The sequence below is a fragment of the Erithacus rubecula genome (genome assembly GCF_903797595.1).
Source record: "Erithacus rubecula genome assembly, chromosome: 11".
NCBI classification, from domain to species: Eukaryota; Metazoa; Chordata; class Aves; order Passeriformes; family Muscicapidae; genus Erithacus; species Erithacus rubecula.
In genome coordinates, this window is record NC_136663.1 from 5,725,282 (window position 1) to 5,869,460 (window position 144,179).

At 41.1% G+C, this 144,179-nt stretch overlaps 1 protein-coding gene and 2 long non-coding RNA genes across 7 annotated transcripts; all 3 read right to left on the minus strand.

Moving 5' to 3' along the window:
- Window positions 1-9,389: 9,389 nt before the first annotated feature.
- LOC306806615 lies at window positions 9,390-11,976 on the minus strand. The gene is made up of 2 exons (XR_013775509.1): window positions 10,568-11,976; window positions 9,390-10,529 (listed from the first exon to the last, which is right to left on the minus strand). It is a non-coding gene; the product is annotated as an uncharacterized lncRNA (long non-coding RNA).
- Window positions 11,977-12,252: 276 nt separating this feature from the next.
- TBL1XR1 (TBL1X/Y related 1) lies at window positions 12,253-116,069 on the minus strand. Of its 5 annotated transcripts, none has more exons than XM_079315509.1 (17): window positions 115,289-116,069; window positions 70,597-70,661; window positions 48,082-48,149; window positions 32,101-32,203; window positions 29,684-29,829; window positions 28,001-28,220; window positions 25,918-26,050; window positions 24,592-24,733; window positions 24,249-24,312; window positions 24,049-24,146; window positions 22,278-22,338; window positions 21,056-21,177; window positions 20,557-20,631; window positions 18,018-18,145; window positions 17,669-17,834; window positions 16,715-16,816; window positions 12,253-15,012 (listed from the first exon to the last, which is right to left on the minus strand). In XM_079315509.1, the coding sequence occupies exons 4-17, from the start codon at window positions 32,156-32,158 to the stop codon at window positions 14,986-14,988; spliced, it is 1,542 nt and encodes a 513-aa protein (XP_079171635.1). In that variant the 5' UTR covers window positions 32,159-32,203; window positions 48,082-48,149; window positions 70,597-70,661; window positions 115,289-116,069; the 3' UTR covers window positions 12,253-14,985. The 5 variants fall into 5 exon arrangements, with proteins under 5 accessions (XP_079171635.1, XP_079171637.1, XP_079171636.1 ...); XM_079315511.1 differs by lacking the exon at window positions 115,289-116,069 and adding an exon at window positions 114,286-114,354; XM_079315510.1 differs by lacking the exon at window positions 48,082-48,149.
- A 26,186-nt stretch (window positions 116,070-142,255) lies between these two features.
- On the minus strand, window positions 142,256-143,017 carry LOC306806699. The gene is made up of 3 exons (XR_013775531.1): window positions 142,828-143,017; window positions 142,564-142,671; window positions 142,256-142,462 (listed from the first exon to the last, which is right to left on the minus strand). It is a non-coding gene; the product is annotated as an uncharacterized lncRNA (long non-coding RNA).
- Window positions 143,018-144,179: the final 1,162 nt, after the last annotated feature.

The following is a 144,179-nucleotide window of genomic DNA, read 5'->3' on the forward strand; positions in this document are numbered from 1 at the left end:
AAATCACTCCTTCTACCAGTGCAATTTTCCCCTTGTTACTAAGTTCTAAAATGTTAATGGCTTTCAACTTGCAAAAACACAAATGCTCTGAAACTTTGTCCTGTTACTTGTAAAGTGCATTGTGTCGAGAAGTACTTGGTAATTAGAGGGAATGTGCATTTAAAAGCTTAAGAATACAGCTTCTAACCGAGAGTCACTTCGTTTTTATGATTGCTTTTATCTTTACAAGCAGCTGAAGACGTCCTCTGAAGTCTTAAACTTGTCCTAATCAAATGTTTCAGTCAGTGTATTTTCATGAGACCTGGCAAATTTATTCCATTATGCTGCTATTAATGGTGGATATTTATGCATAAGGATGCAAAGAAGCGACTCCTAAAACTAACATCTCACTAAGGAAAGTTTTGTAATTACACCAAGAGATTGGGAATTGGAGCTCCTGCGTTTCTGCTGAGCTGTGAGACAGACAATGTGCTGTCCCCAAAGTGAGTCACTTCAACTCCCTTATCCACTGAAGGCACAGTAATGTTTCTAAGGAATTAATGTGAATTTATTTGATAAAAGGGTGACTTCCTTTGGCATTTAAACCCTTCACCTGCATGCTCACCCCAGGGCATGTCACTGCTGCTGAGGTTCTTAGAGATTCTCAGGGCAGTTTTATTGGTGTTTATGGGTGCTTAATGAGTTAATCCCTTTCTCTCTGACCTGGGTCACAAAGCTGAGAAGCTGAATTTGAAACAACAACACTGGATAAGAACAGAGAAGATGATGAGGAAATCAACGAGAAATTGAGTTGTTACTAAAGGTGCTCTCAAATAATTCCCTTTTTATTTGGAGAGAGGATTCATTTTTTTTCTCAGGAAAAAAATGAAACCACTCCTGCTCCAAGACCCAAAGACTGAAAGTTTCTCAATTTCTGAAGCAATCTTAGAGATTTGTTTGTCCAGTAAAAAAAGAAAAACATCTGACCTTCATGCTGCTAGATCCTTGGCAGCAGGTGATGGACCAGTACAGACTTGGGGCCAGTGCTCATCTCCAGGATCTTCCCTTGCCCTGGGGACCAAATACTCAGGAAAATTCAAGATATGGGAACAAAACAAAGCCTCTCATGAAAAAAGGGAAGAATCCCAGTAACCCCATGGCAGGACAGCCTCTGTCCTGGGACAGCTCTCTGGTGGTGCCCATGTGCCAAGGTGGGCAGCCCAATTTCTCCTTTGCATGTGCCCCTCTAGCCTGGAGTTCAAGGATCTGTTGGGTTGAAATTTCCCATTGAAACAGCTCTATCTGGCTGAAATGTTCAACAAAAGACTTTGCAGAGAAAGATGTTTTATTCAAAGGAGTGTCTGGAGTTTTGTAACTGCCCTGACTTGGCTGGAAGAAGTCTCCTCTCTGGGCTGATAGTGATTTATCTGCTCTATTAAGTCCAGTGACAAAGCCCTGGTGCTTTCAATGGGACCAGAAATTAGACTGTCTGTGAAAAGGCAGGAATGGAGGTTTCACCTCAGTTGCTCTGATTTAAATGCAGAGGAGCTCTTGTGGCTCCTTTTGTGTTATTTCAGCTCTAAAGAAACAGAATGGGGAGCAGAGCTGTGCCATAATTGCCTAGGCTGAAACCAGCAAATAGTTCAAGCAAAAATATTTTATCATGGAATTCCCAAGTATATTTGGGAAACTAGTGATTAATTTTTCAAAAGTGGAATAATTTCTTTTCATTTGATGCTACCAAAACCACTACCCACCCCCACAAAACCCAGAAAACCAAAACAACCAAACAAAATCCTTTTCCACTTCTCACATTAAGAACATACCTACCTGGATATGTGTATCTTTTTTTCCTGACATTTCTCTCAGGGTACTATCCAACCATCAGTAAATACCTATGTTTTATCCCCTATATTTAACAAATAAAATTCTATGGTAATTTCACAATCAACAATGCCTCGTGTTCAGAATTTCGTTATTAAATCTGATTGAATATGATTAAATATGGCTCATGCTTTCCAAAATGGGTTGCATGATGGATTTAAATGAACTCATTAGTGGCTAATGCAGCAAAGTGCTTTCTAAATGCTAATGTTTGGCTGCCTTTGGCTCGTTAATTAATTTGAAGATTGTGTAATTATGGGAGCTTTCGATTAGCATACGTCTCTTCTTTTTATTCCCAAACGACAGTTGTTTGTGTGTTAACTATTGGAAATTCAATTATATTTATAATAAAAATAGGACATCAAACTACCCAAACAAGCACACTCTGCAGGGGAACAGCATCTTTTCCTTTAAAGTCTCTTTTATTACTGTTATTTTCTAAAAGAGCATGGGCTCAGCAGCTTTCAGCACAGAGAAGGCAGAGCAAAGTACACTGGCACTGCCAGGTAATTACACACCCTGAAGAGCTGTGCAGGGGGTGTGAGGGCTGAATACAGCTTGGGAAGAAGCAGGAGCAGAGCCTGGTTTGTTTTCTCTCTCTCTTCATCCTCCTCTTTCCTTTTCTCAAATCTATTTATTTTTGTGCTTTGCTTTTAAAGGCCAACAAGCCCGAAATGAGGCAAATAACTTCAAATAACACCACAAATGGACATAAGGCAGAAATAGCCTCTTAAGCAGATTGTGGGCATGAGAATGGGGCTATAAATGTAATAGAGACAGAACTGAACCAAGTGCTGTGACAGAAACATGGGCTGGAGGAGCTCTGGACTCATGAGTGATGCTGCAGGGATAATCCATGTCCAAGACTCCTGGAGCTGTAAGGCTCCTGACTGGGAAAAGGAAAAAAGAGCTGAACCTCCTGGAGACATTTTGAATGATAATGACTAAAAAGCAAATTACATCAACTCCCTCAAGCATTCCTCCCATGCTTTTCAAAGGCACATCTGATTTCTGTAACAAGTCCCATGGTTGTCTTCCAGCACACACTGAATTCACACCAGTCCTTATCACAACAGGAAACTTGTTTGTCATCAATAGATTTTGTCTCCACTAAGTGTGGGTTCTCTGCTGTAGCTGTCCAGGGCCATACACAGCTGGATGGAGGAGTACCACAAGTGTAAAAGCCAGGAAAACAAACCTTGGGATTCATTAGCATGCACAGCACTGCCTGGAAGGAGCCTTTCTCTGCCAGCAGCTGCAAGAGCAGCAAGGCATTAACATATGGAATAACTAAGCCAAATAAGTAACTACTGCATTTTCCAGTGAAACACAACTTCATTTGTTCAGTCAACTTGTATCTCAAAAACATCCAATGTGCATTACTTAGATAAATCACCTGATGACTGTGTTTTTTAAATTGCTATTAACCATGGATGCTCATCCTGTGCACTTCTATGTGGATATATATTATTAAAAAATTAGCAACTAGGCATGATTTAACAGACAGAACCAAAACCTCAACACCCTCACTACATCTTCCTTCAAGGGAAAAAGGGAAGGAATCATTATGAACCTGTTGGCTGGGCTGAACCACTGCTGCCTCCAAACCAGAACCCCTGAACCATTCAGCTGCCACAGAATGGGATGGATGTTAGTGATGGTCTGCACTGAAATGTCACCTCCCAAGGCAGCTGGGAAAGTGAATCACTGACTAGGCAGCTGACTGAAACCAGCAGGAGATGCAGGAATAGAAACAGGCCAGGGAAGAATAGTCCTGGTGAAAGGTGAAGGGTGCAGGGACAGGCAACCAGCAGGAAAATGAACAAAACTTCTGCAATCTCTGGAGGAGAAGGCAGAGTGAGGAGGAAGGAACCAGGCTGCTCCTGCCACCTGCAAAGTCTCTTGGGCTGATGAAAAATAGATGAAACAAGACACAAAACAAGGTGCAGCACAGTTTAACAGGACAGCACCAAAAATGTCAGAAAAGCAGTGGATTTCCATTCAAAACTGCAACCACTGTCTGAGGTTACACTGAATGTTTGCAATCAGTGTTTAAAGCCAAAGTCACAGAGATGGGGGTGGGTGTTTTTGTACTAAAATTGTACTGAAGTTCCCAGAGATTTGGCTGCAGAATTTCAGTCAGCCACCCTAGAAATACCTACAATTCCAAAAGGGAAAAAGCCTTCCACCCTCCTGGGGTACATTTACAGGAGAGAAAGGCAAAACACAGCATTGCTTATATTCCCTCCCTGCTGCTGGGCAGGAGACTGCTCTGACATTAATCACACCTTAAATCCTGTCCTGATGCTGATGGCCATGGACTGTGCCACAGGGAGCCAGGGCAGTGGGAACAGCCAGCAGTCCTGCAGGTGAACTCATGCAGGGAAGGCAGCAGGAAGGTCTGGAAGTGCACAGCAGCCAGCTCCAACATCCAGCTGTGCCTCTGGAAGTTTCCCTGTTGCTCTGCAAAGCTGACAGCCTGGCACTCTTCCTGAAATCCCAATCCTTCCCTGCATCCTCCATACACCCACACAGACTCCTGCACCTGCTGTAATTCCCTTTGGAAGAGCACTCCATCCACCCTTCAGCTGGAAGGATCCTGGTCCCCATGCATCAGCTCTTTGATCTGCATTTTAATCTCCTTTTCTCCACCCTTCAGGCATGCTCCATCCTCCCTTCTGCAGACAGGGAAGGCCTGTACACCATCATTTACTCAGCTGAGGATGAATCTGACAGTCTAATCTTAACTTCTTAACAGCTGTGTTTATTTACTTAAGTAGTAAATTGTTTCCTCTAAAGCACAGAGAGGTTGGTTTGAATAGACACACATCTCTGCAGTTGGGGGAGGTACTTGCACAAGCTTTCTCTTGGAACCACACATTTTTCTATCACTGAAGTGGCTGAATTACAGGCAATCTTGGGATCTGAGCTTTGTTTTAATGACTCCTCTGGCTGCTGCTTTGTATCCAGGGGAAGGTAGGAAAGTGCAGCAAATTGCAGGAAATGGGAAATAATAACAGCACTTATGCTCTGGATCTGAGTGACTACACTTGCTCCCATTCCAAGACACTTTTCTGTCACCCATGTGTAGCTCAGTGCAGATTACAGGAGCAATTGCAGCAGCACATTGCCCTTTCAGCCTGTGTCCACACTCACCACCCTGGGACAGCTCTGTACCAGCATCACTCAGGTCAGAAGAGCTGCCACAATCCTTCAATGAGTATCCTGAGTTTCACACCCTGAAACTCAAAATCCAGCCCTGGGAGTCCAGACCAAGCTGGATTTTGTGTTTCTAGAAACAGCCCTCAATACCTGGTGAGTCCTGCTGGGGCACAGCTCCTGCCCCAACTCTAGGATGAGGAAACAAACCCCAAATCTCAGTTTACCATGAACCAAGCACTGCTGCAGCCATCCCAGCTGGTTTTGGAAAAGAGATGTAGAAATCTAATGGAAAACCAGCACATCCTTCCTGCTCAGCAGCAGTGGCAATTCTGTAATATTAATGAACACATACCATGATATGTGAGCCTGTGCTAATAAATCTCCTCTTCTGGCATCCACTTCTCCTTGGGGACATGGAAGCAGCTGAAAATACAGCACAACCTACTCTCTATCACCACTGGGACTGCAGGATCCTTAAAACTGCTCTCAAACAGGGCTGTAAAAGGAGATTTTTTCCATACTCCCCATGGCACCAGCAGTCTCAGCTGAGCAATGGCCTCTACTTACTGTTTGGGGTTCTCCAGTTCTAAAACAAGGGATGTGTTTAAAGCCTTTTATTCACAGTAGATTTGGATATTGTTGAAACCTTCATACAACAGTAGTCAGCAACCAGGAATGTGTGGGTCTCCATGAGGCAGAAGCAGCCTTGTCTGAAATACGTTTTTACCATATTAAAAAGCATTTTCTGCCTGAAAGCATATTTAATATAGAGCAGTTAAATTTTTTTCTCTCTTCTTGTTACTATTATCAGTGTCTTAATATGTCACTGGAGCTCTAATGAATTTACTTTTCTGTTTTGTTTCTGCTTCCCAAGGTCTTTCTCCATTCTGTTTCTGGAATATTTCTGCCAGTGTTGGTTTGGGAGCAGGGTCCCAGGTGGAAGCCATGGGCAGATACAACCCTCAGTCTGGTCCTCTGTCTCATTTTGGGGAAAATTTTGAATTTAATTCCTGGCTTTGCCATAAACTTGCTGGGCAGCCTTGGATAAAAACCTGTCACTAGCTGAAAACAAGGAAGGGGGAACAACACAAAAGTTGCAGAAGGGAAAAAAGGTGCTTAGGTAAAACTTCCAAAAAACAGGGAGGGTCGTTGCTGGGACATCAGCAAAGCAAAAAAAACCCTATAAATTATTGAGCTACTTCTCAGAGTTATTATATTATAGAACTGCAAAACCAGAAATCTTATTTTGTTTTCAGTTTCTCCCTACTTTGTTTCAGAGATTGTATTTCTTATAAACAAGATTCTCATTTCAGTATTCATTAGATTGTCTGTCAAGGAGAGCAGCTGGTGTTGATGAATTGATTAAGATACTCTGAGGACAGTTCAGCTTAAAGAAAAAAACACAACAGATTTCAAAGACCTAAAAGGCTGCTGTGAACAATAAACACCTTTTTTTCACCCCCACATTCAGGGTGGGCAGAATGCTAAGATTTTAATTGCACAGAAGATTCAGATCAGAGAGGAAAGTGCTTTACCATTGAAGTTATTGCAGATTTCACAGGAAAGGCTTGGAGAGCAGACTGGCAGGACAAGGCACGTGCAGCTCCCTGAGAGCCAAGGGTTCTTCCACACCTGTAACCTCAGATATTTCCCCTCACCTTCCTCATCACTTGGTGACTCCCATCATTTTCAAACAGAAACTCCAAAAGCAAAAGTATTCCCCTTTGTTCTGCTCATTTGCAAGTTCTCCTGGAGAAAGTGGGATAAAATGGCTGAAGAGCTGGACAGAACTCTTGGAATTCCTATACCCATGTAAAAAGTGATCCAGCTGCAAATGCAAAGGAAGTCACAATGTGCTGATTTCAGACAGAGCACTGTGGACACAGATTTCTCATTTTTTTGTTTCTTATTGTCCAATTCAGAGGCACAATTTACCTGCAGCTAGAAAAGCATTTGATGGAAACACTGAGTTGATTTATCCACCCAGCCAAGCAAACAGTAAAAAGCCAAGAGATAAATAAATACATATGTCAACAGGTATTTAACTCTTGAATGTTCAAGATAAAAATTCATATACCTAAAGCCCAAAATTGGAGATCACTCATTGTCCAAACAGCATCAAACTACATCTCTACAGAGCTGACATTTCCAGGAAGTATTGGAAAATTCCCTGCTTGAACACACAGGGCAAAATTATAATTTGTTCCCTATTAAAACAACATTGAATGATTTTCCCATAGAATTAGCTACAGGAACTGGATAGAAATAAATAGACTAAAATAATAGAATATTTAATTCAGCACACACAGCAAGTTTTACCAATCTGAACATGAGATGGTAAACAACACAATTGCAACAAACTGCACAAACTCTGTGTCTTGGGAATTGGCTCCTGGCTTCAAATTACTCACTGCTAGAAAGCAGTTTGCTCCCATCCACCTAATCAGCACCTGACTTTTCTGCAGTGTTGGAGCAAACTGAAGACAGATGAGCTGTAGCAATAGAAAGGGAAAGAACTGCAGAACTTTCGAATAACTATTTAAGAAGTAAACCAAGTGCAATTCGTCACTATTGTCCTGCAGTGGGAATTTGCTTCTTTAAAAACTAATCACTTATGAGGAATTAAAGGATAGATGTCAGAATTACTGTGGCTCCCAAGTAACATGAATACATTATTATTTTGCCACTTAAAAAAAAAAAAAAAAAAAGATTTCTATATTTATAAGCATAGAGCCCCAGTGCAACAGGCATGTCCCTCTGCCTGTCATTTATTAAAGGCAGGCCCCACACCTTCAGATATTCTTGTGAGCAGAAAATATTTGTTAAGGACAAAGGTACAAATTAAATTAAATGGAGCCTGCAGATTTCATGGTTTCCACCAAGGCTGAGACAACACACAAGGAGCAAAAGGTGCCTCAGGTTTGTGGTATGAGCACTTCAGCACAGTGCCACAGGAAACTTGATCTTTAATGGATGGATTTTTGAGATGTCAGAATAAAAAAAGCCCTTTATCCACCACCAGCTCTTTTCAGAAGTGCTGCCCTAGGTCTGCTTGCACTGAAGTAATTGGGAATTTCCCATCAGCATCACTGTGAGCTGGGCCCTTTGATTCTCTAATTGGGAAGGCAGAACACTCAGTCTGAGCTGTCACCACTCCACTGAAGTCTTGAAAATGTTCAAGAACATGTAAGTCAGAAAGCTCAAAATACAGCACTCTCAAGGTTAAAACCAGGGCACTCAGCATCTAGAACAAGTCAGAAAAACTCTGTGGAAAAAAAGAAAATAGTCTGCTGAAAGTACTTAACCTCTATTGAGATGTCTTGGCATTTTTTAAGTCCAAAATCTTGTCTTGGTAACTGAAGAATTAATCTGGAAGCAGAACATTTTCACGTGACATCTATTAAGAAAACCTGTTTTTATTAATCCTTCAACCATGCCTTTATGGCACCAATTTTCAGTTAGTCAGATAACCATGAAAGCCCCTGCAGAACTCCTGGGTCAGCTTTCCTTAAGGACAAAATACTAACTGGGGCATCATCATTCTCTACAGAATCATCAATAAATCCCTCCCAAATTATTATTCCATTACAGCTGCCCTGTGCTGACATCAGCAAACTAAAGATATTGCTTCAACTTTCATTAAATCACTTCCCTGTGAGGTAGGGAACATTGACTTTATGAATTCCTGAGACCACAAGCTCCTACAGAGTTATGAGAATCAGGCTCTAACTAAAGTCCAAAGGGAAGATTTGGGAAGCAGTGGAATAAGGCACCTACCTGGAATGCTGTCTCCTCTCCTCAGGATGGATCTGGCCATCAGTGCATGTGAGAGCAAGGTGTACATAACACAACACTGCTCTGTGGTTCCTGTATTTGCACTAATGAAATATCAACTCACAGTCTGTTCAGAACCATGAAACTGCTCCAACAGTGCTGCCTCGAAATCCAAGTGATGCAGAAATCCTTCAATGCACTCAGACTCCAGGTGAAGGTGGAAGGCAAAACTGGTTTTACACTTGTAAAATACTTGCAGCTGCAAGCACCACTGGACTCTGCTTCTGTTCCACAGGTGGAGGGGTGAGGGGAAGATGGAGCATGTAAAACATGAAATAAATCAGTTCCCCTAAATGGAAAAGCAGGACATGGTGGAAGGGGACAGTGTCACCATCACAGGATCTGCAGTGTGCCCACAAAGATGCTGCAGCCACACTGTGCATTATCTCCTGCTGCTGTTTGCACCTTGTCTTACCTGGAAATGTGCCAAACTAAATATTAAATATAGTGTTTCACTCCCCCAGCCTAATGATCTGCAAATCTTCCATCCCAAGTGTTTAAAATTACTGGTAAAGAACATTCAGGCAAGGTAATATCAAAATATATTTTATTCTGGACCTCTTTCAGATCTGATTCAAATTACAGTTGTCAAAGCAATACAATGCAAAGGGAAACTGCAACAGAAAATGTGCCTAGAAGGGATATAAGGGCCTTGGGGACAAATCATTGTGATGTAGAACCAAAATACATCATAAAGTGTAATTAACATGGTCCAGGACAGTATAGAACATCTATATCAGTCTTCTTTAGACAATAATCATGAAAACTGAACAATAAAAGTCCTTTAAACAAGTACAAAAAACTGTCATGGGCTGGTTTACACTTTTACAACAGTTGTAGTTTAACTGGATAACTGAAGAAATGATGCAGACATTTTAATCCAGTGCTATAGGTAGGCTCACAGAATTAGACCCAAAGGATTTGTAACTCCAAATGAAACCATTACAACTACAATGTCAATGTCAGGAGAGAGAGAAAATTACTTCTGTATTCTAGAATTACTGTTCTGCACACTGCAGTCTGTTGAGGACAAGATTGCAAAGTACACTGGACTAGCAACAACATGCAGACTGTTTTCTTGTATTTACCCACAAAATGTCAAAAAACATTATGAAGTAAAAATGAATGATTATTCAAAAATAAAAATAAAAAAACAAAACAAAACAAAAACATGCCTCAAGTTATTGTCAAGCTTCAAACTTAAAGGCAGAGAAAGCGAATTATGTACTCAAAACTAATGATCTGAAGCACTATTAACACTAAATCTGCAATCCACTGGAAAGGGCAGATTCTCCTGGTGCATCTGCCTCCCACCAGACTGACAGTGAAGACAGTCACACTTTCACAGCTCGTGGTATTTCAGAGCTTTCTCTAGAGGGAGAAGTGAGGACTGCTCCACGTCTCTCTCCCTACAGAAAATGTCAGGGATCCCGATGGAGATTTACTGCTGTCTCCCGAAGCTGTATCTGCTTCTAACATGCCACAATGTTGCTTCTGCTTTCTTCAGGCGTCTGCAGAGGGTGGGAGTGATCCCACCCAGGAATGGCTCTACAGGGCTTTGGGAAGGGAGCCAAGAAGGAACTGGGCTAAATCCAGCAGGTCCTGCTCTGGTGAAACCCCACTGCCATGGAGGGATGAGGCTGGAGGGGGATGAAGCTGATTTTATCCATCTTGTGGGTTTCATGGGGATGAAGCTGATTTTATCCACCCTGGGGGTTCATGGGGATGAAGCTGATTTTATCCACCCTGGGGGTTCATGGGGAGGAAGGTGATTTTATCCACCCTGGGGGTTCATGGGGATGAAGGTGATTTTATCCACCCTAGGGGTTCATGGGGATGAGGCTGATTTTATCCACCCTGGGGGTTTCATGGGGATGAAGCTGATTTTATCCACCCTAGGGGTTCATGGGGATGAAGTTAATTTTATCACCCTTGGGTTCAGAACAGCCCTGGTGCCTCCAGCGCTCGCCCTGGCAAGGGTGGAGTGACAGACAGTGGAATTTCTGGTAAAGTAAAGCTTGGAAAAACCAAAGCTCCCCTCTTTGCTACAAAACCAGACAATTTACAGGCTGAAGCCCCCAGTTTGCAGTGGTAATGGGTCTCCTCCCCACGGCAGAATTAAACAACAGAATTAAACCAGCAGGGCTGCCCCGTGCCACCCACTGCTGTCCCTAAACACAAAGGATATTCCCAAGGTACAACACCCTGTCAGACGCCCTAGCATGAGGTAAGCAGTGTAAGGAAAAATGAGTGCTTTTCAAAACTCAAAAATCAATCAAAAATTGGTAGAAATCTTTGGCCTTTCTCTCAAGATGCATTAAAGTGTCACGAAATCAAGAAACATGCTTCGAAATGCCATGTCGTTCTGACTCTGGTAACTACTACCTCCCCTCCACCCAACCCAGAAAAAGAGGCACTTTTAGTGTTTCATATAAGATTTCCAATCATCTAGTAGACATGCTAAATAACCCTGCACAATGGTAGTCCCAGAATAAACTCAGTTTATCAACATTACAAAGAGTCTAAAAAAGCTTTTATGAAGACCTAGATATTCTCTTAACTACACTAAAAAGTCCACTGGTTGGGAATCTTTACATCAATTTAAAAATGCAGAAAAAGGTAAAGTAAAAATAGAAAAAGACGAACTCTACAGAAAGCTGGATCTGGTCATGCAAAAATGAGAAATGGGATTCTGAGGTGGGATGCACAGAAAGACAGCAAACTCAAGAGCAGTTCATTTCTTATCCCATCATTAATTCTGAGCCCAGCTCTTCCCCTTCCTTTTATCCTGTGTTTGGGTGTTTGCCTGTTATCATGCTGAGCTGATAAAAACAGGAATGACTCCATCTGTAAGACCAAGCATGTACCCCCTACACAAAGTCAGGGCCCTGCTGCCACTTGGCTTCCCCTCTGAAAGGAGCAATTTGGACACGCTGGAACCCGAGGCCTTTGTGCTGTAGAGGTCACTAATTAACTCAGCTCTGTGGTGTTTTTGTCTGGTTTTTGGTTGGCAGGTGGCAGAACCCGGCGCGGGAGCAGGAGCAGCACTGTGGCATGCGAGGCTGGACAGCTGGACCTTGGCTGGGGACACTGACCCATGGCAGGGGACACTGCTGGGGACACTGCCCCATGGCAGGGGACACTGCTGGGGCAGGGGACACTCCCTGCTGGGGACAGGGGACACACCCTGGGGGACAGGGGACACTCCCTGGGGGACACTGACCCATGGCAGGGGACACTGCTGGGGACAGGGGACACTGCTGGGGACAGGGGACACTCCCTGGGGCAGGCACTGTGTCCAGCAGATCCATCATTCCTGCCAGACCCACACCTGACCTGGACACGCTTGGGTGTTTCTCTGTTTCTGAGTGTGTGATGCTATGCTGAAGCAACTAGAATTACAACCAAAACAGCTGATGATTGAGGAAAGAGGAAAAATGGCAATACCCTAAAAAAATGGCTGTGTGATTTTGCAGCTATGTCACAGAATTCCACCACAATTGTTTAGATTGGCTGAAAGAATCATCCAATAACTTTTATGAAAATGAATAAACTGTCCATATTAAAATACAAAAGTACTATCAAGAATCACTTCTGACTTTCAGATTTAAATTCAGTGCAATTGACAAATGCATTGCTAAACGAAAAATGCAGCTTAAACATACTCAAAACATTTGTGTCTATTCCTGGGAGCACAGTTTTAAATTATTGCACAGAATTTTTTTTTATTTTTATTTTTTTTCATTAAATGACAGAGGTCAGCCACAGTCATGGACCTCCAGCAATAAAAGCAATATTTCAAGTGCCAGACACTCAATATATTAGGTTTCCTACATATTGTAACTCACAGGGTAATTGCTCTAAACATTTGCAATATGTTCCAAAACCCTAAAAATAGCTGGCACAGAACCACCACGGATAACTGTCTTTATGGATATGACTTGGTGTTGGTTTAAATGCTGTGTATGATAGCAGTATAATCCTGGGGTGTATATAAACCATGTATTGTTGACTTGTCTTTACCACTGGCAAATTGCTACCCTACCTTAGCCAAACTCAGACTTGCTTCAAGTCATGTTTATTTCATGGAAATAGCAGAAATCGATGCCTAAAGAACAATGGTTAAAATGTCAAAGCTGCATTATCTCAATTAAATGAATTTATACTTAACTTGGAGGGGGGGAGGGGGGAAAAACCCCAAATGAATAAAAAAATAGGTTAGAGACTAACAATCAAAAGTCACAAAATTAATTGTGATTGAAATAGTGTTATAAAACCGATAACTTTGCAAAGCTCTGTAATATAAACCATTCCTTAAGTAAAATGTCTGTGACATAAATTTGACAACCTCTCTTTGTTTTTTTTATAAATTTACACTCTTGGAATCTTATGCAAGACATGATGCAACCTTTTGGACTACACATACGCATAAACACAACCTCATGCTATCATTTACAAATAAAATCACTATTAGTATACTTTTAATCACATGAGCAGAAAAAGGTTTGCCATATACATCTGTCATTGTAAGAAAAATACTTGATATTGTAAACAGAGTAAAAGACACTATATAGTAGTGATTATTAAAAAAATAGCAGCTTACATCTACCCTATATTTGGAAAAAAATGTAGTCACAAGATACAATAAACTGCAGGACCAGAGCAGCAGGGGAATTAGTGCAAGTATTCATCTTTTAAATAAGCTGAATCACTGCTATTAAAATAAACTTGAAGCAAGTCCTCTGTTTAAGATTTTTTTTTTAAATCTAAGGTAGTAAACATTTTGCCTCTTAATGGCAGTGTTATCAAATATATGCCAAAGATTTTATTTTAATAAAGAAAAATTACATGAAATACTTTTAATACTGGAGTTTGGTTACAATTATACATCTAAGCTCCTACAAATAATGATGGGCAACTCTCAAAGAAGCTGTGGCATGAACCCTTGTCCAGAAAGATCTTAACCTCTTAAACAAAATCCCCCAGCTATACTTTGCTCCTTTTCACAATAGTGCACAATTTAACCATATTTTAGCTATGGTCTTAAAGCAACAGAAGATGCGTTTTTCCTCTTTATTTTTTTAGCTTTTTTTTTTTTTTTTTTTTGCATCCCTGTTTTGTTGTGTTTTTTTCCTCTGTTTTTGTGCCCTTCTGTTCTTAAGTTTGGCAGAATTATGTCCCAAATAAGAAACTACTGTATTTCAGCCATGTCACCAGAAAGTCAAACATAGCATTATATCCATTTCCATCCTACTTTGTAGATGAGAAGGATGTGAAATATCACACCACAAAGAAGGACTTTTTTCTTTTTTGTTTTCTTCTCTCTCCCTTATCCCTTTTCCACCCTCCCACTGTTCACAGAATTGTGCTCTGGGAGCCACAAAATGTACCAAACATTATCAGGTTCAAACTACCTCTTCAAAGAATGCATCAAAACATGTTTCAAAGAAACGCTTTTTTTTTTTTTATGTTTTCCAAGGTGAAAAAAATATAAACAAGAAACTAAATCACTCCCTTACTTCATGCATCCGTAAACTTAACCAAAACAAAACAGAAAACCCAATGTTTAAAAGCAAAGAAAAAAAAAACCAAAAAAACTACTGCTGCAGATTTCTGTAAGTCCGTTTTCTCTGTACACACAAACTGCTCAACTACTGAGAAGGAACACAAAAATACCCCACAATCCACGTGAGAATGGATTTCATGGGGCAAGGGGTAATGAAGGCTGCCATTAGTATCTTCTGATTTTGGTATGTATATGGGTCTGCTCCTGTATATGGTATATTTCTCTCTCTCTCTCTCTCGCTCTCTTCTGTTTTTCATATCCAAAACCTTTAAATGTTATTTTGGGGCACAGCAGATTCCAGCACTTGGTGAACAGGATTCACAAGCTGTGACAAAACTCTGTCATCTTCTTCAGGGTGTAAATTTTTTTTTTTTCTCCTCTTTTTTTTTTTTTTTTTCCTCCTTTTTTTTTTATATACAGTATATGTATATATTTCTTTTCCATTTGGCTGTAGTGGACTGGCCATGGTTGGATTGGGACTATAGCAGTACATGGGTCAGGGACAGTCATTTTGGCTATGTACACATTCATAGTCGGTCCATGGCTTCCAACTAAGAGCGCTATTTCCGAAGGTCTAGTACACACACCTGCAAAGAGAGACACACATACAGCAGCTGCACAGCACCGCCTGGCTCTGCATTCTGGGGGAATCAGCAGCAAAACCTGCACCTCTTAAGCTTACACAAGCTTAGCCTTGGATCTAGTGACAATGATTAAATAATAGCAAAATGACCGGTGTGCCCTTTGTGAACCCCCAGCCAGCACCAGGGCTAAGGGCATTGCTGCCTCCAGAATTACTGTCACAACAGCAACATCTTATGTAAGCTGTTTGCCTGTTATTTAATACTGTGAGGCTGAGAACTTACTTGAATCCAGTTTGTAAAAATATAAAATGAAATTAAAGTACGTGGACAAGTATTAAAATAGATCAGAAAAACAGTTAACGTTGTACAAATTCCAGTTTTAGTCTTCCCAAAGTCTCCACTAAGAAGTGCTTCTGGGTCTGTCAGATATAGAAATCCATTAGTAAAATATAACCACACACAAGGTAACACCAGCTGCAAGCACATTCAAAACAGAGTGGAGGAGAAGGGCGTTTGCCAACAAACAATATGGAACAAATTAAGCCCAACATTTTTTAAAATATCAGAAACTAAATGAAAACAAATCTATTCCAAGTACAATCAGCCTCTTGGGCCAAATTAATTGGAAAACTGGAAAGGTTACACAGCATATATAAAAAAGGGTCATCTGGGAGGAGTGATAACCAATTTCTACCCAGGATATGCCTTGAGTATTTGTCCTTTTATGATATTGCCTATACTTATAAGGCTAAAATGATATAAAGACCAATCAAAATTAATTCTCTAGAATTTAGGCTTCTTAAAATCCAGAACTTCCTATTTTGTGATTTAAACTCTAACAAAACCACTTTGCTTACCAGCAAGGAGAATTCAGGAGGGAAATGCTTTGGCACCTGTGTTAAGATACCACCTGAGACTCTGCACTACTAAGCTGCCAGGATTGCTTTTTGCTGATGTTTGTTAAAGGAAGCTACAGCACTTCAAAACAATTCCCTAATCAGCCTTATTTTAATTTTGCTTTTCCTTAGGCTCTCCTCTCCTTTTTTTGAGAGAGGCAAGCAAAAGCCCCAGGACTGTGCTCCTTATGGACCCTGCACATTCCCATCCCATGGAGCTCTCTGCAGGACAGTGTCAGAGCAGCCAGGAGGTGATGCTCCAACACCCTGCTGTGAAATGACAGTGGGAGCATTCATGATTACTTAAACATTATTTTATTCCCTGCTTTTCCTAAGCAAAGTAAGCAGACTGATATTTATATATAGCTGCTGACATTTTTTAGGAACTTTTTAATTATAAGCATTTAGAAATCTGTGCTTTGTTTTGCTGTTGAATGCAATGCAGAAGGCATTTCATTCCTGTCATGCACTATAATAATATCACCTACACTAAGCATTTTCACTCGAAAAGGGCAGAGAAAGGAAAATAAATTTGCTTCCAAACCAGCCACACTGAACACACTGACACAGCAGGCCCCAGAAGGAACAGAAAATATAAATTGGAGATATCTCCACCTTCTGAGGTTTTTTGAACTGGAATAAAGAGATTCTCCTTATAACACCACAGCATGGGCACAGTTGAAAACCTACAGGTGAGCTGGTTGTATTCAACCTTCAGTTAGAGAAGGAAATTTTGTCTCCATTGTTGGTTAAAAGATTTCCAGAAGATGTTTGTTACTAGAACACCAACCAAGTCAAGCAACACTTACTGAACCATCTGAAGCACTTGCTCCAACTTTGTCTCCTGCTGCATTCCAGCAAACCTCAAAAATCCCTCCTGTTCCCCGATAACTGTGAACTAGGGCACCTGTCTAAAAAAGGGACAAGGCAAGTGCTTAATACAACAAAATCAAAGTGAACAAGCACAATTTGTACATGCAAAATTTCCCCCCTGCTTTTAAAAGCTAAAATTCTCAGAGGGAAGTGGTCCAGAAGAGATTTGTGGACAGTCTCAGTACCTTGTTAAACAATGTGGCACAACCACTTGAGCTCCTGTGTTTGACAGGCAAAACTGGGCATGGTCATGACTACTTCCAATTACTGATATTTCAGAAATTAATACCCAATGGCCAGTAGCCAGAGATTGCATCATGCCTGACAACAAGGTCTTTAGACTTTCAAACATAACAAGACCTTATTTTTTTTGCCAGAAATACAAAACAAGTAACAGTGTCCTTTTTGAGTAAGTTTCATAGAAATACTTTGTCATCATTATCTTCCCTCACTTTGCATTTTCTCGTTTGCCTGTGAAATTCAATGAAACAGCCAATCAGATTAGTATGTCTAGACTCAGTCATCATTTTTCACAAAAGCCCCTGTTTTATCAGGAATTTAAAGTTCAGAGTTAACAAAGACTATTTTTGGATGAGGTATGTTCTTGGAGAGACTTTGTACAATGTGGGGTGTTGTTGGTGAGTTTTTGGTTGGGTCTTTTTGGTTTTTTTGCTAAGACAATGTAAAGACAAGTATTAGTTCACCACAGGCAAGCATTCAAAGTGAGAAATTGAATGTACAACCTTAAAAGAAATAATCTCAGAACAAAGAGAAAACCATTGTGCTAGGAATGTCAAAGCTCTTTGTGGCTGAAGTATGATGGATAAACAAAGGCTGGAAGGATGGAAAAGATCAAAACACAAACTCCTCAGCATAGAGGAGAGCAATACCTGTGTATTCCAGATGTGTACACATTTATCAAAGGAGCCACTGGCCAGGTACCTGCCATCAGGACTGAAAGCTACACTGTACACAGGTTCTTGATGCTTTGTCAGAGTATGAATACAAATTCCTCTGTCTACATCCCATAACCTAACAGTAGAATCAAAGGATGCACTGTCCAGGAAAAAAACAAACAACAGATTAATTACACCTCAATTCAACATATTTTTGTTGCTAATACAAACAGAATATCATAAAGTATCTTATGTGCTTCAAAACATTCTGTGAACTTACATTTATAGAAAGTGAGGTAAAAATAATGTTTAACAAGCATTTAAAACTAGGATTAAATAGTACCTTGCTAACATAAGATTGGCATTTGGATTATTTGTTCCTGGTCCTGTAGGACTCCATTTGATAGTATAAATTTCTTTGTTGTGTGCTTGTAGATCATGGACACAACTGTCTTGTTTCATACTCCAGATCTATAATAAAAAGGGAGGAAAAAGACAAATAATTTAGCACAATATTGTACTAAAATATGTGGTACATGTTTCTTCTGTATCATTTGCAAGCTGACTGTTATCTTTTAGGCCACTCAAAATATTTGCTATGATTGCTAGGTTTCTAGAGTAATTATGTCAAGTTTTATTCTAGAACCTTTCATTCTTTGTGTTTTAAGTCCCTAATGAGGTTAATGAGTAATAAAGGTGCTGCCTGTAGAAACCAAACTGCCTGAGTCACTGCAAACCCCTTGAAAAGTGCAGGGATGAGAGCAGATGCTGAACTGAGAAGAGCAATATGTAAATGTTCATGCCTGAGTGGATAAAATATCACAGTCCTATTTTTAAATGAACTTCTTGCTACACAGACTGAGTGAAATAAAGGGATAGTAGAGAAATTTTCTGTTTTCATACTAGTCCAGAGACACAAATATCACTATGGCATTTTCCTGACTTATTAGTATTTGCATTGCCAGATTTCAGTATTCAGTACTTCACAGAGGTCATTAGAGGACTCCAACTCCTGTGTGATCATGCTCAACAAACAAAATAACTTTATTCTATTAAGAGTTTACAGTAATTCTACTGAAGGGATTTGGGAAGGCTTTTATACCTTTTCCTACATGTGAAATTTGATATGGCAGATACCCACCTGAACACTATTTTTAATAATATCTGTCTCAGTAATGCTTTTAGTTCACTTTTTGTTAGAAAAAGCTACCAGGAGCATGTTTAAACCCAACTACATTTAAGATGCAATTGAGGTGCATGTGTAAATAAATGGTGCTTTTCAGAACTGTTGCTTTGCTGAAGAGGAAATAGATTTTCAATGTGCAGATAGAATTGAAATTGTATTTCTAGTTTAATTGATGGGATCAAAATCCAGCTTCTCTTCCAAAAACTAGCATAGATGAGAGTCCATATCACTGCCCTAGAGAACATCAAAGTTGCAGACAGAAACTAACCAAGTAAATAAATCACTAGGTACCTTCCATGTGCTTCCAAACCTGGTATTTATTCCTTCTGCCATTGCAAAGTGATCCACAAGTGATTAGTGATGTGTAGACTTATCCTCCAGCACTTGACATCTGAGCTAACCCTGAGCAAAACAGTAACATTCTTTGCAGCCTGGGCTCCATTCAAAACAGCCACCAAGAAGTTAATTGTCTGAATCCCACAAATGCTGACACATTCCCAGTTGTCACCTCTACTCACTGAGAGGCAGCAGCACGAGCAGCTGGAGCTCCAGACTGGAATTCATTACCCTGGAGTTTCAGCTGTTTAAGTATTAAATACCTGCTTAAGATGGCTATTTTGACTCCATCCACTGCTAATGGAGGACAACTGATGCTCTCAGGGGCTTACTCATCACACTTGACTTAAGACACTTAACTTAGGAAAGGATAACTTGCTCTTCAGCAGTGCTAGACAGCGCTGACTGGAGATGTCTAGACATCCAGTTTTAGACTGGAGGCTTAATGCTTCAGTGTTTGTATTTAGATAAGGTGATCTCCCTTGCCAGAGCCTGTGCCAGCAGGAGTGACATGTGGCTACTCACTCAGCCATTCCCTGATTAAATAACAGTGAGCTGGATGGAATGAACTGTCCCATGGGCTCCTAGCAGGACAGTGCTGTCAATGTAAAAAATGTATCCTGAAACTCTACCAAGCACAGTGCTAAAGGTCCCAGTGAATGTAAAGCAGTACAGGAGTAATGGAAAGCATCTATACCATGGAAGCAGCACAGGCCTGCCAGGCATGAACAGCCTCATTTCTGCTGGTGGCAGGTTTGTAAGGATCTCCAGAGTGCCCTGAAGTCACATGTGTAAGTTGCAGTGTCCCCTGCACTCACAAGTTTGCCCCTGTTCTACATGAAAGGAGGTAGCTGTGAATCATTTGGAGGACAGGTGTAGGTGTGATTGAAAATTGCAGAATGACTTCTGATGAACTGGAAAAATCCAGTGCACACAGCCTCTGAAGAAACAACATGTCAAAGATTTTAACTAGAAAGAAGGGGAAAGAGAAGAAAACCAGGAAAGGAGCAAGTCACCCAGCCTTGTACGTGCTACCTGACATGCATTCCAACTTTTCCTTTTAACCAAAAGCAACCATCAAGCGTGACAGCTTAATGATTAATGACCTGATTCTGTAAACAGCTAAAAGCACCTAATAAATCATGCTCCAAGTCTCAGGCTGGCAGCCTGTAATAAGTTCTCTAGACCAAAGCTTGGCCCTGATTAACAAGGATTTCTAGGATTGCCTAACCTTGTTATATTAGAAAAGAACAAATATTGGACAACACAGCAAGTACAGTGATACTGCCAGAATGTCCAGGCTAATGGAGTGCATTCCAGAGTCCTACAAAGACAAGGGCCAGCCCAGAACTCCCATTACCTTTAGAGTCATGTCATCAGAGCAGGATGCCAGCAGATTACCAGTTGGATCCCATTTGATTGCATTTACTTCATTCTAAAAGTGAACAATGAGAGTGAGCTGGAGTCATCCCTTCCATTACAAATGACAGCTTACAAAACATAAAGCTGGATAGCAGTTATGAGCATTTGCATAATTTTAACACTTAATTTTTATTCATAGCTTTGCCTTCAATAACAACAGCTTTCTGCTATCCATTTATCACATTTCCCAAGCATTCTTGTCACTCTTGCATGCTGGCACTGGTCAAACAAGCTGCACATGAGGGTGAGAATTGTTCTGATAATCACAGAGATTGTGATTAGTCTAAGACCTTAACCACAGCTATCTATGTGTGCATCTACTGCCTGTAGCAAATGACCAACCATTACACAGTGGCTGGGTACTGGTAATTTTACTGAGCCCCCAGTCTCTCACTAACAAAAATATCACAGAGCAATCCCCTTTTTGCAGTACTTACTGTGTGACCCTGGAAGGTTTTGATGGGCCTATCTTGTCCTAGTTTACAAACGTGAATACACATGTCTGTACTGCAAGAGGCAAATGTGTTGTTACTCTGCCAATCAACATCTAATGCTGGTGCTGAAAGAAAAAGAAAGATATTTAATGCACTCTGCAGAAATTCAATGTGCAAATTCAGCACCACCTTGGAACAAAAGCCAACAGGAAGCAATCATTAATTGTGCAGCAGTTCTGAAGATAAACACTATGAACAGTAAGAAATGCTCCTAAAACAAGTCTTACACAAAAATGAAACAAATTTAAGTCATCATAATATGGAACATACTTGAAATCAAAGTTATACAGAAGACAGTGCAGCAGGACATCAAGCTGTAGTTAATTCATCTATAAACAAATCCCAGGACTCAGCACAAGGAGCAGGTTCCCACAACTTCACCCATCATCACACATGAGCTCATCTCCACCAGCAGCTCCTGCTCATTCTCAGGGATGGCAGCCAGGGAAAGGGAAGGATTTATTTCCTTTCTTAATTCCAGCACTGTAAGGTGTGGTAACTTGAAGCTTAATAATGGGCAACATATTCCATTTGATCAAGCCAGCTTATTTATGGCAGACAGCACAGAGAGAACTGCTTGGAGTAAATGCTGAGTTGATGTTTTTGACTGCTGTGATGCCACTGGAAATGTGGCACGGGTGGAATTAAGAGTGGGAACAGGACACTTTTCTTAAAGGCCCTTCAATGACACCTCTGTCATCCTCTCCATCCTGTTCTCCAGCTGATCCTGGCAGGATTGCTCAGCAAGCAACAATTTGTCTGAGCTCCTGCACTCCCAGCCCAGCTGGAACAGTGGGATATGGGCTGGGATCACTGCAGCAGCAGGATGACAAACACAGTCCTTAGGTGATAAACACTAATTCCTTGTGGCCCACTCACATGGTTTGTCTGCCACCATACTACAGAAAGTCAGGAATACTTGGATTATTTATGTCTTATAACTTTTGTGGAACTGCAATAAAACTGAGTTATAAAATCAGAACTAATCTAACTTCGATTACATTCGTAAAATTCCAATATGGGACTTGGCAACCAAAGACTACCTGTAAAATTTTAAAATTATTCAAATAATCACCATGAAAATCAGATTTGAAAATTTATTTTAAAAACTAACGCCATTTTGTCTTTTCAGATGACAAATCTGAATGATGAAATCAAGACTTACCAGAATGAAAAGGAAACTGCTGCTTTGCTTCGCCAGTGTGGGCATCCCAAATAATTGTGGTCTGTGTTAAACAGATAAATAAATGATAAACAAACTTGTACAAATTGCTAATTTCCCCACAACTACCACCACTCACAAATACAAGAATACCTACCCTGCTCACCATCACCCAAACCTGCTCTTGATTATACATTTCTAGAGTTTGATCCAGTACTAAAAGAAATAGTAGTAGATGTACAGAAAACAATAGAAAATTTAAGATTGCATTAGAAAGGTGTTTAGCCACAACATTTTGAGGTCTAGAGGGAAGAAGGAAGAAGGCTTTTAAACAATTTTATCCCCTTAGCCCTATTTATATTTTTGCAATCCATTCCACACAACTATTTTAATTTCAAATACTTGTGTATTCAATTGTAGTATCAGCTACTCACTTGTTCCTACAGAGATGTTATTAACAATTAGTCACATAAATTTAAGGGTGTAATTTTGTTCTATGTTGTTCTCTATTCTCTTTCATACCCTCCTAGTTAAAGAAATCTTACATGACAAAACTAGTATCTTATCATCAGTATATTATATGCCAATATCCCTGCCCTACCTCAATGATCAATGAAAATTCTGACCCTAAATTCAATGGAAGTATGAACTGACCACACAAATTAGTCATGGAAAAGGAGACTAAGGTTGGGTCATTCTCTCTGCTGAAGCAGAATATTTTTCAAAGCATAATCTCAGTTTGAGAAATTTTATTGACTGAAATGAGGTTTCTATTCCTTAATTATTTTCCTGCAAATGAAAGCTGTACCTCCACAAATATTTAAAAACTGGCATAACCATCACAGATGCCAAAAGAGTAAACACATCCTTTCCATGCTTTGAGACATTTAACTTTCCCTCCTTTGTGCCAGCACAAGCATTTATAAAGCTGGCTAATAAAGCAAACCAAGTAAATGCATGCAAGGGGAAAAAAAAAAATAAAGGAGAAAATTGACTACAGTGACACTAAGTTTAAAGTGGTTGCACTGAGGTTGCAGTTTGCCACTCTAAGAGAAAACCTGTGCTGACTTCTGCACCTTGAATCAGTTACAGAGGAAAAAAAAATCAACTCTCCTTACTGTTGCAATAGTCTATTTGATTCTCTGAATTCACTTTAAGTACATTTCCCATGACTCTGTGCCCTTTCTATCATTCATACACAAAACCTCTCACACTAACAGCAGCTCTGAACTGAAAGACCTTGTAAACCTAAATTTATTTAGAGATGTGAAATAAAACAGTCAAACAATGAGCTCCATGACATTACACAACTGGCACCTCCCCAGTCACATATATCAACCTTCCTCATGTTCCAGCTCCAATCTTTACAACCATTCTCAGGTCTGACTAGCATCCAACTCAGCCTGTACCTATCCCTCTAGGACAAGTTTTTTTTTCCCTGAGGCTTTCCATGAAGTGCTTCAATGAATTTAGATGGTTTGGTTTTACAAAGTTTAATGTTTCTGGTTTCAATACACTTACTTTCCAGCTCAGACTAACTTAAATGGGAAGAGATCCACAGATACTGAAATCTAGGAAATTAAAATAACTCAGGGAATACTATAAAACCCAAGGAAACACAGCTAAGCATAACAAGATCTTTGTGAGCATACATTGACATCCCACGCCTTTAGTTTCATTTACTTACTTTGCATTTTTTAGTTTTGCTATTTTGCTTACAGTTAGATTATAACGGTGAAGGAAAGAATTTTAATTTTACCAAAGATTATCTCACCTTGTCCACTCCTGCACTTAAAATGAAGTTTCCTTTCTTGTTCCATTTTAACGCAAATATAGGACCTTTATGTTGCCCTAAGGTGCTGGCAAGATTACCTGAAAATTTATATTGATATGAATATATTAAAAAATAAAAAAACTATGCCGTGAGCCACAATATAGGAAAATATATTACAAATTAAAAAGTATTTTGCTTACCATCTTTAGTCCATATCCTTGCAAAGCCATCATAAGACCCAGTTGCTAGAAGTGTACCTTCACTCTGCCAGCAAAAAGGTTATTTATTGATTTATTTATTTTTTACTGCTTAACTCAAAGAGCACAAAGAAAATTTGAGGCAGAATAGATCTGAATACGATTTATGATACTTGATGTATATATATGGTATATATAATTAATTGACTGCAACTTATTAGAAAGAAGTTATGCTAGAAGAAGCAACAACACTGCTCAGAAATGTTTGAGGTGCTGCCAGAGAGGACGCTGCTGCCCCTGCTTGCCCACCAGGAGGTGCAGGCAGGGCTGTGCTGGCAGCACTTACGTTCCAGTCCAGCGATGTGACGTCCTTGTTGCTGGGCACGTCCTGCCCGCCCTCGCGGATGCAGTGCCGCAGCACCAGCTGCGTGGAGCCGCTCGTGCTGTTCTCGCTCAGGTTCCAGATCCGCGCCGTCGAGTCACCGGACCTGCACAACCCGGGCATGGAGACCCTGCTGCTTACACCTGGGCAGCCCCGCCCACTGCATGCATGCATTAACATCTATCATTATAGTGACGGCCTGTGGTATCATATAATGCGCAATATACCACACGCTAAGAATATACAACATGCTAATAATATACGGTATTGGAATAGATGGTGTGTAAAGCAACAGATAATATATCATATATTATATACAGTGGGGATACAAACCCTGCTGCTTACACCTGGGCAGTCCCGCCCATTGCATGCATGCATTAACATCTATCATTATAATGGCAGCCTGTGGTATCATATAATGCGCAATATACCACACGCTAAGAATATACAACATGCTAATAATATACGATGTTAGAATAGATGGTATGCAAAACAATAGATAATATATCATATAGTATACTTGTATATAGTGGGGATAGAAATCCTGCTGCTTACACGTGGGCAGTACCACTCATTGCATGCATGTATTAATATGTATCATTGTAATGACAGCCTGTAGTATCCTATCATATGCAATATACCATACGCTAAGAATATACAATATACAAATAATATACAGCATTATGATAGATGGTATGTAAGATAATATAGATAGGTATATAAAACACTACATATGGATTTTATATATATTACATACATAGTATGTAATAGGCTATATAATATACAATGTTATATATTCTATGTTATAATACATAACATAGAACATATAGAATATGTTATATACTTTATAATATATAACAGAATATGTAACAGCAATATATAATATAGCAATACATATTTGCTAAACAAGATATATTATGTGATATATATATTGATTGTATATTATAATATTTATACATCACAGTTGCAACTGTATATTTATGTAACAGTATGCCATGTTATATTGATTATATATTAATGAATAATATAACAATAATTATAATAATAAATAAATTATTCCATTTTAAAGCACTATTCTCTAAAGAGCAAACACTGCCATTTGATGGTTGGGGCAGGTGCTCGCTGAGCCTTTGGCCATTCCCATGTATTATTATTATTATTATTATCCATTTAGAGGCACTATTTTTTAAACAGCACTGTGGCACTGGATATTTGGGGCAGTGCTCCCTGCTGCCCTGCCCATGCAGGGACACACACACACACACACACACAGGTGTGCAGGGCACGTACCCTGAGGCCAGAAGGTCACTGACGGGGTTCCAGGCACAGATGAACACTTCGGATTCGTGGCCACGCAGCACCACTGCCTTGTTGGGAGGGATTTCCACATCTCCATCTACTTCCATCATATCTGTGTGATTATCTGCATTTTGGGAAACAATAGTGGAGAGAGGTGGATTTTAGCATTTTGGGACATTGGGACTCCTGTATGGCTCAGATTCTTCTGCGAGGAGTGCAAGAATTCACAATTTATGTGACTCAAAAATTTGACAGAGCTGTCACGCTCTTTTATTTTTTCAGTTCCAATTAATGAAGCACTACAAACAGATGGGGAGTTTCAAAATTGTGAGAAAGCTCCTCGCCCCTGTAAACCTTCACATCCAAGTGGATTTAATTTTGGAGCTTCAGAATTAGGGCCAAAGTTAATTTTCTGCTATGCTAAAAAATAAATGTTGTTATAAGTACTCTGTTTTTCAGGCCCAATACTGCATAGTACAATATGTTACTAGTCTAGCTTGTGCTGAAAGAATACATTTACAACACATTCATTTTCAAAAATCTCTTTTCACCAATTGCAGTCAAACAGGTTTTAAATCTACATCTCCAACACTCCATTTACAAGATGACTTTAATGAATATATTCACATTTGGTGATAGAGCAAACATAACCAAGCTTCTCAAACTTCATCAGCAATTACTGTGGAATCATGGCAGTGTAACTTTCTGCATGGAAGTGAGGTTGAAACCATATTGTTCTGTAGAACATACTGGGGGAAATTCAACTGACAAAACAGTTTTCTTGGCATCTACCATCAATCATTTTCTATTATTAAAAATAAATTCAGAGTGAGTGCAAATGCAGAATGTAAGAAATGCTGCACAGTTCACCTGTTCCATATTTATTCGCTGCAGTTAAAGAAATAATTTCACAGCTATTGCTTAATTTAGCATTAAGGGTTTTTGTCACTGTTTGTGCATGTGAGAAAATAGAAAAGGCTATTAAAACATGAGTATTTTTTCAGAAAGAGCACCATATAATGCATTGCTGCAGTCTGAAGTGCTGTACAGCCAGCAGGGGTTGCTGGTAGATCATATTTAACAGGGCTGAGATCCGAGGTCTGTCCTTCCTCTATCCAGTTCACAGTTATCAAGTAAATACTCCTTTGAGATTTTTAAATGAAAGCATCAAAGTAGAGCCCTCATTTGTTTCAGCCAAAGAATGTATTTTTAGCTTTTTATCATATATACTAATGAAAAAGCCTAGCAAAAATCAGGCTGTAAAATCTGTACATGGCTCAATATTAATATTCTCTCAAAAATGTCATTTCTTCAGGTGTTTTTACTGAAAGAACTGTAACTCCCACACTTAAACATGCAATTCAGACTTACAGATGAGTATTTTCAAAGTGACAGTTTAATGCCTGACCCAAACTTTTCCATACTAAGCCTCATTGTAAGGTATGTTCCTCTGACCAGTGAAGATAAACAGGACTCATTTATTTCACCAATCACAACTAAAACGGAATTAATGAATAAAGCAAACCTGAGAGCAGTTGCACTGAGCAATTTTGAATAGCAAATAGTGAAAACTGATATTGATAAAAGAGAAAGGGACACAGCAATCCTGACCTCAACACCACTAGATGAGCCAGGTACAGCTCTTGGATGCAGGGGATTTACAGAACCTGTTGGAAGGAGTTTGCAGAGTTTCACAAGCAATATTCAGTTTTAATCAGCCATGGACTGGCAGACTCCTCATTCCTTATACAGGAATGTCTTGATTTTTTTTTCTCTTTTTATGCAAGTGCCCTGTGAAAAACCTTCAGGTGAAAGAAAAGAAGCAGTACTGAAAGTGAGTCTGATCAAGGGAATATTGTGAATTAATGAATGCAGAAGTTTGACTCCTGCAACCCCAGATATCAAAATTGGGACAGCCAAAGGTGAGAGACAATCTGTACAAGTACTACCCATGATGAAAGAATTCTGAAGGGTTATTCCAAACTCTGCATTTTTACCTCATTGTCTACAAGCTCATGCTATGATAAACTAGGAAATGCTAACCCAGCTTAAAGCCATTTCTGTCTCAACTTACTTGCTATAGTGTGTGCTCCATTCTCCTCTCCATTTGCAGTATTTTCTCCATTTTTTGCTGATCCCTGTTGGTTGGTGGCAGCTGCAGCTGCAGCAGCTGCTGCCTGCTGTTGTGCAAGTTTGTCTCTGTAGGCCTGTTGCCTTGTCTGTACCACATCAGGCATCACTGCATCTATCAGTGAGAGAGACTCTATCGGCCTACCATCAAACAAGGTACCATCCTAAATTACAGCACAGGGAGAAAAAAAAAAACAAAAAATAACACCAGGTACAAATTAACATTATGGGCAAAAAATTCCAAGCAAAACTAAAGAAAACATTTTCATTTAATATAATAAAGCAGTTTATGTATGGTGCTGGAAGTGGTATCTTGTCACTGTTGTGGCCAGGACTGGAATTTTAATTAAGTGACCACAATAAATGTGCAAAAATAGCCACTGCAGGCCTCTGGGAGAGCCTGTGGAATCAAAAGTTACTTGTTTCTGGTTTGCTGAACTGTCTGCTAAAGCAAAAAATTCTGTAAGCTATCTATGAATATGATTTCAAACATGAGTGGCTGCAACAAAATCTAATGGTTTGTTTGAAGAGAGAGCTGCAAACATTGCAACTCGGGTCACTGACTTGTGAAGTTATAGTCTTATTAGACTAATACTTTCCATAAACATAATATCTGGGGAGTTGACTAGTTTTCTTCCTTTTTTTAAACAGTGCTGGCATGCTTTCAAACAACAAGGAAGAATTTTATCCTGAAATGGACAAGACCCAGTTAAAAATACCCTTATACATATGCTAGGGCTTTGTAAGGATCTATTTTTAGGGACTAGAAGGATTCCTTGCAATAAATATAGGGTCTTCTTCTATTCCTATCACTTGCTTTATTTTTCTAAGGCTTCCTAAGGGAAAAGATTTGCTTCACTAGGACTGTGAAAACCACACAAACAGTAGACATAAGGGAGACTGGAAAGTGAGCAGAATTAATGGAAAAAAAAAAGTTTCCTTCTCTAATCTAACTGACACAAAAAGGCTTCTCACCTTCCAGGCACAAATGAGAATGGAAATTGAGGGAAGGTGTCTGCAGCATCAGGCAGGAAGATACATAGCTTTCTGTACTGCTGGAATAACCATTTAAACATCAAATTTAATAGATCCTGCTCAAGATGAATTAGCCAGCAGAGGCAAAAGGCAAACTGGCATATACCTTAAGCCTTCCTGCCACAAATTCAAACCCTGCCTCTCTCCTTGGAAACCTTGCCTTTGGGCTCACATTACTTCACTGTGATGACACAAGAGCCCAAACAAGAGCTGCACAGTCCTCTCCCACCTCCCTAGTGCCAGTCTACAAAACCAAAAAAATGGAGAGATTACTGTTGTCAATTATTATCCTGTCACACTTGTCTGGATGTACTACAACATTAGAGTAGGGTAAAAACTCTACAGACAACGGACCTTTAGGCAATGAGCCAGAACACCATGCCTGGTGTTGTGTGGCTGCACTGGGCAGAACCCCCACCCAGTTATGTCACTCCACTCTGGTTCCACCACTGGAGTCATGGTGAACACCAGCAGTAAGGAATCTGAAGTAAAAGTAAATAAATAGGATACAAGAAAGTTAAGAAAATATACTAACATTCAAACTTACTGCAAGCAAGGACACAATGCTCCTGTGCAGGCAAAGCCTCCTTACCTCATTAATACTGACTTCTGCCTCTACATACTGCAGACCTTTCTGGATGATGGAAATCAAAGCAGCTGGTGGCACCAGAGCACCATTTATATTAGACTGGCTGATATGGCTCTCTATACCAAAGGTAAATGCTGAATGGGAAAACCCTAAAGACAAGGCAAAGACATCAGAATTGATTTACAGATAGACAAGGCTACTTGCTGTACCATGGTAGGACCTTCTGTTTACAACCTGAGCAAATTATACAAAGTATAATGCTACAGCATGCTGAACTACCAAAAACTTGTCAAAACACCTCAGTTCCCTCATAGTTCAAGTGTACAAAAAGAGAAAAGCAAAGTTCATATATAAATACAACAATTATTAACTACAGTATCAATGTCAAAACAACATCAATACAAAATATACAATTCACTGTTTATACATTCACAAACTACAGGTAAGTATTGTATCATATGTAGCATTTAATGAAACAATATATATCCAAGACACAAGACTCACTTTCTATTTTCACTCCCTGATCTGATACCCATGAAAGTGAAATGGATCTGTATGTGAACAGAATTCAGCTCATGGCAGTGTTGTCATAATTGTATGTGCTCTGGCATTTAGAGCTGTATCAGCACTGTGTACTGATTAAGAAGTGGCAAACATGTTATGGTGCACCAATGGCAGCTGCTGGTTATTTAGTTGATCACGCTGAAAAAGTAAATTTAAACTGTACAAAAAGTTTTACATTAAATTAGTAAAAAAAATTGATAGCTTAGGTTAGTAAAAAAAAAAAAATTAAATTAGTAGAAAAAAGAAAGCGAATTTAAGCAAAAAAAAAAATAGAGAAAAATAGTTGTTTCAGCAAATTAACTTTATTGTCATGACGTTTTTTCTTAAAACACTTTTTTCTCCCCCTTTTTCCTTCTCAGGTAAGCAAGAAGCTGCCTTCAAATTTTCAAATGAAGATGAACCAATTTTTAAAGTTTGGCTTCTATGACAAAATCAAGTTGCAACTAAAAAAAGAATGTGTAGTAATTTATAGTAAATTCAGGCAGAAAAAATGAGGTTTTGCTTTCTTTTGACAAGCAGAAACTGTAAAAGTCTGCCATCCACCATTGCTTCTGGTGCTTCTCTGCCTCAGTTTGGGAAGTCCATGAGCAGTGGACATATGTTGCATCAGTCAAATGCATTTTCAAGAAGCCTGAAGCCATCCATCAGCAATCACCAAACAAAAACTATGAATCAATAAACATTGAAACAGCCAGGTAAGATATGAAATACATGTGTGTATTTTCTTATATACCTATATATATACACATATTAAAGGTGATCTTTTAAATGCAGTCTTAAGATAACAGTGCATTTTGCTTTAATATGCAGACTTCTTTTATGTATTGCTGAGATCATATTCCCTCCTGCCAGCTGACAATCATCACTTGTTCATTTACTGGGGCATGCCCTGACTTCCAGTCAAATATTCCCATTCTAAATGTGGGCTGTGTTAAGCAATCAATATCACAGTTGGGAGTGAAAGATGATGTTGTCTCTTACAGAGCTCCACGAATAACCACCACACAAAGCTCCCTGCAGCCATATGGCTGCACCTAGAAACCCAAACATGCAACACAAACTCAAACTGCTGATCTGACTGGGCTGGGGAAGCTTTAAAAATAAGGGAGCACTGCTGCATTCTTGTGTTGTGCAGGCACAGTCAGTGTGAGGGATCTAATTCAAGTGTCTTTTGTTCTTTCTCCTAAGAAACAGGAGATTCTGGCTACTCAGAAGGACAAGATCCTCGAAAAACAATACAAAAAAATAAAAACAAAACAAAAAATTAAATAAAAAAAAAAAGGTCCTTCAGGGACTTTTGGGAACCCCCAAGAGTTACTCCTGTAAAAAAATCTGTTCATCTCTATTTAGAGTCAAGTGATACAAGTCATAGTCACAGTTGTCACTTCTTCCTTTGAAACTCAGCCACATCTGCCCTCCCAGTCACGTTCAGGAAGGAATTCAGCTACACAAGACCAGCTGGCAGGGGCACCATCACTCCAAGACAACAGGAAAAAACAGCATTTTGCTGATCATTCTATTTTCCTCTTCAAGCAGCCCTGAAGAAAATGGTGCAAAGTGCCATCATCACCCTGCAGAGAAGTGATCTCCAGGAAAATGCATTTTAGCAACCGAGTGAGCCCTTGGCTGGTTGACTGCCATCTGAAGACTCCAAATGACTAAATCTGATTAAGTTACAGAAGGTAACTTGGCAGGAATTCATTCTCTTGTTGAGAAGAAACACCAAGAAACAGTTCAGACAGAAGCACATGCCTACTGGCAAAACAATTAAATGAGCCCCTGTTTGCTAAAGCCAGTTGCAGATGAAGATCAAATAAATTATGCATTGTTTAATAACCAAAATTATAAAAACTCACCTGACTCTTGCAAGTATCTATATACCAGGAAGTTAACCTCATCACTGCTTATACTCATCTTTATTCCCAGTTAAACCATGAGGTCACAACAAAGGACACAACCCTGCAAATAAAAAAAAAAGTAGGTCAATTAAATATTTTTAGTACCTAATAGGTATTTCCCAACAAATGCTATATTTATAAAGTAAGTAGCTCCCTGGCAGCATAGACAATGGCTTTATTTTAAAATGCAAGTAAGTCTGCTGGAGTCATTAAAAAGTCATTTGTCTCACCACAATATAAAGGTCAGTAAATTAAATATTGAAGGGCCGGATCCTCATACGATGCAAGTTGGTGTGGACTGGGAAATTCTGTTGTTTAATACCAGTACTAAAAAAGGCCACATTTCACAGGTTTAAAAAATAATCAAGTACATTTCATTCAATCTACATTACTGCTGTGGAGCACATTTTTATAACATGGGTCTCTTTCTGCCTCGTTAACAAAGACCAAGAACTTGTTTTCACGTTGGCATCCAGGCAGGTTCTCACTTTTACATTCTTATCTACTCCAATTTTCAGGTACTCCTGCTCTAGTGAAAAGGCACAGAACAATCTGAGCTACAACACAGTGTCTGTTCAAACAAGCCCAGCTAATCCCACTAAAGATGAGAAAACATCTCATCTTTGGCTTTGCAAAAGGAATTCTTCACGTTAGAAACAAACTTTAAACAGTCGATTATTAGTAACACTTGCCTAGGCTTTCAATCAGTGCTTCAAAAATACTGATGGGATATTTATTTATATATATATTTACATACAATCTTCTCTTGATTTTAGTAATGGCAAATCTTTAGCAAGACAAATAATGTACTATATACACTTTTGATTATAAAAATGGATTATAAAACTTGGAAAACATGAGGCAACAACAGTCTTTGAAACATGAAGAGACAGAATACAGTATTTTTTCTAACTCAAAATATCATTTTTGAAAACATTCTCATGATGCCTGAATATTTGAAAATTCTGACCTTTCCAACTTAACAAGTGAAAACATCAGCTTCCAGAATATGTTATGAAATAATGTCCACCTCCTGTTCCTGTTATCTGTCCAGCACTTCTCATTAGCAAACCTTCCCAGGTTTTTACCCAGCTGACCACCACCATTGTTTCTCTTATGGAACTGGAGTCTGAGAAGGGAAGTGACTTTCCTACTTTTATTTGACAAAGTTTGACCTGGGATCTGGTGTAAAAAAGCACTAGAAAATGGGTTTTCCTACATTATTCAAAATAAAAAGTTCATGCTCCATGGCTGCATAGTCAGGACACTTACACTGCATGATATGACTATTCCACAAGTGCCATCATGCTGTAAAGTCAAGACCCAATGAAATCCCTCAAAAAAGGAGGAGCTAAAGGATGAACTTGGGTATGAAAATGAGTTTATTTGCCTGAAACCACGCATGGACATCCTCAAACCTGCCCCAGGGATGTGGTTACCCAGCTCACAGCCACGCTGTGGGCAAGAAGGCTTTAGTTTCTTGAGGAAAAAAAATAAAATTGCAGTTCTAATTAAATCCTTCTCATTTCTAAAGGAAAAAGCTGCCCCAAAACAGTGACTTCTAGTAAGTGCAACACAACTGGTAAAGGAAGGTACATTGACACCAACCCTAGGCCACCCCTCCACAGCCCCAGCCATACCTGGGGCACAAGACATCCCTGCCCAACTCCAATATATACTTTGGGGATTTTTTACTGAGCAGAATGTAAAATGAATGGCATTTTTAGCTATTTCAGGCATTAGCAACCAATTCCACCATGTGCAGGATCAAATACTCATTTTATTCAGATGTTTTGTTGCTATACACGGAGCAAATTATCTTTTTTTTAAGAGTGTTTTTAACAGAAAAATGCTGTAGGAAGAGGAACAATATTTTCCTTCAGAGAAGGTAATTAACTTTAAAGAGACTCATAAAGAAGGTTTTTTTACATTATGTACACACACACAGTATTTGTTTCATGGGTCTATCACAGATTTTCAAAACCTTGCTGCATCACCAAAAACGACAGATCAAACCACAGAAATCTGATGAAAATGCTATTTGTCACACAGAGAAGCCCTGAATTATTTATATAAATTGGGCTCCAAGCAGAACCGTGGAGGTGCCACATCTCTTTCCCTGTTACGTAGCTGGGTAGCTGAAGGAAAATAAAACCACCCCAAGGTTGTGCTGGTGTGTCAGAGGTGCTGCTCAGCCCTCCTGAGCCAGTTTTTGGAGGGCTGGTTGGGTGTTTTATTGGAGCCTTTGAGCTGTCCCTGCCCGGCCATCGGGAGGTGGCACTGCAGCACCAGCAGTGATGCCAGAAAAACACAAACAGCTCCAAACACACGGGCTGGCACTGGAGAGGTGGAAAGGTGCTGGTGTTTTACCCAAATCCTGCTCTGGGCATGTTTTCAGTGCTCCTTTACATTATCTGGAAGGTCTTTGCTGTGTTTGGCCCAAGTGTCCCACAGCAAAGTGACACAAGAAATGGGAGAGGAAAGAGAAACACCAAACCTTTCCTTCCAACCCAAAGCAAAACATCACATTAGAGAGAAAATACAGTAAAAGAGGATATTATAATTATTCCCCTTTGACACACTCTGAATTAACACCAGGCTTACACTGCCAGCCCTCAAATTGTTGTGACAATGGACCTATGCATGTGCACATGTACCCTAATGAAATTACTTCATCAATGCTGGCTAATTCCCCCCAAATTCACTATTTCCACAAGCAATTAACTACTTATTTTGGGCAATTTAATAGATAATAATACTCTTCATTTTATATGCAGAAATTAAATCACCTAAGAGACACACAAAAAAGAGACAAAAATAAGAATAAGTTAACATGTAATTCCTAGCAGTCTTAAGATTTTTAGCCTAATTTGCACAGGGACCATTAAAAATACCTTAAAATATTTGCAGCTTTATGTCCCAAACCTATTCTAAAAATGTGATGAAATCCTTAAGGCCCTTTTTTATTTTTTTTTCTTGCCCTTAGGAACATTCCAGGTCTTCCTCAAAACATTCTGTGCAATCACAAAGTATGATGCACCCACACTGCTGTTTTAGATCCAATTATGCTTTTAAAGGAAATCTCTCCCACTTGCCTCTCCTTTTGTTTTGCAGCCTGGAGCAGGCACAGTGCATGTGAAGCAGATTCCTCACTGGTAAAACCAGGATTAAATAAATAAATAAAATACCCCATGACAGGTTAAAAAAAAAAAAGGATGGGCAGAGAGCTTACAAATGATGCCCAAATTGCTCATGGGACCACACCAGGATCAATATTCCCTGCCCAAAAGAAATTCCATTTCAGCAGGCCCCTTCCCAGGTTTTATTTCCCTTCCCAGAGGATGGACCTGTGGTTTGTAACACACTGCTCAGTCAGAATCAACACAACATCCCAATATCCCAGGTCATTTTTAATGCTGCTACAGAAAGTCCCTCAAGTCCCAAAATTTATCAGACATAACACACATCAGCTATTAAAAAAAAACAAAAAAACCAAAAAAAAAACAAAAAAAAACCAAAAAAAAAACCCAGAGATGCTGTCCTTGAGATTCACTCAGGAACAGGTCAGGAGCAGACCAGACCCACACCTGTGCTTTGAACAAACTGACCCACTCATTCCATGCCAGGAATCACACAACAATTCATTTTTCCAAAGGAAACAAGGTTTCTTACCCCAGAGACAACACCAACTCTGGCTTTGCCCCCAGCCTGGCAGAAGTGTGTCTGTGTTTCAGGTCTCACCCTTGCACCTCTGTCACTTGAGGACCATTCACACTAAAATTCCCAACTAAAATCCATTAAAAAGCAGCTCAAATTTCACTCTCACCAACACCAGATCTGCAGGCTAATCAGTGCCCAAAATGCAAACCTGGTTGTGTTTCTGACAAATCATTATTCCACTCCACGTGTTTGTGGCAGCTTTGTGGTGGCTCATGCCAAATGTGGGGAACAGATGCCACCCGATATGGCTCCTGGCCTAATGGGTTTTTTGGTTCTTTAGGGGTTTTTTTCAGACAAACCTGAACTGGCAGAGAAAGTTTATACATCAGATTACTACTGGGTATCTCTTAATCACCATTTGATAATGTATACTGGAGTTATACTACAATTAGAGTTATTGTATCATCAAATAACAGCCTAAGAAAGGGATATTTCTGCAGCTGTAGGCGGGCTCAAACATTCCCAATAGGTAGGATAACAGGAAAACCTGTCAGGCTGCTGTGAATAATAATTCCCCAAAAACATTCCAATCATTAGTTTGATACCAAACATGATATGTTAAAGGGAGCAGCTAATGCTCTGGGTAGCTCTGAAGAATGCTTAATGTTCAGACATAAACAGACTGCTACATTTATCCATGGAAAACAGAAGTCTGGCTAAAGAAACAATAAATCCCCTGCAACAGAAATATTGCCATTAGAGATTTCATTTTTAACTCTTTTGTAAGAAATCTTTTTGTAAGAAATCCGGACAAATATTTTGCTAGCATATGTGCACAAAATAGATATTTTATCAATTCTTACTTTCTTGTTTTTAATGGCCATGATAATCAAAATAAAAAGAGCAAAGGGTGCTGTTTCAATCCAGCCACTCAGACCTGGCAAACTCCTGCTTGTGTGAGGTTGCAGCAGGATTTCATTCATATACCAAAGGCACCACAGGTTACAGAACTGGAGATTTAAACCACAAAACACTGTTCCTTATGGCTGATGTTCTACTAAAGCTTTTGCCAAATGCTCTGCCCCAAAACAAGAGGGCCCCCATCCCCAATGGCTGATGAAATTCCTAAGTTTACATCCAAAGAAGAGTTCTGCAGAGCCCTTTAAGAAATGTTTTATAAAGGAAAACTTGTAAAATGATTTAGTGGTTCCTTTATATCAAGCATGCAGCCTATAACTTGTGTTGTGCATCCTTTTGTGTAAGAATTTATTAGATTCATTTATTAAATTTTGATCAAAAACCATTGTCACACTCTAAAAAGAAAAAAAAAAGGTTGACTTTTCTTCAAGTGTACCAATTCCTTTTTGCTCTTTTACATCTTCACTTGAGTGATGGGGGCCAATGTTGTATTGGGCACAGTACAACTGAACCCTTAGTAAAGTTTTCCTATTATCTGATGATCTGCAGTTAGGAATTCTAACATTCTGAATTAAAAGAAAAACATTTTTTTCAAGTTAAATGCCCAAATGTTTTCTGTAATATCTCAAAATAGCATTTTCATTTTCTGTTTTTTTATCTGTGCCTCTAAATTGCTACTAGCTAAATGCCCTTTTGTTTAAGATTTAATATTGTGTGCACTTGCATTAAAATTATCTGTAATTCTATTTTATGAACCTTCTTACTGATTTCTCATATCATCAGGCTTTGCTAATTTTCCTTCCAGTAATTTAAACCAAGAGATGCTTCTCAATTGTTTAACTCTGTTGCTTTGCTTTTAACCTCAGGGATACAGCTTAATTTCTGAACACTAAAAAAATAACTTTTCCTTTCCTCATCTGAATTGCCTTCCTTAGCTCAGGCAATAAATATTTGTATTCTGTACTTCAGCTTTAGTGACCTAATTTATGGCAACAGTCTCTGCCTTTTCATGCCAATTTGAGAGTATGAAGAATACAAGATGACAAAGCCAGTCTGAAATCTTCTGAAGAAAAAGAATTACAACCCTGAAAGGGAAGAGAAGGAAAAAAAATAAAAACCAAACAAAACCCACAACAAAACACAAAAACCTTGGCTAAAAGTAAGTTACTGTCTACTTATCTGAAAAATGCAGCCCAGTCCTGAGTACAGTTACAAAATATGCTGCAGATGAAGCCCATTTGTTGATTTTGCCTAGAGCAAAGCAGTATTTAATTACTGAACTCTGAATCTCCTCCCCAAAGTCATATGCTGTGTGAGCCAGGGGGTTGGAATTCCGGATGTTACAGCACAGACACAGCGACAGCAGATGCACTGCTGCATCTCCACGGCTGTGGCTACAAGGCTGAAAAGCTTCTGTGCTTTCTAGAGCTGAGAATACATCTTCCTGGACAGCTATAGGGCATCTTGCAGTGATTCTTGGCAGCCACATTTTGTAAATCCCGGGCTGACCAAAGATACAGGGATATTTCTGGTATTGACACTTTATTCAACACTATGTTACTAAAACTTTTTTTTTCTTTTCATTATGACAATGCAACACCAGAAAAAAAATTATGTTTGGGGAAGATTTTTCTCCTTATTTCCTGTGTCAGAATAGTAAAGACATATTGTTTATTAGTATTTCAAAGACTTTTCAATTCTCTGGTTAACAATGAAAGTAGACACAGATGGACTACAGGATCTCCAGAGGTCCCTTCCAGTGCCAATCATTCTGTGATTCTGTGACATCTCTTTAAAGGCACAACTCTCCTGCATGACAATTACAACCTTGTTGAAATGGAGTTAATCCTGATACATCCTTCTGCAGATACAAATATGTGCCTTTATAATTTAAAGGCCAAACTCAGCTGCTCAGAATATGTAGTAAAACCTCCAGAAGTAACTCTTGCCTCATTTTTGATCACTTCATGAAAGCCACCCCTCCCTGACTCGCCACAAGAACCCAAACCCAAATATCTTGTTTAGTGAAGGATTTTTAATCACAGACCTTAGGCTCCCTGATGGAGACAAACTGGGATTAAATGAAAACTGTCCAGACATAGCAGTTCAAAGATTAAAACACTAGCCTCTGTCAATATTTAAGTAATTATCAGAACACAACAGGAAATATATCTAAACATTATGAAATGCTCCTTGATCAATTGTCTAATCCAAACTAAAAGCATTTTTAGGAAGGAAGAACCTGTGGCTTGATGGGATGACCTTCAGGGTTAGACTGTCCTACCCACAAACAGCTGGACAGATGATTAGGGCAGCAGAACTGGAAATGTGGCATTTGCAAAACTGATTAGAAAATGATTGGTCCTGATTGATGCCCAGAATTAGCAGAATCACCTGAGGGAGCACTAGTATGGGCTTGGCCAGTATGAAATACTTCAAGATAACCTGCAAGGTCCAAATTCCAGGCTCTGTGTGCTAAAAATATCTCTGTAATGGAGAGGGAAGCACCAGACAAATGCTTGGCAATCCTCCAGGGAGAGACATCTGTCCATCTGTCCCTCAAAAGGGGCATCTCAGGAACAGTGGTAACACCAAACAAGCTCTGCAGCTTCCATTCTTAGGCCATTAGAAGGATGTCCCTTTAGACAGAGTCACAGTCCTTCAGGGGTACCTAATTCCAATAAATAAAGACTTCTGCAATCAAACTTTTAGACCCTGTCTCAAGAAGGCTTTGTGAAATTGTTCAACGGCTTTACTCAGTGCTAAAATAGCTGCCTGCTAATGCTGCCTGGATCTAGACACAGAACAGCTGCTGGAAGCAAGTCCAAGAAAGGTGAAAACTGGAAAAAGCCTTTTCTGCAACACTGTTTAAAATCCTCTATATGCCTTTTTTAGCATGCACCTGGTTTTAAGTATGCAACTGTATGGCTGCTGATCTCCTGTGCAGCATTAAAAGCCTTTGCAAGAAATTAATTATGGATGAATGTGGGAGCACACCCATTAAACCTCACTTGGATCAAACTGTGTAAAAATTCTGAGAAAATAACAGATTGAGAAGAGCCCTTGAGTGAGTCAAAATGAGCCCTGTCAAGAGCTTCTGCTGAGACTAAGGTGGGGAGGGGCAAGGTCCAAAAATGCTTTTCTATTTGTGAACACCACCACTGAAAATAAACACAACTCCTGTGGTTCAATCTTTCTGATCGAGAACCTGTAGGAATTAACAGTTAAACAGGGTTAAAAATCTCCATACTGTGCTAAGTTTCTGTTCTCACTTATTTTCACTGCTAGAAAACCCACTAAATAATGTGGCCTGTAACTCTGATCAGGAACATTCCATTTCTTCCAATATGTTCTTCCTGATGTTCCCACAATAGATCATTCAGGGCTCTAAGGGACTGTGTCAATTGAATTGAATGATGTGGTCGCCTGCTGGTACATAAATGCAAAAGCAAAGCTGAGGGGGTTTATTTTCAAAACAGGAGACATTGATCCTGTGACAATGTTCCATTACCCTGACTTTATTTCTATTACAGACAGTGATTACATCTACATCAATTGCTTGAGCTGATGGATACTGGTGCACTAACAGTGACACAGTTTTTCACTAGGCTGCTGCTGGATGCTGCTGGCTTACAAAACAAGACTCATTCTCCAACTAATGCTACTTATTTCTCCATGGAAAATTGCTGAAGTTTAGGCAGACTTTCGTAATTAGGCAGTTCTCAGCTGTCTGTGGTTTTTTGGGGGGGTTTTGTGTGTTCTGTAAATCTTATTGTGGAATGGTGATTAGTGACTGTATAGCCTGGCACGGATTCTATTTGTTATGATTAAAATATTTACATTGCTACCTGCTGGCAATAAAACAGCAGATGTAGTTCCCAGAAGCAGCTGTGGGAAGGTATTATTGCATTCCTACAAATGCAGCCCTATCCTGACTGGGGATTTTTTATACAGCTGTATGGGTTCCTCTTCCCTTTTCCTGCAGTGTCACCCTGTTGCAGCTTCTGCCCCCTGCTCTTGCTATCTTTCCCAGGCTGGTGATCCATCTTCCAGCTTTCATCTCTTACCTGACATCTGATCTCAAAAGCCTGTGGTCACACATTTGCCCTGGTTTTCACCTCCTCACCGTGCACTGTTACACACATTCTGCACTCCTAAGCCCATCTCTCCATCTGCTCTCCAGAGCATTCATCTGTACCTCCTTCAGTCACTCCTTTTCCATCTCCTCCTCTCATTAATATTCCATTACAACACAAGTTGCTAACATATTGCACGAATAAATTCTATTGGTTGAAAAAACCCATTAAATTCAGCATCAACAACGGTGTTTTCTAGTCCAAGCAAACCTTGTTCATTTTATTTGTCCTTGTTTGTTTAGCCTGGTGCCCTGAGTCATGTCCTGAACGGCCTGCAGGAGAGAGGCCTTTGTCTGAGGCTCTTCAGTGTATTTACCAGAATGGGTTCCCTCACTCTTGATAAAGAAGTCTTTTTAACGTTGCCATAACAACAAGAATTGGAGGTGATTGGAGTGACAGAGAAACCAGCACAGCAGTGCCCTGAGCTCCCAGCACCTGAGCAGGTGCAGACTGGGACCAGAGCAGGGGTCTCTGCCCCAGCTGGTGCCCACCTCCTTGTTCAGGTCAATTCAGACTGCACAGCCAGACTGCACAACCAACAGCTAAATAAAGACTCCAAATTGTGCTCTGTGCTGTGAGTGCAAGGCTGAGCCTGCAGGGATCCAAGCAGTTCTGAGAGCAGTGAATTCTGCTAGAGTCCAAGTTTGGAAACACTCAATGGTGGCCACTCCTGCCTGATTGTGTTGGAAGAGGCGTTTTTGCAAAACACTGTATTTTTGGTTTTTATTGAGTTTTGGGTTTAGTAAGGTTATCATTACTTGGGTAACTACACTAAATTTCTGTAGGTCTTTGGGTACTGGTTCCTCTTTTCTAGTGAGCAACCAAATTAAAACCAAAAACCAAACATACATCAGTCTGGACACATGAACATGACCTTTTCCAACAAAAGATCCACCCACTCATTTACCCTGCTCATGTCTGAGTCTGAACAATCTCATCTTGGCTTTTAAGCATCTACAAAGTTATTTTCAAATGCAGGTATTATTTTCAGTATAAGTTGACACAACTACTCCATAAATAATATTGACCACATAAATGGAGCAGGAGAAGCATTTCCTGGAGTGGAAGGATACTCTGTGTGTCTGTGAGCATTTTTCCTGGCCCCTACATTATTTTGGAAAAGATCAGGGATTATCAGGCACAGTACAGCTTCAGCAGTGTTAAGGATATAAACATATGAAAAAGAGAGAGGCAGTAACGAGGTGCTCAGTGCACAGAACAGGTCTTGAAGAGCCTTTGATCCACTCTAAAAGCAAATAAACCCAGTTTATTTCCCCATTGTTAAGCCTAGTCTTTTATGCCTTTCCCATGAGAAAATAAGTTTTGGAATTATGTACTCTGGCAGAATCTAGTTTGGGAATAAATAATTTTACTGAAATTCCTTTGTGATGCATAAAAGCTGCCAATTCTTTTCCTGAGGCAGATGTCTTGTTGAACAGTAACAGCTCTGAGTCCCGGGTTTCTGAAAAATTAAGGATGAAACACAAAACCCCTATGAGGGAATACCATAATGGGGTGAAAAACGAAAAACATCCAACCTAACAACCCCACAGGATATAGAGAAGATCCTTTAGTTACAATTTATTGAAATTTCAAGTCAAGAAAATATGAACTGCTAACAAGGAAAGAGAATTTCCAGCTTTAGTGGCCATTAATCACAGAACAGCTACATCAGAACCTGCTCCTTACTGAAGGAGAGGCCAGATTTCTTTATCTGTTTTTTAAATTTGGGATGAAGAAAAAGAGGAGCATGCCCTTTGAACGAGGAAAACAATTAATTAGTTATACTAACAATGCAGGGGTTTGTTGTGGATTTTTTTAACAAAAGCCTTGAATACCTCAGACTTCTTAGGACAAGGTCAGTATTAGTCACGACCTGTGGATTAATGGTAAACAGATAGATTGGCACTTGTGAACATTAATAGCAGAAATACACTGCAATTTAAACAAGCTTTTCTCCATTTACCCAGATATCAGACATACTAAAAAAAATCTAATGCAGTTGGCCAGCAGAATTTCACCTCAAGAGATTTAGAGACGTGTAACTCACAACTGACTACAGCATTATGCATGAATGGAGTTCTAAAGAAAGCTTAAGAAAGTTTACCCTCAGATTAAAAACTCAACTCTCTGCTTTGCCCAAGCAGTTTCACATCCACCTCTGTTCACCAAAGCAGCCTGAAATGAGCCTGTGGGAATCTGCAGGTAAATAACCATTCTGAGTGCAGGATCTTGAAAAAAGCGGAAACTCCCCTGACCGCTTTTTGCAAAACCAAAAGTTACAGATAACGTTTTTCTGCAATTGGGCACATGAATGCAAACCCAGAATACCTGTGAATCTCCATGAGCTGAGTCTACTCCCACACTCCTGCACTATCCCTGACCTGCTGGTTGCTAATCTGCAAAAAATGCCTCCTTTCCTCATCCTGCTCCACCAATGCCACCTACAACACCATCTTACTCTTAAATAAAAGCAAAAGCAACACCAGAATTAAGACGTGCAAACCACAGCTCTGAGTCTTTAAGAAGCCATCTTAGAACTACAGCACATTTTTGTTCAGGAATAATCAAACTGCAGTGTCTGAGGACAAAATAGAAAAATCATTTACCAGTGTAAACAACATCAGGTGCAAAAGGGCTATATGAAACCATCTAGGGTTTTTTTTTTTTTTTCCAATTAGCAGGGGGAAAAAAAAATCAGATATTCCTCATTTAAGGAAAAAAAATAATTACTAATTAAAACAAATTTAACACTTACAAATTTATTTCAGAAACATTTATTTGGATCAGAAACCACCTGTATCCACTCTGCCACCTCAAGATTTAATTCCAAGTGAACTTTGAAGTTAGGTAGCTAAACTTTCCAGAAGCACCTAAATCACTCAGATGCCATATCAGAATTATTTCTAACAAAGAACAGGATGTGAAATTCTTGCCTTTTGTGGCTATTTCCTACCAAGACCCATCTCTCAAAAGCCATGCAAGAAATTAAGAAGCAAACATTGTCTGACAAACATTACTTTTGGTATTCAAAGAGGCAAAGCTCTTATTTGTTAAACTTCTATCAAATATTACAGAACGGGTTTAATACCCATGATCTCAGCCCTGCTACAGACTCTGGGCACGGCCACTCAGAGTGTCTGCAGCTGCAGACAGCACTGATTCACTGTCCCAGGCAGTGACACAGCATCACCACTGTACTCATCCTATCTTCCATTTGCAACTGAAAATATCAGGAATGTCAGACCAATGTAAAAATTCCCATTTCTTCTTTCACTGCTCTGTATGCCAGTCTGCAGTTCTGCTGTGAATTATCACAAAAGAACAGAGGAATAAAGCAACAGCAGCTCCAGCAGCATCTCCATGCTGGAGAGGCTCAGAAAGAGGAGTGAGCTCCTGAGACAGCTCTGGAAAAGGTGACCCAGAGGTGGAAGGGTGGGACATTAGGGCAGAGTGCTGCTTTACTTTTACAAAATGAAAGATTGGGCATCCCTGGGCCACCATTCTGTTATGATGGCTCCTTCAGGGCTGTCACTGCCTCCTGCAAAGGGCTCAGGGACAGTGGGGTGACAGCCAAGGGACCCCAGTGCAGTCCCACTGTGAGGCTGCCCAACACCAGACCTGGTGGGCACAGGCAGCTCTGACAAACACTCACCCCAGGAACTCTGCAACAAGGGACAGACTGTTTTCCAAGCCTGCAAGTGTTTCTTCCTTTAATTTATACAATTTTCAGTTTCTGCTACAGGAACCACCCTCAAAGCAGACATTCCATATCTGTGCCATACCTCAAATCTGAGGGTGGAAGTTTCCATGAGAAAAACCTGTACTGTCTAGGTATTAGTGCTGTGTATTTTGGCAGAGACATCTCCATCTATATTAGCTATACCCAAAGTTCAATAAGAAGTTGTATTGATTTTTCCCTTCAAGCATATATATATTTGATGAAAAACTCACTCATGCCTCCAAAAGTTGTCTAGACATTAAGATGATCCCCCTTCTGCCTTCAGCATCTGCTTTTTTTTTTTTGCCAAAATGAAACTGTACCAAGGGTCTTTTGACAGAATATTAAGAATAGCATGTATGCTGAGGTGATATGCCTATAATACATGGAAAAGGCACATGACAATGTCAGTGTCATCAGCCTCCTTGACCAGATTTTCTATACCCTGCAATATACCTTTTTTTTTTAAGCTGGGAACTGTTCCAATATCTGAATCATCAAGAGAAGTCTTGTCTTTTATAGAAAGCCCTGAAAAACAAAAACAAGCTTCTTTCCTTGCCTGTAGAAATTGGAATATTTTGCCTAACTCAAATTATCCCACACTAAGGACAACTTTGGATAAGTGCCAAGTTCTGATATTTCATCAGTGCTTAAGTCTAAAGGCATATTTATACTACTGCAAAGGAAAAATTCCCAGAGATTGGATGATTGTGCCTGCCATAACACAGCCCCAGACGGCTCCTACACATTGCAAAGTCACCTGCATCTCTAGAAGTGATTGCATTGTTGATCTTAGAAGATTAAAGCAGCATACCAAATGTTCCTCTTGCTAATTTGGCACTCTACAGAAGGTCTAACTGGTAAAAGGAGCCTGAACACACCTGTAGAAGAATATATAATGACATTCAAAAAATACATTTAAAAGCAGTTTAAAAAACCACTATTTTGCTTTTCTGTATAGCACATGGGATATAAAAATGCTATACTAAAGCAGCCTGTGGTATATAAAGTTTTTGTTTTGTGAAGTAATCATCCTCCCAAGCTGTATGCAAAAACCTGCCTGAGTGCCTATACCCACACATAAAAACCTTGAAATTTAAAGCAGTTGGCTTTGTACAGTAGAAGCAGGAGAGTGAGTCTGCTGCAGAAACTCTTATCAAATGGGCTGAAAGTCACAAGGGATCCAATTAAGATAAAAAGTTCAAACCCAGGACATTTCCTCTCCTTTCTGACTGCTCAGGCCAACATCAGACATCTGTTCTCACTAATTTTTTAATTAATCCCTTTTGAAGCAAACTATTCAAAACCTGACAATGCCTCATCTGTCCGATAAGGACCCCCCTCTAGCAGAAGGTGCTATTTTGAATTAAAATGCTCCTGCACTGATGCAGTTGGAAACACAACCATAGCTTTGTGTAGAAAAAAACCCAGTTTTTTGCTGAGTCAAGCTAAAACATTAGCAGAGATGGAAATACACCCTGCCTTGTAACTGCAGGCCACTATTACACAGGCAGCTGCACTGAAATGGGCTGCAGCTTGTCCCACAAGTGACCTCTACTCTGCTTTTTGCAGAATTAGCCAGTCACAGTAACTGCTTCTGCTAGTTCAGAGTCAAACAAATTAGACAGGATGGCTTTTCACAAAAAGAAACTCACCTTCTCTGGTTGTCTTTACCTTGCCTCAAACAGATTCTATGCACGTAAAATTCTGCTCACCCATTTCCAGTAATGGGAGCATTATTTGAAAATAAAGAGATGACAGAGAGGAAGAAGTCCATGACTTCTCCAGATGACATTATACTTTAATAAGCACTGCACAAATTGCTCACAACATTTTGAAAAATTTTCAGTTATTTCTCAGACTCCAAAGAGCTCCCATCATCTTTCTTTTCTTACAATATTTATAAAGCTATGATGTTTTTACTTTGCAGAATTGCCATTTAACATTCTTGAGTGATGCTACTCAAACCTTCCCAAAGCCATTTCTCTCCTGTAAATCTGAAAGCCCATTTTCTGCCACTCCAAGAGCTAGAAACTCCAAATTAAGCCTACATGCAGGAGTGGTGCATGCTCTAGGCATTATGGACTTACAGAACTGGAAATCACACACTGTGAGCAGTGCCATGCCCTTTTATTTTAGATAAACCAACCTAATGCAATGGCAGAAGGGAAAATGGCTTCAGTCTTTATTCACTCACAACTTCCAACACCTTTTGCTTTCTTCATTTATCAGTCCAGAGACTTCTCAAGCAAGGACACCCCTCTCCTCAGTATCTCCCAACACACAAAGATTTTATTTGTTTCCAAGCTTGACTAGAAAATCCCATTGAGAAGTTCTTGTGCACCCCACCTCGTTTTAGCAAAGTGCACATGGATACAGATCAATCCAGAAGAATATTTAAACTTATTCCAGCCCCACTGCCTTCAACTGCTTAAGTGATGTGCTGGAGCAGAGCCAGCACAACACTACCCTGCAAAGCCACAAAGAACATCAGCAATATCCTCCTCTACCTTGTGGGGGTCTACTGGAAAGGTAAGGCTTGTTAAAACAAATTCCCTGTCTTTGAGTGCCCTCTAATGACCTAAGCACACCAAGAGAGATTGCCAAAAAATTTATGGGATTGTGAATAAAAAAAAAATAAATAAATAAATAAAAAAAAGGAGGGGTTGCTGGGGAAAGAAGACATCTGCTACACCCACAAGACATTTGTTAAATTATGGTATACATTAAAAATTCTACAGATACAAATGTGGTCTCAGTTGTCTCCTGCTGAAAGAACAAATGCTCAATTGTGCTCCTGCACAATGCCTGAGCATGGCTGCTGGTGGCCTGGTGCACAAGGAATTTTCCCTTTCTAAGAATAAGCACAGGTAATCTCATCTCCCTTGTAACTCTATCCATGGAGAAGAGATAAGAAAATACATTTAAGGAAAGTTTCCAAACTCAAAAGAAATGATACAGGGCTTGCAGTTATGTACATTTAAAGAAAACAACTGCAAAATCATGACTGTACATCACATTTAAGCAGACACTAATAACAGCACAGGTCTGGATATTTACCCTCTGAAACACACACTTGTATTTTCCTTTAGGAAGACAAGACTTGAGCACTTGAAAAAAAAACCAAACTATAATGAAAAACAGTAATTTTTCATCCTTTTTTAAGAACTGATTCACACCAAGGCATTAGCGACTCCACACTTGAAGTAGACAATAGAGTTTTTACAATGTGTTTTGACAAAAGGTCTGTTTGTTAATAATTTCCATACTGTGAATTGATGTGTTATATCATAACTCTCAACAGAACGAACACAGATTTACATGAGACACTAACAGCTCCAAAAGGAGCTGTTAAAGACCATTGAATAAAAGAACACTTAATGTAAGGATTCAGTGCAGAAACTGATACCTAACAAATACTGTAAATGCACGCAATACTAAATTGTACCAAACTACAGTCCACTTTTATGACAAATAAATAGATAAATCATTGAGTGTCCTTACCAGAACTACTCTCTGAAACCCCACAAAATTGTGATGTGGCAGCAGTACAGCCCTTGGTTTTACACCACCTGTAACACAAACCATATTATGATAGTTTCTATCAATATTTATTTTAAAGGATGAAAAAAGGATAAAAGCTATTTTTCTACCAGTCTTTTTACTGAAAGAATTAAAATAACATTCAGTTTCCTACTGATAACAATATATGCTTTGTTAAGAAAATAAACAAAAATTAGAGACCTTGATTATTTACATGGAATTTATTTAAAAAACAAATTACAATCAGTTTCAACTCTATCCCCTTCTCACACTTATAGTTGAAAGTAAATCCCCACTACAGAACATCACATTAGCTTCAAAGAAATTTCTGTTCTTTTTGTCTGTCCACATGGACAATGGGGAACTTTGAGACTCCAGAAGAAGTTTACAAAGGGGTAAGGATTGCTGCAAGAGATATTGCAGTGTTAACCAATACATACTAAAAGGATTCAATAGGAAGAGAAAAACTATGATCAAACCATCCAGTGTTTTCAAGTGACCACTCAGGAGCTGAATTTCACACCAATAAATTATGAAGAGTGAGTTATATGAACAATCCTTAAAATACCTTGATGAAGTTAATTTCTACAGCAAACTTCCAAATGTAAACAGTCCCTAGGAATACATGACACACCTGTGATCAGAATAATTACTGATCCTGTATTTGTGCAACATGGTGATTCCTACCACCAATATTCATTACAGATTAAATCATTAGAAAGTGATCTTATGTAAACTAAGGGATTAAGGAGAAGGTTTGAAGGCAGAAGCACAGGGCACCACAAGAGAATCCACATGTCAAAAAAATGCTGTTTGAAGCAGGATGCACCCAATAGTAAAACAGCTTACTCTGGGCCCTGGAAGAGGATTTGGAAAAGAACAAACAAGTGTCTAAGTACTAAACTCCTTTGACAAAGGGCCACAAAACACACTACAAATAACACTAAAACTTCCCAAGCACTTCCTCAATACTAGAATTAAAACCAAGGAAGGCACAACATGCCTTAAACAGGCCTTAACATTTCAGACTTTCCATCCCCCTAAAAGCAGCCACTGACCTCTAAGAAACCCTCTGCTATTTAGTCTGCTGCTGAGCTCAGTAAAATTTGAATGTGTTTTTTCCTTTTTTGATTGGGGAACTACAGGATATTTTGGTCAGCAATCATTTTCCGTGTTTAAATTCAAGAGAATCAAGTAAACTTCTTTCACTCCTGAAAAGTCTCCAGCAGCCAAATGGACAATAATTTCCAAAACCATGATACCAGCACCCTGGACTGGAAAAGTGTCCTGGTCCTCCCTGTAACACAGTAGTTCACAAGAACTAAGTGAAAAGGTCCTGACCCTCCATTAATGTAATTTTAATTCTCAGCTAGGCTATTATGAACTGCTTTGATCATTTCTACAAACCTAACTGTATATGCCAGTTGCATTTCTAAAATTTAATTTGGAAAAAATAATCAGAAGCAAAGTTTAAAAAGCTTATAAAATTTTAACTCCAAGTGCAAAAGGTCATTAAAAGGGGATGTTGATCCTGCTGGTTGAACAAACAAGACAGAGCAGTAAGTTTCAACTTTTATGCTTTGAACCTTGTACACTTGATGTTTACATTAAGGATTTTTCATTCATTTGGAACAAACTCTGCTCAAGTAAATAACCAAAATTACCCCCAAATTGATGCCAAACAAGAGAAAGAACCTGGAGGCCCTACAGGAGAGCAGAGAACCACCATACCCTGAACAGAAGCTGCTTTAAGAGGAATTTTCCCCAGAGAGCACATACAGGAAACACAAAACACACTGAGAAATTCACTGCATGAATTTCCCTACAACAGCAGAAACCTGGTCACAGTTACCTCAGCCATGGCATGGCTCAGGGAACAGCAAGAATTAAATTAATGGCCTAACCTCACAGGGCTTTTAGGAATGAATAAGCAACAAAAGTAATTTCTCAGAGAGATCCTGATAGTCAGCTACTTCTGCAGGTACTTGCAGCTTGTAACAGGACCATCAGAAAATCCTTTAAATTATATTTTTAACCTGTTTCAAATTAATAAAGCAGAGTAAAAATTATTGCATGTGCTGCAGAGACAAATTACTGAAAGACTATGGTGTTTTTTTTTTAATGTATGTTAGTGATGTGAATAGAATTTGTGGCAAAAAACCCTTCACATACAGTGAAGGATGTAGGATAAAAACATCACATTTAATTATATTTCTGTCAAGAGACATGATGAAATGAAACACATCTCAGGGTGCTGAACTATAATCCCAGGGCATAATTTCCCTTACTATATCTACTCTTCAGCTGTGAATTGCTTCATAGTTAGTTATTTAGTATATTATTTTTATTTTTCTTTCTTGCAAGATGCCTATCTACATGTATTTCAGAAATCCGAAGAGAATCAAACTGTAAACCCACAGTCTCAATATAGAAAAAAAAAAAATAAAAAAAAAAAAGCTGAACAAGAGAGGAAGGAGTAAAGAAATTTCCCAGCCTCAGGGAGAGGACTAGAACAGAAAACACAGCAAAAATGTGCAGGGTTTTGAGAACCCAACATTTTACGTGATGCTAACAGGCAAGCTTAACAACTGTGTCTGTTACTAAAATGCTCACACTCCATAAGAATTTGTGCATCGTGAGCATGAAATCTTTCCCTCTGCAGCTTAAAATATCTATGCATTTAAAAACCGTCTGCAAAAATAGACATATACTTCCCCACTGCAAAATTAATGAGAGAGCAGGAATTTCATCTCACTGCCACCAATACGTGTGATGATGCCACATGTAAACACATTGCACTTGTTTTGGCACTGCAGAGCAACAGAAATGGCAAATTTAAAAAGATTCTGTGAAAATGTCACAGTTTTGAAGCAGCTGATTAATACCAGTGAAGGTGGAGGATGGGCATGCTGGATTAACCTGCCACTAGAGAGTGCTCCTCCATCAGCAGGGAGCCCATTCACCCCTTCCACTGGTGGGGTTTTTTTCCCCAACAATTTTGATTTTTCTTCTCTTCCATTTTGTTTCAACAAAATCCCTACTGCTGTTAGATTGGGACTTGGGTCTCAATTTTTCAATTCAAAAAAATGGTAAAAATATTAAAAAGGGTTTGTCTTTTCCAACAAACACATAATTATTTTTTTTTAATGACTGACTAGGGTTTTGCTTGTTTTTCTTTTAAATCATATGTAGCTAGAGAAGACAAGACAAAAAAAACCCCTATATGTTCATGAAAAATACTGATGTGCATTTTATAAATGGAATGTGGCCCATCAGGGAGAGAGGAATTATCCACTTTTAGGAAGTATTGTTTACGGCTGTCTTCCCACTAGACCACCTGTTAATAATATTTGATGCTGTTTTGTTTCTGTGCAACGAGTATGACTATAAATGAGATATTTGATCTGCTCACTACAACTTATTCCCTCTAATGCCTCTATTTCAAAGACCATCCAACCAACAAATGACACCAGCCTCAAGGCAATGTCCCAAGTGAATGTGCATGTTTGCTTCTCTTTCTTATCCACTGTCATTTCCATAATTCATCCTCTTAACGATTTACAAAGTGCAGGGGATATTTCCAGACTACATCAATGGTACTCAAAAAGCCTTATAGCTGACTGACTGCCAAGGGCACATGAAGGAATCAAGAAGTATGTACAACTATTTTGGAAACAAGATGCTAAAATTCTCCTATTTGACAGATTTTCCAATTTTTTGGCCTGATGGTAATGCACACTACTTGGCTTAAAGTGTTTAAGTTTTACAAGGATATATTTATTGAAAAAAAATCAAACACAGGAATCATTTTTACAAAACTGGAAGGCAGAAGTATTTAGTTTTTAAAGACTGACTCCAATAGTACTGTTTCATGACTGATGCTGCAAATATTACAGCCACTATTTTGCACACTCATTAAAGATGATGTCTGGAGCTTACAGCTCTTTTTCCAAAAACACCCTTCAAAATGTAAGCCACACAAAAGCACTGTAAAGCTAGTCATCATTCCCATTCCTGAAAACTTCACCATTTTAGAATTTGATAAATAAATATATTTTTCTTTTCCTTTTTGCCCTTGCCACTCCACCCAATCTCTAGCAGCTTTATTTTATGCCATCACCCAGTATCAGTGTCAGCACTCGGAGCAGAAGGCTGCTCTGCACTTCGTGCCTGCCTCTGAATTCATGACCAGAGATTCACCCTCACCATGCACAGAAAAGGAGCAGCCTTCATCCTTCCATTTACCCCCATTAAGTCAGTGCCATCATGTTCTCCCAGGAGAAAAGTGCAAGAGCTGGAACACCACAAGCGACAGCAGCCAAGGACACTCAGAAATGAGCTCTGCCCTTGCTGCTGCTGGGCTGTGAAAAGGAAAGCTCCAAACTGCTGGAGTCTCAGACACCACGGAGCTGGGATGGAGCACATACCTCAAATGGCTGGAATTTGCTTGGAAGTGCACGTAAAAAAAGTGGGATTTGGTCCTAAACTGGACCAAAAGCAGGTTGTATCATAATTATGTCATATCTAATTAAATAGAGACTTGCCAGCATAGATACAAATGTCACTTGGCATCCACAGTGGCTCTCAAACCTGCAGCTGGAACACAACTCAGGACAGAGAAGTGTAAAAAAGCTGAATAGCCTGATTGCTAGAATGTAGATTTTTCTTTGTTTTCTAGTGTTATATTAACACCTTACTCTGGGGAACAATAGGTTCTTGGATTTCAGAGATCCAATTCAATTGGTACATGGACTTACCACACTGATGGCTCTTGCACTCTGCCAGGAGACTCGAGGTAAATTCTTGGCTCAGATTTGTAGTGAAAATAAACAGGCAGCATTCATCTAGTCACCTTTGATCCATAAATTACAATTAACCCCCCCAAATCTTAGCTTAAAAAGTGTCAGCCCAAAAGATTGTGACTAGTAAAAAGGAGGTGCCTGACAAAGTCTTAAATGCAGCTCTTGTAACCTGCCTCTCATGTACTCACAGAAAATCATCTTGGGACAGATATATTCACAAAATCAACTGAACAACTCAAACCAGACCACAGAGCAGTCCTGCTCTGTGGAAAAGATTCTGACAGGGAAATAAAAGTCTATTTTTCTTCAATTTTGCAAGCATTGCAGCTGTGTAGTGCTTAATAATTTAGTTTATTAAAGGCAACAACTGTCAAAACTATACAAACTAATTTGTGCTGCAGCAATTTTACATTATTGGAATCTTGTTATAATCTGAGTAAGGCACACGATCGTGTTCTAACCATGCCTATAATTGGGTTCTTGGCTCCACAGGCCTAAAGACAGTAATCCAAAACATCTTCCAATTATGCTGAAAAATATGCATGTTTGTGGGAAGCTACATTACTTAATTTTCAGACTCAATGGGCCTTTAATAATATGAGAGGGAGGACAAAAAATGTTTGCAGAAGGACATTTATTTGTGGTGCTACTCAGAAAATTGTGTGTTCGTGTAGGAAAACGCCACCTCAAAACCTATAAACACCAAAGCAACAGCAGCAAGATACTAATGGAACATAAACTAAAATAAAAACAGTAAAAAATCCATTCAGATGGAAGACTGTATTCCCAGTCTGTACATCCAAACCAAACCAGGATCCCAGCTATTAAAAAAGCCCATACTTCAAAACTCATGTGTGTGAGAGTCACTCGTGAACTTTACTTGTTTTCTTCCAACACACAACTATTGCTCCTGCTCCAACCCTTCACAGGGCAGATGTGAAGCTCCTTGAATTTACTGGAAGATCAGAAGCAGCTCAAGACACAAGAACCTTGCACAGGAACCATTACTTCATATTCCCAGTGTCTGACAGACACTTCCAATGCACTACCAGGACTGACAGGTAATTTTTAAGATGCCTGAAGTGTTGTGACCTGCTATATTATTTGACAAACATGGTTTACAATTTTTAATACAAAAGGTTAGCAAGTAAATATTACAAGGGCAAGCAGGGTTGCCCAGGTGCAGGTGTGTTTTTTACAGAGAAAACACTGAACCTGCCACAGAACCTTTTAGGCTCTGAATCATCAAGTCCAACCTACAACCTAACACCATGTCAACACATGAAACACAAGAGAATTTCTGAAAAAAAGTATTAAGAGTTTGTTTGGTTTTTTTTATTGCTGGATAATAACAAAGTGTCTATAAATCTTGGCAGATTAAGACTGCACCTTGTGATGGGTTCTCATTATTACATGAGAATCAACAGGACTATATTGAATATTGCCTGCCATAAGCATACACACAGAGAAAAGATTCCCTGAGTCACAGGGAACTGAAAATAAAAACATGTACTGTCACACAAAAAGAGTCAGAAAAATACACAGGGACAAAATCTTCAAAACAACCCTGACAGTCACTTCCAACACCTCACTCTGAAATTAGAGAAATCAAACTTCATGTGTCCTGTAGAGTTTAAATGTGTACCTGATTTACCCCCACACGAGTGCATTACTGGGGTCAGCTCTGTCCTTTGGGCTGGACAAACACTGCCAGCTCCATTTTATCAATGGACAACAACCTCAAGCACTTCTTGAAATGGTCTGAATCCCAAGTGATGCCTGAATCACCAACCCTCCCCAGCTGAGATCCCTGCATATGTGACTCAGGATTTTAGGGATTGGTTCTCTGCCCAGAGCTGCCCTCTGCACAGCAAAGTCATAAGAGCCAGGAAAAAAAAAAAACACCACTCAAAAAAAAAAAAAAAAAAAACCCAACAAAAAAACAAACAAAAAAACCCAAAAAAACCCCCAAAAAACCAAAAAAACAAAAATACCCAAAAAAGCAAACAAACAAACAAAGGCACTTTGAAATTGCAATCCCTGGATATCTTTAAGAAAATGGAAGGAGGTGGCTTGCTCCATGGCATCTGTCTATCCACAGCTGCTTGTTTCACAACAGTGACACTGAACTATGCTGAACACAGACACAGCTTTGGGGACACCAAATACCAAAGAGCTCAGCACCTTTGGAAAGGCACAGAAGATAAAAGCCCCACACATTGGGGCTGTCATCTATCACCAATGCCATGCCCTGCAACAAGAAAAGAGCTGCAGCCCCCACCCAGCCTCTGCAGGGCAGGGCATTAAAGGGCAGTATCTGCTTGTTTTCACACATTTGCTGCTAAAATGGGCTTTTCCTCACACCTGCACCAAATGCTGCAAAGACCTTGATGCAGAAGATGCAGCCTGTGGTTGGAGAAAGTACAGGTGCTTCCACTAACAGGTGAGCTCCACAAGTAACTGCAGCAGGGTTTTAATCCAGCAACAGGAAACACTTTCTAGGACACAGCTTAAACCTCAGGACAGTAGCTAAGTGAGTAATGCAAACTCTAGAGATGGTGGGAAGCAATTCTTGTTCCCTGTGAGTTGAGAATTCACACAAGAGGGATGAGATGCAAAGACAACACACACAAATTCCACAGCTAACAGTCAAGGCTCAGATACCACAGCACTGCTCTATGGAGTTTGGTGGAATACATTTAAAAATGTTTGGATATGTGACAAAACAGATTTAAAAATATCAGGTATATACGAAGTACAATGAATCTCTCACATAGTCTTCCTTCCAATTCAATTAAGAATTCATTAAAAGGACAAGTATCACACATGCTTATCAATTTACAGATGAATGTGTGTGAGAGGGAAGGCAGCAGACAGGAGGAATAGATAAATTAGATAGATAAATTCAACCCCTCAGTTTGTCCCATCAGAGCAAACAAAAACATCACATCTCTTTGGTATAGTAACACACATGCTGGGAGAAGCAATGAGCACTTGAATCCATGTTTTATTCTGATCCCAAAGGACCAAGCTGCCCATGAGATGCTCCTTCCTATTTTATACCTCTTCAATTTTTCTTTGAGCTACACACTCAATGGAAACAAAAAAAACAACTAAAAACTGCTGTGCTATACTTTAAACACAGGAAAACTCAGAGGCATGATGCTGATTTAGGACTCACAAATGCAGCTGAGATGTAGACAGTGCATCACTGATTTTCCTCTCAGGCCTTCACTTCCCTCAGTGGTTGTGTTTTATTGCTTTTGAAACTGTCATCCTCAAAAAGTGGGTTTGAAGAACATACCAACTTTGCTATCAAGCTTTTGATTGCAAAGCCTGAGTGGTACTGAAGCAAAAGTTTCAGAATTAAACATATACGCAAAGAAGGATACACAGCATGGATGAATAATGCATGCCTATAAATAAGCAGAAAAATAGACTTAAAATATCCACATAACTATTAATTAGTTATTAATATTAGATCACTGGTCTATTTCCTTTCAAATTAGCCACCCACTAGCAAAATGTCAATTGCAAAACAAGAGACTATATTTATAGTACAACCTACTTTGAGTTTTGAGTGACATGTCAGCCACTGCTCAATTACAATACCCCTATTGTGTGCATTCCCAAATTAATACCTAACTTTCATTACAGGCAACTATATGTGCAAAAGCCATGCTAGATTTTAACAGCCTTTATTACATCACATAAGCTGGTGCAAACATTTTTCCATCTAGAAATCTATGCAAAATAAAAAGAAGTAGAGTTAAGCAATGCACTGGAATGAAGCTGGGTGGGACACTGGACACAGTGATCCTAGAAGCAGTGAGTGTCCAGGAGATGGTGGTAAGAAATTCCTGGATCTGATTTTATTAATTTCCAGAGAAAGACTAGCTTTGATTGCTGGTACCACAAGCAGTGCACTGTGAGATGCAGTACAACATACTGCTCCATGTTTAGACTGGATTTAAATGGAAGAGACACCAACAAAATGGGAAAACCCCAAACTCCTCTGGCAAAAGTTGGGACTCAGGAGGAGGAGAATTATGGTTTTAAAAAATATTGGCCTGTTGCACTGAGTTTTCTTCTGGTTTAGGTTTTGTGATTTGCCCTGAAAACAGTTCTCTGCCTTTTATCTCTCCAGATGCCTGACACTATCTGCAGAGGAGCAGAAAAAAGAGCATCCTGCAGAGGAAGCTCAGTGAAGATGGAAAGCTGGCAGGAAAAACCCTGCCAGCACACACTCAACTGCCTCAAGCCTTCTGCTGAGAGAGGAGCAGGTATTGTTTCAGGTATGTCTGCCATGGACAGAACACAGAAATGGAGACAGAATTACATAGAAACAGCTCTTGAAACAAACTTAGGACTGAGGAACACCATTCCATCAACAACAGGATCTGTATTCATGTTTCAGTGGATAATCCATTTTCACTTGTACAGCAGAATAATTTGGAATATTCAGAAATGCTGGAAAGAGATTTGAAGAGAAACACAGATATTGCTGGTCAGCTTTTCTCTTGGTATAAAATCACATCACTTCCCATCAGCTTGCAAGAGCACACTCCTAATAATGTCATTTACAGAACTTCCTTCTACAGCTAGCTCTTTGAATCTTGAAGAAAATTTTAAAATTCATCCTCTTAGCCTTAAGATTTACACAAAACCAGGAGGCCTGTGCCAGCTGTTTAATTTCTCATGTATTTATGCATACCAAAGTACTTGTACAAAGAAATCAATTGTAGCTGTAACTAATATTGCACGTTGCCAATTCACCTTTAAATCCAAGGAGAGTAAAGAGAATCCTGAGTTAAGATCATCATTTGCTGTCTGGGAACAGGATTGTCTATGGTTTTCCATTTCCTAAATTTTATTTTTATCATAGAATTCACCCTAACACAATAACTATTTAAAAAAATCAGAAGAAAAAAAGTCAGGAGAAGGAAAAAAACTCTGCAAGAAACAAATACAAAGCAAGCTGGGATCCAAAGTCACTTTAATTACGTGGGCTACTTTTATATCCATTGTACACCTTATTTTTTCTAATAAGTACCACACTTGTAAGCAAAAAAGCTGCAAGGTACTTGAAAAGAAGGTAAAAAAGAAGACACAAACATGGCTTCATCCATCCCCTGATAGGTTTTTTCTTTATATATACTAAAAGTATTTAAACCTTAAGGGGATAATTTTTAAAATGTTCAGGATTATTACTTGACCAGCTTAGTAAGAGTCTCTATTATGAGCAAATTTCACTCAAGCAACAGCTGTAGGAATCCACATGTCTTACAGTTATGAATAAACACTGGAGCCCAGCAATCAATAAGCAGTTTTGCCTCTGTAGCTGTCACACCACAACCACCCTCACACCACCTGTTTTATAACCAGCACCAAGTCAAGACCTAGTCCACATCTTCTGATTTTTCTCTTATTCCAAATCATTTTACTTACAACACTCATATTAAAGCTTGCTAACACTATCAGCAGTAGGAAAACATTTTCTGTTACACTTACCTTAGGTAAAATTAGCTTTGCAGAGGGAAGGGCATTTGACAATTTTTTATTGTTTCATTTAATCATTAATAGAAAGATGGATAGAATTTAGAGGTTTGGGTATGGTTATGGAGATGAAGTGGCTTTATAGTAAGTCCTGCCTTATAGACATAATTTAAAAAATCCACACCAAAAATGTTTTCAAATCACAAGAAAAAAAAAAAAAAAATCAAGCAAACAATGGACACTTTACCCCTTTTGCTGACAGATGAGCACCCTTTTGTAAATGGTGTATTTTCAGACTATTGTATATCCCACGGGTTCTGTGACTGCAGAGGGGACGAGTTTCCACCAGACAAACCACAGGCTCCAGTCAGCCTAAGGTGATCTCCTGGTAAGAGGATTCTCCCTCCAACATGCCACAGAAGCTGCCTTTCCGCTGAATTGAACCTAATTAATTGAAATTATTGTCACTGGCTATCCTGTTATATAACCACAGGAACAATAAATCCTTTGCCATCATGCTCTTCACCTGAACTGCAGCTGAGAAAGGAGCAAAATGCAGTGACCTGAGCACCACAGCAAGGAAAGCAGACAGGGTTATTCATGAACACACCCTGGGCAACACCCAGGGCAAACAGGGGCTGCAGAGGCACCAGGATGAGCCCTGTCAACTGATCATGGACTTGAACTTCAGCTCCTTACTCTGCTAGAAAAGCTACTCAAAATATACTGGAAATGTTATTTTGTGCCTCAGGTCATGCAAACTGGTCTGTGTGTTCAGCATAGAAACACTTGGATGGGAAGAGGCTCACTGGTGATATGCCACAAGATACAGTACTGAAAAACAAAAATAGCTCATTTTGTCACAAAGAAAACTCAGAGCACTTGCAAGTAGTTAAAGGTTTGTAGGGCTTTCTAGGCCTGTTGTACTTCAGGTTTATACATATATACTATAATTTTAGAAATGCTTTGAAAAGTTAATAGCAGATCTGGTTTTGTTCCCTTTTATATTGAGATGCAAACTGTTTAAGCATTAACTAACCTTCATAATGCAATTAAAACCTGACCCATTTTCTGGACACAACGACCTGCATTTTTCACAGCACAGCCCTATGTAATCAAATTCATCTCTATTTACACTGCCCCTCAATTCCATTTGCAGTTCTGAAATCTGAGGAAAAACAAAACAAAACAAAGCTACCAGAAATCAGTGCTTGGGAAGAAAACAAGCAGGTACCTGCAGAGGAGGGGTGGCCATCCCCTCAGCTGTGATTCCATGACTTGTAGAGAAGAAAAAGTCAAACTAGTCTATGTGCAAAGTTTTTATCACTGTTCTGCACTCTAAAGCAGACAGCAAGCAAATTACAAGGCTGCAAATCCAGGATTATATAAAACCAAAAAACCTCTGGCAGTCATCATCTTTACTACTGAGTATAAATCACAAAATACACTGATATGAACCCTTGTAAAATCTCTGATGTGGTTTTATACACACTTGGATAAAACAGAGTGGTACAAAAACATCTACAAAATACACAGACAATTAAAAAGCAACACATGCAAGGGATCATAGGGACTGTAATAGTTTCCCTTAAAATGTTGCTGTTCTACTTGAGGCACATATCTCTTTGCTCAAGGAACTTTTACAACTAAAACCAGACATAATGAACACTTATTATGGCCATTTATTTGAATAACAGCATCATCCAAAAGATCCCTTTCTGAGATGGGGCCCCCATTGTGCTAAGGTTGCATAAACACATAGGACTTCGTTCCTGTGCTGAAGAGATGTAATCTCACCAGACAAGGTCAATAAACACCACCAAAGGTCAACAACAAAGTCTCTTGTCCAGGACTTTTGTTATTTTGTTTTAATGTATATTCCTTAGACCATCTGCTACTCTCTCTTATGGACCAAGGTCCTCCAGAGAGTCAGTATCACTGCTGCTGCCAGGTTTGTACACCCATTAAAAAAAACCAAAATCCAAAACAAAAAATTCCTCTTCTGTGGGAGACAAAATACACTGAAGAGTTTTCAGTGATAATGGAAATGCTGAGATATAACACAGCTTTTCTAGACACTCCTGAAAGTGCCAGTTGTTACTGAGTTAAGACAAATACAATGTTGATTAATGTAATCTTTATCTAAATTCAGTAACTTCTCTGGCCAGTGGAATGAAATATTTGTAGTACCAAACAAGGATTAAAGGCTAGCCCCTGGTTTATTTCAAAACAAAGCTAGATAAAGAGCTATGTAACAAGTCTAATTGTGTCTGGAAAAAACAAACAATAAAGAGCTACTAGAGAGAGGATGTGATTCTCCTATTTTCTACCCATACAGAAGCAGATCCTGCAGGCAGGTCCCTGCTCAGCCCAGTGAGCCCAGCACAACCAGGCACTGAGCTACACAGAGCTCAGCAAGCAGGGAAGTGCTTTGCAGGAACAGGCTGAGAGAGGGAAGGTAAAAACATCACAGGAAAAGGCACTTTTTTCTGTTCTTGGCTCTGGCTGTTGGGCTGAGTTAGGCAATGCTTTATTAAACAGCTGAAGCTCTAGAAATTTGCAGCCATTACCCTAGTGTGAGGAAAAATGTTACACTGGCATTTCTGCCTGGCTACGATTCTTTCTTCACTCGGCAAATATTTAGTAGATTTAAGGTTCCAAAAACAAATTATTTTTTTCCTAGGTGTTACTGAAACAATCCATACAGCTCACTTAGATTTGGTCTGAAGTGATAAATAAATGCATTTCCTACAGTGAAGTCCACACTTTACAGATCCTACAATCCTCCTGTGCAAAGATAAAATGAGACAAGGAAAAAGAAGCAAAACCCCTACTTCAAAATACTGCGTTCTGGAGGATTTTATGGTATTCACACAATAGAAAAAAATAGTTCCCCTCCCCCTTTTCACTATATTCTTTTTCATTTAACCCAAGATGTCTGTTGCAAATCCTCCTAGGAATTCATAGCAAGTTTGGGAACGCTTTGCTTTTCGACAAATCCTCTATGCTTAAGGAATGCAAGTGTTTCCTTCACCCAATTCTTCAACTAAGCTTCCTAATTATAGCTCTCTTACAGGATTTCAACATATGCTGGCAGAGGCACTGTGTATCACACTGAATTTCAAGCTGAGGTAGCCACAAAACTGCTCTTCAAACGCTCCAAAACCACGCACAGGGTAAGACTGCACTGTCATTTCTCAACCCTGATACAGAGTGCAGTGAGCTGCTTGTGGAAATCAGACACAGCATCATCTTCCCAATTGTCCTAAGTGCTACTCTGCTCCCATAAACCATCCAAGGGAGGGCTGTGACTTCACCCACTTCTCACCCTCTAGGCCATTTTTCAGTTGACCTCTTGGTGATTTTCATGGGTGTAGCCAGAGAGATGTGTGAGGCAAGGCTGGATTTATTTTAAATAAATAATTTCTCTGACATGAATCAATTTTCCAGTGGAAGACTGCTGTGGATATAGCACTACAAATACACAAATGCCATGCTGCCAGGGTAAGAGAATAAAGAAGGAAGTGTGTTTACCCCAAGCTCCTCTCCCTACAAACCACTGGAGATTTTTCACCAGATGAGCTACAAGTCACAAAAACATGCAGAACAATTGACTTCACTTAAGCTGCAACGCTTTTTTCTTCAAAAGCAAGCATAGAGGTTCCTAACTTATGAGTCCTGCATAGTTAACATCTTTTTAAGTTGATGTCACCCATCACAGCTGTAACTTGGCACTTCTAGTAACACTCTGCTCAAGACTTGCCTTTCCTGATGTTTCTCCATTCCTGCACTTGCAAAACATCCCACATCTATCTTGGGGTAACAACAGACCCTCAGGAATCCTAAAAATTACTATTTTTTCCCCCATAGGTTTGCTATGTATAGATGCCACGAGTTCTTTTCAGAATGATTTAGAATTTGCGCACATAACACTCCTTTTTCAAAGCATAAGTTTAAAGATTTACATAACAGATTAAATGGTCTTCCAAAACAAGATAAAAAAAAAAAAAAAAAAAGAGTCCAGGGCTTGCTTTTGTGCTTTTACATTGTTTTCTCCCAGGCCACAGTTTTTGCCCCATGTTCCCAGTTCCCTCATGACCAACTCCCATGAACTCCAGACACTTGGACATTAGAACTAAGGCATTTCAGAGGATCACATACAGCACTCATTCCTTTGCCAAATATGCCACAGTCCCCATCCAACTGTGGACAGACTGAAAAGCTAGCTGATGAAAATGGGAAGCTTTATCAGAGACAGTCCAAGGGCAAGTCAATCTCAACAGGGGAATCCCTGCAACTGCCTTGACATGGGCATTTTGAAAGACAAAAACATCAGGAGTTTATTTACTTTGCATTAGGATGAAAAGGAAATGCAACTGAAATACACAGACGACCATGGAGACACATGCAAACAAAAAAACAAAAAAAAAACCAAAAAAAAACCCCACAACCACAAGCCACCAAACAAAAAAACAAAACAGCAACAGTTGTTCCTAAGGGCAGTGAGGAGGCCAATATGCTGAGACATTTCTGTCAGCTTCAGCAAAAAGGAAGTTAAAACAAAACTGGATGGGTCAGTGGAAGCAACTTTGCTCCACAACAGCCTATTCACCAGAGCTCCCAGTCTGAGCCAAGAACTGGGACATGCAAGAGTCTGCTCACCAACTGGGGAGGATTTTAAAACAGAAACCCTGTAAACTGCAGCCACATAGGAAAAATATTAATAATAACCAAAATTGAACAGTTCAGCACAAAAAGGATTCTGTTTTCAGAAAAAGTTAAATATAAATATAAAAGAAGCCAGGAATTAAGCTAATGGAAAGGTATGCCAACAATCTATTCTCAGCTGCGTTCACAGCCACAAACTCCAACACATACCAGTTACTTGCTTATCATAAGAAGTATGAAATGTGTACAAGAAAAGGCAGCAATCATCTTGTCTAAAGAGCAGCACATCACCTTGGGGTATCCATGGTAGGAAACATTAAGTTGTATTTTATCTTCTATTCACAGCAAAACCCCAGTATCCCTAATGTTGTTTCCATTTGCTATTTACATAATTAAGTCACCTCCTCACAGTTCAAATACCCTCACTCACTACTCAGGTTACTTCCAGTTTCCCAGATGGTCACTTTCCAGAAAACACCATCTGAGTCTCAGCCACTTCTTGGTTAAATCCATTCTGACAGCTTATTAGCAGAATAACTTATCGGCTGTTAAAAGAATATTTGTTACAAAATTGTTTTCTATGTAAATCAGGTTCCATGAACTAGGATGGAATTTCAGCCTTTTCAAATGCATTTTAATGTGAAATGCTGACATCAAGTCTTAACTTCATTTGATTATTTTTTCTGTTTATTTTATTAGCAACCAGTTTTTCTGGCACTCTTTCCTGTTCCAGTTCAATCACTCGGTTGAATTACTTGAACTCCTGCTGAACTGCACCAAAAAAAGGAAAATTAACTAATGCCTCATTTGATCTTGTGACCATAAAACTTGTGTTTTCATTCCCTCTTTAACCTTTGACCATCTATTTTCCCCTTAATTTGTGTGTTATGTACCTGATAGTTTTACATTTGTTTCTTTTATTCATGAAAAAAGACTCTGCTCTGATGGTTGATCTGCCCTCTGTTCATTTTAACCACCAGTGACTTTATTCTGGATTCTCATCAATAAGCACACACTTAAAATCACTTCTTCATAGCCCATCATGTATAGGTTATTTGGCTTACTGTATGCTATTTACCAGAAGTGCATGGCTGTTCTCATGAAAAGTATCAGCTAAGCTGAAAAGAAAACAAGTTACAAGAGAGTGAAATGGCAGATTTTGAAAAAGCTCCTCTGTCAGTTTCACAGAATCAGCTGAGTTGGAAGAGACACACAAGGGTCATCAAGTCCAACTCCTTGCCCTGCACAGAACCATTCCCAGGTCACACCACATGCCCAGTTAATTACTTTATTCAAGTCCTTTCCTTTTCACATTATTATGGAGTTGAATTCAACTTATGCTACTGGACTTAGCTTTTTTTTTTTTTTTTTTTGAACAGTTGTTAAAACAGGATAAAACATTTTTAAAACACATGTAGACTGTAATAAAATATGGTCTGTCTACAGCCCAAAGAAAGTAAGTGAAAGGAGAAGATTTCATGAATACCATTAATGAGGTCAAAGATTCCAATTATGGCTCATATTTGACATCAATACTCTGCATTTGTGTGAATATTAAATTCATGGATGCCAATCCTACATACATACACTCAGAACAGGAGTCAAATCCCTTGTCTTGAACAGTTTATTGTATTTGTTGACTAAATTACAATAAGAATGCTACACATGACATTTATTTACAAATATGGGTGCCCTAGCCCACTGACTACAATTTTTGCTTCTATCACTGGGTGAACTAAAGACTTGGAAAGCAAATAGAGGCTTCTAGACATGCCATCCTTGCTGATGGCCACACAGGGCCCTGGTTTTTGAAGGTCATCAGGTCTCTGTTTTTCCTGAGTAAATAAAAATCAGCATCAGCAGTGTCACCCCACGCAGCCTACAGACTTCCTATTGTTCTGCAGCAATATTCATTATCTCCAGCATCAGCACTGCTGCAACTTTCACTTCTGTTAACTTGAGCTAACATCAACTTTCTGTTGACAAGAAGGAAGCCAGGATCAAGGCCTGCTGATACAAGTGACACATTGACAGGGTCTCCTGTGACACCAGCCTTGCTCTTCTGCAGATAGCAACACTTGAGCTGGGACACAAAAGATCCTGTCCTTGGGTTTTCTCTACAACATCCTACATCATGTATACCCAAAAGCCAGTTTAATTTTTTAAATATGCAACAAGCTTTGTCAATGTCAAGAAGACTTTGCACTGCATTTCTAATTCTTTCATGTAATAGAGCAGGAAAAGGGTCATTTCAGGTTATGCAATTTCACCACGGGCATATGGCAGTGAACCCAGAGCAGAAACACAAAACCCCCTCTCCTCTAAAGCACATGGCATGCTGATCAAGTAAGATATAATCTAATGCTAACAACACTACTATTATCTATTGAACCAACACCAGTATAAGCAGTAAAGACAGAAAGGGGAGGTGAAACAGAGGAAGACAACAACAACAAAAAAAACTAGAGTAAACCAGCTGTAAGAGAAGACAACCCACTGCAGCAAAACCAGCCTTTTTGCAGGTACATTTAAGATTTAAAACCTAGGAATGGCAGTGGATAAGGCATAGCAATGGCCCTCATGCTGTTTTAGAAGATGTTCTTCTAGCTTGAGATACTGGCCCAGTTCCCTTTGCTCTTGCACTGCACTGGGCACCTGCCAGGGGCTAAATATCCTGGCTGCTTAGATAATTACATATTTATGATTTTGCCGAGAACTCTTAGTCAAAGCTTATTTTTGAACTGTAAAATGCTTAGAGAAACAGCAGAGAAAGTTCTCTGACAAATGTTACTTCAAAACAGAGCCAGCACTTAAATTTTTTAAAGGACGTTCATTTCCGTTTCAGTTGATTCATTCAGTGGTGAACTTTCATGGCAGAAAAAGGAGAAAAGGGGTGTTTTCCCTCTCAGTCAGAAAGGGATCTTGCTAGTGTGCTTAACTTGTTCTCTGTAAAGAAAAAGAAAACTCAAAAACCCCTCCAAAAATGATTCAGAATAGTTTACTTAAATTTTTTAATGCTTATCACAGTTTGCACCCTACCACATGATGGAACTTTTCTTTGCTATAGCATTAGTAGTAGTATTTCCTCTTCTACACATAAACCACTAAATTAGCTAATTCATGCTGATCCAATAAACAGAACTGACGTATGAACATTTTGAAATATAATTGTTTAGCCACAATAAATTATCATACAAAATCCATTGTACTTCACTTTCCATCATTAATAATAGCAGGCACTGATTTCAGGAGGAGCAAAACAGTCCAAAATTTGATGTTGTCAATTATTTTTGACTATTACAGAACCTGCTAGAAATAAATATTTAATTTTTTTCCCCCCTTTTAAGGCTGCACTCCATAAACTGTACAACCAACAGCCTCAATAATAAATTTCATGAGCACTTTCAGGCCCTACTGTTCCAAGTGCTTTCAAGCCTGGTTAGCTTTATGCAAGCAAGGGCTCCTTATTTATATCTCAAAAGAACTACTCCTACACTAAAAGTTACATGTATGCACATGCATTTGTATTTCATAGAATAAGAGCCTTAGTCTTGCAGGGTTATTTATTTTGAATCAATTATTCCAGGCTCTTGAAGGCAACATCTTTAGTACTCTGGAAAGCTGGGGTCCCTGTTCTCAGTGTAATGAGAAGTGACCTTCAGCTCCAGCACCTTACAAAGAGCTGCTCATCTGCAGATGCTCATTTTATGTACCTGTAGTTGAGAGATGCCATTCAGCTCCTCATTTGAGAAAGCCAGGTTTGCAATTCCAGTGCAAAAACTTTAGAGAGCAGCACCTATCTCCAGCTGTTCTTTGCAGGTGTCAGCAGAGACAAGGCTTCCACACCAAACCCAACTCTCCAGCTCATGTCTTGGCTGTCTTCCTTGGCATGGAAGAATTTAACATGGCCTGGCAGATCAGTATTTGGGTGGGTTTAGCTGCTGGGGAAGCACAGGCTAATAGTTACATCCATTTATTCATTCACTGCCTTCTAAGGAGACCTAAGGTCACAGGACAACCTGAAGGAACCACAGAGCCATTCAAATTAAAAACAACTTGCTGCAGTCTTGGGGAAATTTCTGCAGACATCTTCCAGTCCCTTCCCTTTGGAGTGATTTATTCCCTCTCCCCAGCTCCTCCAAGCCCTCCTGCTGTTTCTGAGCTAAATCCCCTGCCCAGGTAAATACACAAAAATGTTGCACCCATGGAATTTCCTGGCCCAAGAGATTCAGTGCCTGCAGAGCTGTTCTATAACATCTCTTACGTGTAGGAACAGTTGACGTAACACACAATAGGTGTGTTACAGCATGGAAACAGTATAATGTGTTCACCTAAGAGCAGGCAGCACTAAAAGAATGGATTGAAATCACCTGCTTGGTATTCCCCCAGGACTGTGAGGACATGTCTCAGCTGTTGATGACACCACCTGCCTGGGGACTAGGTCATTTTGTGTTCACTGTCTATCCTCAGACTTGGCCTGTGCCAGTCTGTAATAAACAGCAACATCCTCTATTCTCTTCTGCGTGAGACCTTTTTAACTGATCAGGGTGCCCATCTCAGTCACCCCACCCGTGTGAAGGCTCAGAACCTGGGCAGGGTGTTGTTTTCCAGGCTGCCTATGAGAAGGCACATTGCCCTGTTTGAGTCCTTCACAGCCCTTTCTGCAAAATTAAACCCATCCCAGCAAGCTGTCACAGGAGAGCACTAACTGGTAACTCCCACCTTTCTGTAAATTCCTGGGTTTTGCACATTCCATTCTGTATTTCTAAATTTAGATCTACATGTGTGTTTAAATACATGCACAGATAAGCACACTCCTGTATTCCCACACATATTTATGTGCACACACACAAACCTGCTTCAATGACTTGCAAAAGCAGAAAGGCAAACTGGTTTGCTTCCAAAATTCACAGAAAAGCCTTGCAAGATACAATGGAAAATCTCTCTTGGGTAAACTACCTGCTCCATCACATAATAAGAAAATTTACTTGTTGAAACCCTGATATCATCTTTTGCTTAGACCAAAGATCCAAGACTTTAAATTTTTATTTCCAACACATTCATTAATTCTTGTGACCACAGATTAAGTACCCAGTTATCAGCCTCTAAATGAACCTTCAAAATCCTAGAAAAGTAGCATTAGACACTTAGTTTCCTGCAATTACCAGGCCTTTTTCATTAAGCCTTTGCATCTTTCTTTTGACATTGTGAGGAACATTAAATCTGGCTGCAAGAATGGGAAAAAGAATTTATGCCCACTGAACACAGCCATGCTATAGCACAATATAAATATTTAATTTTCTAAAGAATTGCCAACAGCTACGATAATTTTTAAGGAGTATGTAGGATTTTACCCTATTTGGTTATCAGTTAGCATATATGTAACATATGTATAGCATAACATATGATGCAAAAAATAAGCTTCTTTTAATTACCTTGAAAATTGAAAATCTAAGAAAACAATACAAGAGAATGAAATATGTGTATATTGTTATTTTATTGGTTTTTTGTTGTTTTTATTTTTCCTACTAAGAAATGTAACTGACAATCAGGCTTAAAACATGACCAAAAATGCTACAACCATTTCTCAAGGGAATCAGAAATTAATTTCTTATTCAAAATAGATGTGTTGAACATGGGCAACCATTGCCAAAGCACATCCTGTTTGGGAGATGCACACTACCTGCTTTCTTCAACAATCTCTGGCCCACACTTTGTTTACACAGCAAAGATAAAAACATAATAAAAACCCATAAAAGTCTTTTTTACTGAACAGGTTTAGTTACAGTTACTTTGGGGATGGTAAAAAATGTGTCTAGCTTGTCTCTTAAATCTACATTCAAACTATTTCAAAGTTAATCAGAGGTGAGTAATGGTTCAGAAATCTCTTGAATAATAAAGTATAACAACTTAGAGCACAAAAACAGCCCTCAAAGAAAAGAGTGGGGAGTACTTCACTTCAAGTAACAGTTGAGTATATTTTATGAGCACTGTAACAACTACCATGCCCTTGAGACTGTACAATTCTGAATTGCTAATATAATTTGTAGGGGGAAAATTAGGACAAAATGCAGTAACATTTCAAGTACAGTCTCACAGTATTTTAAAATTTTATGAAGTATAAGGACTAGGTTAATATGAAATGAGTCATGTTTTTAAGAAAGGCAGTAATATAGATCAGTATCTTAAATCATAACAAAAATTACACTCAACCACTACAAAATAAAAAGAAAACAGAGTAGCTTTTTGCTGGAAAAAGGTCAACAATAACAATAAAGATTTAACAATACTAGAAAATGCTGAGAGCATTGCTCATTTCAGGACTGAGATGTCAAAATACCAGTCTGAATGACCAGGTAAACACTCAATTCATCTCAAAATAACAAACTCTACTCATATCAACTCTGAGCCTAAAAAAACAGACTATTAAACAATATACATGCTTGGTGCAGATCTTCTGATTACAGAGGTATATTTGCTTTACTTTGTGACAAATGTATTAAATTTCACTCCATGATGTCTTTGGGAGTTAAAAGAATTGCTTACTACCTCAAAAAGTAAAGGAGTTACATCCAAGCAAACTCTTTAAGCATCACTTTCCTCACAGGGCAAAGACCAAAGGAAACCAGCTCAGCTCTCAGATCCAAAACTGAGTTTTCAAAGCAAGCAGTTAAAAATCTTCCCCCTTTAACTTCTGTACTGAGCACAATGATCTAGAGATGCTTCAATTACAGAACTCACACTGGAACTTCATGCATTTAATTCTTAAAGCTAACACTGAAGGTATCACTCTTGTACACATCACCTGTGACAACACAAGATACCAAAACTGCTAAAAAGAGGTTGTTTGATCAAAGCTGAAACAGTAAGTTCCAGTCCTTCCCTTCAGCCTCAGCTCTGCTTTCCATCTGCACAGCTCTCAGGAAGCACCAGCAAACCATAAGGACAGCCTGAAAATATGAATTTGCAATAGTCTGTAACACTAACATTCCAGAGATGGAATAAGAAGATTGCTCCTTTCTACAGGAGCTGGGATTGTAACTTCACTGCTCTGACACTGACAAATGGGCTGAAGTAAAATACACCTGACAATGCAGAGCTGGTTTTGTTTTTTTCTGGGAAAAGCTGTTAGTATGAAACAAACTGCAGAGAGCACCCAAGTGGGGTTAAGAGAACACTCAGCTTGGCTACAGCTCACCCCAAACAGGCTCTTGGCCAAAAGAGGAAGCAACACCAGTTACCAACAGGATGAGCTATGCTACTGTCAAGTCACACTTCTCACTTCAAAATTAACATGCTGCCCTACTTTCCACAGGATAAAACCAGGTGCAATTGTAATATCTTTGTCAAACAGCATAATGATCTACGTGTTCCTTAAAAAAATGAAAATAATCCACTTGAATACTAAAAAAGCAGTTATTCTAAAAATACTGTTTGCAGTGTAAGCCTGCTAATGGCATGTGTGCAGAGAGAAGCCACACCACCTTCAGTCAGTTAAAAAGGTGCTTACCATTGGCAGTGCATTGATATGCAGAAGTTTTCCTTTCAGGTGCCTCTTGCCACAGAAGGGTGATGCTGGCAGGGAAATAAGGAGACAAAATAAGGAATATTAGTATGGATTATTTTGAAAACTGTGCTGTTAACACACAGTAAAATGTTATCATTTAAGCTTCCTGGCTCTCCCAGCTCCTGGCATTTGCTCAGACCTGGGGCACAGCACTGAGCTGTGCACTCATCCTGCCCTCCCCACAGCCCAGAGCTGCTCCTGGGGGAGCCTGGCACACAGAGCTTGGAGCAAACACTGGGTGAACACCTGCACCACCAGGCTCTGGATGGCTGCACCACTCAGCAGGATGCACACACCACAACCTGGCCAGAAGCATCCCAATGTCTGCATTTTGATTCAGTTTCAGGAAGGCAACTAACTAGGCAACTTATAGCATTGGCTGCTCATGCCAAATTTCTTCTGGAAATAAACCATGGATACCCACATTGAACCACTTTTTGAAAAGCCCCAAACAAATCAACGTTGCAGTGGTATGACTTCCAAAATGGTTACATCCAATGTGAAGAATTGAAAGCAAAAGAAATCTGTTTTCCTCACACATCTTGCACTAAATAACTCAATTTATATACACAGGTGTGCCCACGAGCCCAAAGAGTTACCAACTCCAGCACTGACCTCAGTAATTAAAAAAAATCACCAGCTCATACTAATTGCTAGCAACACTTGACAACATGAAAGTAACAGAAATCTTTCTAGTGCAAAAATTAAGGCAACTCTCACCCACCTTTAAAACCCAAACAAATTCACACTCTTACATTTTAGTAATTTTCTTTACACATCAATAATAATTTTATGCACCCAACAATAAAATAACTAAGTATAATCACACAGCTTTTTGATATCCAAATATGAGGTAAGTCCATCCACTGCAACATTCACTTTTATTTAGGTGTGACAAACAATTTTTATCCACACTAATATTCCTGAGTGGTTGCCCTCCATACAAATACCTGCCAGACAACTTGTCTTTAGGACATAATCTAATCACCCACTCAAAGAGCAGGAAGGGTGACAGATGGACATGGGTGACTAATGAAGTATTACCAGACTATTTTTAGATTAAATTCTTTACCAAGCATCTGCAACCTGTGGTCAAAACTTTTACTATGAGTAAAGAATAACTATGGTTTGTGGGACTCATGATCAACACGAGGTTCTCACGTGCAATTTTCAAGCTCAACCAACAGGAAATAATTCATTATAGAGCTGTTTTTGAACCCAACCAGGAAAAAAAAAAAAAAAAAAGCTACATTATTTGGGCTTATTTTATTCTTAGAAGATCCCACAAGGCAGGCAGAAACATCACCTTCACAGGGCAAGCAAGAGGCACTGCAGAGGATGCTGAGGAATGCAAGAATGCTGGGAATTGAAAGAATCTGCAAACATGTTCTTATTTCCCTGCTCAGTTGTACTAGTGTTGCAGAAAATATGTAAATAGGCTGAGTGAAACTCCACTCCCCAAGAGGTACAGTATCCTTTGCAAGGCTGCTCAGAAAGGTTTTTTTCCACAGCTGGGGCTGCTGACCAGCTGAGAAGAGAAAGCTTTAACACCCGCTCTGCAGAGCCCATAAAAATATTATTTGCTTATAACGAGTTCTCCTTAAAACCAGAACAAGACACCAACCAACCAACACTCTTTTGAAAACAGTCTAAATCATGGCAAAAGCTGTGTGCAGAAAAAGGCAGAGCAGGGCTGCTCCCCCCTTCCAAGTGTGATGCTTGGTTTGGGTTATTCCATTTGGGAAGGAACATTGCAAACATAAATAAAGGGATGATTGCACAAACATAAACCATTTTCTTCAAGGAAAAAAAGGCTTTCTTCAGTAGACACTGCCCAAACTGTCTCCTTCCTACACCTCTTTGCCCTTGTGCAATCTGGAGTGCAGTGCTCATCACTGAAGCCAGAGAGGGAAACCTTTCTGCCTGATCCGTGGAAGAGGATTCTTGTCCTGTGCTTTACATCTAAACAGGGCAGTGACACGGAAAGAAGCTGGAAGCAAAGACTCAAGAGAGCAGAGAATGAGAAAAGAAAAGGTTCACTGACTTCACTTCATTCCTCACTCAATGTTAATTGGTTGTAGGCTCCAGTTTTAAATAAGGGCTCTTGAAGTGATGTGTAAACATTTAGAAAACTCTGCAGTGTCCTTCTTCAAAATCAATTGCTGAGGACAAATGCCTCATCAGCAGCTTTCTTTTCTTTCCAAATTTATCTTATTGGATTTTGGCATGTACCTTGAAACAATGCAGGTGACAGTTATAATTTATTGATTTCAGACTTTCTCTCACCTTTATATTCCAACATGTCACGGTGATTTAAACAGGTGCCCAGATGTAGTAACAGCTATACTATGTGACACTCAAAAATATTCCACCAGATGCCCTTTAAGTTGATAAGGTACAAGTGGGGAATGAACAGCAGCTTGTGAGTTTGGATCCTTCTTGGAGGGGCTGGGAATAGCTCACCAGTGCCTAATGACTAATTTGTTCAACAACAATTGAAAACTGCTCCACTCAACTTGAAAAGACAGATGATTTTGCCATGTGTGCACTGACACACATGTGCTCAGAGCTAGTGCTTACTGCCTTGCCCACATCAGTTTTTTCTGCACAAAATGACACACCTGATGCTCATGTTCCTTGGAGATTTGGGGCCAAACACTCAGTACAACACCCAGCATCATCTCCCTGTGAGAGCATCCTAGCCTGCTCTGTATACAGAGACCAGGCTAAACCCAGCCCAGACCATGCTCCAGCCTTAAGCCCAGCTTGCATGAGCCAGGCAGGTCCCACCTGCAGGGCCAGAACTAAGATGCCAAACCACCTTCACCAAAGCAGCAAACACCACCCAGGCTGCTGCAATCAACCAAACAATAATCATGTGGTACAAAGAAAACCACAGATAAAAACAAACCTGGCACCAACACAGTGACAGATCTGGTTATCAACACACAGACCAGATGCACAATGATGTCCTTACCTGCCTCCAAACACAATCAGTTCAAATTAAGGATTTCTCTAAATGCTACTTGCAGAAATATTTAACCATTGCTATTGGTGCTACTTTCTCCTTCCCAGACATTGCACTGGGTTTGTGCTACAGCTAAACTGGCATTTTTTGTGTGAGCTTTGAATTGTTCCTGTTCCCCATGTGAACTTGTGCACTTGTGAGTTTTTTTCTAATCCTCTTAGGATCACACTGGTTATACTACTTTCTGAGATTTTGGTGCTATTTGAGCTCTAACAACAAATTTAGTCGATAGATGTTGTGCTTTCCAAATCACAAAAGCCTTCTAAGGACACAGTATCTTTTCTTCTAAATTATCCTTGAGTATCTTGCTTTTATCTGGATTCAGTATTGGGAAAAAGTGTCCCAATCAAGATAGAATTAAAAATAACTAAATCCTGGATATTACCCTCAGTAACTAGGCTGCAAAACACATGAGACAATAATTTTAAAAGCCTAAATTGAAAACTAATCACTCCATTGAATTCTTCCTTTCATTTGGTTAATAGGCACATACAAAGATAATGGTGACTCTACCACTGCTGTGCTTGGAACATAAAGAAAGAAAACCAAAGTTATTTCTTTTAATCACAGTTCCACAGTGATGTACGGCAATTTTTTTAAAGCAATTCAGCACATCTACAACAACATCTGCTTTTCAAATCTGACAGAGAGGCAAAACTGAGACAAATACCAACTCAGAAAACTCAGGGGAAACAAATACATACAAGTGTGTGTGGGGGGAAATCAGCATCACACACAAGGCATTGTTAAAAGCTGTCAATACCTGAAAGTGGTAGGTAGCAATAGGGCTCCTAGTGACAAGATAACATGCACAGACTGCTCCAGAACTTCACTCTGGAAGCACAGTGTGGGAGGATGTGTTACAAGAAGCCTCATCAGGAAGCATTGAAAGTATCTAAGATCTGCCCAGAGAGATATCCACACAAATTCCTAAACTCTACCTCAAACAGCTCTTTTCTGTTAATTAAGAAGCTTTTATTTCCTGATCTTTGTTCTTTTACCTTTATTCCATCAGAAATGTAGAAAAACCTGATGTAATTTGATTTTCCAGATGTTTCAAAGAATAAATGCTTAAGTTGTGCATTACTACCACATTAAAGCTGCACAACTTTCCACACTTCAGGAATACTCTATACAGAACAAGCACCTGTGTGTCTATGGACATATGTGAATCAGCTGCTAAAACAAAAGGTGTCTGAGGGGATAAAGAGTAAGAACTGGCCAAGCAGACAGAACTGTTCTGGAGAAAAGTTCATCCAGACACAGAAACCACTCATTGTAAACCCACAGAAACAGGATTCACTGTGCAATGAGAAACACAGGACAAGTCAGACCAGAGCAAAACAATACTGCAGAAGTTTAAACACCAATTCCTGTAACAGTCAAAAATTGAGGCAATCACAGAAAATAGTTCATAGCCCACTGAAAGGGAAGGAAGCTGAAATGCTGGAAAGGAATCCAACTCAGCCAGCTCCTCTAAAAACCCATAATGCACCCCAGTAACCTTGTCAATGCCAATCTGCTGGCAGCACCATTTCACTTGCAGGGCATTTAAATGAAATTCATTAGCAAGTAATCCAATTCACGTAAACTGGAAATTAGAAGGTCCTAGAGAATGAAGTTAAACCCAGTCTAGACTGGGAAAGAACATAAAGAATTATTACTGAAAGCACTATTATGCCAAAGGACCTTAAAGCATCCACAAAACCCCACCTTCACAGGCTGCTACCTGCAGGATGGGGGCTCACCTGTGAAAATTCAAGGTAGTTTCCAAATTGTGGAGTTTTTCTTCTGAAAATAGTGGACAGGATGACTACTGAGATACTGATCAAAAGAGTAGCATACTGATAAATAATTTTTCTGTGTTTTAAATTCAAATTAATCACTGGAATATTAATCAGTCAAAACAACTTGTCAAACTGTGTGCTCTCAGCAGACTCGCTTCAAATAGAAAAATGACTTTTCCTTCTCAAAAAGTAAAAAAAAAAAAGAATAAAAAGAAAAATCTATGTAACATTTAAGGGCTTCTCTGTTACTACAGATTTCAAATACATACCTAAAAATCTGAACCAAGACATATACACAAAAAAAATCCACCCCCAAAAAACAGACTTAAAAAAAAATCAGAATACTTTTTTCCCATTCCTTTTCCTCAAAAGTAAGAACAGCCATATTTCCCATGATACTAATTCAGCCTTCTCCAGCTCACTAAACCAGCCCAGCTGCCCTGGTGAGTGAGAATCCTTCCCTTCTCCACTCAGACCCAGTTAACTCAGATGATCCTTCACAGCTGAAGGAAGGCAGTGACTGCTTTTGTCAAAATGGAAAAGTGTTTGCAGGGAACTGATAGTTTCAAGGATAGAAGGACTTTTAAATTGGTCTCCAATGTGGGGATATGGAACAAAGCTCATACCACTTTCCTGGGAAAACCACCTTCTTCTGCTAACAGTGCCTGCCTCATCTGTGTTTTCAGAACAATATATTCTTATATTCAATATATTCATGGTAGCCTTGCAGATGAACTCATCTAGATTATGGCAAGCTTAATTTATTGAATTAACTAAAATTCTGTCTCAAATATATCATGATTTGGGGAGGTGGGACACATGTTTTACGCAGACATCATATTTGGAACCAGGCTCAAAATATTTAAATAAGGAAATCTCCCAAAATGACAAAAGAACTTGACAATATTGTGTTATTTTCAACCTCAGTGAGTGGAACCACCCATGGGTTTCCCTCAGGGTTGGTACCACTACCACCTTTAGTCCTTTGGGCACCCAGAAGTCAAACAGGACATTCTTTCAGAGTAACAGCTGAGATGTACATTTTTGCCAAGCCAAGGAAAGGAGCTGCTGAGGACATTCAGGCAATGCAGTGGGGCTTGGATTCTGCTGCAGGAGGTGTTTGCAGCCAGCCTGACGTCAAGAGGCTCAAGCTGTGGCCACTGACCCTGAACGCTGGGTACACCCAGCAGTGCTGAAGTGACACTCCCTGCCTGAGGACACACTAGGAAGGCTGGCTGCCTTCTGTCTGCCCACTGCAGGAAAAATTCCCAGGATTCCTGCCCTTGCAGCAAAGGGTCAGGTTTATAAACAAAGGTATTTCAAAATGTTCTTAAAAATCTACTTCGCTTGTTATACTGGGTATGTGATAGTAGTAGCAGAGAGGTTGAAGAATTAGGATTAAAAAATTTCTTTAAAATAGCCTCACAATTATGAGTTGCTTTTAAAGCCCAAAAGCACTTAAAAATCCACAGGTATGAAAACATTTTTTGGAAAACTTTAATTCGTACCAGAGGCCAAAAGCAAAGTTAGCAGTGGAGCTTGGGTCATACAGTCCAGGTGTTCCTGGGATTGAGCTCCACTAAAATAAGGTGTTTATAATGTGCTCCAGATTCTTCCTAAAATTAGTATTTTGTGCAAAGCCAGAGAAAAACATAAGCCTCTTACACTGCCAAGAAAAGGTTAACACTGAATGCCCTAAAATCATCAATTAAATGCATCAAGGAATACTTTTTTTTTTTTTTTTAAATACTGATCAACAAAAGCTGCTGCACTTCTGCTTACAGTCCCCTCTCATTTCCCCAGGAACTTTCAAAAGTGAGTGGCACCACAAGCACCATGTACTCAGGCAGCTGTATCACCTTTCCAAACAAAAAGTGTCTTAACCATATTTTCACACAAATAAACTACAGATGAAGCTCCTGTGCAGGTAAACCCTGTGACTAAGTAGCAGACAAGTTATCCAAGACCAAGCAACACAAGGATTTTTTTCCTTTTTTCCAAATCTTCACACAATGCCATCATTACACAATATCATCTTCCCTACAACCTTTGGCCTCTGCTCTTTGTCTCCATCACTTCTCTAACAGCAATTTTGCAACCTCACATGAGGGCTCTGATTCACAAAGAGTTAAAACCCACCTGGAGAGCACTGCCCTTGTTCAAGCACAGGTTATCCAGCCACCCCTGCTAAAAGGACAACTTATTCTTACACAGCAGCTACTGAGCTGTGACAAATTGCAGAGCAGGGTGTAGGAGAAAAGCCAGTGCTTCTCATTACCAGGGCAAACATTCCTCCTCCTGAGAAGGGAAACCTTCCCTGCAGCAGGGCTAAAAACCACAGAAGGCAGAGGGACTCATTCCCAAATGAGCTGTCTCTTGTCCCTAAGAGCTCTGAGGTGTGCCTCACCTGAAGGCTTTGGTTTAGTTTTGTGCTCAAGTCACATCCTAGCCAAAATCTAATTGCTATTGCATGGGGGAGACCTCAGTCTACCCTCATCTACCCTCTCCCAGCTGGGTGTTCTCAACACTTCCTTTCCTCTAAAAAAAAATTTAGAGTTTTCTTCCACTCAGCTCTTGAAGCATCCCACTGCAGGGTCAGAGGAGGACAGAAATGGCTCAAGGAGGGAAGAGGGAACAGAGCCCTGAAAGGGAAGAAATGCAGCAGCAGCAGTGCCCTAGAGCTCCATCATCTAAATACATATTTCCAAAGGATGCCTGGTGCCCTGGACAGCAAAAGGAGCCCAGCACAAAAATCTCTCAGCAAACAGTGATGTACAAGGTATGGGCTGTACCAGAAATAGCACAAACACTAACTGTATAAAACATGTATCTGTTATTCTCTTATTTTTTCAAACCATTCAGGTACCAGAGCTGTTTGTCTGTCACACTGACTGAATAGCAAAATAGTTGCATCAATATTAACTTGTACATGGAGTAAGAGACACCAAAACCTGTTCCAAAGAATAATGAGCTTACAGTACAGAGAAACATAGCAAAATATTTACTTTAGCACTATGGTCAGGGAGAACAGCATCTATTAAATAAATGGACTAAAGTCATTAATCAACAGCAGCATATTACACAAATATAATCATGCCACCTTTTTTTTTTTTTCTTTTAACAACAGGACTTAAGCATGACCAAGGAAACCATGTATTTGATTCAAAAGCAACACATTCAAAAGAACTGATGAGCATCAGGAAATGAAACCACAGCAGAGAAGTCTGACAAAGATCATCAACAGGCCAGGATTAACTGGTAACCTAACAGAGCCCTTATTCAAGCCTGTGGTAAACAGTAAAGAGAGTTTGGCTCTATGTATACACTTGAACTATTAAACTCTCCACCTCTAGGATAGACCTAGGTGGTCTATCCTGAAATAAAAATAAAAAAAAACCCAACAAAAAAACCCTTCTAAAAACATTGTTTGATATGTTAATTAATATTTCGATTATGTTGGTTTTCCTGCTTGCAGGAAAAGGTTTTTCCCTATTGAAAATGAGTGTAAAAAACCCCTAAGCAAACTTTATTTGTTGCCAAAATGAGTGAAGTCAATATTTTTATTTCACTGGAAATATTTTCTGTTGGATTTCCTATGGTCACTGCAGCTGTACAGCTCAATTTATATCTCTTTGAACTTATGTGTTACACATACAGAGTAACACACAGCAGGTGTTTATCCTACAAACAAGTGGAAGTGAGATTAGATAACCTATTACATGCTTTATGAACAGTTAAAAAGCAGGAAAAAAGAGAATGCTGATGTTGGTTAAGGGATCAGTCTCAAGTACAGCTATGTCACATCAGCAACAGGAGAAAAAACAGCCATTTCCACAGGAGCAAATTTCAGGGGAAAAAAAAGACTTAGGTTTGTCTGGTGAAGATGGGGTAGCTGCAAATACATTTTAAATAAGCAAAAAAAACTTCCCCATAACAAAACCATTCAGCTAAATACAAGTTAAGAAAAATTCCCAGTGCCATGGGGCTTCTGTTATTTTAAACAAGAGTAGTGAGGACTCTGGAAGGAGTAATTCTGCCTAAGGAGAAAGATTAGTGTATAGTGTTTGATCTAACAGGGCTTTTCCCTCCCTTGACTTTTTGATTCTTATCTTGATTGTTTCACACCAGGAATCTGAAACTGGCTGAGCTGTGCATCCTGCAAATCTCGTTCAAACTGGAATAGGCTGGGGATAGGATTTCACCCTTTGGGAATTTCATTTACACAACTCTGCAGTCACCTACAGAATTCTCATTCTTTGTAACTGCTGTCAGAGCTTCATGAAACTGGTGGGTTTGGGACTTTTTTTTCTATTTTTTAAGCCAACTCACATTTACCAATGTGATCTACAAGACTGGTCAGAGAAGGTAACAAACTCAAGATCTCTGCTCTTGGTCTTCAGGAAATAAAACTTTCTTAATCTTTTAACTTGCTAAAGATAGAAAAATTACCCATATCTTAATATTAAAATATGCCAGGTAGGTACCACAAAAGAAGTGATTATTCACTAAAGTATCCAGACCAGTTTGCATTTCTTAAAAAGAAAAAAATGCGATATTTATGAACTTAAAAAAAAAAACCAACTATGCTTCCATTTTCCATTTGAACCTACATATATTTAGTTCTTTTCATTGATGGAAAATGAACAGAAGGCCTGTAAATTTTGCTGCTTTCTTTTGTGATCATGTTAACCTCCACTGGTTAACCAAGTGACAAATGCTCGGGGGAGGAGTACCAAACATACTTGTCAAAAATACTCCACCTAGCAAAAGTATTTCCCCTCAGTATCAAACACCAAATATTGGGGTCTGGTTCATCTCCAAACAGAACACTGTAGATATTATTTCAGTCACACCTAGTCAAAGGCTTTTCTTCCCTGTTTCCTTGAGGATACTTTTATGCCATGCTTTTCCAAGTCAGTGGCAGAATGTTGAAATGGAACAGTATGAGGTATTTAGCACTAATAAATACACAGACCCTACACAGCACAGAGTAATAAATGCACAGGATTTGGCAGCTCAAAAATGATGCATTTTCCATCATCAACAAGTAATAAAAACCCAGGTTTACAAGCTGCTGCACTTCAGAAGAGATTGTTTACTGGATCAGATAAAAACAAGGTTCAATATATATTTTTTTTTGTTGCATGACACAGTAAAGTTGCAATCATTTATCAGACTTTTTCTTACATCTTATCTTTCTTATCACTGTAAGGAATAAGCAAAATCTTGGAATTACAAAAACATCTCAAAACACTAGCACACTTCTGACCCATTTAACATATCCCCTTCTTTTCATACACCAACTTTACCCAGAAATAAATCCACTTGCCATATTTGCCCAGGAATACTTCTGCTGGACTGGTTTTGACACCTTTTCAGAGAAGTCTCCTTGAACCCCCTGGACTTGCAGCAGGCTGGGTGTGCTGGCCACCTACACACTGACACTCCCTCTCCCACAAAAACAAAAAGGAGGCAGTTTTGCTAGCAACATCTGCAGACTGAGCAAGCTCAGTTGAAGAGCAATTAGCACTATTTGTTCTTTGGTCTAAGTTAAGAAAATTTCCTTGGGGTGTTTTTAGCTAATCCGTTAATTCAGTGATTTAAAAGACTTCACTAGTTTTATCTTTTTGTTCCTGGTTTCTTCCCATAAAGCAGTAAAAAAATCAAACTACACTCACTTATTTTAGCCTGCACATGAAGAGTTAATTTTTAAAACTTCATTGTGCAACGACTTCACTAAAAAAATTCTTAACTGACTTGAACAATTGCCAATCCTCAGAACACTTGCCAAAGATTCTTACCAAATTTTGCAGACAGTGGCTGCATGGACCAGCCAGAGACCATCCATAGGCAAGGCTGAGTGGATGAAGGGAGGCAAACAATTCATGCCAGAGAAGCAGCAACAGTGTGAAGTGCCAGTAACACATGCAGCAAAGTCATCTCCAGAGGCTCCCACCAGTGCATGGAATCCTCTGTCCCAGCACAGGCTGCAGAGCCATAAAGGGTAAGATAAGGAAATAACCCTGGATTCCATGAGTGTGCAATGGAACACTGCAGCAGCTTCTCCTTCCTGCTAGTCCCAAAAACTGTGCTCCAAACTGCTGAGGGGCCAATCTGATTTCACATGTAACCCTCCATGTCACATCTCTCATGAAGGGAGGTGTATTTACAAAAGCATTAAAGCCAACATCTGTGTTGATTTTGATTAACAAAGCAGAGAGGTACTCCTGCTCATCCTTAGTCAGCAGCAAACTTGACCCACTGAGGTCATTTCAGCAGCCCTATCTCAGGCACTCCACCCAAACCCTTCTGAGGATTGTGTTTTTCTCTTTTAAATTAACCAAATCTCTTGCAGAGAAAAGCTGCAGGCACTGCCCAAGATGAGCAGCTGAGTTACCCATGACCAGAGAGACCCAAAGAGCCAGAACAGGCAGGGTGAACTTAAAAATTCTGGTAAAGAAGACAGATGCTTCCACGACATTATTATTAAATATATTCTGAATTAAGAAATATTAAAATACAAATCCCTACAGATACTACACAGTAAATATTAAACTGTGTTGCTCATTATTTTAACCAACTAGAACAAAACACAACTAAATCATGGTGTCTAAGGAGAACTGGAGGGCAGTGTCTCCTGCCCAGTGCTGCTAGGGAAGCAGATGAGAGAATACTACAGAAGCATTTCTATTTATTCCTTTCAAAAACAGGGGTTTTTTTTCTCATATTTGCAAAGAATTTATTTTAGAAAAAAAGAAGCCAATTTAAAAAATCGTTTTGCAATTCTTCAATGGAAATTCTTCAGTGTTTTGACAACAGAACCCACTGCAGATATAGATACTATAGAAATATATCAAAATTGAGTTTAGATTTTTATTTCAAATTCAATTGAAAATTTTGGTGCCAAAATCTGATCGAAGCCACTAGAAAAAAAAATTAGATAAATTAAATAATCAACTAAGCAATCAATGGAACTGCTGCAAATCACAGGCAGAGTGTGCATGAACTAGAAGTGTTAAGTGGCCAGTTTTTACAGTGCCATACAAATAATTTGTAAGACCACAACTATTTTGCATTCAAGTGGCTCAGTGCTTTGTCTGTACTCTGGACACTCAAGGATAAGAAATTTATCTGCCAGTTACAAGACTACAAACCCTCACTAAATCCAAAATACTGAACAATAAAACCAATTCATTTCACTATTGTCAAAAGAGCACTTTTCCCTAGGTTGAAATGCAGAAGTTTCCCTCTTTATCCAGTACACTGCAACAAGAAACCAAGTGAAATTTTTTTTGCATTAGATACACGCCTTCCTCTAAATGCAGTTTGACACAATAAATTAGAAACACGCTATTCATCAACATGCAACTTCCTAAAAAGTCATAAAAACATAAATAATTTGTATAAATAAAGGTTATGTGCTTTAACAAAAGCAAAGCAGAGCAGCAAATCAGCCTGATTAGCAAAATAAATAGCACCTCTACTACAACAATTCAATCTTAGTAGGAAATCAAACATTTTAATAGATTGCAGCACAGTTATTTTCTTGACAAAGTTTGATTTCTCTAAATCCAAAGCAAAATTACAATCAATTACTTCAAACAAGGGCTTCTTTCTACCTGTTGATTAAATTGTTTTCCCTTCAATCCACCCTGAGCCTAGCAGACATTTCTTCTTGTATTTAAACAGTCAAAGGTGTAACTAAAAGCCTAAAAAAGCATCTATAACCAGCCTTGATATTAAAAAGAAATTTCAAAAAGAAAGATTTTGAATAGGGCAGCAAAAGCACACAGCACTAGGCAGTCCCTCTGTATACAAGTGATGGAAAAGATCCCAGGAAAATCCTACAGGACACATCCCACATCCTGAGGTGCTGGGTGCTCCTCTGGAGGCAGAACAGTGAGCACCAAACAAACAGAGGAAATTTAATCATTCACCCCTGGGTGGCTTGGTTTTTTGTTTATTTTTTTAAAGCTTAGCTTTACCATTGAATTAAAAAAAATCAGCAAATATATGGAAATAAATCATGAAGTTGTATCCAGACTACAGTAACCTTCAGGTAATTATACTGAGAAAGAAAGAATAAGAGGGCAGTTGCCACAGGAAGACACCTGTCTTAACTGTGCCTGCAATTATGGGGTTTTTTTAAGCTTTTTTTTTACACTTCACTTCTGTAATTCACTCCAGCACTACCACACTTGCGCTCTTGCCTCTTCTACAGGGAAGCATTCCCCCAAATTCACTGTGGGTACCATAAAAATCTCAGTTCATTGATAATTAACTTGTACATCTCATCCAGAAGTTTCTTTACAGTGCCTCCTCTGTATCCCTTCTAGAACATTAGTAAGGAACAGACTGGACCAAGAAGATTGATTTTAACTACAAGCAATGTCAGAAGAATAATAAAGTTGTTCCCGTTTGTACAGTAGCAAATAAGGAATCAATAATATAAAATACATACATTATAAAAAAATAAACCTCAGAAACACCTTCTGAATTTAAGTTTCATGGTCTTACACACTTCAAAAACATGAAAGGCCCTGAAAGATCAATACAACCCATAGGAATCTAAGGTGCAGAAATCCATAATTTGATTTTTTTTTAATATGGTAAATTGTACAGTAGCAAACACTCAGATAAATCAAAGCTATCTCCATACAAGAAACAAAACAGGTCATAAATCCAGAATTTATAAACCTCCCATATCCTCAAATAGGGAATGTGGTGCAAAGAATGTATTACAGAATTTGCTTTCTAGTGGGCATGCAGGTATTTCTCATTTCAAGTAAAAACTTCTATTAAAGGAACATGATCTCTAAGGATTTATCTCTGGGCTTTCTCATCCCCCCAGTACTGTTAATTTTTAATGAGCTTTCTGAAAATTCCCTTTGCATTGAATCTCACTGGCTGGGGATGCCAAAGGACCCTTTGATCAGCAGATAGAACCCTTTTCCTAGTTTTGGAGGGATTTTACTCATGGAAACAGCAAAAATTTCTTTTGATCACAGCACCAAAACTCTGATTTGAGATCACCCTGGTTTGCAGGCGTGGGGGCTCGTGTTGTGCAGAGTCACTGGTCCCCTGGAGCAGCTGAGCAGAGTGGCACAGATGGGTCTGGGAGCCTGGACTGGCATCCAATTGTCACCCTGGCCCCAAAATGTCCTAAAGGAGTCCCTTTGATCCAGTCCAGTGCCTGAGGAATTTCCAAACAGGGCAGAGTGAATCTGCCAAGCCCTGCTGCACGTCCACGGACACTTGCTGGACTGTTTCTAAGAATGGGACACCATTTGGGAGAGCTAAGAAAAAAAACAACTCATTAGAGCACCAGGAGAAAATCCTTTTCTCTCAGGACACTGCTGTGCCATGGAATAGAAAATGCTATTAAACAAAAATGATCAACTGCAAACAAACACGAATAATTTGCTGAACAAAAAAAAATATCTTGCAGCTAAGAGACAATATAAATTACCATATGCAGATAACTAGGATGCCAAGGAGCAGGAACCTCACTGCCCAAAAAAATACATCAGCAAATGCAGAAAGACTGTTACTGACTATGTTTTGATTTCAGCAATAGAAATCTAAAATAATCTAAAATTGAGGATGTAATTGCCAAAAGGAAGAAACAAACAACACAGAAAAAGAATAATCAAGACTGGAGAAAAACAGATTATCAAAGGCACCTGCTATCACAAGAATAGAAATGAGATCTTCAAAAGCCCTGAAGGACTCCTTGCAGAAAAGACACAAGAAAAAGCACAAAAACCCCAAGAAAGTGATCATTACTGATTCGATCATTTTAGCATACAAACAGAGATGTACTAGGGATGGCAGAGACTGCCAAAGGGAACAAACCCAAAAAGGTGGGGGAGGGGTGTAGACTCCTGTATTCCTCTTGCCTCTGCCATGCCAGACACTTTCCCCTTTTTTTCAAGGCATCCAAAGCCCTGCAGCCTGTTGGGGTTTGGATGCAGCAGCTGCATCTCCCCCACACTGCCAGACCACAGAGCTCCAGGAGAACAGGGGCACGAGGGTGAGACAAACATCTCCCCAAAGCTTTCCCCTGCCCCAGCCCTGAGACAGCATTATTTCTGTTATTTTATTTCTCTTATTTCTTCCCTTGGAGCAGCAAACACTCCTCATCCAGACAAAACAGGAGGTCACTGTGCTTTTCTGCTCTTGCCCTGGCCCACACACTCTACAGAGCATCTCTCCCTAAGAGACTGCACTCACAGAATATGGGCTGATCAAACACTGAATGCACAATGCATTTGACTCCCATATATTAATTATGTACCTCTAAATCATAACAATTTCTCTAATAATTTTCCTACAGAACTTACAATTCCCACAAAAAACGAAGATCCCCTTTGATGTCTCAGCGCTCTTCTGTATATATCAAAGACACAGTGTAAATATTATTTTACAACAAACAAATTCTATACATTCCTCCTCATTTGCAAGATGATCAAAACAAGTGAGAAGTTCTAAGGAGAGAACTTTAATTTTGTTCATTCACCCCCTGCATCTACCAGCTCCTTGAGTTCCTGCAGGAGCTCCTTAAGCCTTTGGAGAAACCAGAAGATCCTGCTGGGAAGGGATAGGGAGAGTGCACATTATTTAATAACCAGAAACTATGTGTGAGAGACCTTTCTGGTTTTATTTTTGGCACAACTTATCTGCTGGTAGAAAGACTGCATTTTAACACTGAGAGGAATGTAATGGGAAATTTATTTTAAGAATAGCAGGTCATAAAGATTGTATCATTATCCTCCTTGGACAGTAATTGGCAATAAGAATACATGTTCTTCTTTTAGTTTTTGTTCATTTGATGAGTTGAAAGAGAAATGCTGTTCATCCAACATGCTGTTTATTTAATATTCAGCTTTCCAGAACTCTTCTTATGCAAAGCACAAATGCTGATGATCAATTATTTTAGTAATCATAATTCAAGCTCAAATTTTACACTCTGTAAACACATTATCATGACCACCACATTATGCATTTGAAAAATTCCAGTTGCAGCAACCCATACAAATGAGCACACTGCATTAGATTTACAGTAAAATTCTGTTCTGGCCAGACATACAAGGGGTTTTTTCATAACAGTAAAATGAATGAAGCACACATAAATGCTGAGTATTTTTCTATGCAGTGTACAAATGCACACATTCATACACAAACAGTCACAGCACTTATTTCGAATATCGAGTAAAAGTGAAAAATATTTACACTTGTCCCTAACAAGCAATTATTTCAAATACTGGATTTAATGTTTTTAAAATTAAATTATTGGGTATGATTGAGAAGTCAGGGAAGAGCTGCTGTCATTTTTTCAGGAAGATTTCCTATAAACTTCATCAGGTTGACAAGAACTAAGTTTTCCCAAAGCAACTGGTAGCTCTTTGGGAGCAATCTAGAACGCCCTCACACTTAGTGGGTGGCCTAATACATCCTGAAATGTAAGTCTATAATTAAATAAAAATTTGCAAAATTCAGTTTAGGCTTCTTATGGGAATGCTTAATGCACATATAATTGGGGTGTAACACATGCTGCATTACATTTATTTTACTGATAAACCATAACTTTTCAAACTAATGTTTAATGGAAATGCTTAGAAAACAGTTTGATGTTTAATGCTGCAAATAATAGTAAAAGGCTAAACAGGGAAAAAGTGGGCCTGCTGCTGCAGGAGGTGGATGATTTAGTGGCAGCAGATGGGAGATAAGGCTGAAGAATTCATATCAGGGATTATTTGATCTTGACCCATGGGACAGATGGGCTCTGTCAAAGGGTGCAGAGAACCAAGGTCACAGCCAGGCCACAAAGCTTGTGGAGACTGAGGGGTCCTTAGTGGCTACAGAAAGGTTTTCTGCCACCCTCAAATAAAAAGGGTATCACCCCAATTTGTACCCCACAATATGGATTTATCCAGTCTGGGATGTGGCCAGTTGGATGAATGACCAAAAGATGGGTGGAAACAAAGCTAGGCTCCAAACACAGCAATTAATTAATGTGTCCTTCAGCATCTGAGAGGAGGACACAAAGTCGTTTAGAATACTGGAGCACCTCTGCTATGAAGACATATAGAGAGAGCTGGAGAAGAAAAAGCTTCAGAGATACCTTAGAGCACCTTCCAGTACTTAAAGGGAACTTAAAAACAGAGAGGGGCACATAGTGATGACAGGAAAAGAAGGAATGGCTTTAAACAGACAGAGGGCAGGTTTACATAGGATATGAGGAAGAAATTATTGACTGTGAGGGGTTTCACTGGAACAGAAGCCGTGGATGCCCCATCCCAGGAATTGGTCCAAGCCAAGTGGGAGCTGGAATGACACAGTCCCTAATGTCCCTTCCAACACAAACCATTCTGTGCTGGCCAGGAGGCCACTAACACCTGGGGTACTGCAGCCACCTCTCCTGGCACCTGACCTACCCAAAAATCTCCACCAAGGGCTCAGAGGAAGCCCAGGAATGCACTCTCCTCATGCTTGTAGGCAGCACCAGTCTGGGGGCAACCAGCAGAGAGAAGAACCTGTGGGTCTTGGCCAAGCACCAGCCAGGGGTGTTGTGTGCTCTTGGACATCTTGGCTCCTACAATGATTTATTCTGTCTATTCACTGCCATTGACTTTGAAACCTTGATAACATTTTATAAAATAAACCTTTATAGAAAGCACAATTCCAACACATCCATGTCCAGCAGATCCTGCTGGTTGTGGATTTTTCTGTTCCCAAAATGTGCACTTTGTCTTCAGAGAGAACCAGTGCACAGCCTGCAGCAAAACAACTTAAAATTGTGATTCCTGTGTCTATAATTAAGCCACAATTGGCACTTTAAGGGGCACATTCTACAGTTCATGCTGCTAAAGTAAATACTGTGTGCATGAAGAACTGCCACAGGATGAGTGCAATGAGCATCTATGCTTATTTGCCAAAGCAGCTCCTTGAGTTTGTATTTAATTCTAATTCATTATCAAGCATCTTAAAAGTCAAGCAATTGCAAAGTCCCATAAATATATGTGACTATTTGAGTTTTCATTAATACAGTACTTAGCATGCAAAAACCAAATTAATTTATTTCTGCATGCAAAAACCAGAATGGGTTGGAGAAGCAGCACACACTCACACAGCCTTGGAACTGAGCAAACTGTTACAAATTTGCTGGAAAAATTGTATACTGGGCATATGTAATAGGCAATTTGTTAGCACATAATTGCTATTTCTAACCTAAACCAAGGCAAATCTATCCAAGAAGCATGTTCATATAAACACTGCATTTTATATGTATGTATATAGGCACAAACACTCTTAAATATTTTATACAGAAGCACATTTTTGAAATATGAAAAGCAAAGCATGGTGGGGACATAAAGAACCCAGCTTCACTTCTCCTAAATACCAAGGGAGTTAAACATGAGCACCCACACTAACCAATGGCACCCCCAAGTTATCTTCTGCCAGGAGAAAGAACAGCAGCTGCAGAGACAAAGCTGGAGATTAAACTCTGAACATCTAGGGGGTAGGAAAAAGAGGTAAGAATCTTTAACATGATTGTCTTCCCAAGCTTGAACAGCAGCCCTACCTTCACCTCACCCCACCTTGCCAATGTTCAAATATGTAACATTTCTAATTGTATGCTGACATATTCTAATTGTGTGAGCACAAGGCTGCTAATCAAACCTTTATGGAGATAAAAATCAGAGTTGTTAAAAGGAATTCTCTTAAAAATTCAGGTTTAAACCACATCCTGAGGTTAAAATTTAATTTGGTAGGGTGATGCTTATAGTGTTCCTAGAATTTTGCAATACCTGCAAAATACTTTTCTTTTGTTAAGTAACTGCTTAGTACAGAACTTCTTCATACACTGAATCTCAATCTCCTAACAAAAATATGAACATAAACATTCACAAATCAAGGTTAAAAAAAGACTTTATGACATGTATCTGAGCAATACTTGAGAGATTCCAGGAATATACTTGTGTTTATTTTGGACATCACCTTCTATTTCCGTGTGATGCCTTTAGTCTTTGCATTAGAGTAACCACAATCTCATGCAATAATCACTTTGGAAGAAAAAATAAAGATTAATTAAAGCATATAGCTGGCATATTAGCTGAAAGGCTGACATACACCATCATTCCATTTCCAATGCTCTTCAAAGAATCCTCTTAACTAAGCCTGCACAATCAGAGCATTTACTCTTTAAATAACCATGATGAAAAGCAAGATTGTTTTACTTCTTGAAGCCTCAGTGTACATTCCAGGGCTCCTTATACTTTAAGCAAATGGCAATAAAAACCAAAGGTATTCTTTTTTTGAAAGCATTTTTGAAGCCTTAGAGACTGAGACATTACATCTTCAAAATGCTAAAGTACATATACAAGATGCACAATGCCAATCATTAAAAACCCACATTTTTTACTGGTGTACATGCCTGTCTTTATATATAGTTTAGATTTAACCAGGTTATATCTAAGTTTTGCAATTCTTTCTTCTTAGCTCCAGTAAAACACAGCCTATTCCATCCATCCATCCAACTGGAGTTTTTTGTTATCTCATACTTGAGCTTATGCTGCTCCTGGCAAAGGCAGTCTCACCCCACTCAGAGCCACTTAAAATCCTTCTGAAAAGGTGACTGGCTTTTGTCTTGCCATGTCTCTTTGTAGTCCTGCAGCAGCTTCACCTTCTAATGCCTCAAACATAACACACTTACCAGGCTTCTCTTTTATTAGCCAAGAAGGGCCTTTGCACTTTGCTTATCAGCAATTTGGTACCAGAGAGCAACTTCAGATCCCTCCAAATGGCTAATGATGCACTTGATGTATTTTCTGAGGAGCATCAGCATGCTTTCTCACACAGTGCTCATTATGAGAGCTGTTCCTAAACTCACAAGTCTCCTTTCAATCCCTTTTCAAAAGTCTCCTTTTCCATGTCAGCTCAAAAACTGAGTGTTCAATAGCTCCAGGTCAATTTTTCTTCCATGAATATATAATGGCTTTCTGAATTCACATCAGGTTTTAGTATTACAATGTCCTGAGGCAAAAAATTCTGCAGGAATATTCTGGGAAAAAAATACCTAACAGTGTTTATTTTGGATATCACTTTTTAGTTTCATTTGATGCCTTTAGTTCATTGCATTAGAGCAACAGCAATCACTCCCTAATTATCTTCACCACAGTGCTCCCCAATTTACAAATCTCTCCCATCTCCTCCCTCAGCTGTTAATGGGTTCCTGCCACTCAAACTGGGGACTACTCAACTGCCTAATGAATCTTCCACTGCTGATTCTGACTGTGGGGATGACCCAACTTGTAAACCCAAGCAGACACTTCACTAAGTTTCTAGAAAAGACTTTAAAAGAAATTACTTTGGTATTTTCCTAATTAGCAGGACAAGCTTCTGGAATTGTTCTGCCTCAAGGACATTAGATGCTGAGTCCAGTGCACAAAGAAAGATGTCAGCACTACTAATTTCTGCTGCCAGGAAAAGAGATGCTCCATGTCTCCTAGATCATGGCAGCAGAAGGGGAAAGACAGCAAGGGACACTGAGGGCTGTCAAATCCTCCCCAGTGCTGAGGTTATTCCATCTCCACACCTCACAACCATGAAAAATGGATTGGATTTTCTCTCAAGGGCTGAACTTTACAGAGGATGATGAGGAGGCTGTGACAAACCCAAAACCTGCAGGGAAGCTGCAGAGCTGTTTCCTGTGCACTTCAGCAGCAGCTCTGCTGTGAGAGCCTAATCTGCCTCTGGTCCAATTCCTTATTCTGCAACAGCAGGGAAAAAGTCATCAGTTCCTGCTTTGGGTAGCAAAAGGGAATGGCTGTGTAAGGAAGTTCAACACACATGCCTTCATTAATTTACTAGTGAGCAACTTCCCCATGATACCCACAGCACAGCAGTAGTGTCCTAATAAATTCATATTTTTAAGTCAGGAAATGCATTTTTGGTACAGATTTGAAGCTGACTGAGACATAAATGAATGAGATTCTCTAGCAGTGGTTTTATTTCCTTTGAGCATGAACCTATAAGAACTTTGGTAAACACACTGAAAGGTTCTATGGTTTCACAGCTTTATGGTTTAATAATTTTATATCATTTTCTGAGATGTCTCACATCTGTTTACAGAACTGCTGCCTACTGAGTCACAGACATTTCCAGAGCTCCAGCCACACCAGACCACTGTTATTTTTCACCCTCCAAAAGAAGAAAGATAATCATTAACTATAGCAGCAGGGAAAATAAAATCCATGCTGCCTCCCTAAGTTAACACTGCACATCCAATAAAAATAATAATTTTAAAAATTATAAAATCATTGAAACAATTTTATCTTTGACGTTTCCCATAGTTTCTCTCACTACACTTAGCCATTTTTTCATGTTTCTCTTAACAAGGCTTGCATGAGCTGACCTAGTTTATTTGCACTCCTCCCAAACTGTGAAGTAGAATGTGTTAACATAAACCAAATGGTCCCAGTCATTTTGAAACAAGCTTCTCCTCTGCCAGCTACTCACCCTCTGCCACCTCTGTCTACTGTCTTGACACTTTCCAGCCATTTTTCCTACCTGGCCTTTGCTGCCACCTCCTTTGTTCTCAAATCCTGCCACCCCAAATGCCTGATAATTCCCTACTTTTTATCCTGAGGGGTGACACCTTCTGCAGCCCCACACAGCCTTACAACAGGCTGCTCCTCACCTCCAGCATCCCCAGCTCCACCAGGTGGGAATCCAGCTGCTCACCAAGCAGGGGGACCCTGGCTCTGCCTGCCCTGTACCTGGACACAGCCAGTCCCAGCCATGCCATGGGATACAGCACAGAGACACACTGAACACCCCAGCACACAGCCCAGCTGGGGTTCAGTGCCAAAACCTGGAGGAGAGGTCAATGTGTCACCTATCCCACAGCTGAACCTGAGAGTGAGAACTTCATCTACTGCTCCAGAGGAAGTGTTGCTGCCATCCCTGGCATATGGTATTACTCAGGTTACTATTTTCATCTTTGCTAAAGCTGTAGCTATGGTAAGGTAACAGCCCAAAAATTTCATAATATGACATGGGGGGAGGGGGGTTGGCAGGAAGAATTATGAAAAAAAAAAGAAAGAAGTCACAGCAGTGAGGAAAAGGTTTTAAAAACATTTTTACTGTTGTGGCTTTGTTCTGCTATTTAGAAAAAAAAACAAAACAAAACAAAACAAAAAGCACTAAACAACCTTGAAATAAGCTGCCTGAAGCAAGCTATTTTCGAGTTTCCTCTAGTTTAATGACTCTTCATTTCCTCACTCCCGAGTCATACCTGTAAGTGCCACAGGCCAGAGAGGAGCAAATAAGCACCTGTGGTAGTTAGGAAAAGAAAATGCAGCAAACACTCCCCATTAAATGCAAGTCTGAAGGACAGATTGTGAATTGACAACAGGGGAACCAATGAGGAAATCATATGGAGATATGAGAGTCTGCCACTCACATAAAATAACTTTCATTTCTTTAAAATTACCTTGACTGCACACTCCTGTTAGAAGGTCACATCCAGAAATCATCATGGAGTTTGTTTCTTTATTAAGCAAACTCCCTTGTACTGATCCTCAAGTTTAATGGAGATTGTTTCAGCTGTTGTGATTCCAGAGGAGGGTGGATAAATCCACAGGAGCTTGGAAGCACAGGCTACCAGCATGCTTAGAACACAAAGGAACTGCACCTAGAGCACCTGGTCCATGGCTGTGCCTGTAAAACACACCTCTCCCAGCACACCATGAACAACACAAACTCACAGCAGCAGATTGGCCACCACAGTGGAACTGCCAAGATAAGCTTCAAAATGCTTTTTTCCTTTAGTGTCTGAAGGCTGAACAGCTAGAGAAAGATATTGGAAAAATACATCTTCCACTACTGACTACCAGAGAATTTCTCCTCACACTCTGCACTGCAATCATTTGAAATTGTTACAATGGCAAATGCTGTCGTTTGTATTGCAAGGCTTTCAGATTTTGTTACAGATGTGAACATTGATCCTTTCTCTCTGCAATCACACCAAGGATTTTGGCTAAACCAGGCCAAGGGCTGAACACGAAACATCACATCAATCCACCATGCAAGGCAAAAGGATGAGCTGGTACAAAATTCTGCTGCCAGGTTGGATTTGCACAAAAAAGCCCTAGAGGAGCAGCTGTGATGTGGCACACACCCGGTTTGATCAAACACTACTGCTCCTCCAAAGGCAGGGTATCAGTCCTGCCCTTGCTGATTTCCTGGTAACAAGCACATTACAAAAAGCACACTCCCCCATTAGCACAAAGATGGAGCTCTGGCCTAAGGCCAGTCTTGCCTGGGTTTTTATGTCATTTATGTAACTAAAGTATCTAAATCTCCCCATCAGACCGAAAACAGGACAGAGAATGCAAACAGGATTCTCATTTTCCATTTGGCTACATACAAAGCAGTTGTTGCTGGAAGCATGAGCTGTCATAGAGATTTGGGGTTCTCAGATACCTGCCCTCTGAAACTGTACAGTTGACTACAGATGTTGCTCAGGACAACAAAGAAACACCAGAATCTTGCACAGCCACAAAGAGCTTATCATTTCCAGGAACACACAGCTCAATGAAATGTAACAGAAAGTCATCACCAACCAAAAACACATCCAACCACAAATCCAGCACCGGCCCCAAATCCAGCCACACGCTGCTGCACGAGATGAACCAGATGTCACAAGCAAGGAGAACTAATTCAGCCCCCTCCACACAAACACATGACTTCATTTGCTGGACTGAACAGCTCAAAGATTCAGAGTCTCTCCACCTGCTACTCTTTTCTTAATTCATTGGGTAAACTGACACATCCCCTCCCCCTAAGCCATAACTGAAAATTATAATTAACACGATGATGACAGAGGAGGTCTTAATCAGTACTAATTCTTGTGTTCTTGCTTGCTGAGAAAAGGTAAATTTCATTCTGAATTTTTCTCAAATAACTGCAGCCATTCAGCACAGCCACCTGAGATTTTTGCTTTCACTAGTGTTTTAAAAAACCAAGTTTCATAAGTGAAATAATAAAGAAATAATCTAATGAACAGGAGGTCAAACTTCCATGGCAGCTATATAGGATAAAAAAAAAATCATACTGCAGGCTCCAAACCTGTACCAATGTCCATGCATGTTTCCCACTTTTTAAGAGATGACTACCAAAATTATCTTGTCTTTACAGTAAAACATAACTGATCACACATTCTCTGAAGAATCACAGGTGTGATGTGTATGAAACTAGACAGATAAATGACAAATGGGCCATGACTACATGTATCAAATAAAAACCACCAGAAATGTTCTCCCACAAATACACACACACATATTTTAATCTTCAATACATTGAAGCATGGCACTGCAACTGTAAATACTACATGTAACTGGGTGGAGGCTACTGTTGAATAATGCAATGCATTAGCTCCCAAACCAGATTACATTTTTTACTTAAAATGTAACCATTTTGTCCAGCTCAACAAGAATGAAGACAATGAGAAAGCATCCAAAACATAAATAAAAACTGCCACCCCAACTTAGTGTTCCCAGAACATACTCCAAAAATAGACTTGTCTACAAAAGCAACTCTGTCTTAGATTATCTAAAATTCTGACAAATGGGCAACCAATCTTACATGCTGCCTCTGATGGGGAAGATTATGCTTTAAAAATAAAAACTACCAGCTCATGCCCAAAGGTGGAACTACAGTGTAGCCTGTATATCCATACTATCCAGTGGTGAATTAATTTAGGCAAATATTGCCATAGCTCTCAACAGTTTTCAATGAAACCATTAAATATTCTTCTCAGCTGAGTTCACTGTGAGCAAACGCAGCACAGAAAATTTAACTTTCCCTTCTCACTTTGAAACCTGTCACTTAAGTAACCAACCTTGACCATCCATTCCAAGTAAAAAAAAAACCAAAACACAAAAACCCTGAAACTGGCTAAAAACCCCTGAAACAGACACACCCACTGCAAACCAAAAGGACAAAAAGTAACTTCCTTCGATTGTGGGGTAAAGATAAGGTACCAGTGAGAAAACACTCATATACAATTTATTTTAATGATAGCAAAATGTTTCACATGCCCTCCAGCAATAACCCCAAAGATCAATCTTCACAGCTTTTCCTCAGTAGTTCCTTGCTCCAGGGCTGTTCCCAAAGCCACTTCAATTCTTCCCAGCAGCTGTCCCCCCTTCAATGACACCTTTCCCTCCCCATGCTTAAAACATCTGCCAGTCGTGTTTCTGTCAATCCCTGCCTGACCTGCTGAGGGAACATCAGAAACCCTCTTATCAGATCTGTCCACAAGCCACCCAAACCATGACAAGATTTTCTCCCAGTAAAGGCTGGGATCAAAGCCAATGGCACTGTCAGCATGAACTGGGACACGAGGAAGGCAGTGCAAGATGGGATGTCTCAAACTGAGGCACAGCTCACCATCACCAGCAATAAATGAAAACAGAAGTCCTTTCTCCTCTGGGAGCCATTTATTTTCATAAGACATGAAGCCTGATTTTAAATTGTTCTGAGTCACAGTCAGATCCACACTTCAATGCATGCAAGATGATTAATATCAGTTGAGAACAAGGCATTATTTTGAGCTTCAGAAAACACAGCAATGTGAGGAAACTAGCCCGGGAGACATCCAAGAAAGGGATAGATCTGGTTATAGCTTCTTTTCTTTAGGACCAGGGTGCTGAAGAGTTTTCCTTCCCCCTGTGTGCATCAAAATCCCAGCAGAGTTTGCTGTGTGGCTCAGACCCCACCTCAGCACCCTGATTTGGGCATCCTCCCCACTGAACACTGCAACTGCAGCTGCTGCTTGCCCAGCTCCTGACCCCAGCAGAGTCAGATTTAAACCCTCTGGGGCCTTAAATCTAGGCAGCAATGACAACAGCTCTGTCTAGCTGCTCCTAAAATCCTCACAGTGGCATCACTAGGAAGATAATCCTGGTCATGCTTGACCCAAGCTGCTGCTGAATTTCACGTGGAAAAGCCCAAGAGCAGGACAAACTGCAGCTGAAAAACATTACGAGGACTTCACAAGTCCACAAATTTTAATTGCACCACACATTGTATTTTTGCACTATTTAAATAATTATTTGCATATAATTTATTTCAATTACTTTCATGCCTTTCATAGAAGTCAGGGTGTTTTATTAAAAGGTAAAATAAATACTATTTTGCACAAAGCAATTTTACAGCAAGCTCACAGTGAATTAATTTCAAGTCAATATAATGAACCACAAAATAAAAATTGCCCCATAAATAATGAAGTCCCTCAATCTTCCCATGCTACACCATTCCAGCAATCATACTGGATTCACTAAATACTACAGTAATTTCCACCATTCAAATTAAACAGAATGCAACCACTTCATTTACACACACAAATGTCCACAGAACAGGAGAGCAGACATCCAGCCTGCAGTCAGAATGTCACCAAGTTGTTTTCAGGTCTGTTTGGACAATATTCAGAATGTTACAATTTTTCCACCTTAAAACACACACTGAAATGTATTTTAAAAAAAAAAAAAATCAAGCTAGAATGATTCAGAGTTTAAAAAAAAGTCCTGCCCTGCTCCTCCTGAGCTATTCACAATTGATTTTTGTTATAAAATTTCTAACAATAACCTTAAAGAAGGTTAAGAATGTTAAAGAAAATCATTATACTAACACTGAGGTCAGAACGTAGAAATTGGTGGATGCTCCACACCACAGAGAATCCAGTTTGGCATCAGACTTGGAAAAAGTTGAATGGGTTTGGGGAACTGGTTGCTAAATTGGAAATGGATGAAGTATTATGGGTTTTTATTGAGGAATGGCAACACTGGAGAGGGAAGGGACAAGTCTTGAGGTAACATTACCATCATCAAAACCTTCTAAAATTTGGGACTCCCCCTGCAACTATCCCAACACCACAGGGAGCTCCCCACTGTTGTGATGATGCCCTGCAGATGCAGCTCTCACCTCCACCAGCCCAACACAAACTCATCACCTAAATAAAAGTGCAATTAATGGCCTAATGCAAGGCTTTTCCTAGGTATGTCCAGTCTGTCCTGATTTTCGACAAGCACAAGGAAACAGAAATCCTAAAACATTGAACATTGTTATATAACTACCTCCTTGGACAAACACATTCAAAACAGTTGCCCATCATTCCACTGCCCCTGCCCACTCCACTTGTCTTAGCCCTCACTCCTCCTAGCTCTGAGATTTATTAACTTGGAAAAAATGTGATTTCAGTGTTTCTACTACAGCAATGCTCAGCAGATGTCTCACATCTCTATTTATACAACTCTAGAACTGGTAATAAACATGATTTTCCTATTGCCACACTACATTTTTTAATGAGACATCATTCCTCGTCTCTGTTTACCAAGAATTACGTTGGCCACAACCAAGTCCTTCTCCCACATTATGACAGCACATAAGGGTTTGGAAGGCTGAGTGGAAACTTGTTGCTATACATGAAAGAATTCCTAATGGTTAAGGATTAGCATTCTCCTCCCTGTGCCTGTGGAGAGCAGGGATCCTCAGAGGTGTGCAGGAAGGCATCAGGCATAAACACTGAGCCTTTCAGAGCTAATCCCCACCCAGATCCCAACCACAGTGACTTTCACAGGGCTGTGCCAAAGACATTTGTCCAAGACCAAGAGTGTGGTTCCTAGATGACGTCAGATGTCTGGGCAGTCTGCCAGCTTCCTATGGAAGTAATTTCAATATTGCTGAACTTCAATCTAATTGCATTTATCATATCATTATTTATGTAAGGAGCCAGCAGTTGTGTAGGTAACCTGTATTCTTGAATCTAATAAAATAAAACAAGTTTTGAAAATACAAAGAGAGACAGATTGAGCTAACCAGAAATCATATTAAAGTTTCATGCCTTCCTTTAAAGCCACTTATTCCAGAAAGGAACAGATGTTAGCCAAGACAAATATCATCCTTGCTCAACTGGGACTTGGAAAGCCTGATGCAAAGTACAGTATTTTCTCACCTGCAAATTTACAATTGTCCCATAGCTATAATTATACATTGAAAAAGTCTTGCCCCCTCTACTCACACTTCATAGCAGGCTCTCACTGCCCCAAGGCTGTGCACAAAATTTGTTCATTTATTCCCTTTGTGACCTTTCTCTTATAATTTTTCTGTAACACACAAAAATTCTTCATCATACCCACCAAAAAGCCAAACAAATTTGAAGACAGCTATGCCACATTCTGAAATTACCATTTCTCCTCCCAGACAATGTAAGATCAGTAACTCCACACACACTTTCCTCTCTATCCCTTCCCTACTGCACAGCTTTTTCACTGAGGCTCTACCTGCCCACAGTAAAGCACAATTAAACTCCAGAACAGTGATGTGTCCCTGCCCCACAGGCAGTGCCATGTCAGGTGGCCACGTCCTGTAACACTCGTGACACTAAACCAGTTGATTGTTAACAGAACAAGGAAGCAGGTGAAGTTCCCACCACATCAAAGCAGGGCACTGAACTCAGGCATCCACAGAATCAGTGCTCAAAGGGTAGAGAAATTAATTCTGTTTCTCCCCTTCCTCTACACTCTTATGGTCCTGGTCTCCTCTTCCAGTCATCTAAAAGGAAATGCATCTTTACAACACCCCAGTTCAGAGTTCAAATTCTGGCAAGGTGTTTCCAAGGTCTTTGCTGCTTTCTGATCATCCCTCTCTCCTAAGTAACAGCTCAGAAGTTCAGTGACAAACAACAGAAGAAAAGCAGAAAAGGCTCCATCCTTCAGCAGTGATTTCGAGATTCATCATGTGTCTGAAGGACTGTAACAACCATGAGCAGATTCCCTTTCTGTTCACTGCAAATCTCAAAACCTTTCTATGAAAATCTCCCATTTTTTAGTTTCCATAAACTAAAATTGGATCATTCTCTAAAAATATAAATAGCAAAAACAATATTAAAAAAATCCAAAACCTACACACACAAACCAAATTTTCCTCTGTGGCATTTTTTGGACAGGATGTATTTGCAGCAGTGTTAATCACTCATCACTATGAGGTGTACAGTGCAGAAACCGTGTGTGAAGTGTTTGAAAGCATTCTGAAATTTTAGAGAAAAGTGTTTGTTAAAAATGTTTTGTCAGAATTTGTTAGATATGTCAAATTTTAGGGAGCATCAATGTATTTTATTTCCAAGCCTGTTCTGCTATCTTTACACTTTTGCCTGGATACCAATTAATGGGTTTTTGTCATTTATTGCTTTTTAATACTACAACACAACCTCTCCAAAGTAAGTGGTTCACAAGCCTGAACAGTCTATTAGAAATGCAAAAACTAAGGTTGCTTATGTCAGATTTATGTTTTACATAACAGCCCTACCAACATTAAAAAACCCCAAACCAACAAAACAAATCCAAAACAAAACCACACCAAAAATATCCCCCGCTGACACAAAGATCAAATCTTTGCCAAACTTCAAGCACATGTTCTCAAACAGGAAATAAAGCTTTTCAAGAAAAAATTTTAATAGGTTAAAAAAACAACAAATACACAAGAAACAACAGAGTGATTTTTCTTGCTGACCTATTCTGGCTAATTGGGCAAGAAAAGGGAACCTACTCAATACAAACCTTATCACGCAATGTTTTGGCCTACTTATCAAAAATTATTTGTGATCCAATTTCCCAAGCAGAGTTGTTTTTACAATGCTTTTCCTCACTGCAACCACATTTCCACTGGGATCACCACCAGAAGTGATCACATAAACAACTGAGTTTCTGTGAGGGCCATGACCCCACTTGCAGCTTCCTCTGTCCATCCTGAGCCACCTCTGTGATGAAGGCAAAAGGATGGACAACCTTGTGCAAAAGCAACAAAAAGTATCCTCAAGTTTTTGTCACGGGTTTTGTCAAGATTAGGCCCAAAATAAAGTCCCAGACCAATGCAAACCCCCCAGAAAATTAGGAATTGAGATCTATTCCAGACTGGCTTTTACCTATGGAAAACACAAGTTGTGACAAGCCTTATTTTGTTAACACCACCTCTGATGAAGCCCATGTTCAGTTGTTGCAATTATTTTGGTGTTACCACTGTGTGAGCAGCTCACATATTTATTTATATTTATTGTCTGACTCCTCTGGTAAATTAGTGGAAGCAATCTCTATGTAGTAGAGCCATCTTTTTTAGTAAGTTGCAATAAATAAGGCTGCACAGCATTCCACAAGACAACAAAAGGATAACAGATCCAAATACAGCTCTTTTAAAACAGTTCTTGGCTAAATAAGAAGTCAAGAAAAACACATAATGGATATAGCTTAATCCTTAAAACACCCTCACAACAGGCACACAAAGAACACTTCACAGGTAAACATAGAACAGCAAGCATTTCAAAAATTGTCCAGTTTGGTTTATAATTGATTTTTTTTTAAGCCACATTCTGTTTTTGACTTCAGATATTTTGGGACCAGTTACACAGTGGGAAGGGAAAAAAAAAAAAGTCATTTTTAGCAATTTATAACTACACAGCCACAGTCTTTTTAAGAGCAGGCCCAAGGCTGTGTGCACAGATCCAACTCTGCTTTCTCCACACATACATTATGCAATGCAATGTGATAAATATGTAACCATGGAGGCACACACTGTGTTGCAAACAGGACACAGAGCTCCTGGGTGACCCAGGGAAGGCAGGCTGCACTTGGAGCTGTGATTCCCTTCCCCCATTCCTTTTTCATAATGGTCCAGCCTTGTTCTGCAGCCTTTTTATACCATCTCCTCTCTGAGGTATGTAAATAATTTAGTCAACAGCAATGCATTATGCAATTTATTTTCAGCCAGCAGCACAGCCTTCGTTAGGTGCAATTCATGGGAAGAAGCAGTTAATTATGGTAATTCATCTGCAGACCTAGGTGAGCAATTTCACTGTTATTCTGCTATCCTGCTTAATATGCATGTGCTGTATAGGAGCAGTTAAATGGCAACTTTCAAGGCTGACATCCCAAACCCTGATTCCATAACAAGCTCTGAACCTGGGCTTAAGGCAGAGCTACAGTAAACAGGGCTTCTGGGAGGCAAAGGAGTCAATTTACACAAAACAACTTGCAAGCTCAGGGTTTAAGGTAGTCTAGTGAATAGACCTCTACCAGATCCTAGAAATAATTCTACGCTATTGTATTGCACTATTTGTGGAATGGTATGTGATCATATAATTAGAGATCATATAGTACATTCACACAAAGAATACTTTAGGGCTTGCCGGGGAGGGGGGAGGGGACCTCTTTTAAAAAAGAAAATTATATTATCTGGAAATTCAGAGCTAATCTCAACAACTCAGAAATGCTACCAGAGAGTGTTTTCTTCACAAACTTTAGAAAAAAACATTTCAGGTCTGATTTCAGATTGAGGAAGAAATAGCTCCAAACCAGCCACAAACCAAGCCTGGAAACCTGAAAACTCCTCTTTATCAAAAGATTAAAGTCACAAAAACTTAAAGAGAGTCATTGTTTCAATGACAGAAGACAGAATTTTAACATGACCATCCTGAAGGTCTCAGTGGAGCACAGTCAGAGTGTTTTAATTTAACCTTGCACACTTTGATACAGCCACAGGACTAAAGTGTTAGTGGCCTCTAGTTTGTTTATGACTGACTACATGTGCTAGAATATGCTCTGCCAAAACCCATTGCTAAAACAAAAACCAGCGTTCAAAAAAGCACAAAACTTCATAAACCAAATAAACAACACATTGCAAATATTTAAGGCTTCCAAGCAAAGGCTACTTCCGTAAATTTCCAACATTTAAACTGGCAACAAAACATGTCAGACACTAAAACAAATGACTGGCTAAAAAAAACCCCATCACCCCCAGCATTTCAAATGGTTCATTTTTCTGTTATCCTGAAACATTCAGGGCACTCAAATTGTAACTGAGCAAATATACATATCCCTTCCTATTAAAAAAAAAAAAAAATGGAAACATTAAATTTAAACCTTTCTGCTTAACCCAGGACTAGAAAACTGTCAGCACTGAAAATTAGTTTCACAGAGCCTTAATGCATCTGAAAATGGCTTATTTGCTACACATGACAAGCAAATTCTGAAATAAAGGGAAACCCTTTCCCTCAACATGCACACTAATATTTTTCTTTCCTGAAGGTTGGATTACTTCCAGAGAACCTGAATTGACTTCAATGGAGCGATAATGTATTTCTTAGGAAGAACATGCAAACTGCCTCAGATCACAAGGAAATAGTTCAACCAAGAAAGGGCTTCACTCAGCTCTTCTAAATATACCAAAGAATCACACTTAAGTGATATTTTTTTAAACAATTAAGGCTTGACTACACCAACAGCTATATCAGCTGATATATAGATATATATTTATCTAAACAGGAATGAGACACTTTCTTCCTGGAGCCATTCCAAAAAAATGTGAGCATACTGTAAATTCCCACTTTTAACTTCAACCCATGCTGCCAGTGTGTGTAAATACATTTTTGCAAAGTTTAAGGTATTTATTAAAGTGCTAGCAGGACTTCCTTTTCAAATTAATCAGAGATACTTCTCTGGCAAAAATAAGAAAAGTCACCATACAGAAGTACAATTTACGATAGCAAAACACAAATGTATACAACTTTAAGTACCACTCCCAAAGTGAAGAGATACTCCCTAAAATTTCAATTTTGCAGCATATGAAAAATGTCCAAACATACAAAAATAAGATAATTTAACAGCAAATGTCTGTTTAACAGCAGTGTCACTAGCACAGCTGTGACAGCCAGGACCAAGATGTGCTTTAGGAGACACCTATACCAACAAGGAAAACATTCACCAGAAATCAATGTCCTCAGACCAGGAAAACACCACTGCCTCCCAGTAAAAGGCATAAAAAAAGATTTTTGTAAAAGCTTGTAAATTAGTTTATAGTTAAACTTATAAACAAGAATCATTTAGGAAGTTATAAAGGAGGATTCACCCAAATGGAATTATATGCACATGACAAAATTTATGTCTATTTTACGAATGGGTGAAGCCAAGCAGTCAGTACAAGCCTGCATGCAGAGGCTGGCTGAGCTATCAGCTGGGTATTCACTCTGTGCAGATCCTGCCTGATAGCAAAGCTGAGATAAGTTCATGGCCACCCTTCCCTGACCCAGGTTCACTCCATGGCTCAGCCACAGCCCTCATGGTAGCAACACCAGTGTTTGTGGAGCCAGGCTGTAAACTGGTGCAGGAAAACTATCTGGACTTTAACCCCCTCTCCTCCCCAAAACAGCTGTTGGGTTTTCATATCCTCCCAGAGATGATGTTTTTAAGACCAATAAATCTGTCTCATCATGGCAGAGGGCTCAATATACCACATTAGAGCATAGAAACTTTCTTGTGCCTCTGCTCCATCAAAACAGGGTCAGCTCAAGGGTCTCACCACTGCCTTTCCCATGCCCAGTGCTGGGATAAGTGGCTGCTTGTGTAGCTGGTCTCCAAAACCCATTCCTGAAGTGGCTCCACCAAGAAAATTCCACCTTTCCTCACTCCCAAAACTCTGCCAGGGTCCAGAAAAAGTGCAAGCATCTTAAAAATTAATACAAGGTTGCACTGCCATATTACTAAGGACAAAAACCTGCCTAACTTTATCAACCAAGTAGCCTAATTTCAACATGTCCTGGCACCAGTAGAAAATATTTCCAATGTGAAGGACCACATTATGTCCAACAGAAAACTAAAAGACACACACAAATAAAAAAGAAGTACTTGCTTAAACAGAAAACTCCATCCAAGCAAGCAGAGACTGAAAAATTAAACAAAAGCCATTTTACACTGCTGTGCAGCCTTTCACCAGAAGATCTCAGGGCACTGAACTGGTCTGAAAAAGCTCCTGTTAAGTATTAAATCACTGGTGCATGGGCAAATTTGTTAATCCATTTGCTAAGGTCACACAGTGGCAGAAATAACAGATAATCCTGACACCAGCTTTCTGTCCCAATCATTATGTGGACAGAAAATCTTCAGTGATGTAAACGAAAAATAAAGTAAACACAGTTATCTGTCACATACTCATATATTAGATCAACTCAGAAAAGCAAAACTGTGCATGTGGGGAGTGGAGATGTGTCTCTGGGGATCCACCACAAAGCCAGACAGGCCTGTGGAAATATATAGAGAAAATTCATAACCAGAAAGTAATTCCATAATTCCCTCTATCAAGCAGTTCCAATGAAGGAAGTACAGTCATGCTCAAAAAAAAAGTCTGAAAACCTTGAGCAGTAACCCACAGAATATATTCCATTGCTGTATTACACCCACATTAGGATGCCAGAAGTTTGCCATTCACTCTGCATCGAAATTAAAGCAGTATAATTCAGACTGCCTGCAAGCCACCCAAACTGGGGAAGCTTGCTAATATCAGAGAGCAGATGGACACACAGCTGACACTGTCGACACCCAGTCAAATCTACTACGAGAATTTCTACCAGCTTGAAAGTTTCTATCACCTTACACATGAAAGCAACTTGGTCATACCTACTGTGGAGCTCTGATAATTCAAGATCATTTTGGTGAACAGTCCTGTATAATAGACACTGCAAGCACCAGTTTCCAAAGAGGAAATGGCAAGTCTATAAGCTGATTAAAAACAAAACAAAAAAAATTAAAAAAAACAAACAAAAGCAGGGGAAAAAAAAACCAAAACCACAACCACATTTATTCTACAGATCAAAAATACTGGACCAGACAATGAGCTACACAGGCATTGTTAAGATGTACTAAAAACAACAACATAATAATAATCACTGTAGGCAGGGGAGACTAATCTTTCTGCTCTTCCTTAAGCAAAACTCACAGCAATTTCAATGAAATTCTCCCCCAGATATGGCTGGATGACTACATCCACAGCCTACACGTGCCAAGTCTGCTCCTGCAGCCAGTCTCCACTGCATCCATCTTAGTTACACTACAAATATCCTGATTACAGGGATTTATAAATGGCATGAGTAATTTAGAGGTGATCCACAAAACTGTGACTTCAGTAGAGATGAGGTTCACCACTGCCGTCTCAAGAGTCACCAGTTGTGTGATAAAACACAGCTGGAAGATTTTCAAGCAAAAACCTTTCACTGACTTCCTCAAAAGCACATTCTGCATCCTCAGTCCCAAGCACACCCACTCCAGAGCCAGAACACAAGCCTGCTATCCACAGGTTTCACTGGGCAACGAGGTAGGAGAGAGTTTATGATCCATTCAGTCACCTGTGCTCATTTTCTTAGGTTCTGGACAACCAGACATGAAACAAAAACAGTGCTTAGATACCAATCAAGAGAGTATTTAATCATGCAGTTTCTGGATGTGAACTCTTCAAGACAAATCTCTCAACTGCGAAGTCGCGGTTCCCGCAGGACAGAGGCGCCCGTGCGCACGTCCCAGCTCGCAGCCTCAAAGCCCTGTTTGTTCACCCAGAACAATGGGGCATGTGACTTGTCAACACTACCCACAATAAAAACAATAAGATAAGGCTGCCACTGATTTCACGATGACTGGCTTTGTTTTTGCTAATTTTAAGTCACAATGTCAGTAAAACCTTCTTGCATAAAACCCCTTATTTTGAAAAGCCCAAAGCCAACCCCACCTTGCGCCGAGGTTTTCGCTCCAACTTCCTCAGCTTTTCGTGTCTGTACTAAACGCTCACACCACCTCCCTCCAAAGCCTCCCTCTGACTTCATCAAGAGTTGGATCAATGCTACGTGCCTAGAGCCAAGATTATTTTTATCATATCAAAGCACTGCCAAAATCTGTCCTCTGCATTTCCTGCCCTGTGTGCCCATCCCAACCACCCGTGTGCCCGCAGGCAGCCCCTCGCTCACCTCCTGCTCGCTGCCAGGGGCACACACAGGAAAATCAGACTTCCCCAGCAAGTTCTGCTGCACTGCTGACTCAGCTACATCATCCAAAGCCATTCAACCCACTCCAGTTCAAGAGGGCTGCCTAGGACTGAGTCCTGAATGTAAACTTAACTAACATTTTGAGAAGAAGGAAGAAAGCAGAGAAAACCCAGAGAACAGAAATGAAAAGGCATCAATTTGATTTAAAGGACTCACAAGTGAAGAGATGGGGAGAACGCAAAAGAAAAGTCCAAAATAACAAAAGGGAGAGAGAGAGCCCAGGGAAAAAAAAAAAAACCCACAAAAAAACCAAAAAAAACCCCAAAAAAATAACAGGCCGGGAACGATTAGAAAAATCAAATAAAGCCTTAGGAAGGGATAAGAATAAAATGGTGCAAACTGTCAGGGTGGACACAAAACACTCCAGCTCGCTACACTTTTTTGCCACTTTCCTGCTACAGCATGGACAAGGAAGCAGAGCCAAGAGGAGAAGGCAGAGCCACCCTGACACTTGGAAGGGGTTAACTCAGAAAGAAAAAAAGCAGCACAATCTTGCACCACTTGTCTTTTTATCACACAGGGGGAGGCTTGGGGGGTTATTTTAATTACACAGAACAGCAGTAGGCCCAGCAGCACCAGATTAACAAACACAAGTAGGCAGCAACAGGCACACGGAAGTACACTGCAGCTCCAAACTTTCACCATTTACAGGAACATTAACACAAATGAAATCTGACTAACCTGATCTCTGAGTGTGTTTTTAAAACCTGTGCGTTTCTTTCATTCCACCTTGAAAAAACTCCATTTTGCAAGCAGGCAGTTACAGGCCGCGGCTGGGAAAGCGGAAAGCACATTAGGCACGCAAATGAAATTTCACATATTCCAACACCATCAGTGGAGCTTTCTGGAGCTCTGCAGCAGTGTCCAACACACACAAGCCTCGCTGCTGGCACACCAGACAAATCCCAGCCTGCGGAAGGGCCGTTCTCCTAGCTGGAGTCTGACACTGCATTTCACATACCCTCCGAGCCTGGCGTGTGAAGTCATCCCCAGCGTCAAAGAGCGAGTCAAAACACATCGAGAGTGTTTTCCCTGGCTACCTCAAAGTTTCCATCCCTTATCTTTCGTGTGGCTTCTCTTTTTTAGTTCTTCCCACCTTTTCTGTCAATACACACAGAATCTCTAAAAGTCCCCAGTACATGCAAGCAATGAGTGCCACTCTAATATGGGACCCCAACTATTCCAGTCACTGGGTCAACAGCAGACTGATGGGAAAATTGAATTTGGTGTCTTCACAATCAGCCCACAGAACCACAGAGAGAGAGTTCATTTCTTAAGACAAAAACAATGCCCATCTTGCCAGAAAATAATACACCGGGGAAGGCTGGGGTGCCCAGGCACCTCAACACAATGACCCAGTGGTCAAGAGGGCTTTTGGCTTTATTTTAATAGAAGAGACTTAAAATGCACATGCTAACGTATTTAATGTTTATTATGTGTACTGTAAGAAAGAACCTTACAAAGGGCCTTGTTGAACAAGGACAAACTAATCCATATCAAAATAACCTTGCACATGTAGACAGCAGAAGAGCCAACTAACATGGATTTGCCAACAGCAAGATAACATTGATACTTCTAACGTAATCAAAGGCCATTCACAGCCTGCCCTGGAAGACATTCACAGAAATACAAAGCATTTTTCTTACAACTCAAACAACTGTGACAAATATTTACTATAAAGGCAAAAGCTGTTTAAAAAAAATAAAAATAAAAAAAAGTTGTTTTTTATTAATCAGTTACATTTTAGATATTCGTTCCTGCTATCAGATTGAGCTCACCAAAACTCCTTAGTAGGTTGTTTCATTGTATTTGTGTTCAAGTTTTGTCACAACTCAGCATATAGATACTTCATACTGTTGACATCTTTCATGCACGCAATGCTAGATACTTACAGTCTAAACAAGACATTGAGAAATTTAGTTGCATTCAAAATAAAGTGGAAAATCAGGTACCACATCAGCATCAGGGAAACATTCATGTTGTTCAGCAAGTACAGACCCCATTTCTATTAACCCCAGATTTGCTGCACTAGCAATGGGAAACAGCTAATCCATTGCTACACAAGACACTTCTAGCACAATTTATTTGGTGTCAGCATTAATAGATGTTTTGACAACACCATCCCTTATTTTCCTCCATCCACATTCATGATAATTTTCCTTTATAAGTACATTAAAAAGTATAAAACCTGAAGAAGAGTAATACCAAAGTAAATGCATTACAGTATCACAAACATCATCATGGCAAAAATCCGCATTTTTACAAATCAATTCCCAAATAAAATTTATCTCAGAGTCTGTATTTAGGAAAGTGTGTGTGTTGATAAACAAGCAGAAATTTCTGCACTAGAGAAGAATGTGGACATCCATACAAAAAAAAGTGGTGATTCATTGTTTAACAGTTGTCTTCCCTTTACAGCACACCACAGACTGAAGGACACATTGCCAAACTGAGAGCACCAATACTTCCTTTCACCTAATATAGGACAAATAAATACACTTCAACAGCTTCTAAATCTTGCACGTCCTACTTTTTTGACCCAGATCTCTTGTTATTTCCCCCATAGGTCTATGCAATATCAAAACTATTTTTTTCCCCCACAAATTTAGACATAACCTAAAAGAGGGAAAGTTCTCATGCTGACTGTGAGCTAGAGAGACCAGGAAGCAGGGGGGAGGGTCAGACTCACTCATGTCTCTTAAGATCAATCAGTATTTTAAGGTAAGCTCTCTGTCAACTGCTGAAATTAATGGCAAAAATGCTCATTTGTCCAAGAGGACTGTAAGTTGGACCAATATCAATAATATATGAAAAATAAGGACATCTTTTTAATACTACTTTTATAAAGCAAAACTGTCTTTTCAGAGTCATGCTGACACTCGAGCATGAATCAGTCTGTCCAAAAACCACTAAAGAGCTATGAAACTTTCTATTCCACTCCTCAGTCAGCCTGGGCAACTTATTCCAGGAAATCAAACTGTGTCCTCTTTGCCTGGTACTTTTAGGGAACCATGAGGGGACTGAAATCTGCCTCACATGTGCTCGCCATCACCAATTCCCCAATCTGTTTGCTGGTGATAGGTCACCCAAGGGAAGAACATGAACTTTTAACATTGTTAATATCAAATGGATGCAACTTTTAGGACTCTAGACCTTGACAATTTCTGTGGTTTTGGCACGGGGCACAGTATTTAGCACTACATTTTCACAAACTGTAAATATTTGACCCTTAAGTCAATCTTAGAAAAATGCTCCAGGAACAGACAGCACAGAGATCTTTTCTGTAGCTCTCTGGTTGCCACCACCAGGCACGTCGCTGTGCAGATAGCAAAGTTTGCACTTTCACAGTCCCAATTCATAAAAATCTACCAGCAGCCTGACGTCAGTGGGGTGAGAGGGAGCTCCGTGTGTGGCCAGAGAAGAGACTGAATCATTCCCCAAACCCACAAGGGGTTAAAAGGAGCACCAGCATTACTGCAGGGACAGCCCACCTGCTCTGCCAGCCTGGTAAAAGTATTGCCCCACTGAAGGGGAAGGGAAGGTCTGCTACTCACACCCTATCAGCTAAAATTCCAGCAATGCACCTGGAGCAATCCAAAATGACACCCAGCGTGTCTGCACATGGCACATGGTTGTGGAGAGTGTCTGTAACACACTGACATTGAACAAAGATTGAACAGAGCCTCAGATCATAAAACAAAAAAAACTCACACAACTGTTTTCTCTGGATGATTCTGATTTTTTACTGCTAGACATTACTAGTAAGCAAGATTGCTCCTCTGCAACATGGAGACTTCAGAATTACAACAATAAACACAAGTCAGAGCACACAACATAGCCTTTTACTAATACTGCTCCCAGGAACAGAAATGACACCCTCATGGGAGTTTGCAAAAGCCTGCAAACCACACACAAGAGTTGATTTTTAGAAATACTAAGCACACACAGAGACTGCCAACTTCACATGCAACTGTGGGGACTCAGCATCTTTGAAAATAAGACTATTAATATCTTACTTTAGAGATGCAGATGCCAGCTTATACTCTTCTTAAGAGTAGTCATACTTGCACCAAGCACAACTACAGCACAAATTCAGGGAGCAGATCCCCACAGCCACCACACCTCCAGCTCCTGGAGACAAGCAGGATACACAAAGCACCAGGAAGGGCCAGGGGCAGGCAGTGAACCACACAGCCAGGTTGACACCCAATCTGCCTGCATTACTCATCCTCAAAAATTGGCATGTTAGGCCAATAGCACACCTAGGGATGTTGCTTCTGGCATTCCAGCTAACATACTCCAAAAAACCTCAGTATCTCCACTTAGCATGGAGTTTGGCCACACACAATTACATCCAAAGTAAAAGGAGACTCTGAAAGACGCTGCATATATTGGCCAAGACAATTCTGTAACGCTCCCCCTCAGCACTTCAGAGCTTCTTCCAGTAAGCTACACCAATTCACCAGACTTTCTGATTACTATCACTACACATAAGGAAATACACTCAAAAGCCTTCTCTGCAATCAGCCCATCTGAGAAGCAAGCAAGCAGGGGTGAGCAGCAACACCAGCAAACTCACTCCTCAGCTAGCCAGGCCAGCACAACCCTACACACCCAACCAGATTTTTCCCTCCATTTATACAACCTCCAGTTTGGAGTGACCACTTACTTCTTATCAAGGCAGAATTATTTTTAAGGCTCTTTATCAATACAAAAAGTTAAGTCTAAAGGATATCACAGAAAGGTAAGTGGTAAGGTATTAAAGACAAAGGTTTCAGAGTGTAAGCAGAGTTACAGTTCTGTAGATCCTTCAGAACCAAAGGAACATCTAACCTAGCTCAAACAAGGCCACTAAGACTCAAGACCATTTTGTATGAACAAGTTCAGCCTTGTTTTCATTTCAAGAAGGAAGGAAAAGGCCTTCTCATCTTGGATGAGATACCACAAGACAGAACCCTAAGAAGTTCACCAGTTTTCATACAAATTGGCAATTTCCAGACCAGGCTTCCAAACCTTTTCACTCAAGCAATGAACTCTCCCAAAGTGACAGCTATGCTGCCTCGTTTTCACTGCTTCCTCTTACCTCCAGTTAGCTAATTCAATTTTGAAAAATTAAAGGAAACCTAATATATTCCCCTACAATTTCATATCAAAAAATATTCCTTATTCCTCATTTCATTGTCACACTTTATCTCGGAGGAAACCAATTATGAAACGAATAAAGCAGTCTCCATCTACTCTGCTTGGGATCACTGGATGAACCTTTTTCTAGTAAAGTCATTTATCATTAAGTGACTTTACAGAAATTAATACCATCTAACTTCATACTTAAAACACTGAGCACATTTGGGACAGGGGTAGCTAAATCAATAGCAGGAACATAGAAATGGTTTCGTCATCATCTGTTAATTTGAAGCTACTACATTAATGCAGCATTGCAACTCAAAAGGAGAGAAGTGCTGTCAATCATAGTTCCTAATGGGAAGTTACTGACACTTCTTCACCTAACACAAACACTTAAATTTGTATTTTAAAATACAGTTACTTTCTGCAGGAGCCAAACATGCATAATTACAGAGTGTGCACACACACACTTTCACTTCTCTCCCAACCTGCAGCTACTTGCATGAGCTGATGTTTAGGGCATTAAATACAGTCATTATCACACCCTGAACTCTGGGTGCACGCATGTGCAAACACACCCAGTGAGGATGGTCAGCACACAGAGCAGTATCACACCACTCAGTATGAACAAGGTGAATTAGATTATGAATGAGTCACACTTGGGCACCATACATCTCAGTATTGCAATATTTCAGTATCGACACAAGCCCGACCTGCAGCACACCCTGTCCTTGCCCTCCTCTCCCAAGCACAGACCAGACCACTTTACCACCACCCCAGCTGGGAAAGGGAAGAGCTGGCAGGAGGTTTGTGTCTGTCTCTCCTCTGCTTGCCAGCAGTGTCCTCGCCAGCAAGGTGTCAGAATTCACACAGGCACCACGATCCTGTGGGACCAGGGGACAGAAGAGATGGGCAAAGCAAGCAAAGCCTGGAGGGGCGACTATCACTCGGGACTCCCAATGAGAGAGGAATTAGTGATGAAAAGGTGTCACACTGCCACTACCTCAGCCTTCCCAAAGCATTTCACAGTGCCATTGTACCAAAACAGCATCAGTGTAAGCAAAGATTCACATCCTACTGCCCACACTAATACAAAACACAGCCAACTTCTGGGAGCAACTTCACAGAGAGCTGCAGAGCTCATTCAGCTGAACGAGTGCTGATGTTCACAAAGCTCCGTGTTTTACAGGACTTCCTGACTTCTGCACAATTACATCCTTGTAGCATGTGGGTCTTTGCTGCCACTACAAAACTTTCAACAGCAAACACATTCTGACTCAAATGTAAAGTCCACGTTCTACTAAATTAACCAAAATGAAGTTAGGTAAAATAATTCAGTTTGCTTTACATTATTCAGATCTGTTCTTCCTAACTTAAAACTATTATCTGAAAACAACATTATCAGCATTTTTGGCCATTTCCCCTAATCCATCCAGAGCCTCTTTATGCTTAGGGCTGCAGCACTTTTTAGCATCAAACTCTTTCATGATGGGAAAATAACTATGAAGTATTGCTGTTGGGTACTTAGCGCTTATACCCTGCCTTACAACTTCAAAGCATTACACAAACACCAATAATTACCATATATAGAGTAAAACTGAATGAAGTATTTATATTAAAAAAGAAACAGGGAAAAAAAAAAACTTAACTACCTGTTTGAAGGGGGAAAAAAGCTTAAACAACAGAATCTTCTGTAATTATTGTGTTCTTTATACTACACACACGCGTTAGGGCTGTGCACGTTCAAACGAACAAAAACTATACTCTGTTGCAAAGTCTTAAAAATAAATTATAAAGCCCAAAAGCCAAACTCCAACTCTTTCACACATCTAAATTACATTTCCTTCTCCTTTCCTCAAGGAATGAGAGCTAAGTGTTCTCCAGGTGTTCCCAATAACAGTTTGGGAGGCAGGCCACCACACTCCCAAGACACAGTACAGAAAACACAGTTCTCATGGAGAAAAATCCAACTTCCCCCAAGAAAGCTTAAGACCGGGGTACTGTACAAGCTCAGGTGACCTTAGGTAAATAATACAAAATGTTACCATTCCATCAGACCTTAAACAAAAACAAAGGAAAGAAAAACACTAGAGAAAACCACAGAAAGTTTGTTTCTATCAATTACAGGGCACCACCTGTGCCCTAAGCACCATCACCAGCCTGGTTTTGTCAATGGATACGAGCAAAAAACCCTTCACAGCTCATCCACAACACACACAGGAGCTTGCAGGTCCATTTCTCACTTGGAATGTATTCTGAAAAGCCCATTAACACATACGTCCAAAGGAAGGCCCCAAACCCAACCATGGACGAGCCTTTGGGTTACTCAGAGCAAGACAAGGGCACAAAAGTGCCCCAAAGTCCAGGTACAACCAAACCCCAAACACCAATTTTGCATATGGTGCCATCACTGGTAAAGGAGCACAACCCACAACACCCAAAGGGTAGAGACCACCAACAGCAGCAACCTTGTTAATGCACACAACGTGCTCAGACATTTATTTTAGCACCAAAGGACAGCAAAGCCAGTCAGACAAGCCCACAACATTTTTTTTTTTTAATGCAACAAAGACCTGGTTCTGCTGATCATGCCTCAACAATAAGGAAGGAATATGTTTTGTGATCCCCTCCCCCATAAATCAGTTAGGAATTTGATTTACACAGACAGGAAAACGAGGAAGTCGAGCACACTGGAGAGTAGTAAAAACTTCACCAGCAAACTTCACTTTCCTACACAGCGACCTACAAACCAAACTTTCCTCCAGACTCACGTGTCATCTGCAGCAACCAGCCCCTGCCATAAAGCACAGACAAAGTTTTGCTGTTCTGGGGATAAAGACAAGCGAGGGAGAGACTTTTATTCTGTCAAGCTGCCTTAAAAGGAAATTCGGTGATGAAAGATTAAATTCACCTGGAACAACACGATAAATTTTAACCCTTTCGAGGGTACCACAATAACAAGCTACGTATTTCAGGACTTAAATCCTCCACCAAGAAAGCAGTACACATTACATCAACCGTGCGAGCCACTCTAATTGATGCAACACCCAATTTACACCGGGGTTTCGGGCAGGAATAAGCCCTGGCAAGGACAGACGCTGTGAAATGGGAAAATAAAAGCTGATTTTGTGTCCCGCAGCGGGCCCACTCGGGGTATTGCATGTTCCGGCCGGAAAACTGATCAATAACTTGGCTCTGGGGGCAGGGCGGTGGGGAAGGGCCGGGGTGGGGTGCAGGGGGTGCAGCCCCCGCCGAGAGCGGCCGGGCGGGATGGGCACAACCCGGGCAGCGGGGGAGGGGAACGGCCTCCCCTCCCCCCTTCCCCTCCCCCCATAAGTAAATATGCGGGAAGGGGGGGAGGGGAAGCAGCTCTTCCACACAAATCGGGCTAAAAATAGGCCTCTCGCCATGGCTCCCGTGTGCCATTCGCTGCCGAGGCCGGTGTCCCCCCCCCATCCCCCGCTCCATTAAACCTTTTCTTATTTTTTTTAAATTTAATTAAAAAAAAAAAAAAAAAATGAAGGCGGGTGGGGGAGGGGAAGCCAGCGGCGCGAGGTGGGGGAGGGGAAGAGGTAAATATATATATGTGTGTGTGTGTCTGTGTGTATATATATATATATATATATACACATATTAATAAAAGCGGGGGGTCACAGAGGCGTTGTGCTCCCATCCCCCTCCCGCTCCACCGACACAAACAGGGCGGCCGCCCCCCACCCCCATCCCGGCTCCATCCCCATCCCGCCCCCCGGCTCGGAGCCCCCCGGTTCTTACCTTGCGAGCGGCTGCTCCCCCCTTTCCCCGGGAATGGAGGCACGAGCAATTCACCCTGGATTGTCTCTCTGCTCCTCCCGTGTGTTTTATACCGCCGCGTGTATATACGCGCACATCCCTGCCCGTGTGAGTGTGTGTGTGTACACGCGTAGAGTTATCGATTATATATATAAATATATATGTATTTTTAAGGTGTCCACACCGAGAGGAGGAGCAGAAAAAAAAAACACCAGGAAAAAAAAAAAAAAAAAAAACCAACAAAACCACCACACACACACAGGAGGAGGAAGGAAAAAAAATACCCAGCGCGTAGCGCTGTGATATTCAATTATATCCGAGCCAGGGGCCGGGGGAGGGGAGGGTGGGGAGGGCGGGTGGGGGGGGGGTCTGGAGATTAAGTCCCGAGGAAGGAGGGGGAAAAAAAAAAAAAGTAATATGTGTGTGTGTGATTGAGATTGAGGAGGGATCGGGGCGGAATGTGGGAGCTGTTACTGGGGGAAGGAGCCAAGCGGCGCGGAGCAGCCGGCGGCCCGCAGACACTCCGGGTGCCCGGCCGCGCCGAAATGGGCGCCGGCGGAGGGAAGGGAAGGGAAGGAAGGGAGGGAAGGAAGGAAGGAGGAAAGGAAGCAGCGGAGCCGGGAGGCGAGGCCAGGCGAGGAGGAGCGGCCCGGGCCGGCCGCACAAGCCCAGCGCGGGGGTCGGGGAGGGGGACCCGCTCCCTGACCCCTTCCTTCCCCGCCGCGCCCGGCAGCGGGCAGGGGAGGCGGCCGCGGGAAAGGGAGGGGAGGCCGCCCGGGCACGGCAGGCTCCAGGCCGCGGAGCTTTTCTAGGAAAGGCATTAAACTGCTCTGCCAACAGAGCTTATGTAAATGCAGGATGTAACATGGTGGTTTTGCTTCTCTCCTCGCAGCCCGTCGCGGTTGGCCATGGCACCCGGCACCAGGACTCGGCCCTGCGCGGGCACCGCGCTACCGCCTCTACCCTCTCCTTCCTTTAATGAAAATAAACCTCTGCTGCACTAATGCAATGTCCTACCTGGCTGGTGCTCGTTTTTACAATTGAAACATACTATAGCTATATAGCTACATTGTTTCTTTTTGAAAGCGAGCTTTGTTAATCAAAACCACATTCGTCACCAGGCAGCCCTTTCCATCTTAAAATGGTTTTGCAAGAGCATTTCACACTCTTGGGCGATGGTCCAGCACTCTCATGCCGGACACCGGCAGAATCCCAGTGACCACAAGCCCTGCACGGATCCGATGGCAACATCCCATGTTATCCCCGCTCATTCCAAGGCTCTCCAGACCCCCCTGCCCGGCTCTGGGGCTGCTCAAACAGGGCGCCCACATCACCACACTCAATTTCAGAGCTTGATTTCACTGCAGCTGGCATGGATAAATAGATGGTCATAATTGTAGTGGGGGTTTTGCCTTTTTTTGTTTGTTTGTTTGGCTTTTTTGGGGGGGGGGGTTGTTTGTTTGTTTTTGTTTGTTTGTTTTTGGTTTTTTTTTTTTACATAGAGCATTGCCAGAGACTTATGCTAGTCCTAAAGCAGCAGTTCTGGATTTTACCTTCACTCTAACACCTGGGATATACCAGGAAACCTAAATCTCCCTAGAAACCCAAGAAGCATATTTGTAATTGCAAATTACTTGGTGTCCAGCATTTATTTGTGTAATGATTTTGGTGGCCCAAGTGGGTGGGGTTTAGGCTCTCTACTTTAAGTATGTAGAGGCAATAATTTTGAAGACTGTATCCAGTCCAGCTCCAAGATTTGCTGAAAAAAATTTAAGAGGGGAAGAAAAAGTGGCAAGGCACTCATTAACACATTCACGCATTATAATCTTAGATGTGTCCGTGCTTCTAATGGAGTTTGACCTCTTGATACTCTGATTTATTTCCCAGGTGAAAGAAGATAAGCAGTAACAGTGTGTGGAGGAAGGGGAATGGGAGTATGCACATAGCCTAAGGCAAGAGGAAAGGGAACTCTTCTGGGGGACATCAGGGGCCTAAAGCAGGATATGTGAGGAGTCCATGGAATGGGAGCGAGAGGTGTGACGTTCAGTTCAGAAAGCTGGTGTGAGAAACGGGGGAGGAGAATCCCTGAAGTGCATTGTTTGGCCCTCAGGAACTACAAACACTGTCTTCCCATCCATCTGCTGAGCAGTGACAGTGCTGAGCTGAAGTCATCTGGCTGAAGGTTTCCGTGGTCTGGTGTTCTCCAAATGTTCAGTCACTGCTCTGGGGTGCCAGGCTCTCGTTTTTAACATGATGACGTGCTCAACTGGGCAATTTCCTGATGAGAAGTTCTGCTCTCCAGGATCTACAAAGTGCTTTCTGGCAGGTTTATGCTTTAACAGTTGTCCCCTATCTGTTTTGTTCTGGTTTCCCTTTTTTCAGGAAGGCGAACACCCCGCAGGACTGCACAAAGGCCTCTCGCTCTCTGTGATGAGCTTTAGCCTTTGTGCTTCTCTTGCCCAAATGCAGCTGGACTCAGAGCTACAGAGACACTTCAGAGTGTATGGGGAGGAGGTTCTCACCTTCAGAGTTTCCAAGGACAGCTGTTGGGTAACACGGGGCAGTTGAGCAGGTTGTGGCTTACAGCAGCTTGTTTGGTGAGCCGGCTGAGCTCAGGGAGTTGGCTTTGCCTTCTGCGAGAGCCACTTCTGAACAGTAACTCTGTTACATTTCCCTTCCCAAAGCAGCAAGAAAGATTGGACAAATCCCCAACTTTCAGATGTGCAACTGGAACAGATCTGAGGTCTTGGTTCATCCCTGTGTTTGAATAAAAACACGCTTCTGAGGTTCTCCAGTGACACAGCTGCTCACAGCCAGTGGCTCCGTCATCCCAATGACTGGAAAGTTTTCTCACACCCATATTTTTAAGACACATCCTTAAAATAGTTGAAATGACTTGTAACAGGGAGTGCTCGGCCTACCAAGCACATATAAGCAAATATTTGCAATAACTGGCCCAGTGTTTGCACAGCACCAAGCACACTGCCTGGACTCCATAAATAATAATACTTGGCACTTGCAGAGTGGTTTCCATTTTCAAAGCACTTTAGTCATAACCCTTGACACCTATACGGCCTTTTACATCTTTACAAGAATTAATTAATCCTCACAATGCCCTGTGAGGTAGGTATGCACTGCAATAATAACAATAACAACAATTAATAATTCATGCATTCTACTCAAAAATCACTTCAGGGATTAAAATGCATCTGTAATACTTGGGGTTTATTAACATTTTCCAGCAAATAATAAAACCCGTGCTATTGTGTTAAATCTATATAATATCCATCCATAAATCTTGTGCAGATTGGAGCGAGACGGAAGGCACAGCGAGGCATCAGCAGGAAGCAGATGTGGCTCCAGAAAAGTTCAGACCCAGTCCAGGCACAACCCAGGTGCTAGAATGGAGCTCGCCTCGCATGGCAGTGTGTAAATAAACACCAGCGAACCAGGAAGGCTCTTTTGTTCGTTTTTAGCTGTTGTTTGTGCAGGGCTCCCCCCGGCTGGGTGTGCGTGACCCCACAAACAGCCCCAGGAGAGCGCGGGTGAGCAAGGGCAGTGACTCAGCACCGCGCTGAGGGCAGGGAGGGGCCTGGACAGCGCCGGGAAAACACTTTCCCTCCACACTCTCCCTCGTAAAAATTACCATAGTGCCTTTGATATGCAGGCAAACCCCTGTTAAACCTGATATTTAAAGCAGCGGGATTTAAAGCCTGTTAATTTAAACAGAAGAGCCATCAGGCTCCCAGGGGGAGCTCCGGGCGGCAGGGCAGGTTTGGGAGCGGGCTCCCCACACGGAGCGATCCCCCACAAAGATGTTTGGTCAGTTCGCATCCCAAAGGGGATTCACGGGAATTCACACTTCAATCCTAATGGGCACATACCGAGAATTCCACCAAGACTTCGCCATCACCCTGTGAGGGTGAGCTCTGCATCAGAAACACTGAACAGAAGGCATGGAGGCCTTCATATTCTTAAGACCTTTGAGGGAAATATCAGCATTTAAAAAAAAAAAAAACAACCCAAAATTTAAAAAAACCTGCTAAATTATTTGACTTCGTATTGTGCATACTGAGAAAGGAAATTGAGGTTCACTGGTTTGAAGGCACTGGTTTTATTCCTGTTGAGGCTGCTGACAAGGGCTCTGCAGGAGAGGAAATGCTGGAATACGGCTTCTTTCTGAGTAGGGAGCATCTTCTGCCCCACCTTAGCATAAATTTGTTGGTCATTCATCATTTATTGATCATATATGGTAAAAAATGTTCAACGCTGGTGACCAACATGCCAGTACCACTAGTGTCATCAGTTGCTTTAAAGCACACATACAGTGATCTAACCTTGTAGATCTCCACAAACCAGGGAGGAGTCAATCCAAAAACAATCATCTCGTTGGTACACTTAGCAGATTGATTTGGGAGTTTTCTGCTTCCAGAATAAACAGCAGAGAAACAGCATGAGCAGGTGAACAGTCCCTCATTCACAGGCAGGTGATGAACTGTGTGATCCAAAGCCATCAAGTGGTTCTTTCAGAAGTTTCAGGACATAAGTTACACTGCTCAGAGCATGTTCAGCTCTCACTTGGTGTTCAAGCTTGTGAACTGTTCTGCATCTCTGTGGAGCACAGAGCTTCTGATGGACACTGCTGCTGGCCCTGGCCCTTCTGCACAGGAGCAATTTCACATTGCTATTTTCAAAATCTACCACAGGACCCTAAAAAGTAGTACAGATGACCAAGATCAGGACTGCTGCCAGATGGGGATGCCTACCAAACAGAGTCTGGCCTCGGTGTATGGATGTGTCACACCAAGGACAGCTTCCAGATCAGTGCCAGAGGAATAGATTTTTAAAGGAAAGTAAGAAATGCTCACTGCTTGAGCTCCTTCAAGCACTCCTCACTTGATTCCTGCACCTTGGCTTCTACTGGGCCATATGGTCCCTTATTTTTTTTATTTTTTTGAGAGGAAAACCACTGGATTTGTTGTTGCAGGGCCCTCCTTTCCATGGAGAGCTATAGTTTGGGCAGAGAATTTCCCTGCCCACCTGAGCTCCCACTGTGGTTCCTGGAACAAGAGGGAGAACAAAATAAAAGCTGAATGCCATCCCTCACTATCCATAATCCAGCCCCGGGAGAATTGGTGGAGGTTTCACACAAGAAGAGGAGAAAAATGAGTGAACAGCATGGAAAGATGCTGATACAGAGCTCACTCTGGGAAGCAACACAGCCTGACCTCAGTGGGTTTAGTTATTGCAGGTGCAGCAGCACTGTAGCTTCAGTGTGAACTAAACTGGGGTGTTACAGGCATGGGAACAAATCTGTGTTTTGGCTTTAATAATTTGCTAAGGATTGGGGGTTTTTTGTTTTGTTTTGGTGGATTTTTTTTGTTTTGGAGTTTTTTTGCATATGTAAACATGCACATTTTTTAAGATGGAAAGAAAATGTTACTTTTCAGACAGAAAGACTAAAGAGGCCCCTGTTAACTCTGAGATTATAGCAAAGCTGCCTTCACAGCGGGCTTCTAACTCAGATGTTACATCCTACAGCGGCTGAGCAAATCCAAACTTGTTTTATTTTAACACAGTTACGAAAAAGGGTGTGACCCAGCTGCTCTAGCACACCTCTGAAGTTTCAAGCAAGATGTATCTGGTCCTCGTAGGAGATCAAACAGATTATCTCACAGGCTCAGGATGTGGTTGCAAAAAATTCAGTCTTGTAAGCGTCATAGTGATTCATAATGTAATCTACATTACTTGGTGTAATTACTGCAGAGTAAATAAAGGCACAAGTACAAAAGGTATAATATTTGTTATTTACCTTGATCTCTGTCACATACCTTTTTACTATTTCCTGTCAGTCCAAGAATCCAGCCAGCTTGAAGAAGATTTCTCTTTCTTACTCATACTTAAGTCCTGCTTTTCTTTCATTATACCAACATAGTTGTGGTTTTTATGTGAGGGGAGGACAGAGCCAGGACTGCTTCTCTCACTAATCAGAGTCCTGAAAGCCTCCTCATGTGGCCTTCAGCAAGCTGTTTATTATCAGGGCATGAGCTTCTATCTATGAAAAGAGAGGACTAACACAGCTACTAATGGTGATTGTATTATTGTTAACACATAATTATTATCTCACAAGAAAGTCAGGAGGATAAATTAGTGTTTATGAAGTATTTTTAAGATTATACTATTATTTATGTGAGGGCAATACTTTATGTCTTGAGGACAGCAGTTGTTAAAAACCACCTTCTAATTAGGTTTTGCTAATGATAGTGTCAAAAAAGTGTAGGAAAAAAAATACCAGTAGGTACACTTGAAGGCCCCTGGTTTTATTTCTTAAATTATTTGCTTCAGCTGCTTTCTTGTAGATAGATATGCTTATACCAGATGTTAAACATTGTTTTCTAGCATATTAAGCATAAAATGAATGAAGAAGGTGGCAGTGCCAAAGCACACCCTGCAGTATGTCATTAGACAACTTGCTCCAGTGATTAAAGCCCTTGAAGTCAGTAGAGGTTTTGTAGTTGTTGGGTTGTTTTTATTTCCTCACCCCGCTGGGCAAGGATTCCATCCTGGATCTCCAGCCTCGTCTTTCACTGCACATCACTGCTGTGCTTAACACTCAATTAAAGCACACCCGGGATTTATTCACTCAATCCCTTAGGAGAGGGTGACTGCAGGTACTCAGAGTGAACTGCCAGCAGTGTAAGTCCAGCCAAAAGGATGATTTCACTGGGCCCTGCCGTAATTCCCCTTTTTTTTTTAGTCAATTATCTACATTTTGTTGAACATCTCCTTCTTTCAGTTTTATTCTTGAGGACTTCTGATAAGGTATCAAACTTCCCCAAGCCGACTGTAATCTTCACCCCCTCCCGATGACAGTAACTGTGAGTGGCTGCAGTAGATTAAGCAGCACATTCCCACAAAGCATTTCCAATATGAGACCAAATTTTATGAGCTGTGCGAGCATCCTGTGTAACATTCCTAGCAGGTACATAAAACACTTCAGGGTGTGTACAAAAAAGAAAGATCTGACTGGATAGAGCAGTGCATTTAGGAATAGCTGTCAATATTTCACAGTGCTCAATGTGTGTTATAGCATGAGACCAAAACACACACGCACACACACACAAAAGTAAAACCAAAAAATCAACCAAAAAAAAAAAAAAAAAAAAAAGCAAAACAAAAAAAACAAACAAAAACAACCCCAAATCTCACAGTGGAGGAATGAACTGAGAATTATTTCCTCAGCTGAGCCAATATTTCCTACAACATGGCTTTCTGTGAGTCAGCCTTTTTGTGCCATGGAACTTAAAATAGCAAAAGTGAGATAACAGTAGGCTTGTTGGAAATAGAAATTTTCAAGGGATACAAGCAAACACACAGAAAAAAACAACTTTTGGACCTAGAGAGTGGTGATGAGCATTGCAGTGATCTGCTGGTAAAAGATTACTGTAAGAATATATCAAATAATCCTAAAAAAGTTACATTTCTCTGAGACTGTAAAACATGGAGAATCCCAGGTATGCAGGAAGCCTACCACAGGGATTTCAGCCACTCCCCAATCCTCCTGTAGACTGAGGGCAGACAGCAGAGCTCCCTGACTTCTCTTTCTCTCTCTTTGATAAGCAGGAGTGGTTTCATCCCAACCCCAGCACCTCCTTTCATTTTGCTTATGCTGCTCAGAAGCCCTGGGCCAGCAGAGAAGAACCTCAGGCAAATTCCACACTGATTCCACAGAGTTCAGGACATGACTCAATAAATACACATAGAAGAGGAGAGAGAGTATTTCTAGAGGCAGAGTATAGCAGGGGATGGGCTAGCAGTTATGCAGACTTGTTGGCCACATACACATCAGTGGTTCTTCAAAGGCTGTACCTGTTAGAAATTAATTTAAAGCCCAAATGAAAGGCATCTCCCACCAAACCCATCACCCTCCCTATTTGCTTACATGGTGTGCAGTGCACCCATGTCAGACTTCCCACTGGGAGCAAAGATCATGCACCCACTGGTAATTTTGCACTGCCAATTAGAAGTGATTAACAGGCAGAAGGAATGGAACCCCAGTGTGGCCCCACAAGAGCCTGTATGAAAATTAGCATTGTTTAAATATACCCAAAAATAAAAAAGGCACCTCCATGCACCCCAGGTCTTGGCATAGTTGGGGTTATCTGTTTTCTTACTGACTTAATGAACTTTCCTCTACAAGTGCCCTGTCCACCTCAGATTTCTTCTGCTTTCTCATGGTTCATATGGATAAATTCCCTCAATTCCTCTGTATTTAGGTTCAGTATGTAACATTTGCTAACTTAATTGGCCATGAGGCATTTTGCAAAGAAGTGGCCCCACACAGATCCATGGCATTTGTCTTTCATTTTTAATTTCTTCCTATCAAACACAGGTCCTGTTCTGCAAGGCAGCAGGCAGAGGCAGCTGCACCAGCTGTGTAATGTAAGCAAAGCAAGCTGAGGCATGGATACTGCCTGGATTTACACAGCAGGTTATTTTTAAAGCTGAGAGCAAAATCTCCATCTCCTGAGCTTTGCTGGGGAAGGCTCACTCCATCCAGGCTGTGTCTTGGTGCTAAGACCCAGAGTCTCCACACAAGCACCTTCTTCCCCTTCATCACTCAGAAATTTTTATTTTAAAAAGTCTCCTAGGACATAAAAAACTTTTTATTTCCCACATCCTGTCATTAAGCAGCTGTACTGCAAACAATGAATGATGACAAACCAAAGCAACAGTTTTAACTGAAGCAGGATTACACTTGGCATCACTATTTGTTATGTGGCTTACTGGACAGCAAGACAAATGTGTGCTTCTGCTGCCCTTTCCTGCTGCCAGCTCCATCCCCTATTAATACATAATGATTGGAGAAAACACCACAGCAAAATCAGCTGCAGGATGAGACCCCAAAAATCAAATGATGTCTGGGCCAGCAGCAGCTGGGGGTCTGCAGTTCTGCATAGAACCCTCTGGGCTGAACTCTCACCTCTGGCACTGACTCAGTGGCTATCTGATGCTTCAGGAGGAAGAAAAATATTTGGACAAGCTTTCTGGTCCGTGGTGCTCTCACACACACACACACACACAGGGTGTCCTGACCTGGGGGGAGTGGCTCACCCCAGAATTTTATCCAAAATCCTGCTCCCTTGCATTGCATTATTCTTCACCGAGTAAAGTGAAAACATAACCAACTCCTGCCTGATTAATTATCAGACAGCACTTGCAGAGGTTCAGGTAATATCAAGCTTTGCTCATGCATCCTCCAAAGCCTTGCTGGTAATGATGATATATGGCTGTTAGCAGAAATGCCATTTAGGAACTGGAGGGACAGAAACATTCGCCGAGGACTCTGCCAGCTTTACACAAATGGATGTGGAGGTGTAATCCCATCATTCTGCACCAACGTGGCACTTGTGAAACAAGAGGCTCCAATCGCTGCAGCCAGCAGGGCACAGAGCTCCCTGCAAGCAGGAGGGCTGGCAGCCCTGTGCAGCAGTGTGAGCCCTTCTGGGGTCAGTCCAGCCTCCAGAGTGGTCAGCCCCCAGGCAGGACCCTGCCCGAGCCACCCCTCAGGGGTCACAGCCAGCGGGAGGACAGACCCTGCACTTACAAAGCAACATTGAGCAATGTCTGCCTGGAATGGTTCTTGGGTCCTTCTGGGCCATCTCTCCGTGCAAACACAAGACCCATTCAGCCCAGGTCGTATCCGCAGTCGATCAGGAGTCAATGGGATCATTCATGTCCCGAAAACCCCGTTCTCACACAAGTTGTTCCTTTGGCAGCAGCCTGGAGTGGCACTGCCGTGCACTCCCAGCCCCTGTCATTGCAGCATTCACACTGCTCCACCTCCTTGAGGTCCACAGTCCTTGAGTGAACATAAATAAAGGCAACATTGCGGCCCCATTTCACATCCAAGGTTGCAAATGGTATTTCTATTTACTATTGAGCATCTCTTTATTCATCAGATACATTAGAAAATCCATTAAAGAAGAAATTAGGGATCTAATGACCTGCAGAGTCATTCAAACCCAGTGTTTCAGCTGCAGGCATCAAATACAGTTTGGTGCCTGCATCTCCTCTTGGCTGATGACTCACTGGAGGTGGGAGCAGCGTGATGAGACAGCCTTACTCACCCTCCACACCAGGAGCAGGCTGGGAGCACTCAGTGTGGAGCCATCACAGCTGCCTGGAGGGCAGGAGAGGCCACGGGCTGTGCCATGGGCAGAGGGAGCAGGGTGAAGGCACAGAGGGCAGAGGGAGCAATATGGGCAGAGGGCAGTGTGGGCAGACAGCTGCACACTCACAGTCAAACTGCTGGGAACTGGGGGGCTGGGAAGGAAAGAATGTCTGTGGCATGGCTCTGTGTGTGTGTAGAATGGAAATCCTTAGAAAACAGGAGTGAACTGCAGCACATCTGCCTCCTAGCTCAGTCTGTCCTGCAGGTGCAGCAGGGACAGTGACTTACCTGCAGCTCTGCAGGGCATCACGACTCAAGGGCAAGATGACAACAGCACTTTGCTGTAGCCAGACCTGAGGTTTAAGCAGCAGCTCCCCTTGACCTCCCACAGCAGCTTTGAGCTGGCACATCCCCAGCTCCTTCATGTTCTGCCATCACAGCACTACAGCAAGGGCAGCTTTTCTGATAGGACTTTTATCCCAAATCTCTTCCTAACAGCTGACACCAGCCAGGCTTCCCAATCTTCAATTTGCAGTGAGCTCCATAAATTGAGTGCCAGTGTTGTATATACAGATCTATAGTTGAACTGTGTCTTTGTGCTGCTCCATTTCATTAAACAAGCTGAACAATTCAGCAGCTGGTTTTATGCCTCCAGGCAGTTGGGTCATCTCTGATTTTTACTTGTCTCAAAAGTTCATGTTTGTAATGAATGGCTTCTCTGGACAATGAGATAAAGTAAATTATAAAATCTTTCACAACGAAGTGGCTCCCACCAGCACAGAGCAGGCAGGGCTGAGACTCCCCTCACATCCCATCCCTCCCTTTGCCAGCATCTGAACTGGGGGAGAGCTGCACCATCCCCACCCACCCTTAGTTCAGTGTGACAGCAGAAGCCAAGCTACAATTTAGCTCCCCCCTTCCAGAAGTATAACAGAGCCCTTTTCTGCCTTGGCTGCAGAGCAGTGGTGTTTGCCTCCCCCACACCCCAGAGAGGAAGGTTTTGCAGACTTGAACTGAAAAGATCTGGAGCAGGAGCTCAGCTCAGCAGCTTAGAGCTTGTCACACATCACATCCCCATCGCTTTCAGCTGGGTCTGAGGCTGTTTTGCAAGTGGCTAACGTGGAGCTGCAAAAGATTTAAAGCTTTCTAATAAATGCCATGTCCCCCCTTCACTGCACACAGACACAGACACACACACTGCATTATTCTAATGCCCTGCTAAGCTTTCTAACTCCTTCTTACATCACACAACATAATCAGCCATTTGGCCCTGAGTCAGTGTTTCCATGAAGCAGAGTCAGTGTAAAAAGCTTTCAAGGCACTGGGATTGTTTTTGCTTCTGTAATGCTTTAAAAATGCTATATCTTGGGACTGAAGACTATTCAGTGAAAACACAGCATTTCTGGATGCCTTTCAGTTCTTGCATCAGAAATGCTGGCTCTGGGAACTAAATTGTTCCCATATTTGAGCTTGGTACCAAAACATCAAGGTTTTGTTTGTGAAGTTTGTAAAAACAAACGACTATAGACTTGAATATATTAATCACGGGGAAACGGAAACAGCTCGAGAGGACTGTCTGGCCCTCTTTGTACTTTACATAAACAGCAGGTCTTTGCTTACCAGTGGCCACATTTTGGGCCAGATGAAAGCAATTAGGATGGTTCACATGTGTGTTTAAGACTTGAGGCAGTATCAGGGCATGGCTGTGTTCTGACCAGCTCAGCACTGAAATGCCCATGGGTGACAGAGTTCAGGAGGCTTAGATTAGGTATTAGGAAAAAGTTCCTCACAGAAAGAGTTGTCAAGCATTGGAACAAGCTGCACAAGGAAGCTGTGAGGTCACCATCCCTAGAAGTGTTAAAAACACATGGATAAGGCACTTGAGGACTTGCTTTAGTGGTGAACACAGAGGTGGTGCTGAGTTGATGGCTTGACTTCAGGACTTTAGAGGTTTTTTTCCAACCTTAACAATCATATGAATCCCTCTAGGAGTCTTTTGAGAATCCCTTTTGGGATTCCCTTCCAGCTGCTATATGGGAATTGTATTCCAGCTTCTCAGCAGGCATGTCCCAACAGCCTTTCCTTATCCCTAAACACACTTAGGTGCCATCAAATGTGACAGGGGGATGGGGTGACACTATCCATGTCATTTGACCACTGATAAATGCATGTCTCATCTCTTCTTATTGCATGTTATTACTCACCACTGCCCTGATTTATTTTGCTTTCCAAGGGGAGGAGTGGTGGAAACACTGTCAGGCCAGCAGCACACAGGCATTTTGGAGTATTTATGTCCATTCTCAGCCATCCCCTTCCTTTTTCTGTTTTTAGAAGCAAGAGTGCAATTTTTGCACTGGTTGCAAAGATTACATGACACCAGTTGTAACTGCTGGCAGGTTTAAATGTCATCTGAAAAAAGGAGTGGTAAGGAAGGCTGTGGTTTGAATTCTAACAGGGAGCAAGAGCTGGGTGGATATTGCCAGGAATATTGCTTGGGGGGATGCTGAGAAAAGGACCAGAAGGTCTCTCAAGTGATGCACACAGCCAGCAGGAACAATGTTTTCTGGGAAAATGGTGGGTTTGTAACAGAAATCTTCACAAACAGGTCTGCTGTCCTGTAAAAATAGTAAATTTTTTTCCTAAGAGAAAATGTTTCCTTTTTCCTCATGGGGAGAGCTCCCAAGCCCAGCCTCATCCCCAGTGAGGCACCATGACCAGGAACACCTTCAGTCCCATTTGAAAGGTCATCACATGGTGACACAGGGCATGTCTTGGCCCACAAAACTACCCAGCAAGAAAATCTCCCAATCAGAATTGTTGACTTTGAATTGAAAGGTTTGCCCTCAGATTTTCAAGTTCCAACTTTTAAATTAAAAAAACCTATATTCTTTAGGAGAAGGGGGGTTGTTTGTTTTATTTGTTTTGATTGTTTGTTTGTTTGTTTGTGTGTTTGTTTGTTTAGGTCCAGTTAATAACTTCCCTTTCTCATTGGGACAGAGATGAGCCACCTGTTCTCTCTAAAAACCAAATAATAGCTCCTGAGTTTATCTCAAAAAAACCTCTAAATTTTTTGATGGTTATTATTAAACGACAAGTTTTATCTGCTCTTACCATCTCAGTACTAAGGGGGAAGTTGAAGAGTTTTCTAAGAATTTCTCAAACTGCCAGTGAAAACCAACATTAAAGATAAACCACAGTATCTGAAAATCAGAAAATAGCTTCTCTCCAGCTGTGTTATCAAGCAGCAGCACAGTCTGTGAAGTGTATTCATTGTTCAGCAACTGAAGAAAAAAAAATTGGGGGAAAACACTGGGAAGCACAAGATGTGTTTTTGGGCACCCATTGATGTGCACAGCCTTCATCTGAGAAAGAAAAAAAAAAGCCCTTAATCCCTCAGATATATTAGGATCTCTCCAGATTATCAGAATTTAAAATTGGAAGAGATTGAAAAGTTATATATATATATATTTTTTTTTTAATTATTATTTTATTTTAAAGAAATGTCTGACAAAGTGTGCAGAAAAGCACTTGGCTGCTTCCAGGGAATGAGCAAGGAGCAGCCATGGTCCCTCTACTCAAGGCAGGTCAGCTCCATGTGTGTATGCAGCACAGAAACCCTGATTATATTTTCCATGATCATTTCCACATATATAGAATTATAGAATCATTCAGGCTGGCAGAGACCTCTAAGAACACTAAGGGACCTTAAGCCCATCTCATTCCAACCCCCCTGCCACGGGCAGGGACACCTTCCACTAGCCCAGGTTGCTCCAAGCCCTGTCCAACCTGGCCCTGAACAATTCCAGGGATGGGGCAGCCTGTGCCAGGGCCTCCCCACCTTCCTCCTGAACTGCTGAACACAAGCTTGGGAAGGATAGATATTGGCCCCAGTTCAGCTCTGACCAGGCACATGGCATGTGTGGAGACAAGCCACGGGATCTCATGGACTGTAAAAGGAGTTTCCAGCCCTGGCAGCCCAGAGAAAGACAAAAGGTTCAAGCAGCAGATTTACAAGCAGCCTGAGCTCAGGGTTATCCTGCATTTTGGAGGGAGGCTGACCTCCCTGGAATACCAACCTCATCACCAGCAGTGCAGGGGCAGGCACTGGCTGCAAGCCATCCCTTCTCCATCAAGGGCAAACACAGCCAGATTGCAGTGGGGGGTTAAAGAAGCTCATTCTGAAGGCACAGCAAGCTGCCACAGCTGTTATCTTCACAGAATCACAGACTCATCAAGGCTGGAAGAGACCTTCAAGATCATTGAGTCCAAACATCAACCCAGCCCACCACAATCACCCCTAAACCATGTCCCCCAAGTGCCACAAGAGAGGCCTCTTGAACATTTCCAGGGACAGTGACTCCACCACCTTTCTGGACAACTTACTTCAAGATTTCACCGGTTTTTTAGTGAAAAAAAGTGGTTCTAATACTTAATCTAAATTACCTTCTCTGACAATTTTTTTTTCTAATCTCCAGCCCAAGGTTTAAGCTAAGGCTAGAAGGTGTAGGCAATGACCATGGCAAGGGCTTTTTGAAAAACACTGGTGTGTATTTATTATAGTGTAGTTAGTCTGGAGCTACAGTAGAATAAATGGGCCTAAGACCTAGTTTAGATGTTAAAGGAAATGTATCTGACACTGACTTCAATAGACTAATTCCAGATTTATATTATACTGAGCCTAGAGCCAGTGAATACACAACACAGTGATAATTATAGAGAGCAATATAGAAAAACAAATCACCATATTAAGAGAAACAAATAGATTCTGGAAAAGTGCCATGTTTTTAAACTGGGCCACACTGACTCGGCCTGGTTGGTGCCTATTAGATCATCCTCATGTCCAGGCATTTGGTTTCTATATCTTAATCATGTTGAGAAGCTCAGGCAGAAGAAAGAAAAAGCAATTATCTTTCCCTTAAGAGGATGGTGTGTTTAAATAATAATAATAAAGATAAAAGGACACTGGGCCAAATAAAAACCACAGCAAAATCAAGGAAAAAGCAGATTGGATCTGACAGGACTTTCTCAGGCTTTCAGAGAGCATTTTCTCCTGCCCTGCAAACCCCTCCCCCAGTCTCTCCAGTCCACACAAAGGCAGAAGTTAAAGGTAAACATCTGTTTCTGCTTGCTAACCTTTCTCTCTTTCCTTAGGAGGCTCTCAGTGCTGCCAAGGGCACTGCACGTATTTCACTGCAGAGATCAAGCGAGGATAAAGGGAGCGGTTTCCTGCTCCCGAAACCGCCCGTGCCAGCACGGTCATGCTGCTTAAGCACAGCCCTTCGTCATCATCAGCATGAATGGAAAGCCAAGGCAGCCCTGGGACACACAGAGACATCTCTGAGAAATCAGAACAGCGAGCTGACTCCGGGCTCTGACATTGCCAAGCCACCATTTCTGACCTGTTTGTCATCACTTGCTCCTCTAGGCATGGTCTCTGCGAGCCACAGCCTGGAGAAGGGTTGGGAGCAGCAGGAATTCCCCTGGGAAGTGGTTCTTGCCCTGCATGCAGCAGCACATCAGCTCCCCATCCCAGGCACATCCCTCCTGCCTGCTGTGGGCCCTCAGCCTGGGCTCCAGTGCTGCCCCTCTGAGCTGCTCCCTGGCCCTGCATCACCCTGTTATGCAATGCCAAGTGACATTTGACTTAGGCTGTTTCAGAGGAGCAGGAAGACAAGACACAGTGCTTTCCAAATGCCCTCCAGCCCTACTCTTTCCATCCCTATATTTCATCTCCAGCCGTGGAGCCCTGTAAGTGCCCCTGTCTCTGCCTGGGCAGACCCTGAGCCCCCACCCCATCACCCTCTCTCCAGCTGACCCAGCACACCCCTCACCCTCTGAAACGTTGGAGAGATGAGATCATCCAGAGCAGCTCTAAGACAAACATCCTGACAGCTCTCACTAACATTTTCCACAGGTTTCTCAAGCTCCATTAGCTCTTGCTAGATTCTATCGCACAGCAGTCACCAGAATTAATGGCTTGTGTACTTTTGCACACATGGGTTCTTGTAATCCCCCTGCTCCTTTCTAAACAGAGGCAAAATCACCATCCCAAGGCAGCAAACATGGTCAGTCAATCCATAGCTTGGATCCTTTGACAAATTTCTCTCTGTTCTTCCTACCTATATGTATTACTTAAAAAAACCCCATGGCCACCTCCCTTGTAAGGGGTGAGGCATAAGCAGAAGGGCATAAACCAAATGAGTAACTCAACTAAAAACCTTCATCTCAACCATCTGCCCACAAGGCTTGGGGACCAAGGAAAAATAGACCCAAGGTTTCTTGTCTGGATCTAAGCCTTGCCTAGAGCTGTGATGAGAGGAAGGGGTGGAAGTGAGAGGAGAGGGGCTGCCCTACAGAGGCGGTGCTGAAAGGGAAAGAGAAAAATGCAAGCTGTGAGTTTTCCATTCTCCCTGGCGTGTGCCAGCACCTCTTCCTGCCCTGCAGCAGCATCCAAACCTGGCCCTGGTGCTAATGAAATGGTTGTCATGGGGGGATGCTAATGGGCACATCAGCAGCACCTACAGAGTCGTCATTGCTGGTGCTGTGGTTCAGGCAGGAATTGCTGATATTTACAGTGGAGGACTGTGGTGGTTTAAGCAGTATTTGGGTTTAGGAGCCATTACATTATTGTGAAATATGCACACTGTTGGTGGATGCTTAAAGTGCTGCTACGCTGTGGCATAAACTCAGTATTAATTTTGGCTCCGCAGAGAAAATTGAAAATGGTGCCCTTGAAATCATTATGCTGAGCAAAATTCAGCAACAGGGGAAAAGACAGCCTGGAGGGAAATAAGAGAAAATTTACTTCAGGCAGCCCAAAAGACCCCATGGGACTCACTCAGTCCAGGCTCAGGGATGTGGAGGATGTTGGGGCAGCCTGGTAGGATGTGGGGGCTCCAGCATGAGAGCCCCACATCATTGCTGTGCTTTCCTTAGCCCCAGCTGCCAGAAACCCTGAGAGCCCCTGGGGAGGATGTTGTGCCTGTGAAGTGTCATTTGCTCTAATTTTATCCCTGTTTACGTAACTGCTGTGTGATGGCAGGTGCCACACTCCTGGAGGGGCTGTGCTGAGCACAAAGCCTGTCCCCACACTCCCAGAGCAGGGCCCAGGTCTGACAGGGCCTTCTGCCCAAGCACTGGATGCAGGCAGCACCTGAAAGGATGATACCTGAGTCTTACAGCCTGTATCCTGACAGGGAGTAGATTATATAAATATATACACACAAATTTATAAATAAACTATATTATAATTTATACACACAAATAGACATATATTTAAAATCTGTAATATAAATAATATATATAAAAATAAAGAAACTGACTTCAACTGTCCCCCCAAAACATCCTCCCACTGACTTCACGTGTCCTGACCTCTCTGGAAGGAGCTTTGCAGAACCCAAATGACCAGCCCTGGTCTGTGGGCATAAGGGATTCAAAGTCTGTTTGAATGAGCATCAGAAATAAGTGGGGCTTATTGAACTGAGATAAATTCTTGGAACTCATCCATGTAGAAAGGAAATGCTCAGAATTCATCTGAGAGTTGACTCAGACCTGCCCTTTCAACCTCATATCCTGACATTACAACCTGTCTATAAAAAAAAAAACCCAAAAAAACAATAATAATAAGAAAAAAATTCTCTACTGGGGCTTCAACATATAGCAGAACTGAGCCCAGAGAAAGAGGAAACAGAAAACTACAACCCTTGAATAGCTCCATGGGAACCACTGTTGGTGTGTGCTCTCCTTCTGTGGCTTAGGAGAGCAGAACCTGCAGCTGGAGCTGAGGTGAGGACCCAGCTCTACCTGGCTCTGGTGGGACCACACATGACAGCATGTGGGAGCTGGCAGGGGAAGCAGCTGTTCCCAGTGCCCCAAAGCCTGTGATGAGCTCAGGGATGTCTCCAGCACTGCAGCACCCCTGGTCCCCACAGCTCATCCCCCAGCTGTCAGAACAGGGGTTCCCACACCTGGGGGGACAAGTCCCCACCAGCTTTGGGAGGAAAGCTGTGAGCAATCAGTGGATTTTCTTGCTCTCTCCCAGGATTTGCAGGAGCGGAGGTCTGGCTTGGTATGGCTCAGATTAGTTTTCATATATATAAAATTCTGCTGGCAACACAGCTGCCCTTTATTTAATGCAGATTGTGTGCACTCCCCGAGCAGAGAAACCATTACCTCACTCACTGGATACGATTTCTCAGCTCCCTGCTTTCAATAAAAATTCTAACACCTGCAAACTTTTTAAACAAATTATGTATATTAGAGCAGAACCCCTTCCCCCTCCACGTTCTCCTGAATTTGCAGCCGTGTGTCTTGAAACCAAATCCTCTGTAAGACATCTGGTCTGTGCTGGTGTGGTTATTACAAGCTCCCCTGTGGTGCTGGTGGCACAGAGCCCATGGACCTGCTCCACAAAGGCCACTGTGTAGCCAGGGCTCCCTCTGCCATGCTGGGAATCCAGTGGATCACTTTCAAGAGCGACTTTAAAAAAAAAATAGAAAAATTTCTGTGTGTAAATGCAAAATGAAAGGATGGACAGCAAAGGGTGAATCCTCAGCTTCCTTCTGCAGGTGTGGATACTGAGATTAGAGGCTGAAACACCTCACAGAAGCTTTTATCATAGATCTGTGCACAGGGGTACCAGGACAATAGGTAGAGGAGAACAGAGGTCTGCAGCTCACGTTCCTGGGTGCAATCCTCTGGAAAGCTGCTTTGCCTTCTCACCCCAGCAGTAAAAGGTGTCTACTTGAGCTCTTGAACAGCTGCTAACTAGGAGCCAGGCATGTTTCCCCCAGACCCAGCACCCAGAAGTGCTTAATTCAGGTGTGTGCCAACAGATTTGCTAGAGCAGGGCCCAAGAAAAGCTCATTCATCTAAAGAAACCCAAACTTGTTTTCTTTTCCCCAAGATCTCCAGAGCATAATTCCCTTCCCAACAATAACCTGAAAGAATGTGAAAAGAGCTGCAATCCTCCACATGTCCCCACATCCTAGTGCAGCAGGAAAGCCCACTGGGAGCCTCATGAGCAATCTCTGTCCTGGTGACATTTCCAGCCCAGTCACTAGGTCAGAGGGAGCACGGACAAGTTTAATTAAACATCCCGACTGTCTGGTGTTGCTTTATTATCACCTGAGCCTTCCCACTGCTTCTCAAGTGAGACCTGAGGCACAGAATCCTGAAAACGAATTAACAAGTTTATTTTGGTTGATTGACCCAGACTTTGGAGCCATAGGAGAGAGAACAAGGGCTTGAAGTTCAGCAGAGCTGAGTGCCAAGTATCACTCCTCAGTGACAGCCCAGAGCTCAGCAGGAGCTGTTTTGACTTTCCCTACCCAATGTCCTGTCACCACAGTCTGTGCAAACCATGCAAATGCTGCAATTAGTATCAGAGATAAACCAGATCCATTAGTAGATGGAAGGGGAACTCAATCTGTTTTACAAATGGAAATGAAGTAGCAGCTTCAATTATAGGATTTTTAAAAACATGCAATTTAGCAAAATGTTGATTTCCTTTTCGTTTACTTCGTTCTTTGTCTTTCAGATACTTCAGCTCAAGTAGCAGGCAGTATATTAAACGACCAGATTTTGGCAATGTATTTAATAATCAAGCTCAAATAAGTGCTCTTAGGAAATAATTTTATTTACGGTTCAGCTGGGGAAGAATATTAAAGCTTGAGGATTTGGCTAAAATTATTACCCTACAGTAACATATTTTGAAGGAAGGCACTTGGGTCGTGGATGACTAGTACTAGTGAGTCGGAGCACAGCATCTGACCTTTCTGAAAATTCACCATCTATTTGGGACACAGGGCAAGATTTGTCCTGCAGCTTCCCCCAGCCAGGATGGGCAGTCACCACCACAACAGCTTTAGCACCTCCCTTACCCCTGCTGCACCCTGAGCCCAGCAGGGAAGTTCTGGGGCTCCTGGCAAGCAGCTGAATCACTCCTCATCCACCAGATTCCCTCCTCCATACACTTGCTTTATGCAGAGATACATTTCACCACATATTCTGCAGCAAGGCTGGAGTTTGGGAACACTGCATCAAGATATTTCAGCATGTATATGCCTGTATAAAAACTTTGTTTCTTAATTGGTCTAGCCCACGTTACTGTTTAAATAATTGAAGGTGCTCAGCATTAAACATATTTTGCCATGCTTTCCCCATGGCACCTTTCCCACTCCAAACTGTTTGGAAGCTGAACAGAGACTAAGCATTAACTAATTAAATTTCTCAAAACAAAGGTTAATTAGTGTGTTTATTTTGGATTATGTATGTATTGAATTATTAAACACTATATGGTACCATAAAAAAAAAAAAAAAAAAGGAAGAAGAAAGAAAGATAGAAAAAGGGCAGGCTGAAAGGAGGAAACATTCCTAAGCCCAAGGAACAGCTTCTCTGGCTGCCTGGCAGCTACATTAACCATTTGTTCACAACCCCAGCATGTGCTTAAAAACACATGGTCTTTCTTTAAGGCTAAAAGCAAAAACGTTCCCAATCCAGAAGGAAGGTCCAGCAACTCTGACCTATGGCAGATTCATGTCATTTTAGGAGAATGCATAGGGGAGCTGCACAGGTCCCATATTTGGCTCAGGAAATGCTGTGCTGGACATCTCCTCTGACACACATGCTCCTCTTCCAGCCCTGTCTGCTGTGCCTGCCACAGGACCAGAGGTTCCTCCCAAGGCCCAGCAAACTGCAGCATTTCTCTTCTCCCTCCAAACCACCCCCTTTCCTTTTTGGTTCTAGGGTGGAAAGCATGCAGCCCATCCTCCAAACACTTAATTATATAATTATCTGCCTGCAGGCCAAGGTAATGACTGGAATCCAAGAGCCAGACCACACTAAAAGGAACAAGCTGATGAAGATTCACCCTGATTCCAGTTCTCACCCATACACTGGCCCTATAGCTGTAACATCAATCCCAAAAGATATATGGATAAACCACTGGCAACAAACCAGAGGTAGGAAGATACAGGCTAATACCCACCACACAGTAATTACCTGGCAGTGCAAATACACACCTACCCACCCTAAGAGGAGGGAACACAGGGCACTGTTCTCAAGGCACAAAGGAATCTAAAATGATTGCTTGCCTTCCCAAGATTATTATGTAAAGCAATATTTCATATATGCCTGGCCTACAGCAACAGGAACGGTGTCAGGTTTATCTCCATGAGCATTTCCAGCATGCCTATCATGGTGGGTTTGTGATTCATTCTGTCTGAAGAGTCTTATGACAGCTGATATGAGAACCCTTCTTCACCACCAGAATAAGGCTCTGCATTTCAGCCTTCAGCTCCCTTTCTGTACAAGCAGGAGTCCTGAGTCAGTTACAAAATTAATTTCTTCCTTCTAAGCATCCTCCATTGCTGCAGTGAGCAATAACCCAAACAGCAAACAAAAAGTGGTGGACTCACAAGCACCTCTCAGATGAGGGATCACCCTGACTTATCCAGAAGCCAACACCTATAAATACATCTTCCCTGTTGTCCTATGCAAATATAACATAAAGTTCAATATCATCCTAGAGATGCAGCTTCCCAGGACTGTCTGTCAGATGAAGTCTGCAGGAACTTGGGGCTGAAAAGGACAGTTCATCGAGGATGGGTGTCAGAAGCAAAAATGGGTCAGTTCCTGCTTGATCACTTTGTGATTGCTGGAGCACTATCAGGAGGTGCAATCAGAGCTGCAGCTGACACCTTCAGAGGAGCCATAAGTGCCTTCAGCTGCTTGTTCTCACCCTGATGTCCTTTTCCTATCCTTCGAGGTCAGAATTCCTCCTCAGTCCTGAATCTCTGCTAGATTGCCAGTTATTTGTCATCAGGTTGTTGTTTTTTTTTTCAGATTCACTATCTGATCAGGGGGCCAAAGTGGATAAACTTATTTTACAGCCATTGCTTATGAAAGAATGCAAATAAAATTGTCTCTCTGAGGGATTTTTCCTTCTACTTAATATTTTTTCAAATGCATTTTTATCAAGGAAATAGTCTTTCTGCAGATCTAGGAAGGTAAACCTAATTAGTCACTTTATAGAGGGATCTGATACCAACACCTGCTTTAAAGACAGAAGTCCCTTCTTTTTAAATTCAAATATTTTTGTTCTGCTGTAGAAGTGAAAACATATGTTTGAATGACAGATATCTCAGAAATCTGCTTTCATTCCCCTTTCCTCCTTCCCTGACAATCTTAGGTTTCACATTCACACCCTTTGGGAAAATTGCCTGGGAAACTTTTCTGATGATACGCTGAAGGTCATCTACAGTAAATGTGGTACAAAGTGAACCCAGATCTCAGGCTTTGCAAATGTTCATTATGTAAATTACAGGAGCTGTGAAGATGGAAATGAGGCGTACAGATGCTGTTATGCACGAAAAAGCAGAGGGGAAACTTCAGACTTCCCTTCACTACAGAGGCAGTTGCTGTCTGCAGGCACTCTCCTTCCTCCCTGTGGTATTTCCAGCATGAAAAGGCCTCAGATTCTCCATGGCTGTTGGTTCAGAAATTACTGAATCCATGCTCCTCCATGTAGGTCAAGGACTGAGAGAGATCTTTAAATTCACCACACATCTGGGGAGAATCACGGGCCAAATGCAGCTGCAACCTGGATGGGAGGAAACAGGGAGGGTGCCAGTGAGGGGAATTTATGAATTCCCATCCACAACCTGTATTTCTGGGATTAGTCTTGTTGGCTGCTTCAGCCAGGGCTAGTCCTGAGGAGCAATGTATCTGTGTTGTGAATTGCTGTGCAGAGACGATCAAGTGAAGGAGATAAAGATCCAGCCCTCGACTTCATGCATCCTTGGGCACATTACTTGGAGGCCAGATTTTGAAAGATGTGAGAGATCAAAGGATGAAGAAAGATAACCAGCTTCATTTTCAGCTCTATTTCTGGACATGTGTTTCCTGAACATTTCAATAGGAAATAAGCATTTTTGTGCTTTTTAAAAAATAATTCTAAATGCCTCTGGGTAGGTGGTTTCATCATGAGGAGACAATATACATTTAAATGGCAGATCTTAAATTGCACATTGTTTCAGTTTCCTACCAGAGGAGTGTAAATCCCCTTTTCTTCAGTTTCTCCCAGGTCTTGCTCAGGTTTGATGTACAATTCTCCTCTAAACAATAAATACTATTAAAGACACTCCAAGCCTGATTTCAAGCAATGATTAGTGCTCAGCCAGTAACGGGAGCTACTGGTGTTCAGCTCTGTTGAAACCCTGCTGCTGCATCTCATGTTCAGTTCCTCAAAAATGAAGACATCAAAAACACAAGGCTGCTTTTGGTAATTTTGCCCCAAAAGCTCACAAAGGAAGCTGTGATGCAGACATCTTGATGATGAGGTGGAAGGACAATGCCCAGCCAGGTGCTCTCCTGTCAAGGGACTGGCATTATCCAGGTCAGATGGAGCAGGAGAGAAGGGCTGAGCCTTCCCCCACCAACCTCACCAGAGATCTGCTGTGACCTGCAGCCAAAAAAGCAAGAGAAAAAGGAGAGGAACAGTAAGACAGCACTGGAAGGGAAATTCCAACTCCTTGACCTTGGGACAACCTCACCCTGCATATTAACAGAAAAACAAACAGGGGAAAAAAACATAAAATTGCCTCAAAAATACAACAGAAAAAAAAAAGATTTGTTGAGTCATCCAACAGTGTTCGAATCAAGATATTTTCTTAGCAACTGTGCTAAAAGAGTAAATGTAACACATTCTGGTTTGGCTTTTCCTTCAGCAGTAAGATTTATTTCCATTCACACATGGAGATCTGGTTTACAATAAGGTTCTCCAGCCCTCTCCTTTCTTTCATTTTTTACATCGTGTATCATGGATAGAAAATCTTCTTGGGTGAAAAAATCCACACCAGACCACTGTGGGGCAGAGCATGCCCCACCATGCACATGTCTGCTTGGGGAGGTTTTTGTCTGAAGGGCTGTTCTGAGAAGCAGGAAGGTTTTATCCTTGACCCTGTGCTGCAGAGCCCCACTCCCCAAGAGGAGGAACTTGTCCTCCACCAGCCACAGGTTTTGCAATGCACTTAGGACACATCTTGCACTGGCCTTGATTTATGCAGAACTGTTGGCTAATCTCTTTTATGTAATCACTGATAGCTGCTCCTAAAGGCTAAGTCCCCGAAATGGAAGGAATGAATTAAAGGAGACAGATGTGGTTTGGCTGGCTCTGCATTCTGATTACAGCCTCAGCAATGACCTCGTTAGTTTGTGCCGATTCAAGCAGGGGTTCAACCACACTGCACGCCCACCCCAGCAGGAACATTCAGGCTTTCTGATGTGCAGCCCAGTTTCACAGTCTGATCCCACTCACACCAAAGCCACTGGATTCACTCCAGGTTTATTCTGCTGAAATGCAATCAAAGTCTGGTCAAAAGTTGCCCGAGTTGTTGTTTACCCCAGATCCTCTTGCTTGGCACTGCTGCAGGCTCTGGGAGCTAAAGGAATTCCATTCCCCAGAGCTGGCTGCCTTTGGTCACCCAGAAAGACTCAGGGAAGGCAAAAGCCTGAAATTCCTTCTGCACCATCTCTAGGTGAAGAATCAACCTGAGCTCAGTGACCCACTTGGCCCTTGTGGCTGCACACTGCCCGTGTCTGCAGGCACAACGGGATCTTGAAGGAAGGATATTCCCAGCACGTCTGTGATGCACAGACCTGTCCATCAAACAGGCATTCGGGGGTGGGCAGGGTGTGAGCAAGCCTGGTGAGAGACTCAAAATCCTGGGAGAGAAGATGCAGTGTCTGCTCAGCCCTTCCCACTTAGAACTAAAGATGCCTCTTGTTTTAGGGATGGAGACACAGCCTGGTTTGCACACCCTGGTGGGAGACCCTCCTCAAACCTTCCTATTTAATTTTTCCCCCTGGAAAAATATTGCCCACTAGGGCTGCATTCCCTTCCTTCACCAAAGCTGCCCTGCTGTGACTGACTTCAGGGGTAGCTGGAGCAGTCCCACAAGCCTTAGAGAATTATTTCCCAGTTTATGTAAACTGAGCACCAGCTCAGTAAAACCAGGAAAGATTTATGCTCAGCAAACATTTCCAAGGAGCCAATATTTCCCTGTTACTTATTCGTGGCTTGTGAATACAAACCTCACACAGCTGGTACCTCCACTAATGATCCCATTACAATATGTATTGAGCTGATACTCTGTGATATCTCATTGAGGTATTCATCCATGTCAGAAAGGATTTGTCCATAAAAACATCTCCTCTCATACCTTCATAGGATGCTGCATTCACTCCTCCTTCCTCTGTCATCTGATTCTGCATAATCCCACTCACTGACATCAATCACAGGGGGAAAATAAGACAATTAACTGGCAATTAATTAAATTATAAACTGTAAGGAAGTGCAGAATATTTGTAAACCTTAATAGCCTTATTAACATGCACATTACCAGCCAGTTGCACAATCCTATGGCTAAGGGTATCTGTGCACATTTGTGACATCAAACAGACTTTATCAATATTTATCAGACTTTATTCACCTCAGAGAGTGTGAGTGGGATGAGGAACCTGCCTGACCAGCACGGAGCTGGCATGTACAGGTGCTTTACACCTCCCCTCCTGCAGAAAGCTGGAGTAAGGATCAACAGAGCACGAGGGGTGCTGCAGCATCCCTCCAGCAGTGGCTCCTGTGCCTTCAAGGGTGTGAGGATGGCAATTCTTTCTGTTTCCTGCACAAAACAGGCATCTCAAGGGGTGTGGAGTCAGAGGGGAGCTCTGCCAGCCCCTGGGCTCTTTGGATGAATGTATTGACCTGCAACAACTCAGAGATGACAGCCACCCTGCCCAGGGCTCTCTCGGGGATGGAGCAGGCACCCAGCCATCAGCACTGGTGAGCCTTGGCTCCATCCTGGCAGGGATACTGGCTTTTTCTGCTGCAAGGACACATGTTGGGACAGGGCCAGAAAACCCACCAGTGACAGTAACAGTGGATTGTTGTTATAAAACACACATGCAATGTGGCTTTGGTTAAAGCTGTTTCTTGGAGGAGTAAAGGAAAGTAAATGGGAAGAAAACACGGGCAGGTCAGGGACCTTCTGCAGGATCACAGCAGCTCTGGCAAGGTGGTGGCAGAGGCTCCATCACTGGGGAACTGGGCTCAAAGCTTAATGCATCAAGTAACATGGCCTGACCTCTGAATATAATGAGACAGGAGGAAAAAATCCAATCCAACACAAGCCATGAGTGAGAGCATGAAGCCACAGCCAGACCAGTACCAGGACCAAAGGCATTGCAGTGCTCATGTTGGCACAGCATCACTGCCTGGTCCTCAGGTCCCCTTCACACAACACTCTCAGGGTTCTCTCACTTTGTTCAAACTATTCCTGTGCTGGTTTTGTCTTGGAAAGGTGACCAACTCTGTCCATCCAATGTACACCAAACCCTTGACTTTTTCCTAGTCTATTTGTTCCAAAAGAAGTACCACATGAAGAAGGAGAGTGACCTACTAAAGCAGGGAAATTAGAGTGTAGAAGATGGATGGAGCTGTAAATCAGGTCTGCCTCCAAGAGCAGGTCTAGCCCAACAAGGCCCTGCCATCTGCCCTCTCTCCAAATCAGCCACATCCCAAATCTCAGCTGTGTTAACTCTGGTTCCAGTCCAGTGTTATTTCTGTAACACGTGAACTGGGATGACATGCACCCAGCCCGTTCATTTATTTGTGGAGTGTGTCCTGCTGACTGATGGCCAAGTGCTAATAAAAGCAGTGCTGTCCCTCCTGTGCCATTCCGTGCTGGGTACGGCGGTGGCTGCACCTCTGGGCGCTCGCTGGGAGCAGCCGGGGGTCGTCACTGAGCAGCGCCTTCAGATTGTCATTCCTAATTCTGATGGATCTGCAATGCCACATTGTTTTCTCTCCCAGTTGAGCTCTATATTTAGCCAGGGGTTCTGTCCTCAGCTCGTGTTTTCTGGTGAGGCTGGTAGCTAGCGCTGCTCTGCTGTCGGAATGCCTGTCTCCCTTGTCACAGCACGGCTGTTTTGGGGATGCATGAGGCAGTCAGATGTGACAGAAGCTGAGAGGTTTCTTTCACAGCTAGGAAGGGAGAGGAGGGAGCCAAGCACTTCCATACCCACCCCAGGAGCTCCGGTCCCCTGGGAGGGCTGGAATCTGACGCCGGCTGGCGCTGGGAACACCCACGTTCAGCTAACCTGACTGCAGTGCTCACTGCAGGATAATTGGCTCTGAGGAGGCGTTACAGCAAGGAAAAAAAAATTAAATCAAAAAGGTGGGACATCAGACATTTTAAAAATAACCCAGAGTAAAGCTCTAAGAAGCTGCAATGACCAGGGCCCAGATGTGGATTCCCTGAGGCCAGCTCATGTCTGGGTGTTGCTGACCTCTGTGGAGTCTGCTGGGCTGGCGCTGGGGCCAGTGAGATCAGGATCTGGCCCAAATCGCTGGCCTCCTGCTGCACCCCATGTTGTAACTATCCAGGATGTTGACACATTCAACTTGCCACTCGTTTGTGGGACTAATTACACATTCGCATTTGTCTGCGCTCGCTCGGCTCCTAGCAACTGCAGTCACAGTCCTAATTAAAATAATAGACTGAGATTGGTAACATTACTGATTTAACAGGAAATTAGAAGAGTTACGTTCGCAGAGTTTAGGTAATTGACACCAACAGCGCTTTCGTTGTAACGGGTGTTCTGTGATTGATTTCGTTCCCCAGTCAGACCTAAAAGCAGCCTGGGAGCACATTCCACCATCAGATTACAGTGTAGGGGAATTAAATGGCTATTACACCACTGCCTGCTCCAGAGCTGGCAGCTGCGGGCTCGGGCACGGCTTCGAGCTTCCAAACCAAATGTTAGCCCTAAAATTATAAGCCTAATGTAAAACAAAACGTGTTCAGCACAACATGTTCAGTTCTCCTCGCTCGAGTGTCCCTGCACGATGCCCATCTGACCACTCCTGCCTGGGGAGGAGGCTGCAGGCTGGACAGGAGCAGCTCCAGCATCCTGGGATGCCTCAAAAAAAACAATGTCCTGGAGGTACCACAGGGTGCCATGGACACACAGAAAGGCTCCAAGCACATCAGTGACCGTGGAATATTCTGGGCACACATGGTGGAGCTCAGTGCAGGTGGCGATGGGGAATGTTCAAGGTGTGTGAGGTTTTATGGCCACATTGAAGGGAGAAGAGTTCCCTGTGCTAAACCCATCCTGCAGCTCGCTCCACATGAAGTTCTGTGTGTGGATAATATTGCCAGGCAGCAACATTCTCTCATTCTCTCTCTCTCAGAAAGAGAATTAGATTTCTGCTCATTCTCACAGTGCTATAAGTCTGGCTGGGTGCATATGAGCCTCAGAAGGATGACTCAGAAAAATGAGGAGAGTGACAATGGGTAGGTCAGGGAGATTCAGGGGTGAGGAGAGGGGTGTTTGAAGGGCTTTACACAATGTCACCACTGTGACAAGGTGTGACACTTTATTAGCTACACCCCCATGACAGGGTGCCTACAATGCTTTTTGTGGGACTCAAAATCACTCAGTTTGACCAGAGACTTCCCAACACTGATTAACAGCTTTTGAATACCAAGAAATATAATTTCTATCTGTACATCTCTAGATTGAGACACTGTCTTTGGACATGCATGTAAGTCTGTTTTTGAAGAAATGCACCAACTGTAAATTGTTATGAAAACTGTGTAGGAAATGCCAAAATTGCACCAAGTTGCAAGAATATT

What these genes read in the sequence shown, in the direction of transcription:
- TBL1XR1 (XM_079315510.1), bottom strand. Translation starts at nt 32,158, where the DNA reads ATGAGTATAAGCAGTGATGAGGTTAACTTCCTGGTATATAGATACTTG. An exon ending in CAGAAGTCAGTATTAATGAG is followed by an intron (nt 28,221 to 29,683) that starts GTAAGGAGGCTT and finishes GCTGTAATTTAG; the next exon opens with GATGGTACCTTGTTTGATGG. An exon ending in AGTGACCTTCTGGCCTCAGG is followed by an intron (nt 24,734 to 25,917) that starts GTACGTGCCCTG and finishes CGGGTTGTGCAG; the next exon opens with GTCCGGTGACTCGACGGCGC.